We start from the raw sequence: 144,179 nt of genomic DNA, 5'->3' as shown, positions 1-144,179 counted from the left end.
GCTCATACGTAATTATTTGCTTATACTAGGTCTACCACCTCCTTTATTCCCTGAAGCACAACTTTGATTCTATCACATCTTTAGTAAAATGCTTTCTGGATCCTTTAATGAATACTGTGAACATCATCACTACCAATCTGGCTGCTCTGACCCCAAGTTGAAAGACATCTTTCTTTAATCCTTCTTTCTCCTCACAACTCACATCCAATCAATTAATAAGCTCTATTATTTTTAACTAATCTGTCCATGTTTTCCTATCTTCAATATTATAAATTCACTTTCCATACAGCTTATCTTTTAAAAATTAAACTATGTTACATATTGACCATGGCTGGTTCCATGACTTCCCAATCATATGTAAAGTAAGATTCAACTGTACAGTTTCCTCCTTTCCCTTGGCCTAGATGGCCCTCCCTGTTGTTTTCTTACTCTTTCCCTCATCTATTGTGTTTGAATAATAATGGATTTCTTTTCCTTATTTCCTTGAAGTGACAGAACTTCCCCCACCCCATCCCCCCATTTCAGGGTCTTTGCACATGCTATTCCTCCAAACTAGATGGTATTCCTTCTGATCCCAGGTGGCTCACTTTTCTTATCATTCATATGCCTTACCTGAGGCTTTTCCTGACTACTGTACTAAGGAAATATCTATTTTCTCTTTGTTTTCCTCATGGCACTAATTTCTGGTCTCTGTTATTGTTGATAAGCTTAACATATAACCCACATAGGTAAGAGTAAAATTAAAAGAATGTAACAAGGCTTATTATTTTCATTGTATATGATATGGAAATATTTATTCAGGATTTCCTCCTTCTGGAAACAAAAACAAACATTTCCATGTTTATTTGTGTTATTCTGAGCACTTCCTGGAAATCGGAAGAACTGAGTTCAAATTCTGATCTTCTACCAAAAGCATTGTAACCCCAGAAAGTCACAATCTCTAGTTTACACATCTATAAACTCAGAAGGTTAGAATCTATAACTAGGAGCCCAGGCTGCTATAAAAAGTTCATGGAAATACATTTTAAAACACATAAATATTTTGAAATATAAATATTTTTCCTTCCCTTTTATATAGTACATCAAGTTATTCTACTTGATGTTATCCCAACTGCTTGCTAAATATCTTTTTTCCCATCCAAATTTTTTAATGGTGCATTGTAGTTGTACATAATGGTGGGATTTGTTGTTACAGATTTTTACAGTCACACAATATAACGATAAGATTGGCCAATATAATTCCCTTTTCCTTTCCTTCCTCCTTCCTCCTGGTTTCTTTCCTGTACTCTTCTGATCTCCCTTCAATTTTCATGAGATCTATCCCCCATCTTTCTTTTCCTTTTTCCTCTCTGATTCCCACATCTGAAGAGAAAACAATGACCCTTGACTTTCAGAGTTTGGCTTGTTTTGCTTAAAAAATGTTCTCAAATTCCATTCATTTTCCTACAAATGATATAATTTCATTCTTTTTTATGACTAACTAAAACTCCATTGTATATATACCACATTTTCTTTATCCATTCATCTATAAATGGCTGGTTCCATGTTTTAGTTATTGTGATTGTGCTACTACAAACATGGTTATGCATGTATCAGTACAGTATGATGACTTAAATTTTTTAGGGTTGATATTGGGGAGGGGTATAGCTGGTCATATGGTGGTTTCATTCCTAATCTTTTGAGAAACCTCCAATACTGATTTTCATAGTGGTTGTACTAATTTATAATCCCACCAACAGTGTAAAATTGTTCCTTTTTTTCTATATCCTCTTCAGCATTTATTATTATTTGTATTTTTGACGACTGCCATTCTGATTGGTGTGAGATGAAATCTCCATGTAATTTTGGTTTGCATTTCCCTAATTGCTAATTATGTTGAACATTTTTTCATGTATTTTTTGGCTATTTGTGTTTCTTCCTTTGAGAAGGGTCTGTTTAATTCATTTGACCATTTACTAATTGGAATATTTGTGTTTTTGTTAAGTTTTTTGAATTATTTATATATTCTAGTTAATAATCCTGCTAAAGAGATTTTTTTCTTATTATCTTCTTTTGCAGTGATTTCTTTACTAGAAGGAGCACAGACACTATTCTTGATTATCACTCAACAAATGAGGTCTTTTTAAGTTAAGAGTATTATTTACCTGAGACCTAATTTATTAACCTGGTTCTCTGTATCATGAATTACATATTGAAACTGTTGTTTTACCAGTTGTGTAGATTATATAGCAGAGAAAACTTAAGTACTTCTTTTATAGTCATATTTACCCCCCATTCTGAGGCCAAGTTCCTGTCACCACATGCATCTACATGCCTTCCAATTTTAGAAAACAGACAGTTTAAGAAAAATGACTGTGGGGCTGGGGTTATAGCTCAGTGGAAGAGCGCTTGCCTAGCCCGTGTGAGCCACTGGGTTCAATCCTCAGCATCACATTAAAAAAATGAATAAAATAAAGATATTGTGTCCTTTTACAACTAAAAATGTTAAAAGAAAAAAAAAGAACAGGGTTGTGGCCTCAGAATAAGTCTTTCATCTTTCTCTGTGCTCATTCCTTTGATGGGTCATTTAGATTCATAGATTGGACTGGCCTCCTAATGTTGACAAGCTGTCCTCTGAACATAGCATATATAATAACCTATTTGATATCTCCTCTTGAATATATAATAGATATTTAAATGAAACATGTCTATAACGGAACTCCTAATTTCCCCCAAAACCTTGCTCCATTACCCATTACTATCAGTTTGATATTAATTCTATCTATTCTGTTTATGTCTGAGTCATCCTTGCCTATTCTCTAATGTTTATTTCTTTTCCAAATCCTTAGGTCTGCATCTTAAATTACCCCCTGCAATGTCAACTTGTGCTGTCACTTAAATTCAGCAGTCTAAAATCAAGCTCACCAGCTGTCCTGTTAAAATTATCTTCTTTTTGTCTCAATTTATATGGTCTTACCACTGTATCCCTAGCACTGTGTCGTCCATCCTCCTCCTTTCTCATTTTCAGTTCAGTCAGCCACCTTCTGCTTTTCCATTGTTGGTAACTAATTAATGCAGCCTGGACCATGGAAAAGGCTTTTAATGTTATCACCATACCTAGCATATCCTGCATACTGCTTCTGGGTTTCTTTTTGTTTGTTTGTTTTTGCATTACAATTCTTATTACATATATATACCACAATTTTTCATATCTCTGTTTATATATAAAGTATGTTGACACCCAATTCAAGTCTTCATACATGTACTTGGGATAGTGATGTCCATCACATTCCACCACCCTTGCTAAACCCCTGCTCCCTCCCTTTCCCTCTTACCCCTCTTCCCTATCTAGAATTCATCTAATCCTCCCATGCTCCCCCTCTATACCCCACTATGAGTCAGCCTCCTTATATCAGAGAAAACATTCAGCATTTGTTTTGGGGGGATTTATTAGCTTCACTTAGCATTATCTTCTCCAATGCCATCTATTTACCTGCAAATGCCAGGATTTTATTCTCTTTTAATGCTGAGTAAAATTCCATTGTGTATATATGCCACATTTTTTTTTATCCATTCATCCACTGAAGGACATCTAGATTGGCTCCACAGTTTAGCTATTGTGAATTGTGCTGCTATAAACATTGATGTGGCTGTGTCCCTGTAGTATGCTATTTTTAAGTCCTTTGGGTATAGTCTGAGGAGAGGGATAGCTGGGTCAAATGAGGGTTCCATTCCCAGATTTCCAAGGAATCTCCATACTGCTTTCCATATTGGCTATACCAATTTGAGTCCTACCAGCAATTTATGAATGTACCTTTTTCCCCACATCCTCTCCAACACTTATTTTTGTTTGTCTTCATAATAGTTGCCATTCTGACTGGAGTGAGATGATATCTTAGAGTAGTTTTGATTTGCATTTCTCTGATTGCTAGAGATGATGAGCATTTTTTCATTCATATTTGTTGATTGATTGTATATCCTCTTCTGAGAAGTGTCTGTTCAGGTCTTTGGCCCATTTGTTGATTGGGTTATTTGTTTTTTTGGTGCTTAGCTTTTTGAGTTCTTTATATATCTTCAAGATTAGTGCTCTATCAGATGTGTGAGGGGTAAAAATTTGCTCCTAGGATATGGGCTCTCTATTCACCTCACAGATTGTTTCTTTTGCTGAGATTGCTTCTGGATTTCCTTCCTCTTTTTCTGTTATTGCATTGCCTAAAATCCCCTCATGTCCCCTTTGCTTATCTAACATTTTCTCACTCTTCAAATCTAATATGTATTCTCAGTTAAGATTTCTCAGACCACCTATGCAGATTTTTGTTAAGAACCATAATATTATCTGTTATTTAGGAAATAGTGAGATATGTGGAGAGAACATTGGTCTATGAATCAATAGACTTACAGAGTTTCAATCTTAGCTCTGATCCTATTCCTCATATGGCCTCAGACAAGTCACTGTGGCAACCTAGGTCTAAGTTTTCTTTGTAAAATAAATGGGGTTGGATTATCTGATCAATTCTGTTTTAATAGTTTGCATGGTTATAAATCTGTGGCTCAAATACAGGCTATTTCATATTTGAATTACTGTGATCATATCTACACTTGTAATTTTTTATAATTTACCCCAAATGTTACTTAATTATCTTTGTCTTTTGTTTTTACTATTTTTCTACTTTAAATATTCTACTACACTTACCCATTTTACCTTTTTATAATGAGTTTTAAGGTCTTCATTTCATTGTAGTTACTTTTCTCCTAGGCAACAGCCAGTTTTCTTTCTTTCTTTCTTTCTTTTTTATCTTGTTCTTCCACAGTAGATACTATACCTTTTCTAACAACATTGATGTGTAGAATTATTTTTCTATTCATCAAGCTGTTCTTGTGTCTTCATTTAACAGTTTTCTTGATTTGTTCCTCTGAGTTTAGTAGAAGTTTGGGTAAACTCTCTGGTCTGCTTAGAGTATCATTCTGATACTTTCTTTCTCTGAAGAGAAATATTTTTAATTTCTTAATTAAAAATATTTTAATTTTTAATTTTAAATATTTTTAATTTTTCAACCATTTATATAGGTTTTTTTTAAAAAAACCTCTAGGCCTACATGTCATAAAAAGAGGGTGACAGGGTAGATTTATAGTGTGGTCATGGATTGCAGTTTGCCAATTCTTGATTTAGAGAATAAATAATGAGTATTAATATCTCCCTGTGTGGTCCTCTTTTTCAGGAAGGTACTTAATATTTTTTAGATGACAATGACAAACTAATACTACACCATTTCTCCTTGCCTTGTGTATTATAGGTGCTGAAATTTGATGCCTATTTCCAGGAAGATGTTCCTATATCAAGCGAGGAACATTATAGAATCCGTCAAGTGAAAATTTACTACTATCTAGAAGATGATAGTATATCTGTAATGGAGCCTGTTGTTGAAAACTCTGGCATCCCTCAAGGCAAGCTAATCAAACGCCAGCGAATAGCCAAGAATGATGTAGGAGACCATTATCATTGGAAAGACCTAAATCGAGGAATAGATATAACCATGTATGGCAAAACTTTTCGCATTGTTGACTGTGACCATTTCACACAGGTATATTATATATTTGTGGAAGTTGTGGGATCTTAGGCGTCATTCTCACTTATAGCCAGATAAGTTCGTTTCTTAGGGTAATGGGAGGACACTGATAATCTGTCCTGTGTGAATTATTATGTAGGTTAACTTAAGTATTGGTGTACTATGTGTTGATATGTACCAATGCTATTTGTAACATTATTTTTTTTAGAATGACATTAATACAGATCCACTCAAAATCAAGCTCTACCATAGCTGAATCATTTAGTAAGAAACCAGTTGCAGTGGCTGCCTTCAGTGTGAAGTAATCTGGGTTTTCTGGGAAAAGAAAACCAAATAAATCCCTTAATTCTAATCCAGTATCTATCTTCCTTACTACGGATGCATCTTAAATCCTTTTTTTTTTATTGGTTGTTCAAAACGTTACAAAGCTCTTGACATATCATATTTCATACATTAGATTCAAGTGGGTTATGAACTCCCATTTTTACCCCAAATACAGATTGCAGAATCACATCAGTTACACATCCACATTTTTACATAATGCCATATTAGTGACTGTTGTATTCTGCTACCTTTCCTATCCTCAACTATCCCCCCTCCCCTCCCCTCCCATCTTCTCTCTCTACCCCATCTACTGTAATTTATTTCTCTCCTTGTTTATTTTCCCATTCCCCTCACAACCTCTTATATGTAATTTTATATAACAATGAGGGTCTCTTCATTTCCATGCAATTTCCCTTTTCTCTCCCTTTCCCTCCCACCTCATGTGTCTGTTTAATGTTAATCTTTAGAAGTAGGGAAGAGGAAGAGTCACTGAACATTTTAAGTTCAAGTTTATAAAGACAGTACCACCTCTATTAACAAATAGGAGCCCCAAATTTTTATGTGTAGTTTATATAGTTTTTAAACTATACTTTGCTATATTTGAGGGAAATTTGTCTGATGGATTTCTGAAAAAAATTTTTTAATATTTTATATCAAGAAAAGTCCTTCACTTTCTCTATTTTGTAAATTTTGATTTTTTATGCAAAATTGGCTTTTCTTAAAATATATATATATATATATATATATATATATACATATACACACACACACACATACATACATGTGATGTGTGATATGATGACCTTTCTTTAGTATAGAGTATAAATATTAGGAAATCAATACAAACTTTTTCAATTTAAAAGAATTTCTAGCAGCAAGGCTTTTATGCCCTTTATCTCATACTACTTAAAGCCAAATGTGATTATTACATGCACTGAGCTCCTATGAACTCATTGATTTTTTATTTGATAACTTATTTAATTAAATATTTACTATATACAGAGACTAAAGGGAAGTGAAGTAGTCATAACTATAATGTCACCAAAGACAATGAATTAATAAATACTGAACCATTGTTCTTGGGACAAATGCAGGTTTAGGTTTCTTCTGATCAAAACATTTTTGTCAAATAATATATACCTTTTTTATGTATGTTTCTGTTCAAAGACACCTGATTTAATATATATTTCATTCATTAACATTGAGCTCATGACCAACAGCACTATAACTCACATCCCAAAGAATCTTATGTAACACATGTATTTTCTCCATCATTGGAGAAGATGGTGTGTTAGCCAATTGAGGTTACCATAACAAAAGCTCTACACTTTAAGACCATTTTAAACAGCAAAATAACCAAGAAAAAGGAGAATGAATTTGCCTTCTTGTTCTAGTTCTCTACAATGTGAGAACTAGAACAAGAAGGCAAATCGTCACCTTTTCTACTTCCACTGAGAATGTATACATCTGGGCAACTCAAATTTTCTGCAACCTGTGCTTGTCTGTGAATGACAACAACATGTAAGAAATATTGATTTTAGGGTTACAAGTAGATTTTAACAAGTAGGGAAATTCACAAATATGGAATCCATGAATGTTGAGGATCAATGTATTTTAATAACTGGAATTTATCTAGAGGTATATATTTCTACATTTTAAAACTTACATGTTTGAACTGGGCATGTGGCTCAGTGGTAGAATGCTTGCCCAAGCATGCATGAGGCCTTAGATTCCAGCACTGCAAAAAAATAAAATTATATAAATAACTAAAAACATACACATCTAATTAGTTTCTTCATTAGGGGTGGACCTCTGAGAGGGTAACTCTCAGAGCCCTTTTCACAGCCCTCTCACAGCCCTTTTTCACTCTTTTGAGACAGCATCACACTCAGTTTCCCAGGCTGGTCTCAAACTTGCAATCCTACTGTCTTAGCCTCCCAAGTCTCTGGGATTACAGAGGTGCATCACCATGTTCAGCTATTATACTTTTAAAAGGATGGAATGTCAAGTTGTATTAAAAGAAATGCCAGAATTTATGGCATGATTTGGACCCAGAAACAGCGCCTCTCACCACCTCCTCACTGCTCCAAATAAATATTTGGGGCTACAGTCCGAATTGACTAAACACATTTAAAAAATAAATCTCCAGAAATCATAGATTTAGAATATATTATTTTTTGTGAGAGTATTGTTGCTAGTGTAACAGGTATAAATCCTACTGCACCAATGCTTATGTGCAAGAAGTATTGTTTTATTTCTAAAAAAATAACATAAAACCAACTTGAGCCGCAGCCTGATTTGGCTGGTATGTTAGGCAGTTGAGGTTACCATAACAAAAATCCTGTAGACTTGGTGGCTTAAACAGTATAAATTTATTTCCTCTGGAGGCTAGAAGTTGGAGTTCCTCATGGTGCAAAATAATGGAGGGGTTCTAGTGAAGGCTTTCTTCCTGGCCTGCAGACAGCCCAATTCTTTGGTGCTCACATGGCTTTTTTTTTTTTAAATATTTGTTTTAGTTATACATGGGCAAAATATCTTTATTTTGTTTACTTATTTTTATGTGGTGCTGAGGATTGAACCCAGGGTCTGACACATGCGAGGCGAGCACTCTACCTCTGAGCCACAACCCCAGCCCCTCATATGGCTTTTTCTTAGTGCATGGGCATGGAGAAGGAGAGGGAAAGAGAGCATGGGCACAAGTAAATACTCACAGAAGTACTTTTATTTTTCTGACTAATCCTATTGGATCAGAGCCCCACCTTTTTTGGCCTCATTTAACCTTAACTACTTACATACATAAAGGCTCCATCTCCGAAGAGTCATGTTGAGCATTAGGGATTTAACATATGAAATTTGGGGGGTACGTAAACATTCCATCTATAACAGCTAGTGTTTCTAATCATACAGCTTTGCCAAGATTCCAAGCCCTAAGAACAACAAGAAAACAGACCCACTCCTAGGCCAAAAGGATCATATAGGCAGGGCCCACAGACTGTCCAGAGACCAAGGGCACCTCCCTGATGCTTTGGTACTAGTAAGATCCTGGATCTCAGAATAACTGAGATTGGATGGCCTGTCTGGGGCTACATGTGTACTTCAGAGAAGTGACACTGAGCACTGCTTGTTTGAGGCCTACCAACCTGTAAATTTTCTAATCTGGAGAAACTTCCTGCTTTCTTGTTTCTTGCCTCAAAAATTATTTCATTTTCTCTTATCTTCTTGGTACATTTTAGAGTAATATCTTCAAAGAGTTTAGGCTTCTTTAAAAAATAGGAAAACTTCAGGAAGCTTCTATGTTCCTGCCAGAATTGCTAAGGTAAAATTTAAAAAGGGCTTGCTTCTCTTGGATGTAATATAAGAGAGTAAAACACCCATTAAATGCTTCAGTCAATAATTGTGTTACACTAATGCTTCATTTCAAGAGAAAATTTTATAGTTATTATCTTTAGTTCAATAGTTTTAGTGGAAGTTAAGATTATAATATTTTCATACTGAAATGAGATTGGTATCATATCTAATAAAACTTAATACTGACTTCACATGCTAGTTAGCAGTAGAGCTAACACTCAAACCAATGTATCATGGCCCTGAATTCTATATTTTTTTTATTGAATTGTCCAAAAGTAAGTTATATGATTCTCAAAATTAATTTTGGTAATTTCCAGTTCAAGAATGTCCTATTCCTTTCTGATATTAATTAAGGTACAGTTTATTGTACTTTTTCTTTCTTTTTAAAAATATTTTATTAGTTGTTGATGGACCTTTATTTATATGTGATGCTGAGAATTGAACCTAGGGCCTCACACATGCTAGGCAAGCTCTCTATCACTGAGCCACAACCCCAGCACCGTATTGTACTTTTTCTTTTCTTTTCTGAACTGGGGGACTTGAACCTCTGAGCTATATCCCAGATTTTTTTTTCCTATGCTGGCAATTGAACTCAAGGGTGCTCTTATATCCACAGCCCCTTTTCACTCTTTTGAGACAGCATCACACTCAGTTTCCTAGGCTGGTCTCAAACTTGCAATCCTACTGTCTTAGCCTCCCAAGTCTTTGGGATTACAGGTGTGCATCACCATGCTCAGCTATTATACTTTTAAAAAGACGGAATGTCAAGTTGTATCAAAAGAAAATTACTTAGAAAATAATATTTGTAATTAGAAAAACAAAATTGAGGATCTTATCAAATTCAGTTGATTTTATTGACTTTTTCTAGTGAGATATGAACACTTGATTTATCTTTCCTATTTTGCTAAAATATTTTTGGTCTAAAATAACCAGTGGGTATGCTTTCTTTTCCTTTTGGTGAGAGGGATCAATTTAATAATATACTTGTTTTAAGTAAATTGGAAAGTTGGGATATGATTTCATCTTATCTTAGCCATTGTACAGCTTGCTTGCACACCAAATGTGAATTGCATACTATTGAAAACATAATTAAGTTCCAGATGTGTGTTTTGAAGCAAAATACACACAAAGTAATTCTAGGATTTACTCTTCTCTTGAGCATCTAACTTGATTCATCTAAATTCATATTTGAATCCAGTTACCTTACCATTATGTCTCCCAACTAACTTAGCAAATAACCTACTAACTTTATAGAATATGGAATACTTTGGGTAAATATCAGTCATTATTTCTATCACCATAAAGTTAACTGAAGATAATATTTCTATGATATGCTCAAGTTACAAACTAGTGGGTAATTTGCATAATGGCATATGTATTATTATTGCACCTATTTTATATTATCAGTTTATTACTTATTCCAAGAAGTTCTAAGAAAAATTATCATTATTAATTTTGAAATATTTAGGTATATTTGGAAAGTCAAGGAATTGAATTAAATCCACCAGAAAAAATGGCTCTTGATCCTTACACTGAACTCCGGAAACAGCCTCCTCGTAAGTACGTCACCCCATCGGACTTTGATCAACTTAAGCAGTTTCTCACCTTTGATAAACAGGTAAGTGACCTGGGAAAGAAGGTGTACTTGTTTCAAAATATGGCACATGTGTTTATTGGCAAGCTGTTTTATTAGCTTTATTGGTAATGATTTTAAAATATTATATCTATAATTTAACCATTTGGATATAGTGCTGTCTTTTTGGTTTCATGTAGGGTTAGAGTTAGGCCAATGGCTAAGTTTCTTATTAGAGATCAAAAGAATATTGTGGAGTTAAGTTTTGTGAATCTCAACATATGTTCACATCTTAAAAAATTCCTGAGCTACATCTACTCCCACTTTACATTTTCAGTTGACCATTTTTCCCCCTAAAATGCATTAATCTCATAGAATCTTTTTGGAAAACCTGAAGTGGATTATTGGGAAATTTCAAAGTCGTTGCATATTTATTAGTTTCTAATATTAAAATAGTTAATTTCACAAAAACCTCAGTGTAAATGCTTCCTTGTTAAATGTTATGCTAATGTTGGAGTACAGAATATTGTGAACATTTTCCGACTCTTTGTTCCAACCTTCCTAATTCTTTTCCTTATAAGTCCAAGTGTGTAAATTGATTGAATCTTCTTTCCCTAGTAAAGAGAAAGTGAAAAGAGAAAAATTATCCTCAATACTTGGTTATTTTCCCACCTCTCCCAGAAGTTAAATTTCTTTTTGTTGAGAAGATTATACCTAGTGTTATGGTCATCTTTTAAGGATTTTCTTTGTATTAGTCATTATCTGTTATTACTTGCTATTTAAAGATTATGTTGATACTATTACTAAAAGATGTGTGCTAATAGAACCAGAAAAAAAATAGATTGGTTAATGGTTAATAGATGAAAATTCTTTCCATCTTTTCATACTAATTATATATCAACCATTCACATGTATTTTTATTGATTTATGTAAGCCACTGTATAGAGTACCTCTTTGCTCTCTTAATTCAGCTTCTCTTTCATTGATGAACATTTTGAGTTAAAGTAAGCTCTTCTTAGCACAAATAAGCCTTTTCTTCTCTCCAGCTATTAACATCTGATAGATACCCCAAGATGTTTCAGGATCTTTGATTAATATTTCTTTTTTTTCCATTTACCATCTGAAATTATCAATCTTTCCAGATAATCATTTCATCATTGTCTCATGTATAATGCCAAAGTAAGTTAAACTCTCCAGTTTTAGAATTCTTACTTAAGTTTTTACTTTGGATTCTACAAAGGTTCTTCGATTCTATGCAATCTGGGATGATACAGACAGTATGTTTGGTGAATGTCGGACCTATATCATTCATTACTATCTAATGGATGATACAGTGGAGATTCGAGAGGTCCATGAACGGAATGATGGGAGAGATCCTTTCCCACTCCTGATGAACCGTCAGCGTATGCCCAAGGTTTTGACAGAGAATGCAAGTATGTTCAAATTATCCTGTTATTGAGGACTTTTTTTTTAATCTTTAAGGAGTTTTTTATTCAGTGTGGTTGTTCCTTTATACTTGAAAAGTTCTAGATGTTTTCTTAGCAAATGGTTCTTAGGTTCTTAGCAAATGGCTTTCCCACAATACCCCACCTTTAACTTGATTCAGACATGACTCCCAGACAATCTGGTAGAGATGACTGATATGTAGATCAAGGAAACCAAACAAAAATAGCAGTGGGAGATTAATTTAAAGAAAAGTGGAATAGGTTTCTGAACTGAAGTGATTTAATAATGGATTTTTATTGTACTTTTTAAACAGTACTTTTGATTTAAGGATGTAACTTTGCTTAGCATTTTCTTATATGCTTTCCTGATTTTGCCCCTCATCTCAACTAATTTGTAAATAGGAAGTTTCTGTGATTTAATTTGAGATTAGGAAAGACATGTCTGTAACTCAGAGGGAGGGATCCAATTGCTCAGAACCTACTCTTTTTTCACTGATCTAAAATAACACCTTGCATGTCGAATGGTAAGAAGGCAACAAAATGGTAATGGGTACCTGCTGTTTAATATTTCCTAGGATAAGTAGGCTTGCTTTACTTATTGACTTAGCAGTTAAAGACTTTTCTCTTACAAAATGTCATCTTGGTCACATGTAATAGCATCTCCATTGTTTGAGAGTGAAACAATTTTGCAAATGTGTTCATTGATTTTTTTTCTTTTTACTATGTTTTTTGGAACTAGGAGATAAGGAATTCTAGGTATTAAGCAAGAGGTTTGACTAGATTAGTGGCTGTAAACAAATTGGGCAGTGCAAAGGCTAAATTCAACCCACCCAAATGTATTTCTTAGCCTGTACAGTGTTGTTGCTTAATGCAGTGTTTTTTTGTGAGCAAGGAGTTGGAGGATTTTTATCCCTGTGAATATAGATAAATAAAATGTGGTGAAGGTGCACCTTGATTACTATGAATTAGTGAGAAGCAATAAACAAGATGTACACAGAGAGCAAATGAATGGATCTAAAAAAGAGTGCTGTCTAGAAAACAAAGAAAGAGAACAAAATGATGCACTAAAATTTATATAATGTGAAACCCACGCAGAACAATACTACACATGGTACACATTCAGTCAAAAATGCTGCACATTAGTGGCAGAGGAGTCTGGGGTTAGTCCTTTACAGTGATTCTGACCAGAGTCAGAATCCTACGGTGCTGGACCACAGGCCAGTGACTATGGATGAGGCATGTGGGCCTACCTTGACCCATGGGAGAGAATTGGGGAGAATGGACTACCTTTTTGAGGTATTCCCTGGTTTATGCTGATCTCAAACAGCAAACTATTGCTGCATCTCAAGGATTTAGAAGAAAAAGATCAAACAAAACCTAAAATTAGTAGAAGGAAAGAATAAAGATAAGAAGTAAATGAAATAGACACTTAAAAGAATGTAAAAAAAATCAATGAAACAAAGAGCTGGTTCTTTAAGAATGTTAAAAAAAAAATTGACAATACTTAGCTTGACCAAGAAAAAGAGAAAAGACACAAATAAAATCAGAGATGAAAAGGGAGACATTATAGTTGATACCACAGGCATATAAAAGATCATAGGAATTATGAACAACTATATCCCAGCAAACTTAATAGCCAAGAAATGGACAAAATCCTGGACACATGCACCTTATCAAGACTGAATCATGACAAATAGGAAAGTTGAACTGACCAGTAACAAGTAACAAGTTGATGAATTAGTAATAATTTTTCCATTAAAGAAAAGCCTAGGGACAGATTACTTCACTGCTGAATTCTACCAAACACTTTGAGAAGAACTAATACCAATTCTTCTCAAAATTATTTTAAAAAACTAAAAAGGTAAGAGTTATTCTAACCACAGTCTATGATGTCAGTATTACCCTGATGCCATAACCAGACAAGGGTATAACAACAAAAAGAAAACTAAATGATTAAAAAAATTGATATGGAGGCAATTCTTTGAAACAAATTCTATGAGGCCAGCTTTATGCTGATAAGAAAATTATAGGCTGATATCCTTGGTGATCATAGATTGAAAAATCCTCAACAAAATACTAGTAAACCCAAACCAACAGCACATTAAAAAGATTATTCACCATGATCAAATACTTTTCATTGCAGGGATGCAGGATGTACATGTTATGTTTTAGATTTGAAATGTCTCCCCAAAGCTCATGTATGAAACAATGCAAGATTTTTCAGAAGTAAAATGAGTAGATTATAAGAATTATGTATTAATCAGTGGATTAATCCACTGATACGAATTAACTGGGTAGTAACTGTCAGCAGCTAAGGTGTGGCTAGAGGAAGAAGATCACTGGAAACATGACTGTGGGGTTTATATATTCCCCCTGATGAGCAAAGCTCGCACTCTGCTTCTGGTGGCCACATTCCAAGTAACTTTCTTCTTCCACACCCTTCTATCATGAGCCTCACCTCAGGCCCAAGGCTATGGAGTTGTCAGACCAAGGACTGAACCTTTTAGTCCATTAGCCAAAATAAACTTTTCCTTCTCTAAGTTGTTCTTGTCAGGTATTGGACACAGTAGCAAAAAGCTGACTAAAACATGTGATATGCCATATCAACAGAATGAAGAACAAATACAACATGATCATCTCAAGAGATGCAGAAAAAGCATTTTCTAAAATTCAACCTTTCTCACTCTTTTTGGTTTTCATACACTTTACTATTTATTTATAATATTCAATATCTCTAACAATGAAAATGCTGGGTAAGAGAAAGAAATAATAAAAAGCATCAAAATTGGTCAAGAGGAAGTCAATGTCACTGTTTTCAGATGACATGATCTTATATGTAGAAAACCCCAAAGACACCACCAACAAAAACAACAAAATCAGAACTAAAATGTTAATTCAGCAAATTTTAGGATATAAAATAAATATACAAATATCGCTAGCATTATATGCCACTGTGAATTATCTGCAATAGAAACAAAGATAGCAATCCTATTTACAATAGCTACTAAAACCAAATACACAAAAACAACTAGGAATATATACCTACCTAGAGGTGAAAGATCTTTACAATAAAAATTAAAATTATTGAACATTGATGAAAGAAATTAAAGAGGACACATAAAATAGACATCCTGTGTACATGGATTGGAAGAAGTAATGTTATTAAAAAGTATATACTAAGCCCAGATCTGCCTCGCTGACCTATGCAGGAGCTCTTGCCCAAGGTAGGCCTGAGACCACCCCGTGACCAGCAGACACCTGCCAGAGCTCAGGCGTAGCCCAGGACCACCTCTGCCCACTGGTAGACACCCATCAAAGTCAAGGCTCAGCCCAGATCTGCCTTGCTGACCTGCACAGGAGCTCAGGCCCATGGTAGGCCCAAATCCATCCCATCAATGGCAGACACCAATCAGAGTTCAGGCTTGGCCCAGGACTACCTCTGCACACCAGTAGATACTGCTGGACTCAGGCTCAGCCCAGACTTGCCTTGTTGACCTGTGCAGGACCTGGGGCCCAGGGTAGGCCCAAGTTCATCCCATCCCTAGCAGATACCTGCTAGAGCTTAGGCCCAACTCTGACCCAACTGTCTGACCTATGCAAGAGCTAGGGCCCAGGATAAGTTTGGGTCTGCCACACTCCCACCATCACCTGGGAGCCCAGGTCTAACCTACTTTCATCTTGAGATACTGCAGCCATCCCCAGAGCCTTCTCCATGCAGTAGCCTCTACTTTGGACAACAGAGAGGGCCTAGAAGCAGCTGCATCTTGGAACAGGAATCCCAAAGCCAGTATAAGGCCCACCCTTTCAGCCCCATCTCTGAAAGACATTGTATTCATCTTGGGGCACTTCCACTACTATCTTCAGTTACCTCCTGCTATTGCCACATATAATTGCAGTATCATCTGTCCTGGAACACCGGCAGTGCCTGGAAGCCCAACACCAAGGTGAAATACAGATAATCTGCACAGATGCTACAAGATGATAGGGTAGAAACTGTGATACCTCAGATCCACACAGCAAGTAAGGAAATCCCATAGACAACATGAAAAAATAAGGGAGGAAAGTGCCCCAAACAAACCAGGATACTATAATATCAGAACCCATAGACAGTGTAGTTGATGAAATGTCAGAAAAGGAGTTCAAAATGTTCATAATTAAAATGGTCTGTGAATTAAAGAATGACCTAAATGAGCAAATATAGGCAAAAATTGGTCACTTCAACAAACAGATAAGAGAGCAAATATAGGCAACAATTGAAGACACCAATAAATAGATAAGGGAGCAAATACAGGCATCCATTAATCACACCAACAGAGAGATAAGGGAGCAAATACAGGTAGAAAAAGATTACTTCAAGAAAGAGATAGAGACTTTGAAAAAAATAAATCAGAAATCCTTGAGATGAAGGAAATAATAAACCAAATTTTAAAAAAAACTCAATAAAAAGCATCATCAACAGTCTAGATCACTTGGAACACAGAAGATCAGATAATGAAGACAAAGTATACAATCTGGAAAATAAAGTTGACCACACAGTGAAGATATTAAGAAACCATGAACAGAACATCCAATAATTATGGGATAGCTTCAAAAGACCAAATATAAGAGTTATTGGGATAGAGGAAGGCACAGAGTTTCAATCCAAAGCAATGCACAATCTCTTCAATGAGATAATATCAGAAAATTTCCCAAACATGAAAAATGAATTGGAAAATCAGATACAAGAGGCTTACAGGACACCAAATGTACAAAATTACAACAGATCTATACCGAGGCACATTATAATGAAAATGCCTACCATACAGAATAAGGATAGAATCTTAAAGATTGTAAGAGAGAGGAATCAGATCACATATAAGGGGAAACCAATTCATATCTCAGCAGAGTTTTCAATCCAGACCGTCAAAGCCAGGAGATCCTGGAACAGCATATTACCAAGCTCTGAAAGAAAATAGGTGCCAACCAAGAATCTTGTATCTAGCAAAATTAAGGTTTAGATTTGATGATGAAATGAAAACCTCCCTTGATAATCAAAATTTAAAAGAATTTACAACTTGAAAGCCTGCATGATAGAACATCCTAGGCAAAATATTCTAAGAAGAGGAAATGAAAAACAATGATGAAAATCAGCAGAGGGAGGTATTACACTAAGGGAAAAAAACCAATCGAAGGAGAAACCAATTCAAGTTAAATATCAAAAATAAACAAAAGTAGCTGGGAATACAACTCATATCTCAATAATAACCCTGAATATAAATAGCCTAAACTTACCAATCAAAAGACATAGACTGGCAGATTGGATTTTTAAAAATACCCAACAATATATTGCCTCCAGGAGACTCATCTCATAGGAAAAGACATCCACAGACTGAAGGTGAAAGGTTGGGGAAAATCATACCATTCCCATGGACTGAAAAGGCAAGCAGGGGTTTCCATCCTTGTATCAAATAAAGTAGACTTCAAGCAAAAATTAATCAAAAGGGATAAAGAAGGATATTTCATACTGCTTAAGGTAACCATTCATCAAAGAGACATAACAATAATAAATATATATATCCCAAACAATAGAGCATCTACAATCATCAGACAAACTCTTCTCAAGTTCAAGAGTCAAATAGATTACAGCACAATACTTCTAAGTGACTTTAAAATACCTCTTTCACCACTGGATATATCTGCCAAACAAGCTAAACAAAGAAACTATAAAACTCAATAATACAACTAAAAACTTAGACATAACTGACATATTTAGAATATTTTATTCTTCAATGAGCAAATACACTTTTTTCTCAGCATCACATGATCCTTCTCTAAAATATACCACATATTATGCCACAAAGCAACTTTTAGCATATATAAAAAAGTATATATATATATCTATATATCTATATATATCTGCATTCTATCAGATTATGATGGAATGAAATTCGAAATCAATGATAAAATAAAAAATAAAAGCTATTTCAACACCTGGAGACTAGATAATATGCTACTGAATGAATAATGGGTTCCATAAGACATTAAGGAGGAGATTAAAAACTTTTTAGAATGAGAACACAATTCTTAGAATGAGAACACAAATCTGAAGGCACTATGAAGGCAGTATTAAGAGGAAAGTTCATTTCATGGAGTTCATTCCCTAAAAGAAGAAAAAGTCAACAAATAAATGACTTAATATTACATCTCAAAACCCTAGAAAAAGAAGAACAAATCAACACCAAAAGCAGTAGAAGACAGGCAATAATTAAAATCAGAGCTGAAATCAATAAAATTGAGACAAAAGAAATAATTGAAAAAATTGACAACACAAAAGTTCATTCTTTAAAAAAATAAATAAAACTGACTACCCTTAACCATGCTAATGAAGAGAAAGAGAGAGAAAACTCAAATTACTCACATACTGATGAAGAAGGAAATATCACAACAGACACTATAGAAATAAAGAAGTATCCAAGGGGATAGGTTTCAGGACCCTGTTGAGGAAATCAAAATCCACAATGCTCGAGCTCCTTATATAAAATAGCATAATATTTGCATATTAACTACATACATCATCATATATATATTTAAAATAATCTCTACATTATTTATAATGCCAAGTGCAATGTAAAGGGTATATAAATGGCTATTAGGGAATAATTCCAGGGAAAAAAGGTCTGTACACATTCAGCACAGATGTTATATATTTTTAAAAATATTTTTAATATGCATGTGTTGAATCTGCAGATACAGAAACAATGAACAATGAGGGCCAAGTATAATAGGAAATTATGGAAGTATCTTTTTTTAGATGTTCATGGACCTTTATTTTATTCATTTATTTATATGTGGTGCTAAGAATCAAACCCAGTGCCTCACACATGCTAGGCAAGCACTCTACCACTGAGCCACAGCCACAGCCATAGAAGTGTCTTTCAAAAATTCTCTAAACCAGGGCTTTCTTTTAAGTCATTGAGATGAATCAAAATTATATATTTATGATGGACATAACTGAAGTATCAAGATTCTGAAAGTTCTTTCATTGTTGAAGGTAATTGTTTGAAGGTAATGTCAAATGTGTATTTGGCTTACTAAAAGCCTTCTGTTCAACTGTTGAATGCAAGGTTCTGAAAATGTGTTTTTCTTTAGATTAACTTCTGTACTTGAGTCTTATCTTTTAAATAAATCTGGAATACCTCTTAGTTGGACCTTTAGTACTCCAGAAAGTTGAATGTTTTTCCTCACTTCTCTGAGCATGTTTAATAGCTCATTCCATCATTTGAAAATGTTAATTTAATATACTTATGGGTGAATAAAATATTGTGCTAGGTATTGGAAATCTAAAACTAATAGAAGGCCATATCTCAAAGGCTTTATAACCTGTGAGAAATACACACCAATCGCATGAATTCACAATATCATGTGATAATGTTTCATTTAGAAATAATATTAGTGGCTCTGATACTAAAATTACCTATCATAATGCAGATCCTGAAACTTTCATTTCAGTAATATGATAGATTGTTTATTTATAGAAACCCTAATGTGTTATAATTTCAAATACAAATATGGCTCTTTTTTTTTAAACCTGGTATAGTAGAGATGGTGATAAAGGAAGAGAGCCCTTAAAGGCAAGAAGTGAGGTAAAAAACATCAGTTCACAAAGAAACAAATACTAGATGTGGAGTTTGTGCAGGGCTATACAGGAAGATAGGAGAAAAGGCCAGGAGGAATAAATAGGGTAAGAAGACAGGACTCTACCTATAAAGCTGGGATCTTAGAAGGATCTTAGAACTATCATGGGGGAACCACTCTGCCGTCGTAAATTAAAAATTTACTTTCTTCTTCAGGTCTTGACTCTGAACAGAATGGGAAAAAAGAATCCTCCAAAGAAATACCCACAAACCAACATTCTCACATTTGGAGCCAGAATTTATTCTGTTTGTTCCCAGAATCCAAAATTGAAAATTTAGATTAATAATGTTGTGGTTTAGTAATGCCCACACTTGCCTGTTAAAAGCAAATGTAAATCCATTCTGAAAAGACTGATTTTGAAACCCAGGTCTCAATGAATTCCCATAACTAATAATCAGTAAATATATCCCAAATGCAATACTGATTTTACATTTAAAAATTTGTTAATTCCTTCATGCATAGATTGGTATAATCATCTCATTCATTGTCCCTGAACCCTGCCTCCAGTACTAGGTTACACTGTCCTCACATCAATGATTATGCTGAAATGAAATCATTATTTGTGTATTTGTTTAGTATCTGTCTCCCCAAACAGAATATTTTCTCCAAGAAGGCAGGAATTATATTTATATTAGCAATTATTGCAATCACAATACTTAGTGTTACACTTAATGTATAATTAGTCACTAATAAATGTTGGATGAATAAATGAGTGGGAAGTTGTACTTCATTTGGTTGGATCCCTCCTCATCATTAAGATCATCTTATATGTTTTATAGAGAAGGACATTTGTTCTTTCTTCCTGTAATGATTTCTTCTAAGCATTAATTTTGCTAAGCTTAGTGACTTGTAGTGATATTCCAGCTGCATTTGGGAGAAAGACTTTATAAAAACCCTCTAGGATATTATTTGTGTGTCCTGTCAATAGATGGAAACATACAACCTTGTGAGAATATAAGCCCCAGGTTCTCAAGAATACTCAACTCATGTGCCAGGGTTTTTTACCCCTTATGTTCATTCCTTCCTCTTTTCTCTTTAATCCCACCTTATGTTAGAGAACTTCCCTCAGTGTGTGCTGGAAATCTCTGATCAAGAGGTGTTGGAATGGTACACCGCCAAAGACTTTATTGTTGGGAAACCACTCACTATCCTTGGGAGAAATTTTTTCATTTATGATTGTGATCCATTTACTCGACAGTTCTACAAAGAGAAGTTTGGAATCTCTGATTTACCACGCATTGATGTGAGCAAGCAGGAACCACCTCCTGTAAAACAGGTAATAGAATAGTAGTAGTTCTGAGTATGGTAAGAAAAAAAATACTTTATGTAGAAATTGAAAAAAATTAAAAGAGAACTCCTATATGAATGCTCAATTAAAAAAACAAATGAAGAATATGTAATAGAGAGGTTCACAAAAGAAATATAAGTGGCCAATTGACACATGAAAAGATCTTCAATCTAATAATCAAAGAAATGGATTGAAAATTATAATGTTTTTGAGTCTGTCTAATTTAAAAAAGATTCACAATATCCAATCTTTGCCCATGTGAAGGCATGTGAATTTTCACGTACTATTAATAGAAAAGCCAATCAGAATAATTTTTCTGAAGGGTGGTTTGTCATCATTTAGATTTTTAAAAATAAAATGTTATATATTTTTGGCCTAGAAAATGTTTTTGAAGACAAAGAGATATGTGTTTTATAGTGAAATAAAGTATAAGGCAATTGACAATTTAAATTAAGATATGTTAAATCCATATAGTTAGAAGACTTAAAGGCCTGTAAAAGAGGAAGTAAGTCTGTGTGTACTAACATTGTCCAATGTGCATAATACATTGTAAGTGTATTTATATTTATAACATGATCCTATTTTTGTAAATTTCCCTATATAATATCTGCTTATATATACTGAGGAAAAGACCTGGAGGGATGTGTCAGCTATATTATTAATGCAGTTGGTTCAACATGTGGGAATGTGGAGGTGCAGATGACCAGAAAACTTCCTTTTCATACTCCTATGTTTGGCTTTAATTTTTCTTTTTGTATCTAATCAGGTATTGCTTAAAAAACATTTTTATTTTATTTTTTAAATTTTTCATTTATTTTTGTTGTGCTCAAATGCACACCAGCATACCATCTTGACCACTTAGAAGTTCATGGTATTAAATAGTTCTTTTAAATTGTGGTTTTGTGTGTATGTATGTGTGTGCTAGGGATCAAACCTGGGGCCTTGCCTTATGCATGCTACACAAGTGCTTTACTACCAGGCCACATCCCCAACCCTCATAAATTATGTAGAAAACAGGAAATTCCAAATCAAAGTTACAATAATACTAGCTTTTAGACAATTTTTTAAATGTAATGTATTAGTCTCTTAATGAGTCTCTATGTATTCACTTTTATCAAGATCTTTATTTCTTCATACATCTTCAAATTACTACATAGCATCCTTTAATTTCGTTTAACCCTGAAGGTGCAGGTCAGTTGTAGTGGCAACTAACTTCCTCAACTTTTGTTTGTCTAGAATGTTTTAATTTCTCTCCCATTTTTGAAGGGCGTCTTTGCTGCATATTGACTTCTTGGTTGATAAATTTTGTTCTTTTGAATATTTTTTGCCCACTGCCTTTTTGGCCTTCAATGTTCCTGATAATAAACTTACTGAAAGTCTTATTGATGATCCCTTGTATGTGACAAGATACCCTCTCTTGCTACTTTCAAGATTCTCTTTTTATCTTTGTATTTTGAAAGTTTGATTATAATATGTCTTACAGTGTGAGTCTCTTTGAATTTATCTTACTTGTTTATCAAGCTCATAAGATATTTTTATTCATAGCTTTCATCAAATTTGGAAACTTTCCAAATATTATTTTCTTCAAATATTCTCTCTTATCCTTTCTCTTTCTTTTCTCTTCCTAAGACACATACACTGCATATATTGGCATATTCCCACAGACACCTTAAACTCTGCTCATTTTCCCCATTTTTTTCTTTATATTTCTTAGACTCAATAAATTCCATTATCCTAACTTCAAGTTCACTGATTCTTCTGCTGGTTAAAGTCTGCATTTGAATAACTTTAATTTTCAGCTCCATAATTTCTTTTGGGGTATTTTATTTTTCAATTCATATTTCCATTTTGTCCATGTATGCATCTATTGACTTTTTTCATATCTTCCTTTTGTTCTTTGAGTACTTTCAAGACAGTTGTTTTAAAGTCTTTGTCTAATAAATCTGCCATCTGAGTTTTTTTCAGGGATTTGCTCTATTGAATTTTTTCCCCACTTGAAAGGGCCATACTCTTCTAGTTCTTTGTATACCCTGTAATTTGTTGTTATTGAAAACTGGACATATAAATTTAATAATATGGGAACTCCGGAAATCAGATTCTTCTCTTTCTCTATAGTTTGCTTGGGTTTTGTTGTTGTTTTAATGTTTTCATTACTTTTATTTTCAATTGTGGTAGGCAGTTTCTGTGTCAAGTATCAGCCTGGGGTATAAAATAAAGGTCTTTTGAAGTCTCTTCTGCATATTTTCTATGCAGTAATTTAAATTTTTTCCTTGTATATGCAGTTGTTTTTGAATGTCCTTCTTGTTAGTATCAAGCTTCCAAAAGAGGAAAAAGAATAGTGAAATGCAGGAATTGAGGTACCAGCCCTTTAGAGTTACTTCCTCTGAGAGGAAATGGCTTGTAGCCGTGCGGGGAGGTGCAACAACAATGGCCATCTGCCTGTTTGTCAATTCTCTGTGATCAGAAATAGCCATCACTGATCCATACTCAGATCCCCAATATTTGGAGGACAGAGTAATTTTTTTTTTGCCTCCTCTGGCTCCTGCTGGTTGTATGCAAGTTATGTAGTCTGCTTACCGCAGGGTTGAGGGGTATAGGATTGGTAGCTGCTACTGTATAAGAGCTGAAATTTATGAAAATTCACCAATTTACTGCCTAGGACTTCTATTGAAAGTTACAAGTGTTCAAGAGACTCCAGAATTTAAAAATTGCTACCTCAGATTCTGCAGTGAAATTGTTGTTTAGGTAGAGAGAGTGAGTCCTGGTATTTCCTACTTTGGCATCTTCCCAAAATTTTCCCTTGTGTTAATTTAATAATATTTTTACTCAGTTTGATTTTTTTTAAAAGAGACATCTATAAAATTTCAGACCCTAGGGTATTTCATTATTCTTTTCCTATTCATCATATTTATCATATCCTTTCACTTAAAAATGGTTGGGAGCAAAACAAAGACTGATAATTAAAGATGTTGGAAGATGACCTATGGTTGAAACATAGCTTTCTTAGAGCCACAGTGGGACACACAATTCTGTGTATTCCAGAAGTCTACTCTGATCTGAGAATAAGTTCATAGCACCTTATAATGTGCCAAAGTAGTGATCTGATATACATGTACCTTCAGAATTTTATCCAAAGTACATATTTTAAAGAATTTCAAAAGAAAATTGCAAGTTATAAAAATTACATATATATTAAATTGAAGAAGTATCTAAGGTATTAAGATGGTATTGTATCATGAACTAAGAAAACTGGCTTTTTGTTAAACCTGTTTGTACAGAAGCACCTCATACAAATCTCTCTATGACTGTTAAAATAGGACTTTAATACCTACCCCCATATTTATTTTGCTGGTGTGTGCATAAAACCACATCATTGGGCTTTTTCTCCTCAAAAGGAATAAATAAAAGGATGGGATTATTGAATTCCTCCAGCCCAGGCCCTTCATTTCTGCCTCATTTCCTTCTTCTCTTACTTTTACTTAGCCAATAATCATACTAAATTACATGAGATTCTGCAAATAGAATGTTCTGTTTCATTCTGCCAAACTTTCTCTTGTTCTCTTCCATCTGCTTGAACCACTTTTTTATCATCCCTTCACATGGCTCATTTTATACTTTAACACTCAGTGTTGGCTTTCTCTCCTTCAGGAAAGCTTCTCTAAAGTTCCAGTCAAGGCTAATAAAAGCTTTTTGTCTCTGCTCTTGGGGTATTGTATACCTCCCTCCTCCCTGGCACTCATCAGTTATATTAAAAATTCTGTTTATGAATATTTTCTACTGGACTATAACTTCCTTGAGGCCAGGGACTATATTATTTTCATTTTTCAGCTCCTAGCACCTATTGCAGTGCCTAATAAATAGGAGATATGTAATATATTTTTTTGAACTGGACTATGGAAGACTGCCTGGGAAACATATGTTCCCCAGGAAGGTAGCAGATGTCTTTAGATAAGTCTTTCAGAAACAATGTTTCATAAAACCAGTTAAAAAGAAGGATTTGGATTTTGGTAGACTATGAGTTCCCATGAGCAATAACATTTCTGGAAGGAAATGTGGTAGCTTTTGCTGTCAGTTTTTTCTCTGATAAAACTCATAAAATAGTGTTCACTGATTAAGAATTATAATTAATCATCTGTTGCTAAATTTGTTTTGCAGAAGTTGATGTACTACAGAGAAAATATCATAGGAAAAGATTTAGATTTTTATGAAACAAATTATTCTACCACTTTACTTTTTAGATTAGGACAGGGCAAAATGGTAGTTTAAGGTACTTAAGGTAAGACACAAGGCATTTCTATTATACATCAAAAATTCATACAAGAAGGAGGTAGTATGGACAGGGACTGCAACATAGTAATTCCCTTAATGAAAAGGCTTTGATCCGTCTTTTAATCCAATGAAAGCTTTTGAGTCTTAGGTTACCTCTGTCCCTTATACCCTCATAATCATTACTATGATCTCCACCCCCCCCCACCCCAATAACCTGTCTTTTAAGGAAAAAAAAAGGATGAAAAGCTTGGATAAAGAACAGAGATAACAGAAGAACCACTGTATATTTTAGTTTGTTTTTCTCCCCTTCTCCTTGCTTCTATGTTTAATAGAAACAAACTGTATATATAATAAAACATCCATACATATGGCATATTAACCATAGCATTGGTTAATTTTTTAGTGACTTCTCCACAATATATAATTCTCATGTTAATAAATTCTCTGCCAATCTCTGAAAATCTTTGTTAGAGAAGAATAAGAAAGCTCCAGTTATCAAGAAGCAAATACCTTTCAGTCCTCACATGAATCATCCTTGGTTATTACACATCATTTATTTTAACTCTAAACAACATAAATGGAAACCAAGTATGGGAAGCTTTAGCAGGATTGAGATAGATAAAGCTAGAGCCAAACCAATGGCCAAGGACAGTAGTAAATATAAACTGGGTATACTTAATTCGAGAATCAAGGCACTTTTAGGTCAAACTGCTCTGCTAGGTCAAGAGTAAGTAACTATAGATCCAATGACCACATGTATTTTATCTTGGCTGGATCCATCTGGAGGAAAAGGAAGGAACCAGTGTTAAGAAGGCTAGTCTGATTGGGGTTGTCCCTAAAAAGAATATCTGAAGTAATATGAGAATCTCAGGCTCAAAGTGTAGTAGTTTGGTTAAGAAAGCTCAGGCATAACTCTGGTAGGTATGTCATATGAATAGGAGAATCTATGAGTGATGATGATGTCCCATGGTCAGAGTGGCTTATCTATTTTAGAAGTGCAAGAAGCAAAGTGCCAACCCCAGCCATGATGAATTAGGAAATGTCATTACTCTACTCAGGGGAAATTAAGTATGATTCAGAAAATACAAGTAAGAATTTGAGAGAATAAGCCTCAGAGACCTATAAATGCCTCTCTGTAAATTCCTCAACCCTTGATTGCACCTCTAATCAGGATGTTCCCTCTATATGTTGATACATATGCAGAGTAAGTTCAGGACCACCACTTTGATATTTCTTACTGGCCTCTTGAGAAACTCAGATGTTTAATGTGTCATATCTCAGCCAGAGGTCCCTCTGTCACAATAACCTGAATATTTATTGGGTATTGATTTTGCAATTGAAGCAAATTAGGCCATTGTCCACCTGCTGAATCCACTAGTCATATTCTGGCTATTATTATACCTTTAATTACAGTCCTAACAAGTGGGTGAGTGGGTCGAAATTCCAATTAGTATACCTTAGATGAATATAATGGAGTCATTTGTTTTTGAGGGAATATCCTGTTGTAGCTAGAATTGGGGACTATATGAATTAATTGATAATGAGCCTGAATATAATATATAAAAAGATTTTGAGAAAGCATGTGCAAGTTTAAAATATATATTATAAATAATTTTTTACATTAAATATATGTATATATACATTAAATACATATTTATATTAAATATATGCATATTTACAAATATATATAAATAATATGTACTTATATATTTATATATATATGTGTGCATATATATATATAAAATACATACACATACACTCACATACACATAGGCTGAGTTTCCTGAGTGTACATGATAAAAAAAGAGGCAAAGAAAAAGAAGATTGTTGATGTTTGCCTAGTATTGATGTGGAAGAGGAAAACTTAGTCTCTGACCTAAGATTTTAGGTAAACAAATTTCAGCATTTTATAATGATGCTTTAAGCTCTTCTATGTAGACAAAGGGTCTGAGTTCTCAAAAAGTATACCTGCCATCCTCTCCTGTGTGGCAAAAATAAAGAAAGAAGAATATTAAACATATAGAGGTAAATAGAAAAAAATGTATGAATAAAGTCCTGACCACCCCTTTGCCACCTACAACTTACACAGAAATGCATGCACACTTCGGGTGATCTGAGAAAAGAGTTTTCAGATCTGCCATCCTGAGGCCAGCATCCTAAAACAAAGAGACCAGAGAGACCCATGGGCCTCACCATCTTAGGGTGACCATAAGGTCATTTTCACTGGCAGGGTAGGATTAGGTCCTGCTTTGGTAGTAAGTAATCAGGGGGCATCACTCATAGTTTCTAGCCCTAGCAGTTACATTGTAGCATCATTAGTCATTTCTGTGAGCAGTAAACATCATAAAAAAGGAAGAATGGAATTTTATTTTTTTCTGATTGAATTTGTATATAGAGCAATTGTTTTTTTTTTTTAAGAGAGAGTGAGAGAGGAGAGAGAAAGAGAGAGAGAATTTTTTTTAAATATTTATTTCTTAGTTCTCGGTGGACACAACATCTTTGTTGGTACGTGGTGCTGAGGATTGAACCCAGGCCGCACGCATGCCAGGCAAGCGCGCTACCGCTTGAGCCACATCCCCAGGCCAAGCAATTGGTTTTGAATAAGTGTTTTCCAGAGGATTTTTTTCAACTTAACTTTGATGTAATTTTTTTTTTTTTTTTGTGGGTGGGTACTAGGGCTTGAACTCAGTTTAACCACTGAGCCACATCTCTAGCTCCTTTTAGTGTTTGGGTTTTTTAAATTTTATTTTGAGACAGTGTTTCACTAAGTTTCTAAGGCTGGCTTTGAACTCTTGATGCTCTTGCCTCAGGTTCCCAATTTGCTGAGATTATAGGCATGAGCCACCACGCTTGGCTTTAATATAATTTTAACACAAATAGCATCTGCTTTATTTCTTGGTTCCTGTGTATTTCTAGGAATTACCTCCTTACAATGGTTATGGATTAATTGAAGATTCTGCTCAGAATTGCTTTGCTCTTATTCCAAAAGCTCCAAGAAAAGATGTTATTAAAATGCTGATGAATGACAACAAGGTGCTTCGTTATTTGGCTGCACTGGTGAGTCAAATTTTTATGTACCTCCTGTTCTTAGAATTGTGTACTCTTGTCTAATTTGCCTGTATGCTTTTACTAAAACAAGTACTGAATCTAGACCCTAGTCTTTAAGAAGGTTGAATAGTATTGAGTATAGTATCCCTGAACTAAGACCTAGCTGAAGTCCTTTCTCCCCCATGAACCTTTTTTAGATCATTAATCTCTCTTTTATTCTTCAAATTTCAACAGACCTTGTTGCCTCTTTAGTAAGCATTTATGAAATTTTGTGCTGTATTCAAATAATTTATGTATTTATGTGTCTTTCCAGGTAATGTGATTTAGTAATGTCTTACTAAATTTTATTATTAGCTGTGATATCTAGCTTGATATATTTTATATTCATTAAATGTAATAAATTGAGTTATACCATATTAATAGCACTGCCTTTTAGAGGTTATGTGATTATGGTTAAGAGCATGGAGATTGAAAATAGACATAAATTCAAAATTAAACTTCACACTTTTTTTTTTTTTTTTTTTGGTACGAAGGATTGAACCAGGAGCATTTAACTATTGATACACATCCGCAGCCCTTTTTAGTTCTTGAAACAGGGTCTCCCTAAATTTCTTAGCACCTTGCTCACTTATTGAGGCTGGCTTCGAAATTGTAATCCTCCTGCCTCAGCCTCCCAGGCCACTTGGGCTTTCAGATGTGAGCCACCAATGCTCAGCTAAACTCAAACATTTTTAAAACCATGTTTAAGGAGGTAAACAATAAGATAGAGAATTTCAGCAAAAATTGAAAACCAAACCAAAAAAGTCTATTTTAGTTTTGAAAAATTGTCACATTGGTAGAATAAAAGAGAAAAGATAGATTCTGAAAGGCATTTGATAAAATTAGTCTCTTATGATTTAAAAACAAATCTTTTAATAGAGAATAAAACATTATTTTTTTTAATCTTTTAAAGGCTATCTGCCAAAAATCTACTGTAAACAGTATACATAGTGAGGAAATGTGAGCAGTATACTTCCTGACGTTAGGAACAAGGCAAGACTGCTCTCACACCTATGTTCAACATTGTTCTGGAATTTCTTGCTATGGCAATAAGATAGAAAAGTACAGAGAAATGCATAAGGATTGAAGAGGAAGAAATAAAATTTCATTATCCAAAATTAGTGGTTTTATATGTAGAAAATAAAAAGAATCTACATTCTATGTTAGTAAAGTCAATACAAATGTCAATAAACAAAAAAAGTCAAAAATACCATTTACCATAGCACCAAAAATATTAAATTCCTAGAAAAAATCAAACAAAAGGTATATAATACCCAAAACAATATAAAGAAAATTAAAGAAGACCTAAATAAATGAAGGGGCATATTATATTCATTGGTTAGAAATTTCAGTATTATAAAAATATTTACTCTGAATTTATCCATGATTTCAAAGTTGTTGTAACCAAAATCCCAAAGTGTTTTTACTTTTGCAATTTGACATGCTGATTCTATAATTTATGTGGAGATGCAAAGCATCAATAATAACCAAAACACTGTAGGAAGGGAATCAGATCAGTGGATTTTCTCAACAAAACATCTCAATGTATTATACAGCTATAGTAATGAAATCAATATACTTTTGGTGCAAATATAGATAATTATACCAATGGACTAGGATAGGCAGCCCAAAAACAGAGCTACATGTGTAAGATACATGGCAAATATGGCACTACAGAGAGGTTAGGAAATAAGTCATTTTTAATAAATTATATTAGAACAGGTATATCCACATGGGAAAAAATAAAAATATTTGAACTCTACTTCACACCAAAAATAAAAAGTAATCCTGAATAGATTGAAAATTTAAATATGAAAGGTGAAACAATAAAACTTCTTAATGATAGTATAATCTTAATTTGTAATAGAGAAGATTTATTTAGAAGGAACCAAAAAGCAGTACTTGTTTTAAAAATGGGAAAATTTAACTACATTAAGTTGTAGAATTTCTGTTCCTCAACAAAACAACCAAAAACACACCAAAAAACAAAAACAAAAACCACCATTGAGAGAGTAAAAAAGGCAAGCTCAGAATGAGAGAAAATGTGTGCTACAGAAATCCTAAGAACTCATATCCAAAATATGTGAAGGACAATCTCAACTCATCCCTTCCTTCCTCTCTTCCTTCCCTCCCTCCCTTTCTTCTCCTTCCTTCCCTTTCCTTCCTTCCTCCCTCCCTTCATTCCTTCCTTCTTTCTCCCCCCATCCCCTCTTTTTTTTTTTGTATGGGGGATTGAACCCAAGGGTACTTAACCACTGAGCCACATCCCAGGCCTTTTTATATTTTATTTTGAAACAGGGTCTTGCTAAGATGCTTGGGGTCTCACTAAGTTACTAAGGCTGGCTTTGAACTGGTGCTCCTCCTGCCTCAGCCTCCCAAGCCTCTGGGATTACAGGTGTGTGCCACTGTACCCAGCTCAATTCATTTCTTAACAGGCATTTCATAAAAGAGAATATCAAAAAAGCCTTTAAACGTATGAGAAGGTGCTCCTCAGTAATCCGGGAAGTGCAAATTACTACCTCAATGAACAACTTCTCCTCACCTATCAGAATGATTAGTATGTTGGTGAGAATATGGAGCCATAGGAACTCTCATACTCTCAGTGATACATCCACTTAGTAAAACAATTTAACATAGTCCAGAATACCATATTGTGCCAAAATGATAGTATCTATTTATACACCAAAAGATAAAAATGTTCATAACAGTATAATTCATAATAGCCAAAAGTAATAGCCATAATATCCATACTAGACCTAAGTATCTACCTATTAGAGAATAGATAAATAAATTATGGCTAATTTGTACAATGATTTGAATTCTATACAGTGAAAATTAGTGAACTGTAGCCTAAAGTATTAGCATGTATAAATCATACGAACATAATTTTGAGGGAGTACTGGGGATTTAACCCAGGGACACTTAATCACTGAGCTACATCCCACTAAGTTGCTTAAGGTCTCAATGAATTGCTGAAGTTGGGCTTGTGATCCTCTGGTCTCAGCCTCCTGAACTGCTGGGATTACAAGCATGTGCCGCCATGCCTAGCCAAACATAATTTAAAATGTAAGGTTACAGACACAAATTAATACATACATGTCATATAATTTCATTTATATAAAGATTTAAAAGCAGTCAAAACAAAACTATTTGGGGATGCCTGTTTGTGATGATGATAAAGAAAACCATAAAACTCAAGATAGTGGCTTTTTTGGTGGGGAAAGGCAGCATATAGAGAGCACTTTCTAGGTTCTGTCAGTGTTCTGTTTCTTGACATGGGTGGTGATTACATGGTTGTTCACTTTGTGAAATTCTTTGAGCTGTATATTATGGGGTTTTCTTTGTTTTTGTAGTTTTCTCTGTGTTGTAGTTCATGATAAAAAAAACATTTAAAAGAAAGCCATCAGAATTATTAGCAATGAAATACTGGGTATGTTTGAATGGTCAGGGAAAAAGAAGTGATATTCTTTCTGGTCAAGGTAACTTTCAAATGTTTTTTCTTGACTTATTTGCTAAATAGAGAACTGTATTTATTAGGCTCCTCACAAAAGTTCTAAAAAAAGAAAGCATGCTGGACAATCAGGGGAAAAGGTGTAGGAGTGAGGTGGGTACTTCAGAAGAAAAGAGGGAAATTAAGATAAAAATGACCAGAGACAAATATCAATAGGTTCAGTATAATTGAGTTAATATAAGGAGTTCAGACAAGGACACTGGACATGTTGTGAGACAATAAAGTGAAAGAAAGCTAGGCAGGTGATGGTTGTTTAAGTAAAAATCTGCTGGTAAACTGCCTGAGGCTCAGAATAGAGTGCTAGTCCAGGAACTTGGGGAAGTGTAAAAACATTAACTTGAGCACAAAAGAAAAACTTTATGCCATTACAAGAGAAAAATTGGTTCTGATGCATGTCCTGCCTGTCAAAGAAACTCTGAAGACCCAAAATACAGAAGAATCCAATTTGCTCAATAAAGTTTGTTTACATCAGGTACTACACATGGTGGTTGTCTGATATGAATTTTAGTGTACTATGTTAGGTCCTTTGAAAAATATGTAATTACATTATTCACAAATGAGGAGCAAATCATTCAACTACTCAAATTTTCAATTTCTTTTTCTTAATTTTGAGCAGGGTCTCATTAAGTTGCTTAGGGTCTTGCTAAGTTGCTGAGGCTGTCCTCAAATTTGTGATCCTCCTGTCTCAGCCTCCTGAGTAGGTGGAATTACAGGTGGGCACCACCATGCCCAGTAATATATCATATTTTTAAAAAATTGTGGCTTGGAGTGTAGCTCAGTGGTAAAGTGTATGCTTAGCAAGCTAGTTGAGGACTTGAAGTGTTAGAAGAGCATAAAAAACAGAATTTGAACAATGATTTTCAAAACAGTGTACATGCCCTCCAAAGGATATACAAGACCATACAATATGTAATGTTTGATAAGAAAATATTATTTTGTCTGTTTATTTTAAATTCTTTTTTTTTTTTTGGTACGCAGGAGTGAACCCCAAGTCTTTAACCACTGAGACACATCCCCAGCCCTTTTTCATATTTTGGAGACGAGTCTCGCTGAGTTGCTTAGGGCTTCACTGAGTTGCTGAGGCTGGCTTTTAACTTGTAATTCTCCTGCTTCAGCCTCCCATGCCACTGGAATTACAGGCACGTCACCATGCCTGGCTATCTATATCTTACTTATGAGTGCAATTATTTCATAGCCCCCAATATTTTTATATGTGCTTTGTAATGCATAAAATATATAGCAGAACTTATGTTTATTTATTGATTTTTATTATATACCTGTCTCTGTAGGAATTTAAATTTGGGGAAACTGGCTAGATTAGGAATCTTCATAACATCTTCTTTTCTTCACCGTTCTAGGAATCCCCTATCCCAGAAGACAAAGACCGCCGATTTATCTTCTCTTATTTTCTAGCCACTGATATGATCAGTATCTTTGAGCCTCCTGTTAGAAATTCTGGTATCATTGGGGGCAAGTACCTTGGGAAGACTAGAGTTATTAAACCATTCTCTGAGGCAGAAAACCCCATCTACTATGGCCCTAGTGACTTCTTCATTGGTGCTGTCATTGACGGTAGGTCCAAACACAGTTCAGAATTTCCCACTGACTGAGTAAATGGGTTCTTCTTAGTTGTAATTTAATTAATTTAAGTTTTGTGAGAGGCAATTAGGTTTTATTCCAGATGAGATAAATCTAGTAGACTTTTATAAGTGGTATAATATCTTAACCTCATTCCTTATCAATTAAACTTTAAATTGGTTGCATTTGTTGGCACTAAATTTTTTATATTAATGCAACCATGTTAGTTAGGTGTTCACAATGGTCTTCCTAAAAGCTGAGAAAAGTACTGCATATTAATTTATACAGCTATTGGTAATTCATTAGTCTGGGTTATATCATTGGAGTGTTAATAGTATTTTATCTCTGATCACATGAGGGAAACAATAAAACTAAGTGTATTGCTACCTCTTTCCAGTGTTTGGCCACCGATTCATCATCCTTGATATAGATGAGTATGTTCTAAAATACATGGAGAGCAATGCTGCCCAGTACTCACCAGAAGCACTCTCATCAATTCAGAACCATGTCCGAAAGCAAGAAATTTCTGCACCAGAACTGGAAAAGTATGTTTGACTGCCTAGGGTCCTTTTTGGCCTTGGCATATGCAAAATTTCCAGGAAGTAATTCTTGTCAAAATGAATGTGTAATAATATTTTAGATTTTCAGATTTCCCTCATCATATTAGAGTTTATTAGATCTACACAAAAAGTTCCTTGAATTTAGTATAATAACTAGTAACTTGGAACTTTTTCAGCTACATTTATTTAGCAAATAATTATTGAATACCTGTATTTAAGATGCTATCACCAGGTCATTGAGCTTTAGCAATAAGTAAAATAGACAAGAAGTTGTTGACATCATGGAATTGACCTTCTAAGCAGCAAGAGATAGATATTAACACAAATAAGTAAATTATACAGTATACTAAGTGACAAATTCCATTGGAAAATAGGGCAAAATGCACATTATAAGGGCTTCTGGATGGGGGAACTGGGTTGTAATCACTTAGTGTGGATGGTTTTACCTTAAGAAAGTGACCTTGAGCAACACTTTGGGGAGTTCACCTGGTGGACATCTGGAAGAATAGCTTGTATAAAGAGTGCAAAGTCTCTGAGGGGTAGCACACACCCAGCCTAGAGTATTCAGGTAGCACTGGCCAGCAGTAGACTAGTAGGAGTAGCTAACATGGAGGGAGGTGAGGGAGAAGAAGAGATTGAATTAGAAAACTAACAAGGGGCCAGGTTGTGTAGGGCCTAACAGGTCTGTGGAAAGATCTTGGTCTTTCTCTGAATGAAATGAAAACCCCATGGGATTTTCTGAGTAGAGGAATAGCAAGATGTGATATATGTTTTAAAAGAATTACCCTGGCTGTTCTGTTGAAAATAGATTAGGAAGGAGACCAGCTAAGAGGATCACAGTAGTAATCCTGGCAAGACATGATGATGCATGGACCAGGGTGGTGAGTGGAGGTGTGGGAGAAGTGCTGTGATTTCATTATATTTTGAAGGTAGAGCCAGTGTGACTACAGACAGATTATACAGGGGCTGTGAGAAAAAGAGAATAGTTAAGGATACTCTAAGGTTTTTGGCATGAACATCAGGAAGGAAGGACTTGTCATCAACTGAGATGGAAAAATCTGGACTATAGATAGAGAAGGTTTTTAGTGGAATAAAGGTAGGAATTTTGGTTTTGGATATACTAGGTTTAATACTTAAAATAGCCAAGTAGAGATATCATATAGACTGTTGGGTATGTAAGTCAGGAGTTCAGGTGAGAGGTCTAGGCTGAAGAAGTCAATGTGGTGGTTGTTGTCATATAGATGATATTTTAGGCCATGAGACTGAATGAAATTTCAAAGGGAGTTAGTATAGATAAATAAGTGAATAGCCCAGCACAGTGGTGTAATCCCAGTGACTTGGGAGGCTGAAGCAGGAAGATTGCAAGTTCAAGGCCAACCCCTGCAATTTTTTGAGGCCCTAAGCAACTTAGTGAGTCCCTATCTCAAAGTAAAAAAAATAAAAGGGGCTGTAGTTCAGTAGTAAAGCATGGGCTCAATCCTCAGTACCAAAAAGAAAAAGTGCAGCTAGGCTTTGAGGTCCTCTGATGCTAAGAACAGGAGAAACTGGAAAGGACCACCAGTAGGCAGAAAGAAAGCCAAGAGAGTATGGCATCCTGAAAGTCACATAGAGTATGGACAGACCTCCTTTCTCAGTTGTGTGGGACTGGAAACACCATTGAGTGATTGCGAAAAACAACAGTAGTAATATAGGAAAACTTACTATTATTCTGCTAAAAATTTTTGTCACCATATTAATTCTGATCATTATGTTCATGTAGGGAAACAAAAAAATGGCAAAACTAGTTTTTACTCAGCACATTGTAGTTTAAAACAGTGGGAACTGAGAAGTAAAGTATTTTATTTTTGAAAAAAAAAGTATCGATAGTTTGAACAGTGCTTGCCTTGTTCTCATTGTGTAACTTGTGATACAGACTGACATGTTTTCTGTGACTTGGCACATTGTCATACTCCTGTTTAAGTTTGGTCAATTTCTAACATTTTTATCATTTTTACCTTCAAATGTCATGAAAGATATTCTAGAATTTCTTTACTGAGGGGAAGTTGTCTCTGAGAGTTCTTTTCACAGCAGTATTTTTATGGGCCTCCAAGGCATTCTTGTCCTTTTCATTGCAACTGCTTTCCTCACCTGTGTCAGTAGCTTCACCTTCATGGAATTCCTCTGGCCACATATCCACCATCTTTTGAAAGAAAGCAGCATCCACATTACCACAGTCAATTGTTTCTTTCATAACTCCATTTATGTTTGACCAGAATTTCACTTTTGGACAATTCCCTCTTTTGATGATCCATTTTTGTAAAGTATCATGTTGCTGTGTCCCCAAGAAAGAGGAGGCAAAGTAGTTATGCACTTGGCTGTGAATGAACTGAAAAACAGATGCACGGGAACCAAGAGACAATAGACTTGGAGACAAGTGATGTGATTGTCACTGATCATAATGTGCATCTGCTATTCATGTTACAATTAGTTCACTAATGACCTGACACAGAAGTTTTTACTTTATCAATTACTCAAGGTTAATAAACTGTGGTAACTGGGATTTGAACCATGTTGTTGAGGGACTGGGTTGTTTTACTAAATGGTGGTGACTGAGATTCATGCATCTTAGAACTGTGCAAATCCAGAACTATCAGTGTATCAAGGAAGATGGAATGATTTATGTGTCAAATAAGGATTTGGCATTTTGCACAGAATTTGGGGAACTTAGTGAGGAGTTTTAGGGCAAAGAGAGGCATAAGAAAATTTAATGGGAGTGGATTTAAGAGAGAATGAAAAGAGGAATTTTTTACCAGAAGTACAGATAACTCTTTTGAGAAGGTTTGGTGCAAAGGTGAACAGAGAAGGAGTGGAGAAGCTGGCAGAGGAAGAAAATTCAAGACAAGTTTTGTTTTGTTTTTGCTTTAAAATAGAAGAAATAACAGCATTTTATATATGAAAATTCTGTAGTAAAGAGAGAGAGAGAGAGAGAGAGAAAGAGAATTGCTAGAGTATGTGAAAGAGGATGGGTTAGTATTCAAGACAAGAAGGTAGAAGCACTAACCCTGCATCTAGGTCAATCATTCTTGAATATTTTGGTCATAGGACACTTTTGAAATCTTAAAAATTATTGAGGACCCTAAAGAATTTTTGTGTATCTTTATTTATATTTAGCATGCAAACTATATCTGAAAAATTTAAATATTAATTTTTAAAAGAAGAATAAACTCATTTCATGTTAACAAAAAATATAATTTCTGTGGGGAAACAAAATCCTCCATTTTCTCAATCAAAAGCCTTCAGTGAGAAGAATGGTATTGTTTTATACTTTTGCAAATCTCTTTAATGTCTGGTTTTACTAATGGAAGTGAGCTGAGTTTTTATCTGCTTTTTAATTTAGCCTTCTATGATATCATTCCTTGTGAATCTTTGGAAAACTCCATTGTGCACTTGTGAGAAAACCTGAGTAAAATGATAAATAATGACCGAATTATTATGAGGATAGTTTTGGCCTTGTTAACCCCCAATAGCATCCTGGGAACCTTCAGGGATCCTGGGATTATTCTTTGAAACCCTGTTCTTTGGCAGCAGGCAGGAAGGCAAAGCACCTGGGTACAGATGCTGGTAAGTGCTTAGATATGCTTGGGACCCCTCCTGATTGTGCCAGTGAGGTAGTCAGTAGGAAGAATGAGAAGTTGTGAAATGCTTTATTTATTGAATATATAGATGAAGTTAAAAATGAATATAAAATAAAGTGAAAAACACATAACATTATTTAATCTCCTAATAAAAAAAAGAGAAAAATGCAAATTGTAATCCACAGATACCATCAACTGAAAAATGGATCCTAATTCCAGAGATGTTAAAATATTTGTCTCAGGCCTGAAGAAACAGGGCAGCTGTCTAGGAAAGTGGGAGGCTTAGTGGGGACTAAATACCTCTAAGGGCCCATCCATGGTCATATTTAATTCAAGTACTTCTCAAAAAACTTTGTTCTGTAATTTCCCTATGTCTGTGCAAATACCAGCAGACAATAGAAAGCTACTTGCTTCAGCAAATTACCTTTCAGAAAAATCACATTTTTGATTTTGTATTGAGAAAAAAATACCACTGGGGGGGGGTCAATAAAAATAAAGAAAAATTCAAGTTCTTGGTTAAGAAATCTATTGCTAACCTTGTTTTGATCCTCACTTCTCCTCTCTTTTGATGGGTCAGAGATAAGTGAGAGGGAATTCTTCAAGATATGAATCCAAGTGTCATACCTTCTTTGTCTTCTAACCGTTTCATCTTTGGCTTATACCTCTCCCATCTTATCATGAATCTCACAGTAAGGAAATACAAATCCTTTATTTGACTGGAGTAATGTAAAGGTATTTGTCAGGCCTGAGTGAAAATTTTTATGTCACATGATAGTTACAGGAGAAGAAAATTTAGAGTCAGCTATTTGTTTCTCTGAACCAGAAAATTAGAATGGTAGCTGAGTATTGGACTGCATTTTGAAGTTCTGAAATTCTTTTGGGGGTCTTGATTTCTCATTGCAATTTTTTAACCCAGATTTAAGGATAACAAATGCCCATGCTCATAAACCCATGCTCTACACAAAACCTGCATGTATGACTAGCATAACACACGAGTCCAGATAGATTATTCTTGTTCTATCTTTGTGTCATTTATGACCTTCAACTTCAAGAGGACCTCCTCTCCTTTCTTTTTCTCTCCTGCCACTTTTCCCAAGGAGAAATTTCCAAATATTCTCATTTGTTTTTCCATTTTCTTTAAGCCCCAAGCTCTTCTATATTTTCTTTGCAGTTAGCTTCAAATATGAGATCAAAGTGATCCAGTATTTCCACTCTTTCCTTTAGAATGTTTCTATATTATTACTCATTGTTTCTTTACCTTCTTTTGGCAGAGTAAGTAGCTCCTATTTCTCCAAACTTAATTCTTCTATTTGTGTCTGAACCCACATTCTGATTTTTCCAAAATCGAAGCGCTCCTCGTTAATTGCTTTCTTGAAGGTCATTTCTGTTTTCCAGATATAATGGTGTCATCTCATTAATTCAACATATTCTTGAGCTTATACCATATGTCTGACCTTATAATAAGTATATGAGAGAATGGGAGCTTGGAATCTAGAGCAGGAGCAGGCAAATATCTACTTGTAAAGGCACAAATGGGAGATGATTTAGGTTTTATGGGCCATACCATCTCTGAAACTACTTAACTCTGCCCTTGCAGTGTGAAAGCAGCTATTTGTAAATGAATAGGAGTTCCTGTGTTCCAATAAAACTTTATGCCTAAAAAAATGCAGGCAGCAGGCTGGATTGGCCTCTGTGCCAGTTTCCTGATCCTCTATTCCAATATTTGGTCTTCTTGACTTATGTGTGTTAACCACCCACTTTTGATGCCCGCTTTTTTAAGTTCTGGAAAGCTAATTATTCCTACCTCTCTTAAAGCCTATTTTATTATCTTTTTCCTACTTACTTCTAGTAGGCTGGTATTTCTCCAGGTCCAGTTTTTGGTCCTCTTGTTTGCCTTCTTTAAACTCCCTTAACATCACACAGTGTGTGAGTTGCTCTCCATGCTAACCATTCTCCAGAAGGAATTCCTACATTTCTGTCTGCTGTAGGTTCTAGGTATTTTGTCCATCTGAATCACTGGCACCTCACACTTTGTACAACAAAAAAGTCATTGTCATTTTCATCTTTCCAGACCACCTGCTTTTGGCCCTGTTCTTTCTTTCTGCCTATCTGTCCCATGGAGTTGAGATAGCAGTGAATTGTGACGACACATAAAACACCAACATAATGATGAGAACACATGAGGCAGTCAGTAAATGCTAATTCCCCTCTTAATGCAATCAATATCTTGATTTGAAACCTTGGAGATAACCTTGACCTCTTCTATTTTGCAGCACATCCAATACACTGTGTTCTTTTGTTTTATTCTACAATCTCTTGCCTCTGACTTCTTTTCCTTCTCAACACCATTTCCTAATTTAAAGCTCTCTATCAGTTAGAAGTTACATTTGCTGCACATGGTAACTGCAACAGTAACAACACAGCAAACTTACATCAGCTTTACCCAGTGGAGTTTGATACTTCTCATGGAACATTATATCTGGAGGTAAATAGACTCAGGCTGGTGTGGGGGCTTTATAATGCCATCAGAGAACTGATGTGTCTCTCTTTTCTCAGCTTTCACAAATACCATTTGTCATCATGCTTTTCACTCTGTGGCCACAAAGTCATGTTCCATCTCTAACTTTACATCTATATTCCAGGCCAGAAGAAAGGAAAGGGCAAATGGTAAAAGGCCAAAGAACTAGAGCCAAGTGCTGTGACTCACACCTCTAATTCCAGCAGCTCAGGAGCTGAGGCAGGAGGCTCACAAAGTGAAAAGCCAGTCTTAGCAACTTAGTGAGACCATGTCTCAAAATAAAAAATAAAATAGGTTGAGGATATGGTTAGGTCCCCCTGGATTCAATCCTTGGTACCAAAAAAAAAAAAAAAAAGAAAAGAAAAAAGGAACTCGGTTAAGCACTACCATTTGTTGTGTCACTGCTGTGTCAGGCAGTATGTGATTTATATGTTATATTTAATTCTGATAAGAGTGTTTGTGAGATGGTTTCCTTTAACTGCAGCCCCTCCCCCACCTATGACAGATGAAAGCACTGAGTTGCAGAGCAGTTAAGGAACTGGATGAAGATTATGCAGCCTTAAAATGGCCAAGCTGAGATTTTGAACCAGGTGCTCTAAGTCCAGAGCCCAAGTTTTGTACTACAATCTTTTTGCTTTTCCAGAGAAAAGCACTAATAAATCAAGCATGTTTTCACTTAGTAAAACTCTTGGCCATAACCGAAGCTCCCTGGGCCAGTGACTGCCTGTTCTGGGATGGGTTTACCTTTACTGGGGCAAAGGGGAGGTATGGGTTACAGATCAAGAGCTAAGGTCACACCAGGAGGTCTACACTGAGTCTTTGCAATAGAAATGGCCACTTAAAGCTCTGACACATTATTAGAACTGCCTTCCACCAAAAAGAAATACTGTAGGAAAGGGAGAATAGGATTTCAGACTATTTACTTAAGAAAATACATTAGTTCTACTCAGTTCCTGCTAAGTAGAGGACTTGCCAGGGTGCTTGTAGCAGTATTCTAAGAGCAGACTGAAAAATCATTAACATTCATCTTACCATCTTACCCATGGGATCACTCTATAGAACACACATTCACTTTTATGGAAAGTAAAGGTAGAGCATTGGAGGGCTTGGAACAATTTTTATTCCACGTATTGGGTTCTCCAGCCACCTCTCAGTAGGCAGTTCCTGCTAAGCATAACTAGCAGGCCCCTGAGTTCCATTTTAAAAATATATTTATTTATTTATTTGTTTGTTTGTTTTAGGTGGACAAAATATCTTTATTTTCCATTTTTGACCCATGGGAGCAACAACTTGGCCTACGAATTGCTGCTCCCTTATAGAATAATGGGCCCTGGCTTGTGCCCTCATAATAAATTAGGGGCTCTAACTTTAACTATGTCTGCCTTAAACAATACCACTCCTTGCCATCTATCTCTGCATATATTCCATCTTGCTCAAAGGTTGCTGATGCCTTAAACAATACCACTCCTTGCCATCTATCTCTGCATATATTCCATCTTGCTCAAAGGTTGCAGGCATTTTCCCTGATGTATAAAAGGAAAATGGGCATCTGGCTTCTTCAGGGAAGGAAGAAGTATTGTCTTTGTTACTCATTGTTTTTCCCAAAGTGATTGGATGATGATCACATTTTGACTTAATATGCTCCATGGCTCTAATTCCTGAAACTATGTGCAGAAAGAGGTTTGAATAGTTTGTGACACTAAAATAGTTCCTTGACAATCATTTATAATTTAGTATACATCACTGGAATTACACCCATTATTAGTTAAACATAGTCTGCTTTTATAATACATAATGCCATAGGTCATTTAGTTACTGGTGATTTTTATGATGATTTTTATTGTTTTGCCATACTGTAAAAATAACATGTTCACATTTTTAAAATTAAGGGGAGTAAATTTTTTTTATTGGTTGTTCAAAAAATTACAAAGCTCTTGACATATCATATTTCATACATTAGATTCAAGTGGGTTATGAACTCCCATTTTTACCCCGTATACAGATTGCAGTATCACATCGGTTACACATCCACGTTTTTACATATTGCCATACTAGGGACTGTTGTATTCTGCTACCTTTCCTATCCTTTACTATCCCCCCTCCCCACCCCTCCCCTCCCATCTTCTCTCTCTACCCCATCTACTGTCATTCATTTCTCTCCCTTGTTTTGTTTTATTTTTCTTTCCCCTCACATCCTCTTATATGTAATTTTGTATAACAATGAGGGTCTCCTTCCATTTCCATGCAAATGTAAATAAATATAAGCAAAAATATATTGAAAATCTCATATCCCAGAAATGACTTCTAATATTTTGTTTTTTAATATGCATATGAAATGTACTAATTCTATCATACTATTTAACTGACTTTACTTGATAGCCTACCATAAATATTCTGATATTGTAAAATATTTTATGGAACATTGATAGCTTAATATATTTTGGGTAGACCTTATACTCAAATATTCCATCTACTACTTACTCCATTCCCCATAGGAGACTGTCTTTCATTGTTTTCTTTTTTTTAAATTATCTTCCCAGAGTTTCTTTACATAATATAGGCAAATTTGAATATATATTTTTATTCTCCCATGAGTTTTACACAAAAGCTAGCACTTTGTTTTCATACTCTAATACCTCAATTTTCTAACAATCTTTCACTCTTTCTGCAGCACTGTTGATGGCTTCATTATTATTCCATTACTTGATTAAAGTATTTTAACCAATTTCCTATTTTTGGCTATTTAGGCTATCTAAAAACATTCTCATAGATTTATCTTTTCATACAATCCATGATTATTTTCCTAGGATAAATTATTTGGAATTCTTTGCTTGACCATTTGCTCCTTGTTTAAAATGACTCCTGAAAGATTATACCACTTTATATCTCTCCCAGCAACCATCAACAGTAGGTAAAAGGAACTTAATTTAAAAGAGGCTAGTTGCAACAGTGAACATTTTGAATATTATATACAAGAAAAAGTAAGAATAGAAATTCAGTGGGTTAGTGGTTTTGAAGTCATGGCAGGAGAGGGATTCTGTAAGAGGTAGTCAGGCATCCTTGAAAGAACATGTTGGAATGGAGTGAGACGTGAGTTCTGGTCTTGCCTCTGATGTGAATCTGGGATAGGTCTTTAAGTCTGTTTTCCAATCACTGAAAAAGGGAAGAATGCTTACTGGGTTTATCTGGGTTCATTTTGTTCTAAAAGAATTTATGAATATGTGGGAAACTTTTCTAGCTCTAAAATTCCTCAGTTTTATAGTTGTTGCTTCTTGTTCAAAGGAAATAAAAATTGAGCTTCTATTTAGGGTGCTGTGTTTTGAAGGGACAGGCCTTCCTCTTCCTAATGCTCTGTTATTAATTTCTCTTCATTTCAGTAAAGGCTAAGCTTAAACTTCTCACCACCACATAGGGTAGCCCCTTAACTTCCATAGATGAGCCTTCACAAAATTCAGGGAGAATTAGAGAAAGAAAGTTAAAACTACAAGAGATTTCTGGCTGCATAGTTATATGCATATTTTTTAAAACACTCAGACATTTATTTTTAGATAGGTAATGTTAATCTGCAAAGCAGGAAGAGACAATCATGTGGTTCCTGTAAATACCAAATTTGGGATGGCGGTGGTATTAGCTTTGGCTCTTTGTGGTGCAGTGATTTAACATATGGCAAAAAGAGTGGCAATGAAAAACTGCCCCCTGTCAGGCCTTCCCAAAGTGGGCATTGGTCATCAGCCAGCTTCCATGGGCAAGTGTTCTACTGGTCAGCTCTTTGTCAAAGCTGTTTGTCATTAGAAGCTTCCCTGACTCCACCAAGTGAGAACTTTGGTCACTAAGATAAGATTGGTCAAGAATAAATACCATGTCCAGTCATGTCCTTCCTTTCTCTACAGCAAGCAAGCTAAAGAGGAGCCAGGCAAGCAGGAACTGGAAGCCTTAATTGACACAGTCCAGAAGCAACTGAAAGATTATTCATGCAAAGATAACATACATGAAGCATTTCAAGCTCATGACAAGGAAGCATTAGGATATGTGGACAGAGAGATGTTCTTTAAAATCTGTGAATCCTTTAACATCCCAATTGATGACTCCTTGGTTAAGGAGGTTGGTATGAATTCCTTTTGGGGGTTGATTGTAGAGGCTAAGCACCAATCATTCTTTCCTAAAGGCAATTGTATGTGTATTTTGTTTTAAATGAGGGAGATTTAGGATATTCCAATCATAACTACTGTCCTTGATTATGGTATTTTCCCCGATTCTAGCATTGGCATCCTTGTTTAATTTCTGTTGAAGGGCTTCTCAATAAGTGGGCCTGGGACTAGATAGCACAGAGTGTTGATAGACCAATGCGTCAGGGCTGAAGGAGGGCAGCAGAGATGACCCTGGATGGGGAGCTGCCAAGAGGAGACCCAAAGACTAGTTGATTGAACAGGATGGTGGAAAGCCTTTAATGCCCTTCACGGCCAACGTGTAGCTTAGCCCCTCAGTAGGGCTAGCATGTGGACGCAAACTCTGCCCAAGCAGTATGTAAGGGGTATGGTCAGCCACAAATAGACAAAAGGCAAGGAAGTTCTTCTCCTAGAATTTTCATAAATCAATTAAGTTTCATGCTGTTCCTTCATTACTAATTCCTTTAGTCAGGGTTCTCCTGAAAGTTAGAACAAAATCCATCCCCCTAACACATTTGCCAAGGACTCTGGCTTACTAACTTCAAAATATTCACACTAAGAACATTGAATTTCTATAGCCCTTCTTGAAGATATTTAAGCAAAAACCCAAGTTCAGAATTAAAGATTCATTTAGGAAAGGATTTTGTTTAGGGCTAAAGTGACTAGGTTATAGATGAGTAGTTTTTATGAACAGGAATATTAGCAAGGAGTAGAGGCGGGCAGAAAGAAGAGTATTTGTTCATGTGAGCCAAACATCCAGTTAACTCCCCATACCTTATATTGACAGCATGCCTACTTTGATTTTTAGTAATTTATACCATATGACATGGGAACTGACTTGGGAGAGAGGAATAGCTGTCATTGGGAAGTGAGACAGGGAAGGGAAAGATGGGGTAGTTTTGCACATGTCTTACAAAGACAACCACAGGAAATCATTCTGTTATCAGTCACAGCTGAGTTTCAGGGGACACAGTATAAACAGTAATAGAACTAGATTCTTTTATTAGGTTGCAATATTAGGAACCTACTATATAAGAGTCTTATTTCCTGGTAGACAAAGGCTTCTACTTGAAACAATTTGCTTTGAAAATGACAGCACCCTTATAAATATGGGTGTTCATCTTGAAATCTTGGGCAGGTAATTTATACCATCCAACTTTGGTTTCATTAAGTTGAAGATGATGGCAATGTCTGACCTACATACAAGGTTCATAGGATCATTTATGAATCAACTGAGGATATAAAAACTGAACTTTGGGTTTACAAAGGTGGGGGATAAGTGTGCTCTGCAGTTAAGTTGAAAGCCCACCTGTCTCATTTGTTCTCTTTGCTCTCTTCTGCAGTTAATCAGGATGTGCTCTCATGGAGAAGACAGAATTGACTATTATAACTTTGTTCGTGCTTTCTCAAACTGATATGGCTGATGAGAGAATACAATATAATTTTTTTATGTTGGAGCCACAATTGGAAATATATCTTGTAGAGCTCCTGAAGTTATATTTCTTTTTTGATTATATTTCACTTCTCCAAAAATCTCAATTAAATTGGTTTTTATAGGATTAGTGCCTTATTTTGGGTGGTTGGGGTATTGTCATGGTTAATTTTATGTGTCAATTGACTGGGACACAGACTACCCAGATATTTCATCAAACATTATTCTGACTGTTTTTGATTCAGAATACATCTGAATTGGTAAGCAAAGCAGATTGCCTTCCCCAAAGTGGTTGGGCCCAACTATTCATCTGAAGGCCTGGACAAAACAAAATGGCTGACCCTCCCCTGAGTACTAGCAAATTCCTCCTGCCTGACTGCCTTCAAACTCAAACTGAAACAACAGTCCTTCACCTTCAGGCCTCAGAAAGGAGCTACACCATCGGATGTCCTGAGTCTCAGGCATTTGGACTCAAATTGGAACTACACCCTCAGCTCTTGCTCAGCTCTAGCTTGCCAACTCACCTTCAGCTTAAGGAGCTTAGGCTCCAAAATGTGAATCATTTCTCATGGTAGTAATCATTTATACTACTACTCATTTCTTTCTTTGTATATGTCTATACACATACATACACATTCTATTGGTTCTGTTTCTGGAAAACTGTAAGATATAGCATGATTAAGGCAGGATGAATGAGAATTTTCTAGAAACATTTGGGATATTGAAAATAAGTGTATAGCATTGCTGTTGCTGCCAGCCAGTGGCCCCCACCACTACCTACCTGCCTGTCCCGCTATTGTAGAGAAACATAGTATGTGTTTTAAAAACTCTGGTTCAAGGCCCATTAGTCGACCTGCATTTTTAAAAAATGGAATATAAAAGATTGGTGTGGAACAAATGTAGAGTATGTATTTTCATGAAACTTGTTTCCTGAGTGTATTTGATGGGTTATGAAGTAAAATGTTTTTCTTGATATGGGTGCTGATTAAAAAAGTAGAAAACCTGCTCTTTTAGAGAGTCTGGCATTAAGATAGTGCGGGAAGACTGGTAGCAGTTGTTGGCTCTCTAATGAGTTCTAAATGACTTTCTAGCCAGTGCTGCTCTTTAATCGAAGTCAGTTACCAACTTCATCTTTTCAAATGCCATCTCAAATTCTTCCGGGTCACCCAAAATATGGCACGAATGAGGATGGACCAAGGATGCCTGGGCCTCCTCAGAATTGCTGGGAAGCTGCCCTTGATCTTTCCTTCCCTAATGAGCTGTTACCTTTAACCAGTTTAAAGGCTGTAGATGCATTGTTGATGCCTCCTTTTGCTCCAGTTTATTATCTCAGGAAGAACTCATATTTTGTTTCCTTCAGTCATTCATAGCTATTTTAAAATTCTCAAATATTTAAAAAGTCCACTTCAATCTTTAAAAATACTAAATTCTATCCTGTTTTCCCAGCTCAGTCTTGCCTCAGGCCTGGAAGCCATTAGTAGAGTGTATGTGTTGGGACAAGCCTTTCTCTGGCTTTTGTTCCCTCTGTCTCTATTCAGGCCAGCTGCTGTTTGGGCCCAAGTAGGATCTAGGAAGGGTTAGAGGGCAGAACCAGAGGAAAAGGGAAACTTCTCATTTCTGTCAGGTAATATCATCATAATCTGGGGTGAAGGCTGAGTACCGTGTGTCTCAAGCCTATTCTTAGGTCACCTTCACACAGGGAACCTCCTTGTGCACCATTCTCAGATGCAAATGGTCTAGTAGCCAACTGACTGCCCTGCTATAACAGTCTGCTGCCCAGGTTCTTCATCTGTCAGAATGGGGCCCTTTCAGCCCTGCCAGGGTGTGTGCACGCATGCTGAAAGATTCTCTTGGTTCTGCAGTTAGGTAGCTATCCTTGAGACTTGTTTTAGATGAGAATCAGGCACCCCAAACCTTGTGCTCTCCAAACTCCAAGAGATACGTCAAAACACATCTGTTAAAGTCATCCCCACCCCATCTACCCCTTACTTAGCTTGCTGACCTGCTATATCCTGATGCCCTTTTCAGAAGTCTGCAGTCTCCAATCCATTCTCCATCATCTCTGCCTCTTGAAGAAGACAGAAACTCACAAAAGCTTTGGGTACCTCTAATGCAAATCTTTCATGGATCAGTCCAATTGGCAGCATGTGGAAATACCAATTTTTGTCCTCTGCATCGGGCCTTAGCTGAAATGGAGATTTAGGAACATCCTCTTACCTGCCCTTTGAAATCCAAGTGTTTATAGACTTTCTTTTTATTTCCCTTTATTTTTTCCACCAGATACAAGAAACATCTTTCTATTCAATTACTGAGTACTAGGATTAAACTTTCAGCCCCACTACAATTATTAGAAGCATCTCAGCTAGGTTGAATAAGGTTCATATATTCCTCAAGTTTGCTTTCTACTTCTCACCTGGCCTCCCTTCCCAAGCTCACCCAAGATTGAGAAGCTAAGATCTGACAGCACCATCACAAGGTATGAGCACTATCTCATGAAAGACCCTAGCCAGCAGGGCATTTCTTTGGTGTCCTCACACTGTTCACCCGTTAAGTTTCCACAAGGCAGATACTGTAGGAATCACCAAAATCAGAGCAAATCACTTTCCTACTAAAATCCTAAATGGCAGTGCAGCCATTAGACGTCACTAATTACCACATGCCACAGTTACAGCTGGGCTCAGGTGAAGGAAGACAGCAGAGTTAGTCTATAGCAAGCAATATTGCAGGAAGAAATGTCCATCATTTCCAATTGGCCATCAATGAGTTTAGTCAGAAATAGAGAATTTCCATTACCAAGTAGCACCGGCATTGGAGGCACACTGGAAGCCATAGCTATCAGCTTTAACTGAAGGATATGTCTAAGACTCATGAGGGTGCTTTGTGGATTCAGGGCTAATCCTATCTTGTGGAGGAAGATAGTCTGTGAGGTAACCACTACTGACTATCCTGAGCGTGCTGGCACCCTGTCTGTACCACTAGGGGGCCTTGAAAATGCCACCTAATAATTAGGTATACTAAACCCATATCTTTGAGGGTGTTTGGGACCAACAAGTAGAGAAGACTTCTCTAAATGTTTCCAGAGAATCGAGGTTCACTTAGGTAAGTGACTCTTGAATATTCATCTTGCTGGCACCCAAGTATGAACAGGTTCACTTTAAAAAAGTGTTTGACAGCTTTACTTATTCCATGAACTTAGTATTCACTATCACTGTTTCCTATAAAACAAAAACAAAACCCCTAGCTAGGTCACCTATCTTCTCTCATGAGGGAGGTTAAGCGCTGGAGTCTCCTGGTTTCTCACACACAGCAGGACTCCAACTCAAACCTGCCAAAGCTCCCCCCTCCCCGATTAGGTCCACTCACCTTCACCTCAAGCAGATGCTCTCTGGTAATTCTCACCCTGTGGGTGTCTATGACCAACTATACCTGTCACTGAACTCATCTCCTGAGCTTCAGCTACAGGAAACAACAGGCCATATAAGTGACATCAAAAATCCTAAGTGCCCACCATTACTACTAATACTGGGATGTCTTCTAGTCAGCACCAACATACTTGGTAGCACTGAAGCATATGTCCTCTAAGCCAAATGACGTCATATGATAGCAGGCATTAAGCATAGAGAGCTTCCTTCTGGAGCCGCCTGCTCACGAACCCCATGCTAAGAAAATCCCCTTTTCTACTTTACTTGTTATAGATTGAATTAAAATGATACATATTACCATCTAGTACTTTTTATAACTGATTCTCCATCCTTCATTCCAATTCCCTGATTCATATCACCACAGTGAACAAATGTATTTCAAGAAACACAGAAATGACTATGGAGTGAAAAGTTTTAGACATGAGGGCTAAAACTGATGTAAAGTCACTTGTCAAGTAAACATAAGTATCCAGATTAAAAAGCACTCCTACATAGAGGCATGTCAAGTTATTTCAGAGACAATTAAGACTGATAATTCTATGCCTTTTATTCAGTTATTACAGAAAATATTTGATCATTTGTTTCAAAATGTACATTAAAAAATCCATACAAAACTGTAATTTGTTTTAAAACCAGACAGAAACAGTGGAAAAAGGATTTTGAAAAAAGTTCACCAAAAGTAAAATAGACATCCCTCCCCCCAACCCTTTTACATGAAAGCATAAATACGGCAGGTACAAATTTTCCTTGAGTTCCTTGTGGAAATTTGGTCCATAACATGAACAGGCTAAAGTAGAAAAACAAAGACAACTTGTCCACATTTGCATTATGAGTTGCTCAGGGCACCAGCAGCCTCAGTTCATCCTTCAGATGTTTATTTCAGAGGAACTGAAAAGTGAGGTTTGTAGTCTCAACACATAAACACTCGAATCTGCACCCAACAGGACGGTGGTACTCACTCCCACAGCCAGACCTGCTCAGACCTCAGGGCTCTCCACCCAGGGCTGATTCTCCATCCTCTCCATGTGCACAAGAAATTCTGAAACATTTTTACAGAGTGATGGTGACACCACGGGCCTCACAAAGATTGTATTCCCAGACGCTGACTTAGGTCCCATCCTGAGGATGTTTTTTTCTCCTTTTCAACAGATTTTTAATTTTTAAATATAAAGACTTCTAAGATGATACCACACGTTCTACAAGAGGGCCACAGAAACCCACCCAGCATCATGAGTGACAGCAACATGGGGAAATGGCTGACATTTCTTCTGTAAGGGATGATGACTATCCCTCCCAAAGGTCCCTCCTCCCCACCTATTGCAGGGCAATGTAAGGGACAGAAGGGCCTGTGGAAAAGCCCACGGGCTGGGAGGGTTATTGCACAACCCGGAAGGGTGGGAACAGGCACGCAGGCAGGTGAGGGGCAGGGAGGAGGTTGTGGCTACTAACACAAGGTCACCCCAATCAGGAGCTGTAGCAGTTCTGCAAGTGCTGGACTAAACTCTCTGCCAAACAGGTAAGGAGTTAGGTCTCTGGACCAGGAAGTACAAGTAAACACCTTCCACAAACTTTGGGAAGTGAAATAGATCAGAAGAGGTTACAGCAAGGGTGCCTTTGTTTCTAATATGGGGTGAGAGGAGACAAAGGTCAGGGCTTCTGTGTGAGGCAGGGTACAGGGACTGCAGGGGTAGTGCTGGAGCCTCGGTGCTTCCCTTCACAAGCACAAGGCACAGGTGCCTGCCCTTGGGCCACTCACAGGCTTCTATAGCCCTCCAGCAGGCCAGAAGTGAGCCTCTACAGGGAGAGGCAGAAATGAAGCAGATAACACAGAGCCTACTACTATGTGGGGAGGGTGTCAAAGTAAATGAGGAAAAACTGTCGGTCCGTGTCCCTTTTATATGTACTGTACTGAGTGAGGTATGATGGTGTCCTTGGCTGCATATGCTCAAAGCCCAGAGCCCTGGCAACTGGGGGCTGGCCATACAGTACAAACGAAGGCCACACGGCAACATAAGGCACTTATTACACAAGAACAGATCTGCTTAAGACAAGCACAAAAATTCTACGGGAGTTACCAAACACTAAAAGGCTACGTAGAGCCTGCAAGTCTGAATGCTTTTTATCTTCAGGTGTGCTGATCCAGCCATCTCCATAAAAGAGGACATGAGTGGGAGGTGAGGCCACAAAGGAGGCGTGGCCTTTTCTAGCCTCTCAGGAGGTGTAGTTAATACTCATGCAAACAGGGAGAAGGTGGGAAGCTGGTGAAGGCTTCCTCACAGTGGACCACGGGCCAGAGGGCTCCAATTTATTCTTAGGTTTTCAAATGAACTGATGGTTCTCCAGTAACCACCACTCTCTCTCCTGAGGAAAAAGACTGTAAACTCAGGAGCAGGAGAGGAGAAAGACCACCCAACCGCCCTGACTCTCAGGCCCTCAGCCCTCTCCATCAGTGGAGAACAGAGGCCATAAGGGTTTAAGATCCACTTGAGACACTGAAGCCCTTAGACATTAGGGAAGTTAGTTATGTTCAGACAATCCTACCTTTTCCCACCCCAGATATAGGCAAAATAAACAGGAAAGACTGATACCTATCAAAGAAATGCAAACCAAGGCCTTCCACAGCCAAAGGTGTTGGCAAGCCTCTTGTAATTAAAGCTTCCATGGTACATAACTTTACATTGTGGAATTTTTGGAGGGCATGCAACCTCTTTCTTATTTACCACTGAGACAAAAATCCAGGGGTACTGAGGAAAGAGGTCTGAAAACCTAGATGCACAAACCCACCCCTGGCTTTAGGGTCCCAGGGATTCCAGTCAAGGGAAACACTGTGAAGGTAGCCAGAACACATGTCTCTTTTGATTTAAGTGTTGGTAAACTCCCTTTTCCCCCAGAACTACCTTCAACAAGAACACATGAAACTTATTGATAGTGCAGCTATCAGTGCCTGGAAGGTAAAAATAACTTTCCCATCACTGAACTTGGGAGAATTGACAGCAGGGGCTCCTCTATCCACCAAAATGGCCTCCCTCTCCTACCACTGCCATCTGCTGGCATCTGAGTGCAGCTGTACCAGTCAGGGATGTCGAGAGGCAGTGACTGAGGTAGATGAGCATCTTTTCTTTTGCCCTTGGCGGCTGGTGCTAAGCTGCCTCTCCAATGGAGGGGTCTGCAAGGCCTGCACAAGTGGCTTGGTGCTTTGGGGATAGGATAGACTAAACAAAAATGAAAACATAGCCACAGTGCCCAAGTTAGTACAAGCTAGCCCAACCTGCTCTCAGGATCAAGTGGAATTGAGTTATTTAAACTCTGGCAACACGGTTTGTGTCAGCTTGCCAAAGTCTTGACTTTGCTGTGACATAAATGTGCCAGGGAGGCAGGTAGGGGAAGGAAATACCCTAACATTAACCTCTAAGCATCCACAAACATCCCTGAAGCCCAGGATGGCAAGATGTCAGGAAGGAGAGGAAGAAAAATGCACTTTCAAAAAAACTGACCTGCTTTCTAAGGGTAATAAAAAGAAACCCAGGGTAGATCTTTCCAATTCCATGTTTACCCCATGGTCTCAGGGTTTTTTTTTTTTTTTTTAGTGCAGAATAAGATTATACAAACTCCCATGACTGAACCAACCCTTGACCTTTAGGAAACACTCTAAGTTGACCCTACCTGCAAGGTTCATGGTACCACGCCCAAGGCATGATACACCAGCAGCACTGGAAGCTTGCAGGAGACGTAAGAAACATGGAGCCATGTATCCTGGGACAGAACAATGAAAACCCACATACAAGAGAATGGGGGCGGCTGGATCCAGGACTTCAGCTGCTCTGCTCACTACCACATCCCTAGCCCTCAGAACACTGCAAGCATGCTCTAAGTATCCACTGAGGGCATGACTCAGCAGCTCAGTCTGTGACTCACCTGAGGGTAAGAGACCTCCTACAGAAGGCTGGTGAGGCTATGACAGCCTGGGGAGAACCCAGAAGGTCATCTGAGCCAATGCAGGAGGAAGGTGGGTTTAAAAGGCTGCTGGCTGGGCTCAATACTCTCTCCATGAGTAGTTTCAGGCCAGGTAAGCATAAACTCAGTTACTGTCTATGTAAGGGCTGTTGGCCTGAAGTGGCAAGGGGGTTTCAGATCAGCTCTGCTGAGTCAATACCAAGCTACCTGCTTACCAACATTCTTCTGTGCAGCCCAGAGAAGGGTCAGGGAAGGAGAGGAACGTTAGAGGAAAATGCACACTCTCAAAAATATTGTCCTACTTTCTAAGGGCAATCAAAAGAAACCAAGGGCAGTCTTTCCAATTCTGTATGCTTACCCCAGACAGAGATGGAAGTCTACAGTGGTGTTTGGAAACAGATCCCTTGGCTACTGGTAACTTAAACTTTGTCTACAATATTCTCCAAGTGACTTGGAGAAGGGGAACTGCCTTGATGAAAAGACCCTTGTCCCCATTTTTGGATAAAAATCCAAGGTCTGATCTCTACCATGTCAAAGAGAGGGTCAGTATGCTAGGTGACATTAGCATTCCTGTGCCACCAAGAACTGCTCCCCGTCGCCTCAGCACAGGGCTCAGGGGTTCTTAATCAGGACCTTTTCAAGCCTACCTCCTCTTCAGGAAGTCCTCGCAAGACAGCTTAAGGACCTGGCAGCCTTGTCTTCAGGTGGAGGGGACAGGAAAGAACATCACAGGGAGGGAGACAGAAGACTTCTGTCAACAGGGATCTTCTGCTCATCCTCATCCAGCTAGAAGAGCGACTCTGAGTCAACCCTAGCTCTTGCTGTAGTTGTGCTCAATAAACATCAGCAAGCGACAAGGATTCCAAAGAACACTCACAAGTAAGGCCAGAGGGCAGATGGCCAGGTGACCCTCTCTGGGGCACCAGGGGACTGGTGTAGGGTGGAGCCCTTGAGGCTTAGTGTTTCTGCAGCTACAGAGATGAAGTCAAGGTAGAAAGTTTGACCTGACAGGGTTGGCTGGTTCTGGACTCCAGACCAGCGCATCTCAGGCAGGTTTGCTAACTGTTTGGTTTTGAGTGCTGGTGAATGGTTGAAGAAACAACAGCGGCTGGCATTGCTGGAGAATGGCCCAGGCTGACTCCTGTGTCTCCTGTCGTGTTACGAGTCTGCCTGCTGCTCGGCATGCTTTGCTCTTGCTCTACAAGTGGGAAGACTTGTCCTCCTTTAGCACTTTCCTCCAGAGTAAGTACAGGCTGGTTTCAATATAACTCCAGCACGGGAAGCCCTCTGGAGTCATGGGACCCAACAGAGTTAATACCGTCCTCCTGGATCATGTTGCCATGTCCCAAAGCCAAATGCCTCGGCATTCACAACCAGCAGTGGCTGCTGTGCCTCAAGATGGCGTGTGTAGAACTGGAATCAGACACCTCATCAGTTAATCAGCACCAAGGAGATTACGATCCAAGAGGGCAGGCCTCTCCTCTTCCTGCCCATCCGCATAAGGACCACCAAGGGGCCTGCTACCAGCCCCACGTGAAGCTCCTTGGCACAAGGCTTCCAGATGGACAGGTCCTGGGAGAGTGATGGACAGGACCTCAATCTTAGCTCCCTCCCATGGTAAAAACCAGACACAGAAAAATTGCACGTTAAAGTGAAATAAAGAAGTAAGAAGAAAAAGCAGCAGCCACGAAGGAAGAGAAAAAAGAGGTGAGCAGAAGAATAACCATGAGGATCTAGGTTTCTAGAAAACCCAACACAGGACAGAGGTGAGGCCGTAAGTGGCTTGAGGGAGTGACAGAGGAAGATTTTTGGCTTTATTGAGAATGGTTTATGGAAGAATAAGAAGAGAAAGCCAAGAAGAAACAGAAACCCCCCCTCTCTGAAGACAGGTTTCTGCTATTTGAGACGGAGCATGTCAAGGAGGAAGGAGGAGGCAGTGTTGGGGGCCTGGGTTCCTTGCCTCCCTGTTGGGCCCCCACCAAGAGGATTCCTGTTCTCAGCACTTTGGCCTTAAGGAGACTTGAGTTTCTTAGTCCGTGGGGATGTTCCATTCTCTGCTTTCACAACTCCATTTTCGTGATAACCTGGGAAGTGGAAAGAGACAGACATATGTGGGGTTTCTGCCAGGACTGAAGCAGGAGAACGAAGGATCGGGGCAGATCAAGGAGTGGGGCCACTCAGCCCTCCTGATGCACCCCCAAGAGCCAAAGTGGGCATTGGGCAGCAGTTTCCTATAGCAAACAGAAGTGTTGACAGCTCTGGGTAGGTTTCTGCTTTCCCCAGTATCTTAGACAAATGGCTCCATTTGAGGTGCTAGGTTACTGATTGTGCTTAAGCCTGGGGGCTGGGGATGACACACAGAAACAGGTATCAGGTAGCTGCCCTCCTGCCCAGGCCTGGGGCTGAGGTGAGAGCTCCCTGGAGTCACCTAAATGATGCTAGTGCTCACAGTTCCTTTCAGGCTTCTACAGGGCACCAACTCATTTCAGCAATAGCGCCTAAGAATGGGGGCAACAGAGAGAGGGTACAAAAGGCTTAAGGGAAAGGCCTTACTCAGATGCCTCAAACTCCTCTGGCAGAAAAATTGTGCTCTTTTATTGTTGTGGAAAAGACTTCCATGTGCTTGATCCAAATCAAATAGGCACTTCAGAGGCAGCCTCTGGCCACTCCCCCACCCCCAGGCCTCCTCCTCACATCCAGCTGCGCACGTGTCTGCTTCAAACACACAAGCCCTTGCCAAGCAGGCAGCTGCCTGGAGAAAGGCAGGTGAGTCAGAAAACAGATCCCAGTGCAGACAAGCTCCCAGGCTGGACAGGAAGTGAAGGGCTGGGAATGCTCAGGGACCTATGGGGGTAGGTGATAAGTGGGGTGTGTGTAGGGGCCAAAGGACAGGTAGGTGTCCCACCCCTGCCACCCACCTAGCACTGTGTCATTGTGAGTCATTCCTGAACAGAGAAGGAGCCAACAATCCAGGAAGCAGAGGTAGGCCGAGATGCAGAATACAAGGGCAGGTGAGGACACAGCAGGGCACAGTGTAGCACAGGGCATGGGTGGGGGTGGCAGCAGCAGCAGCAGCAGCAGCAGCAGCAGAACTTGGCTGGGCTCCAGAAACCACCCTGAGGACATGTTTCCCACCAGGGGTACCCACCCAGCACAGCCCTGCCCCACAGTGGCCTGGGATCCTGGCCTAGTTAGGGCCAGCCTTGCCCACATTCTGTCCTTGGCCCATGCCCAGCCACGCGCCAGTCACGGAGCCCCAGGCCCAGGGAAATAGTCAGGAAGGAGGAGCCAGCAAGACTCGTGTGTGGCGTGCCCAAGAGCCTCCAGCTCCTCCCCACCCATCCCAGACAGACCTCACCCTCTCTTAGCCTCGGGCCCTGGCACTCACCAGATTCTCTCTTGATGAGCCTGGCTGGAAGCCTTGGGGCAGCTGGGACTCTCCGCTTGGCGTTCTGCTCATTCCAGTATTCCCGCCAGTGCCTCAGCTGGGAGTGGATGAAGCGCCACATGAGCCAGGCCTGGGCAGCACACACCAGCAGTAGCATGCAGAGCCTGTGAGGCAGAGAAGATGGCTTGAGGGCGGGGCTTAGACCAGCGTCATCAAATAGGGAGACAAGGCCTGGATTGTTCAGCTTCCATGGCCAGTCCCCTCACATTGCCACTATCATTAGGAAGAGCATGTGCTGTGGTCATTATACTAGCACACTTCAGCAATGCTGAAGTAAGAGAGACGGGAAGGAGGTGGTTATGCATCAAGCTCCACAATCACACTACTCTCATGCCTGGGGGGAGCCTCATATCCATAGCACAGAATAAGGCTAATATAAACTCCACAGATATAGGTAGAATTCAAATGACTGAATTATGATATACCTGAAATAATTCTGAGAGTGGCTTCTCATCCAGCATGTCACTTAAAAGAGCAGCAACCTTGGACAGTCACACCTTCCAAGGCCTGTGTACTCATGGTAGCATATGGCTTCTGGTTGTTTCCCTTGACTACCAGCCAACCTCTGGATGATAGGGGTTTAAAGAGTCCTCACATGGTTGTAAGGATCAACTGAAAGACCAGACGTAAAACCTCTTGTGCACCACAAAGTGTTGCACAAAGGTCAGAGGATTTGTATTTGGATTGAGATCCTGACTGCAGTCTGAGCAAACCAGAGCCAGGAAGTAAAGAAGGTTTTGAGGGAAGCAGAAGGCTGGTATCTCCTCTCCCCTCAGGCCTGAGGTTTAGAGATTTCCAGCTAAACCTCAGCATTTGGGAGACTCAAAGGTCTGCTGCCTCTTGACCTTCTGCAGGAGTTGTGCCAAGTTCAGAAGGTTCCAGCAGGTCTCAGGGAGCCCTAATTCATCACCTTGGGCTTCTGCCCAACTCACCTGCAAAGCAAGGTGTTGAAGTTCCCTTTCTCAGGGTCAAATGCCTGGTTTTCCATGCGAGCCAGTCCAAAGCCAATGGCCAGTACAGCGAGGGTGAGAATGAAGAGGCGTGTGACCCCGAACACAGCAGCCCAGGCATTAAACCTACTCACAGAGGCAGGAAACAGATGTTAATCTTTACGGCTCTTGAAAGAACCTTCACTCAGACCCTGAGTGGGAAGAGGACTCAAAGAGGGCCTAGTAAGGTACTTGAGAGGTATCTTCAATAAGATGCTCCCCCACCACCAAAAAACCTTAGGTGCAGCCTGCAGACAAGTAAGCACGTAAACCCAGGACAAAAGCCTCTACCCGCTCAGGTCTCAGGGGAGCCCATGTTCCTAAGGCCTCTGAGTGGGCCAGTCCCTGGCAGCTCTACTTACAGTTTCTCATTGTTTTCGTCTGCGAAGTAGAAGAGCCGTGCCATGTGGAAGAGGAACTCAGTGGAGTACTGCAAAAGCAGCAAGATCAGGCCCAGGCGGCTCAAGCTGCAGACAAAAGATAAGCTTTACCCTCCCCACAAGCAGAAACCATGGCCCCATCTTGTCCTAGGCTGTCCCATGTGCCTGGACACTGCTTTCTATTTCACTTGCTGGGCAGGCCCTGATTCATCCTTTAAGATTCAGGTTAGCTATTGCACTTTTAGGAGTTTTTCCCAAAGCCTAACCTCCCTCGGCTCTTCTCTGCCCTATCTGGGTCAGGTGCCCTTGTCTGTTCCCACCGTGGACCTGACACAGGCTCTTCATAGCACTCACTCATCATCTTGCTAGAACCAAGCACATAAAAGGTGCTCAGAACAAGTGTGCAGAGGTTGGAAACATAAAGGGTTCCTGCTAAGAGATATCATTACCCAGTCCTTCAGGCTGAGAGTGGGGAAGCAGGAGGCACTCTTCCTGTATGGTGCTCCATGCAAAACCATTGGGGAGATGGTGCAGAGTGGTTTCCTTAGACCCATGCTACATGTGACCCATGAGCATCCAATACCAGGCAGAGCTGGCACACACAGCCTGCACCCCTCCAAGGCCCATCCAGGAAGTGACTTGGCTCTAGGCCTCTCTGGGAGACCAGAGATTGAGCAATGCTACCCTCCTGGACTCTATTAACCCAACCCAGTCATTCTCACAGGATGCCTGCTATGAGAACCCAGGAGACAGGGGCTCGCAGACCTCCAGGCACTAGCAAAAGTTACACATAGCAGGCACTCAAATGACAGCCTAGAGGAAGTATAGGGAGCTCAACCCTATGTGGATAAAGCTCAGGTGAAGTCCAAATTATAAATGAAATGACCTTTTCATCCTACATAAAAGAGACCCTCAAGATCAAACTCTAGGGCTAGGGTGTGGCTCAGTGACAGAACGCTTGCCTAGCATGTGTGAGGTTCTAGGTTCCATCCTCAGAACTGCATATAAATAAATAAAGATAAAGGTCCACCAACAACTAAAAAAAAAAAAAAAGAAAAAGAAAAAAGAAAAGATCAAACACTATAGCAACTCTGTGTACTTCTAGAACAATCAAGCAGTAAACTACTCTTCATGACATTATAAACCAAAGAGAAGGGAATCCTAGGGTCATGGGCTCAAGCAGCATTTGGACACTGAGGTGGAAGCCCAGCTTCAGGCTACCTTTAACCTGCAAAGCCATGGTTCAAGGGCCAGCATCTGTCAAAGTCTTCTCTGGTTTTCTTTCAGGTTGAGGCTATCACTCTCTGACTTCCCATGGCTGGTGAAACAGACCTTATTATAGTGCTCATCACAGTAAATTGTCCTTAGAGTAAATTATCTACATCTCTCCTACCAGATAGAGAATGAATCACTGAAGATCAAACAACATTCTATTATTCTTCTCTGTGTCCCCATGTCTTAGCATGGTACCTGATACACAGAGGGCATCTAATCAATGCCTTCTAATTGAATGATTGTGAATAGCAGGGACATAAGAAGGAAAGGAACTCTGGTGGCTCAAGGTCTCACTCACTTTAAGAGGTATGCTCCGGCTATGTGGATCAGGTACAGGCAAATGTACTGGAGCTGGCGGGGAATCTCCTCCTGGAAACAAAAGAGCCGCAGACAGTAAACTTGTCCCTTCCCTACCTGAGGATGCAGGGAATGCAGGGAAAGCGTGAGGGCCAGGTCCCCTAACCCCTCCAGGACTGGGTGGCTTTAACTCATAGTACATGTCACACCAGAGTCTGTCCTGCTGGGCTGCTGCAAAGTTCAAGGGTGAGGCAGCGGCTTCGGGTCTCGTGTCAGAGGGCAAGGTGTGGACTGAGGAGTAGAACATGGCAACTGGGGAAGAGGGCTTTTGGAATTAATTCAGAGTGAAACAATTTTTTTAAAAAGCTGTGGGAGTGGCAAACATCTCTCCAGGATCTTGACATTAGATTTTACCCAAAGCCACACTCCTGGAAGAGGCAGGCAAAAGACTGATACTGGTGGCCGCTCATGAGGTTCCAAAAGGCACTGCCACAGAGGCTGAGTTAGCATTACCTCAAGCACCAAACACCCCATCACCAGCCTACACCCTGTGCTCTGGAGGAAGGGAAGGGAGGCAGCAAAGGGAACACAGGAGGGGAGTGGAGAATGAAGGAACTCCCTGGGGGGCAGGAAAAGCACATACTCACCTTCCGTACCTTCTGGAAGTAAAGCTCAGGAAGTGCATGCAACCAGTAGGCCAGCTGGCACAGGTAGAAAAACTTCACCTGGAAGCTGGAGAAGAGGGAGGAGTCTCAAAGAGGGTACAGCACCACATTCCACTGGTGCTTGCCAAGCACGTAGGTCCAGGAGCTTGGGGGCAAGGCCTGCCACCACTACATCCACAGTGGCCATGCCATATACAAGACCATCTAAAGGGACATGTAAAGTCCATGGAAGAAAAAAGCAGTATCACAAGTGTACGAAGGAGGAGGAGTTCTTCAGCCTCCAGAAGGGAAAGCTGAGGAAGGCGCTGATTCCAGGGCACTTTGGATGGATATGGTGACCATAGAACACAATGAACAATGGCTGGATTCAAGTAGCAAAGGAAGATCTAGCTCAGCTCTACATCCTTTGCTATTGTTGCTCTGAAAGGTCATAGGAGAGGCCTCCTGGAAACTAGAGATGGGCCTGAGACATGGCAGCACCAGAGAGGCACAGGATGCTGCCTGTGACAGAGCATCAGCCAGAGGATGGATAGGAAGATGTGCTGTGAATGGCACAAAGCCAAAAGACTGTGGGGAGTTCTACTTTGTATCTGTCAGTTTAGGTGCCTCTGTGGGAAGAGCCAGTGCAGGTGACATTCCATTTGGGGATTCTCTGGGAGGAAACAGCCATACACAGGCCTACTGCCCACAACACCATGCCTCAATAGGCTCAGGACATGATCTGGTCCTCATGCCAGTTGGCCTTGTAATGTTCTGGCCACACTGTGGGATGAGAAGCCAGGGGACCACTTGCTCCTCCCTGGGGACCAGGTACAAGAATACTCACGAGAGGTACACATGCGGGTAGTCTTCCCAGAGGCTTCTTGGGTTTGTTAAGTATCCTTCCTGTGGTGGGTGAGAAGAGAGCACTTAGAGATGTGAACATGGGACCCACTGGGGTCCTGTCACTGGTCCAGGGGTCATGGCTGCACCCAACCCCCACATGCTGAAAAGAGTAAGGAACAGGAAATGTGAAGACATAGAATGCCTATACCTGGGACCCACTGGCTCTCTTCCACCAGTGAGAGCCATAATCTAGTGGGAAGTGCCATGTTCAGGTCTAGATACCTGGGTCTGAATGTGGACCTGACATGTACCAGCTGTCTCTACCAAACAAGTTCATTTGTTTCCATAAGCTGTAAAATGAGGTTATGAATACTATCTCAGCAGAGTTATTGTTGGAAATCAACCTGATAGTTCCTGGACAATGTCTAGTATGATGCCTGGCCTGTAGACACTCAGAAAATGCTTACAGAATGAATAAGCAAACGTACTAGAATCAACTTCCACTGGAAAACTGAAAGCTGAGACTGACTTTTCAGATCACCATAAATAAGAACAGCAGGGCCCTGCAAACCTCACTGTGCATCAGGACTCTGACCCCCATCTTATGTTGCATCATGATTGCCACGTGTCTCCTCCAACACTCTAGTGAAGTTCCATCACACTAGAGCATTTTCTTGCTCTCCTTTATGTCCCTAACAAGTAGCCCCACACCCCATACACAGAGGGGGAAGTAACCTGAAAACCTTCCCATCACACAACATCTAGAAATGGAATATAACAAATATGCTTTTAATAGCAAAGCAGAGCTCACAAGAAGATAAGGGAAACCCCACCCCCACCCCCACCTCCAGGACCCAAAGAAACAGGGAACTAGAAGCCAGAGCAGTAAGTGACCTGTAGCAGCCCAGAAGGCACAGTCTTAGGACCAGGGTTGTAGTGCCCACACAGAAGACAGTGCCTTGGGATGTGGAACCCAAGATGCTAGTATGAAATGAGGATCCTTGAAGGGCTACAACCTCAGAGAAAAAGTAGTCTAGAAAGTGTTGCTGATCCAAAAAAAAAAAAAAAAAAGTCTGCTTAGTCAGGCTAAGGACGAAAACAAAAATATTTGCCCCAAATACCCACAATGTCAGGTTTGCTCTCGCCTGGGTCTGGAGTTCAAACCACCTCAGTGATTCAGGAACCACCAGGCTGATAAATCAGTACTAACAGCATGTTGTAGTCCAGTGATACCCTGAGGACATACCATCACCTAAGGATACATGGAATTCCCACAGATAAATCCTTGAAATGTAAAAGATGAGCTTATAATCCAAGATTGTAAAACATAGGAGGAAAAAGTCCACCTTCAGCAAGAATCAACTGACACAGAGTCTAATAACAATATGTTAGTTGAATAAATGAATGATGGATGCTTTAAACAATTTCTTCTGGGGAAAAAAAAACAAGGGCTCTTGTTTGTTACTCAGAGAAGTTTAGATTAGTATGACCTCTTGAAGAGAGAAATGGAATAGAAATAAAAGATCTGAAATGAGATAGTTTTTCAGTAGCACAGCTAAAAATCTAAGCTAGGCCACCAATTTCCTGGTTCTAGAACTCCAAGAAGGTTACTTCAGTAATCAGAAAATCAGTTAAGCTGGTAGCTGTATGGTTTAGACGTGGTATCCCCCGAAAGCTCATATATGAGACAATGCAAAGTTCAGAGGAGAAATGATTGGGTTATATCCTTAACCTAATCAGTGATTAACTGAGTGGTAACTGGGGGTACGTGGGGTATGGCTGCAGGAAGTGGTTCATTGGGGATGTGGCTATGAGGTATATATTTGTAGCTGACAAGTGGAGACCTCTCTCTCTGTTTTCTGATCATCATGTGAGATGTTTCCCTCTGCCACACTCTTCTGCCATGATGTTCTGTCTCACCTTAAGCCCCAAGGAATGGAGCTTACTGTCTTATATATGGAGACTTCTGAAACTGAGCCCTGAATAAACCTTTTTTCTTCTACAATTGTGCTTGTGGAATCTTTTAGTCACAGTGGTGAAAAAGCTGTCTACAATGGTGGATTTGATGAGAAGCCTGAGAACCTTGACTGTTTGCTCCAAAGGTAAGAGCCGGGGTTTTATAATGCTCAGGGGATGAGAAGGTCAACTGGTTTAGTGAAAAGCACTCTAGTCTACTGTCTGTTGGATCTGAGATTGTATTTCCAACTGAGGCCTGATCCACCCTCGATCACTAACTGCCCTCTGGCCTATCATTTTGGGTACAATCCACACTGCCCCAGTGCCATTACTTGGGACCTCATGAGCACAATGACCTGATAGACCCAATCAGATTCACTTCCCAATGCAGTCACAATAACTTACACTGGAAGGAAAAGTCTCACTCAAACCCTATGGCCCCAATTACAATCTCTTCTCACACCTCCACCCCACTCCCTTGGTCACACACAGAGGCAAGAAGCTGTGGACATCAGGGTGGTGGCAGTGAGTTCTTTCACACACCCACATTGCTGCTACCCATTCGCCTCCCCTTTCTGCCATTAACACATCAGATCTGACCCCAGGCACAGTGACACCTGGTCTTCCACACTCTCTTGCTTCCTTCCAGGGAAATCAGAGGGGTGAGAACAACCCTTCCTAGAGGAAGCAGCAATGCACTTCACAGGAAAAATGGTACTTCTGGGACTGAGGTGGAAGAGGCGCTTCTGCCAAAAAAAAAAAAGAAAAAAGATGGGCCAAGAAAAGCAGCGCTGTGAGAATGCCGCAGCCCACAGGGTCTTGTGACTTGCAAATGGGAACCCCCTCTGCTTGGCCTCTTCACTTAAGAGACAAAGAGGTCAGAATCTGGAAGCCAACACAGCAAGAAAACTCTCCAGAAAAATGCTGCCTTCTTGCGAATGTCCAGTCCACTGGGACTGGAGGAGGATGGGCGGAAAGAGGAAAGCTAAGAGAGCCAGAGGAAAAATGACTCATTGCTCTGAGAACAGCCTTTTCCAGACCTCTGTCCAGGCAGCTGTCTGAGGGAGAGCTGGGCTGGGCCACCTCTGAGCTGAGACATGCCAAGACACCTGAGTTCCTGGGGCCCAGAGAGGCACAGCAAGCACCTGTAACTCCTTCCGAACCCCATCCACCCAAGGCCTCTGCAGATGGTTTGGGGGAGTTCTTGAAATCCTTTGTTCTCTTTTGACTCTGCACATCAACTCATAAGCTAAGCAAGGCCTCAGCGTGCTGGAGCGATTCCTTCTGCTTCCACAACAGCCTTCCTTTCTGGGGAATGATCAGAAAGAACCACAAAAACAGCAGAAGCCAGACATAACACAGCCAGTTGCTAGAATCAGGCGTTCCCTATATTATTTGTTCATCAGGAACAACCATGTGCTACAAATCTGCTCCAAGGTGACTAGTCTATTAGTAGCAATCAGTTCTGACACTAATTCCCCTCCATCAGATTCTCACTGACCAGTGGGTTTTAGGTTTTAAAATATGAAAGTCAGACATACCAAAGAAGTCAGGCAAATGCTCACCCACCCTGCATTCTCCAGTGGAGTTTTATTATGGTTTTTTTTTTCCCTCTTTTCCCCTGAACAACAAATGATATATCAAAGATAAATTGAAAGTCAAAGGTTGATGTTCTTATTTGGTTGTCCAGCCATACTCCCATCACTCTGACTGCACATATACTTGAAAAATGCCTAAATCAAACACCAAATAAAACTGGTATTTTTGGTAAGAGGAATTTGGGATATAGTTTTCCTTTTTTTTAAACTTTTTTGTATTACTTTAAAAACATGACCGTCTATGATGATTATGAAAATCATCAATTCATTACATAAAAAATTGTTGAAGGCTAGAGAAATAAGATCATGTGCAGCCTATTCATTCCTCACAGTCAATATTTAATGAGCACTTAGTATACGTCAGGCACTCTATAAAGGATATAGCATAAGCATGGTGCCTGCTAGCAAATAGCTCAGGGTCCAGTGTGAGGCAGGCACAGAGAACTACACATGAACCAGAAGAACACCAGTAATGGGTGCAATGCATAAAATGCAAATGAGGGGCATTCTGTGAGCAGGTAACACTTAGGTGGACACTGGATAGCAAGAAGGAGATGGCCATGTGATGCCTGTGGAAGTAGCACTTGAGCAGAGGAACCACTAGTGCAAAGTCTAGGAAACAGAAGTGGCCAGAACAGTAAGAGGAACAAAGGTGGACACAGCAGGGCTGTGTCCCCTCAGATCAGACCAGTTAGGCCAGTAGGACCCATATGACATGAGTGAGGGGGAAAAAAAAATTTTACTTCAGCTATGAGAAAAGCTTTTAAGTACGATAAATGCAAGATTTTACCTGGGTTTTGTACAGATCCATCTGGTAGAGCAGTTAATGGGTTAGGGCAGGGAGGCACAGAGTGGACACAGCCTCCCTCTGGAAGGAGGACATTCAGTGTGCAGGTGAGAAATAATAGGCACTCAGGATTTACAACCTCGACACTGCTAACATCTGGGTCAGAAAACCCTTAGCTGTGGGATTTGTCCTCTGCAGTGAAGGGTATTTGGTAGCATTCCCAACTCCACCCACTGTGTGCCAGCAACCTGTTGCCAGGTGTCCCCAGAGGGACAAATTCCTAGACCACTGGGCTAGGGGTAGCTATACAGGTAGAAAGCAACAGACAGAATATCAGTGTGTTCTGGAGCACAGAGCTGTTGGACCCACTGATGAGCTGACTGGAAAATGAAAGAAAGAGAAGAATCATGAAAAATTTGCATCATAAGAGAAAACTGAGTTTAAAAAAACTAGCATTTTTTTACTCCTTTTATAGAATTCCTCTTGCTCCTCCATCACTTTCCTCCCACACAGATAATGAGGCAAGGAGTCTAGCGGTGTTACTAAGAGGTAGGATCACCAGAACACTGTATGTTTCCCTGGTCTCTATGTCCTGCTGACCGTGCTGAGTAGGGAACTGCTCTCACCACCCCATAAAAGACTGTTTGGAATTTCCCCAAGAAAAGCCCTCCATGCTTCCAAACTAATTTCCATCATCCTTTTCTAGTCTGTAAAGGACTGAGAAGCAACAGTTGAGTGCTTCATACGCTAAAAAGGGTATTGTAATTTCTCTCTGGCCTCCAAATCTGGCCCCCATGTGTCACAGCTAGGGTGGAATGTCTGGGGGTGAGGCTGAAAGGGTAAAGTGAGTCAGAGATGAGGCAATATTTCCCATGAAAGATCAGTTGAGTTACATGTCCTTTGGTATCCTGAGGCCATTCTACCTCAAAGCAGCTAAGGTCTCCAGAGGTTGGCATGAACTCACTGGGGGTGGGGAGAAGCTTGAAACTCCAGTTTCAGGACAAGGGAAGGGTATATGCAAGGTAAGTCCACCAGAGGAGAATGACATGGACTTCAGCTCAAGAGAATAATAGTCTTAGGTCCCTCATTTAAAATTCCTAGTGTACTGCTTAGAAAAACCACTTTTCAATGAAATAATAATAGGAATAAAAGCAATATACAAAAGGACATGTTGACTCTTGCTTTAGGAATATTAAGTCCATATTCAGCTCTGGGCCCATCCCTTCCTCAGAAGACACAGAGGAGGAATGTGTGGGAGGCAGGAAAGGAAATCGCAAAGAGGTCATAGGGTCGTTGAATTTTCTACACCCAAGGTCGGGATTTCTCATGGGATCAGGTTATAGACAGGAGGGATTCCAGGGAAGAGTAGGTGTTAATTAAAAACTTCCTAGCATGACAGGCAGGGTCTTGTTATAGTGAACCTCAAAGGACTATCCACATTCCTTTATAAGAAGAAATTCTGCTGTATCAAAGATGGCTTGAAATAAATCCTATTGTAGAAAGGGGAGGAGATAAATCATTTGGTCCTGTAGGCAAGTGTGGGAAAGGGCAATATGTAGACAGGGCAATGCTGGCCTTGTGTATGGGAGGCCAATGCAGCAAAGCAGAAAGTAAGCTGGATTTGGAGCTGGACTTCCAAGGCCAAGCCATCCTTGGAAACACATACAGATAATCTGCAATATCTGAGCTTGAGACTTTTCAGTCTATAACACAGGTACTGGAATAGACATGAAATTGACCTTATGGAATTGGCCTGGTGAAACTATATAGTGCTGTGTAGGTACATGCTATAAAGTGGCATCTATGTCATTTAGCCTCTCATGAAATACCATGTGAGTGCAAAGAGTTTTAGTTCTAAGAAAGTTATACCTTACTCTTCTTCTTCTCTGCAAGCCCTTTGTGGTCATTCATCAGCAATACAAGACACAGAGCTGCCTCTCACCCATCAGCAGTCCCGAGGGCCACTCACCGTCAACACCACGTAGAAGCACCACACCACTGAGCTGAGATGAAAGACGACCAACTGTCCAGATTCATTGAACTTGCTGTGTTTGACTTTGGAGAGATGAAGCCGTTTGCTGATTTTCTAAAGGATAAAGAAAACCCCACATATCAATAAACAAGAAGAGCATTCACATCTGACAGATTTCAAACTCGTTTCCTCCCCATGAAAGGATTAAACATTGTTAGAAGTCTGAGCCCTACTATAAACCAAGTTATTAGTGCAAGCCTACAGCATACATACAGTGCTTGGCTTAAGGCAAACGTTTTGAAAAAACAGCAAGACTCACATCTTTCTCCTATACATAAAGAAAACAGCCCTTAATCATGTCACAGACGACAGACCGTAAGGACAGTCTTGTCATATTTCAGACAGTTTCTCCTGTGTAATAAATACTGCTTTCCCATGTGCTGATCAATGAAGGATGCTGAGGACAAACTGTAGTAAGGGAAGTCCATCAATAGGATCAGCCAGGGGATACAAATTAGGAGGTGCACGGATTGAAAACTGTAGTTTCCTCCAAGGCAAGGTCCTCTACCCCAAGGCATCTCCCCAGCTCCCAATCTCAGAATCCAGACATTGCACTTACATCTAAAATGTATTCTTGAACCACAGCGTGTAAGATGATGGTGATGAAGATGTAGAACAAGATTGTTACCAGGTCCTTCGGGCCGTAGTGGTAGTGCACCGTCTCACTGTCTGTGGGGGTAAGAAAAGCTCCATCAGCATCCCCAGGATGAGGAAAGCTCTGTGGCCCCAAAGTGAAGACATGAGAAGCAGGATGTGCCATCAGACACTGTTTGCTGTAGCACTAGACTTAGAAGAATGTTTCTGCCCCAGCATCCTATCCAACCTCTGGACTTGGCCTTTGTGAAGCACAAAGCAGGGAGAGCTAAGTGTATCACCATATTTTGATGACTGTATGTCTCCTAAGTCTGGGCAGGAGAGTACAGTGGTTAGGAGCCAGGGGTTGAAGACAACCAATTTCCATTGTTGGCTCCATCACAAGCTGGTTGTGTGTCTTTTTTAAGTAACTAGCCTTTCTGTGCCTTCATTTCCTCCCCTGTAAAATGGGACTATAGTTACACTCCATCAGGGCAGCATAGCATGGGTTAAGAGTGTGAACTCAGAAGCTTGACTGCCTGAGTTTGTATCACAGCTCTGTCTTTTGCAACCCATGTGACCTCTATGTGTAACCTTTAAATGCTTCAGTTTCCTCATCAGTAAAGTGAGGATGACAATAACAGGGTTATTTTGAGAAATAGATGAATTTATTAGTATAAAGTGCTTACAACAGTGTCTAACACGTAGTAAGTGCTATATGAGTATTTGTTACTGTAGGGCTACTATGAGGATTAAATGAGATAATCTGTATGCCAGATGCTTATTACAATACCTATAACTTACAGCAAGCCTGCAACAAATAGGGATTTATTAGATAATGGTAATAAATGAGATGGAATCCCAGACATAAAAGTCTTATAAAACTCTGTCACTTCAGCCTTCTCCACAGACAGAGGCTGGCTCCAGTGAGCAGGCGGCAAGGCTGCAGGAGCCTGGGGAATGCCTGTTGGGATCTTGCAGCTCTGTAACCAGCATGCTCTGGGCAGACACTCAGGCTTCCTCTCCAGCTGTGCTGTGTTGCCCTGAGTCATACACATGAGTCATTACTTTGTTGGAATGCATTTACCAGAGGTAGACCAGGGTCTGGCTGGCCAGAGGATGAAGTGAAGTCAAACTGGATCACTGTGAGAGTCACCCTTATCCTCAACACCAAGGACTAGGAGAATGTGACAATGGGTGGTGTCAAGGACAGAGAGAACATGAACTTTGAAATCAGACAAACTTTCCTTTTTGCTTTTCCTCCTCTTTTCCACAAAGATCTACTCTGTGAGAGGTCATGGGCTAACCTGTGAAATAGGGAGATAAAAGATGCTGCCTGCCAGGCAGGGGTGCAGTGGCATGTGCCTGTAATCCCAGTAACTCTGGAGGCTGAGTCAGGAGGATCACAGGTTAGAGGTCAGCCTGGGCAACTTTGCAATACTTGGTTTCGAAATAAATAAATAAATAAATAAATAAATAAATAAATAAATAAATAAATAAATAAATAAATAAAAGGGCTGGGAATAGAGCACCTCTGGGTTCAAACCTCAGTACTATGGGAAAAAAAGACACTGTCCTTGGTAACCAACTGCACAGTCCAGCAAGGAGACTGACAAACATACAATTATACTACAGAAAGGCACATGCTGCCAAATGGCAAATGCAGAGGGCCACAGCGAGAAGGCTGGGCTCTAGCTGGGGTCCCTGGTCAGTGAATGGGATTCCATGGAAATCCAAGAATAGGCAGATAGTGGTGTGGGCATCCTAGGCAGAGAAATCAGCATCTGCCAAGGGTGCAGGGAAGGGTACTGGGGCAGCAGGAAGGGAGTCAGGGCAAACAAGGAAACTGTCGTGAATGGCCTGTGTGCCACTGATATCCTGAAGAAAAGAGAAGATATCCAACAATTCAAATTAGACAGGAAAACAATGAGACTTGGGTTTTGGAAAATTTACTCAGCAGCCTGAACAGTGGCACATCTGGAGGTGAGAATTCCTGGAGGTGAGGGCACCTGGAGGTGAAGACACCTGGAGGTGAGGGCACCTGTCAGGAACCTGCTCTGTGATCTAGGAAGGGAATCATGGGGGCTGAATTAAGGCAGGAGGAGAGAACAGGAAGGTGGAGGAAGGGTGTTGATGGTGAAGAACAAATGAGACATGGTGGCAGATGGGAACCAGGCACCGAGGACTAAGAAGACACAGGAGGTGAGGGAGAAGAGATGAACATGTGACTCAGCCTCCTGTCTCTGTTCCACCATCTGTGAGGTGGGATTGCATTTTCCCTGTCTTCCTCATAAGGGAGGATCAAAGGAGACAAACTTCATTGTAGCATATTTTGAAACTATAAAATAACTAATCACACTCAATGTTTCACCAACAAGACTAAATGGGATTTTACTGAATCAAACAAGTATAGCCTAAAATTTGTGAAATAACATCCATGGGGGCTTTGGGTTGTTTGTTCTAAAGCTTCCTAAGGGTCACCTGCCTTTCTTTACTCCAAACACTATAGTTCCAAACAGAAGTGGTCACAGCCTTAAATCCTTCTTGAAAGAACGAATATACAGAGCCTGGGGAGCAGCTCTGCAGTGGAACCCTAGCCTGGTGTGTGCAAGGCCCTGGGTTCTACCCTTAGCACCACAAAAAAAGAAAGGTAGGTAGGTAGGTGAATACACTCTTGTGTCCTTCACTGTTGAGCTGCATGCATATATGCTTATCACAAACCATGTGCAGGGCTCTGGACCGGGTTGGGAAGAGAGTAGTAGGTAGGTGGGCAGAGCCCCAGCCCTCTTGGAGCTTAGCTCTTGGTATGGTTTGGATGTGAGGTGTACCCAAAAGCTTACATGTGAGACAATGCAAGAAGTTTCAGAGAAGAAATGATTGGGTTGTAAGAGTCCTAACCCAATCAGTGAATTAATCCCCTGTTAAGGATTAACTAAGTGGTAACTGAAGTACTAGGATGTGGCTGAGGGAGGTGGGAATTGGGCATGGCTTTGGTGTCTATATTTGTATCTGGCAAGTGGAGACCTCTCTCTCTCTCTCTCTCTCTCTGCTTTCTGAATGCTGTGTGAGCTGGTTCCCTCTGTCACATTCTTCTGCCATGATGTTCTGCCTCACTTGAAGGAGCCCCAAGGAATGGAGCCCACCTTCTAAGGACCAAGACCTCTGAAACTGTGAGCCCTCAAATAAACTTTTCCTCCTTTAAAATTGTTCTGGTCAGATCTTCTAGTCATAGCAGCGAAAAAGCTAACTAAAACAGCACTATATACCAAATCCTCATATACTTAAAAACCATACATGTATACAGCATAATTGGTCAATTTCATTCCTCCCTTTTCCAGTCCCTCCTCCCTATCACTTTCCTCGACTCCACTGATCTCCCTTCTATTGTCATGGGATTCACACTTCCAATTGTATACCTAAAAAGCACCAATTTAAAAAAAAAACTATAAATGAATAGAAGGAAGATCAGTAGAGTAGAGGAAGGGAAACACCAGGAGGGAAGTAAGAAGAAAAGAGGAAATAATAAGACCTGATTTCGAGTGAATTATATTCTATGCATGTATTCTCTACTCTATCAATTTCTCTTTGGAACGAAAGTGTTTGGAGTAAAGAAAGGCAGGTGACCCTTAGGAAGCTTTAGACAAATACCTGAAGCCCCCATGGGTGTTATTTCACAAATTTTAGGCTGTACTTGTTTGACTCAGTAAAATCCCATTTTGCCTAATAATGATGGTCTTGATGGTGAAATATTGTGTTTAGTTATTTTATAGTTTCAAAATATGCTGCCATTAAGTTTGTCTCTTTTGATCCTCCTTTATGAGGAAGACAGGAAAAATGCAATCCCAGTTCAAAATGAACCCCAAAATTATGTGTAACTATAATATATTAATAAAAACATTTTTAAAAAGTGGCTAAAGAAATTCAGCTCAGCAACAACAACAACAACAAAAACCAACTCAATTTGAAAAATGGGCAAAGGACTTGAATTGACATTTTTCCAAAGAAGACATATGAATGGCTAACAAGTACATAAAAGGATGCTTAACATCGCTGACCATTATAGAAATGCACATAAAAATCACCTCATACCTACTAGAGTGGCTATCAAAAAAAAAAAAAAAGTATTGGTGAGGATGTGGAGAAATTAGAACACTTGTGCTTATTGGTGGGAATGTAAAATGATGTTGTCACTATAGAAAAGAGAACAGTACCTCATAAAATTAAAAATAGAATTATTATATGATCTGGTAATCATACTTTGAACATAAACTCAAAAGAACTGAAAGCAAGAGCTTAATGAAGTATTTGTATATCCTCACACACAGCACTGCTAACAACAGCAAGAAGCTGGAAGCAGCTCAAGTGTCTACCTAGATGAATGGGCAGATGAATGTGGTGTACAAATAACACTAGAATGTTATTCAGCCTCAGAATGAAAGAAATTCTGTCACAAGCTACAACATGGGATGAAACTTGAGGATATCATGCTAAGTGAAACAAGTTAGTCACAAAAAGACTAATATTACAATTCCACTGGTAGGAGGTTCCCAGAGTAGTCAAATTCATGGAGAAGTGTTGATGGGTGCAGGGGCTGAGGAGGGAATGAGGAGTCACTGTTTGATGAATAAGAGAGTTTCCATTTTCCAAAATGAACCCAGCTTTGGAGATTCATTTCACAACAATGTGAGTGTACTTAACATCACTGAACTGCACACTTAAAAATGGCAAAGATGGTAAAATTTATGTGTATTTTACCACAGTTTTAAAAACACAGTGAAAACTAGCAACAGGTGTGATAAGTGCTCTGAAGTGAACCCAAGGCTGGGTTGGGGCAGGCTGGGGGTCTGCAGAGGTTGGGAATCACACAAAGGGCCCCTTATAGATCACACTACGATGCATGGATTGTGTCATAAAGGCAATGAAAAGTTCCTGGAGGATTTCAGTTCCTCATTTACAAAGATCCCCCTCCTGCCATATAAAGCCTGAGTTAGTGGCAAGGGTGGAAGTGGGCAGCAGTCAGGGGCAAGGGCAAGAATTCCTGGAGATGGGGAGACAGAAGGGGTGTCCTGCCCTAGGAGGGTGGCAGAACCATAGAGACAAATTTGTTGGATAGATCTGGGTGACAAAATCAAAAGGACCAGCAGATGGCCTGGCTTCAGGGAATGATTCTCAACTTCCTTCTGGAATTTTAACTGTATTCGGTACCCTCAATTTTTGATCTCAAGAGTTCTTCAGAATGCATTGACTTCTTTGATACTCATAACCATCTCATGAGATGGACAAAGAAAGTGGATGAGGTAACAGAGTTCAGAAAATTCAGAGACTTTGGGATATGGTTCATTTAGTGGCTCTTGGTTTCCAGTGCTCCAGCCCAGCCTCCAAAGGCCATATCAAGGTCAACAGAACCCTTGAACTTCCTCCAGGGCTTCATTGCTGCTAATACGCTGCTCCTTTGAACTCATTCTCCTATACTCATAACAAACAGTGTCAGACCCAAATTCTCAAAAGCAATGCTCTGACTCATACAAATCACCTCAACTGCTTTCTGACTTACTATCTTCCTATTTTTGATCAGAGTAGCAAAGGAAATTGGTTGGACTCCTTCTGCTTTCTAGAGAACAATAGGCTTTGGAACTTCCTTTAAACAAAGTGATAACTAATGATTTAAACTTTTATTATAAAAGGTTTTGGTTGTTCACTAATTCTTATAAAATGGCTCTCATTACCCAGATAAGAGTACCTGGTACTTACGAATTACCCTATCCACAGAGTCTCATAAAGAATGGCAATGGTTTGGCAGTAACCTTTCATCATTTTTTAGAAAAGTAAGTTTTGGCATGTCTCTGGGCTATCAGACCAGAAAAGGATCTAACTGATGATGAGCCACAGAAAAATGCCTACAAATGGGCAAAGTGATCCAGTTGTCATTCAATGTGGAGACCCATTGTAGGAAGCAGGCAATATCCTTCACTTCCATACAGAAATATGCTTTTAACTATTCTTCTTTAAATGTATCATCCATCTTCTTGGTATATCTTTCACATCTCCACTCTGAGAGAGAAACCAGTATTTTTTAAAAATCTACTTTCTTTTAAACCTTTCTAAGAGAAACACACAGCTAAAATTGAGATAAATGGCAAATGACAGGTAGCCTCAGTGTCAGAGACACAACAGAGATCAGTGGTGACTGCGGAAAACTCTTGCATGTGTGTCCATGGGGGTGAGGGAACTGGTGGGGAAGCTGCTTCTCAGCCATTATGGCTGAGAGACAGATATAGCCCATGTGGGCAGATTCCTGATATTTCAAAAGCAAAAAGAGATCTTTACAAGAATCATCTGATTTTAAAATGTTGGTGACTAACTTAAAAATTTTAAAAAACAATATATGAGCCAACACTAAATTGGCTAAAGAAAACACATATGCAGGCCAGCTCTGACCACAAGCCATAAATCTGTGGACAGCCTAAATGACCCAACACCTTTCCAATAGCAATATTCTATGAGTCTTCTATCTACATATCCCCTGGAATATATCAATATGCACTAGTGTAGAATTAATTAGCTTTGAAAGAGAAAACCTTCAGTAGTGATCTTGCCCTGTAGATGGGCCATCCCATGACCCATCAAAAATGACACTTGCTCTGCTTGTCATTGACCACAGATTAAGAGAGATCTAAACAGTCAGTAAACCTTGGCTGTTTTAATGACCTCTGTGACCTCTCTAACCCTGTTTTGTTTCCTAAAACAAATAGGATCTTTCCTATATTCCTTACTTCACCTATAAGCAGTGTCTCCTGCCTCTCTTCATGTCTCCCACCCTGTCTGAACACTGCTGTGCAGTCTCTGACCTCCTCCTCCTCACTTGGGCTGCTGCCCATGTGTTGCTGCAGTCCCATCTGCTTTTCAAAACTCATTAGAGTCTCGGCAGCTGCCAACAAGCTTTCTTCCTTTGTCTGAAGAAGTGGTTACTTAAAGAGCATCACAGTATTCCCTGGGCCCTTCTTTCTCTCCCAGTTTGTTTTCTAATCCCTGTAAATCTGATGTGTAAAATAACTCTGTTCACATTATTTCAAATCTTTTATACTATATATAAATCCAGAACTTAGATATGAAAAAATTCACCAAAAGCAAAATTGAGAGGTTTGGGGTGCAGCTCAGAGATATAGCACTTGCTTAGCATACCCAAAGCCCTGAGTTTGATTCCCAGCACATACACAAAAATAAAAAAGGCAAATGATCACCTAGGGAAAATATTTTACAATTCAGATCAGAACTAAAAGGCTAATCTTGCTAATATGTAAAAAGGTCCTAGAATAAGGATAAAAAGATAAGAAATCAGCAGGTAAAAAGTAGACAAAAGATATGAACAGAAAATTTAGAGAGAAAGGAAACACAAATGGCTCTTACTCACTGAAAAAGATGTTCAGCCTTACATAGAAGAGAAATGCAAATACCTGAGATACCACTTCACACCTATCAGACTGGCAAAAACTCAAAGCTTGCAAATACACTCTTGCTGAGACTGTGGGGAAGCATCTTACACACGGCTGTTAAGGAAATGCAAAATAGGACTACCTCTTTGGAGAGTAATTTGGCAATTTCTGTTGAGATTAGAAATGTATCAACCCTCGAAGCAGCAATTCCACTTCTGGGAACACATCCTAGAGCTCATACTTGCCACAATAAAAATGACACACGCACAAGGTGATGCACTACAGAATTATTTTTAACAGTAAACTAATAAAAGCAATCCAGGTTGTCTTCAATCTAGAAGAAACTGGTAAATAAGATTCAGATACACAGGTTGGGCATTCTAATCTGATAATCCAACATCCAAAATCTTTTGAGCACCAACGACATGTAGTACAAACAGAAAACTGCACAGATTGCAGTCAAAATGCAAGCACACTAAAAATGCTGTATAAAGTTACCTTCAGGCTAGGTGAATAAGGTATATATGACACATAAATGAATTTGTGTTCACACATGGGTCCCATGCCAAGATCTCTCTTCACAAATATGCACATATTCCAAAAATCCCCAAATAGCTGAAACCCAAAACACTTCTTAAGCATTTAGGGTGAGGCATGTCAACCTGTAATGTTCCACAGCTACTCAAAGTGTGTCCACAGCATTAGAAATGCACTTTCTTGGGGCCCAATCCCAGTTTCTGACCAACCAAACTCAGAGTAAAGGGCCCAGGAATCCATTTTTAAAAATACCTTCAAGTGATTCTGACCCAACTAAAATTAAAGAATAACTGTATTAACAAAAAGAACCAGAGAGAAATAAAATGAAGAACAGGTAAAACTAACCAGGGGACTGAGAATGGAGACTCCCTTGGGAGGCAGTATTTGCTGGAAGGGGCATGAGAAAGCTGCACTTTGGTCTAGATCATGACCACATGGGTGTGGACATATGTGAAAATGCAGCACGCTGTACTCTTACAAATACGTGCATGTCACTGAGTCACATATCGATACAAAATGATATCTAAGATATATTAATTAGTGGGAAAAAAGCAATGTACAGAAGAGAACGTATTGTATTCCACCCTTCATATAAGAAAAGAGAAGCTGAGCAGGCAGCCCACCCATGTAATCCCAGAGATGCTGGATGCTGAGGCAGGAGGACCACAAGTTAGAAGCCAGCCTCAGCAACTTAGGGAGGCCCTAAGAACTTAGCAAGACCCTGTGTTAAAATTAAAAATTTAAAAAGAGCTGGGGATGGAGCTCAGGGATAAAGCATCCTGGGATCAATCCTTAGTATTCCCCATGCCCCTCCAAAAAGAAAAAAGAAAAAAAAAAAAAGAAAAAGTGGAAAATAAAAAATATGTACTTTCAGTTGCACAAAGCAGTACAAAGGCAGATAAGAATTCCTGAAAGGATTTGAGCAGTGATTGCTCATACGGCCAGGATGGGAACAATACTAAGGTCTCTCTGACTCTAGACAACAGGAATAAAACCTCTTCTAGACAACAGAAATAAAACAAACTACCCTTTCTTCACAAAGCTATAAAAATAAAATAGACAACTGACTTAAAAACTGTAAAGTTCTGTACAAATAAATGAAACCATTATGACCATTTCCACAGAAAGAATCGGAAGATGAAGCAACAGAACAGTCACTGTACAATAACCACGGGGGAAAAAAAACCTATCTGGGTACTCATGTAGAATAAATAATACAACGGACAGTTGTAAGCCATTTATTGGCCAAGCCCTACACTGAGCATGTCTGGTGACTGACATCATTTATTCCTCACAGTAATCCTTCGTATTATCCCTGTTTACTGACATGGCAGCTGTGGCTCAGAGACAAGCAGAACTGTGCCTGTAGGATCTGAAGCTTGTAGGGTGGGGCCAGGACCACCAATGCTAAGAGCCACACCCACTGTCTGCCGGGCAGGCCTCTCTGCTTCCAGATACCCCTTCAAATCACACAGTAGGTACATTCATTGAGCCTTGAAGGCCTGTCACACTCCCCAAGGTGTCAGGGAAGACAGGGCTTAGACATTCAGGATCACGTGGCCTAAAAGGGCAGCATTCTGACCCCCACTCTGCCTGGCCACTTCCTGTCTGGCCTCCCAACCTGGAAGATAAGGCCATTGGCATTTTAACTACAAGCACCATGTTGGTTCTCAGACATGTGTGTACACACACACACACACACACACACACACACACAATGTGCTGTTATGACTGAATCATGCCCCACCCCTGTCCATGCCCTACCCCTGTTGAAGTCCTAATCTTCAATGCTGGAATGTAATCTTATTTGGAGGTAGGATCTCTACAGAAATAAGTTAAAATCAGGTGGTTAGGGTGGGTCCTACAATATGAATGGTGTCCTCAGAACATAGAAAGTTTGGACCCAGAGACAGATACACAGAAGGATGACAATGTGAAGAGGTACAGGGAGAAGACAGCCACCTACAAGCCAAGGAGATCAGAAATTCTCTCTCTCTCTCTCTCTCTCTCTCTCACACACACACACACACACACACACACACACACACACACGCACGCACGCACGCACGCACGCACGCACGCGTACACACACACAGCCCAGAAAATGAAAGATCTAGGTGGAAGATTTTCAGTTACCATTTTTACTCATATTGTGGTTTAGAATCTATTTTCTCCAATTTTATACTACCATAGGAAGATAAGAATACAATGATGATGGGAAAAGATGAGAGAATGGGGTTAAAGTGAATTTGGTAAGAAAAGCCCTAAAATTCTGCATTGTTTTCTGGAGGCACCATTTCTTTGTATAGGGAGATAGCCTTCCCTGTGGGATTCAGGCAAAAAATACAACAAGAATTTCTAGGTGCCAGGCACAGACCACAGCAGTTTACAAATCTGTGGCTTCATACGACACTCCCCAGACATGTCACATGCATTCAGTAAGCTGCCAAATGCAAAGAATGCTTAAAAAAACAAACTCACTGAGAGCCATCCAGGAAAAATAACCTCTCAAGGATCACACGCAGCAGCAGCAACAAAAAATCTAAAATTTAGGCATTTTATTACTTGTATAAAAATAAGTAAGCTGTTGTTAAGCTGAGGACAAAAATTATTACAAGAACACGTGCTTAGGGGAAAAAAAAATCCTGGCTAAAAAGAAGAAAAGATCTGATCAGAAGAAATGGGGCAATGACAATCAAGAGAGATGTGAGGTGGAGTCTGGGCCAGAGGGTGCACGGTGGGGGAGCGAAAGGAGAAACAAAAGGCAGGGCCCAGGCAGGCGTGGAGCTGGCTAACCAACAGCCATAGCACCTTGGGAGTTCTGCTCACTTAAGACTCTAGAAGCTCCACCCTCAGTGGGATAAATTTTCTAGGATGTGATGGGAAACGGGATAAAATCAAGTCTAGGCTGGAAGGGGCCCCCTCCAGGTTGCATGGATGTGTTCCATTTGTGAAAATCCATCAAGCAGACTGCTTATTTGTCCACTTTTCTGCACAATAGTTACACCTAGTAAATTTTAATTAGTGGAAAAAAAAATCAAGTCCAGGCTAGCTGTTAGGTAGAGGCTTCCTACAGCCAGGCACGGTAGTGACTCTGGTTTATATTTTCCCTAATCATACAGACAGAACCTTGAGGCCAGAGAAGATCTTGGAAGTTGTTTGGCACAACAGGATGAGGACAGAGCCATGTCTCTGTCTCATTGGTGGGCATCCCCTTATGCCCAACACCTAGCCTTGCTAAAGTTTCCCTGGATTCTGGTGCTGCAGAGCCTGTGGGCAGCCCAGCCCCTCCTCTACCCTTACTAGTACATCTTTGGGAACATAATCACCACTGAGCCTCTATTTCCTGGACTATAAAAGTATCAGGCCAGGCTAGATGAGGCTCAAGTCTCAGTTCTAAGGGCCACAGGTTCAGGATGGGTAGCTTTATCTGTAATTCAAGTTCAGTTTCCATCTCCAGAGCCACTGCTGCCCACCTGTCTCCTCTCTTTCTTGTCTCCCATGAGCTCATCTTACAGAGAGGGGCCCAGTTTGATATGTGATGCCAATCTTTCAAGTATATGGCACAACACTAATTTCTGCCAGCCAGGAAAGGAAATAAGAAACTGAGTTCTGGACAATGGTCTTTGACTGAATGAGGCCTTAAAACCATCTGTCTGAGTGGTTTATAAGAGCAGTGTGTCTCATCTTAGAAGCAGCTGTGGGAACAATCACCAGGTTATGGTGTGGGAGGTTCCTAAGCTTTTCATCTTTAGCTGCAAAATGCAACAAAACAGATGGAAGTGATAAAACTAACTGGGATCAACAGAGCCAGGGGATAGTTCCTTGTCACCTCTGATCACTGCAAAGCAAGCCCTTCCTCAAGAGATTCCTCCAGCTCAGCCTTTCTGTTCTAGGTGTGCAGCACCAAGCAGGCCCAAGAACATCAAAGCTACCAAAACTCCCTTCCTGAGGAGCTGCAGCTCTAGCTGGAAACCAAATCGACTCAATGTTACTCCCCAACTCTCTCTACCCATTGCCAGAACAAGTATTTATAGAAAAACCAAAACTGGAAGAGGACAGAAAGATGCAAATGAATTACTACATTTGGTGGGTCTCCCCATCTTACTTAGAGATTAGAAGCTCAGGATTATTTGAAAACCTAATTGGAGCTTTTCACTCATGTAACCTATAGCCAACTTCTCAAACTTTAATGATCTTGTTAAATGTAGATTCTGCTATAATAGGGCCTGACAGCCTGCGTTTCTAACAAGTTCCCAGGTCATGCTGATGGTGCTGGTCTGTGGAAAATCTGAGTAGCAGGCACTTAAGAGGACTCCTCGGGCTTCCTATCTTGAGGAAATCCTGGGGTTAAGACAGTGACCATTGCTCTCCATTTGCAGATGAGGGATGGAACTCCAGACGTTAATGGTTTGTCCAAGACAACTCAGCATACTAGTGGCACAACCTAAACAACCATGGAAATATAAGCTTGATTCTAATGGGCCTTTACCTGCTCTCTATCACAAGGGAGGCCAGCAAGCCTTGGGTCTGCCTATAGCAAGACTCAAACTCCTATTATTTTCTGACCTTTTATAGTCTATATATAACTTCTTACCATAATACCAAACACTCTGGGGTATTTTAATCAGAAAGAAAGATCAAGAATTTCTAATGGTAAGAACAGAAACCTGACATTTTATTCCTTTCAAGAGCTGTGTAGGGTGTATGGTTGACAGAGAAAATCCATTAAATTTGAATTTCAGATAAACAAAGGATAAATTTCTAGTGTAATTATGTCCCATGCACAACTTAGGACATACTTATACTAAAAATAAAAGTATTTAGTATTTATCTGAAATTTAAATTTAACTGGCAGTGTTAGATTTTTATTTGCTAATTCTGGCAACCCTAACAGGGTGGCAAGTGAAAAAAAAAGAAGAGCAAGGCTCTGGTAAAAAGGAGCAACCCATCCTGCTTTATCACGTAGACCATCAAGACAACCACAAGGAGCCCCGTGTGGTGGTAACTCCACTAGAATGCCAAGCATCATTATAACCATTCTGTGTCTGTCTCTCCCTGGAGCTTAATTTTAATTTTCTGATTATAATGCCACAAAATCCTAAGCTTGTAGCTGGTGGTATGGGTTGAATTATGTCCCTTCTAAAATTCACCTGATGTCCTAACTCCCAACACTTCACATGGTAACTTTATTTGAAAATAGGGTTTTGCAGATTAATTCTTTAAGATGAGGCCGTAGTGGAGCAGGAAATCTGGACAGAGTCTGACATGTGAAGACTGACATGCTACCACAAGCTGGGAGCTGCCAGAAGCTTGGAGAGAGGCCTGGAACAGGCCCTTCCTCAGCACCTTCAGAGGACCCTGCTGGTCCCTTGATCTCAGACCTCTAGAATCCCTAGTCTGAGACAATAAATTTCTGTTGTTGAAGCCACTCAGTTTATCATACTTGCTACCATAGCTCTAGGAGACCAAGACTGAGAGCTTGAAAGAATAGAGTAGAGAAAAAGAGGGAGTCACAGCTAAACTAGGCAGTCAAGAAAATGCCTCAAAGTCACTATTGTGTCTCTTTTCCTTAGAACTTGAAAGCCTCAGAAAGGAAGACAGGCATTTACAAACAATAGACCACTTTGTATGAAAAGTCTCTCCTCTACTAAAATTCAATTGTAAATGTTGAGTTGAGTGAGTTACACAGGACTTAAAGAAGTCTTAGAAGTCAGAATTTACCCTACTTAGACAAAAAAGGAGACATTTCCAAGTACTTCCAGCCCTGAAAAAGTTTTCCAGGAGGGTTTTACAAATCACAGCCTTAACAGACCTGTTATTGTAAAGTGTTTTTTCCCATGAGAAGTCTGCTTTCCTCCAGTTCTTACAAACCAAACATTACCATATTGGGTTGGTGATTAAGGAGCTCAAAACAGAATTAAGCAGGCTATTCTGATTTCATTGTCTCTCTTGATTATCTTCTTGTCATATTTCGAATAGCCCCAAATGGCAAGATTTAAACAGATAGACTAACAATACTTTATCTTTTCCTTCTAAAGTAACTGAAACCCCCTTGGTCTAGCATGGATTCTAACATACCTCTACCTAGGCCTCCTGCAAGCCTGGAGGAGGATTCCAGAAGCAGAATCCAACAGTCCCACCCTGGAAAAATGCCGACCCTGGCTGGCTGCAGGCACACTGGCCTGTGTTCAGTCACTAGAACACGCTGGGTGTTTGTTCCTCTGGCGAGGGCCTTTACACACGTGAATTCCTATTTCAGGAAGGCTTTCTTCTGCCCAGATCCCTCTTTATGTCCCCAAGCACAACCCTCCTTCACCCCCCACAGCTCAAAAGTCAGCTTCTCAAAAACACTTTTGTTCTCACCCATTCATCTTTACCAATCACACAGCCTTGTATACTTCCTTTATGACCTTATTATAATTATAATTATGTACTGTTTATTTATTATCTATCTCTCCCTTAAATTGCTTTCCATGTAGGGCTTGTCCCACAATAGGCACACAAATACTTGTCTGGATTGATCACGGAACTAGTTAAACACATGAAGACAGGATGAGATGGGCAAGGGGCACTCCCAAGATGACGAGTTCTTCATGCCCAGAGGTCTAGTCTGGTCCTGGAGCACACAGCCTACACCTCTCACCTCAGCTGTGAGACAGACGTAGTAGGTTATCACTTGTCTGCTGATTCTCTAAGAAGGCTCTTTCTATGATAAAAGAACTTCCTGGACACTGGAACATCAACTGATACGGTTCCCAGGACAATACTTTCTCATGGTAAATTATTAATGTTGAGTTATGATCTGGCATTCCACATAAGTTGCCTTGGGAGAGAAATGAAATGAAAATACCAGCACAGTATTTGATAGTTAAACATCTCTTTATAAATTTACAAACTAACATGCTGACCTTTAAAAAATGAAAAGCCTATGTACTTTTATGTTTACAGAAATTCCTCAAAACCTTAGAATTTATGGGTCATAAGTATTAGATAACAGGATATTTTGGAAATGCACCTAAAATATTTAAAAAGTATATTATACTTGACCCAGAAATTCTAGCAGTAGGAATTTATCCTGTGAAAATAATCATGAAAGAACACAAAAATCCAGCTGCAATAATGTTCACTGTAGTTTACAATAAAAAACTAGAAACTTAAATATCCAATAATATGAAGTTGACTATACAGTTTGTGGTAGTCCCTATTAAGAAACACTACAAAGCTTTTAAAATATCTTGTTGAATGGAATAATAATCAATAATATGGGAAAGATACACTACATTCTACTAACAAAAAAAGTGTTTCACCTCAAAATGTTTTAACTAAAATTTTTGCTGAGTGTGGGGTCCATGTGTAGTTTCTATCTTCTTATGTTTTTCTGTATTTTATACATTTTTCTCAAAGAGTTATATATTTCTCATATAAATACATTCTGAAAAATATTTAAAAATAAATTTTACCTAGTTACAGAAAGACAAATACTATATGATTCTATGTGTATAAAGCACCTAGTGTTATCAGACTGAGACAGAAGGTAGAATGATGGTTTCCAAGGGCTGTGAGGAGGGTAGAACAGGGCGTTATTGTTTAATGGGTATGGAGTTCCAGTTCTACAAGATGAAGAGAGTTCTAGAGATGGATGATACCACAATGTGAATGTCTTTAATGCCACTATACTAAATGGTTAAGATGGTAAATTTTGTGCTGGGTACAGTGACACATGACTGTAATCCCAGTTATTCAGAGGTAGTCAGGAGAATCACTTGAGCCCACGAGTTTGAGGCCAGCCTGGGCAACATAGCAAGACCTTGTCTCAAAAAAAAAAAAAAAAAAAAAAGATGATAAATTTTATGTTATGCATATATTACTGCCTTTTGTTTGTTTGTTTTTCCCTTTTGGAGATGGGATTGCAGGTGCATGCTCTGCTATTTTACCACAGTTTCTAAAAAAACAACTAATTTTTTAAAATTCACTAAATAATAAATATATATAGGTGTTTCAGGATTTTTAAGTGACAGAGTAAAAGAAACATGACTCTGACCTTGGACCATATGGCACTGAGCAACAGAATCCATTATGCCTACCAGGGCTGGAGTATGACATGGGACCAACAGGCCTCTGCCTTGTTCCTGAACACTTGTGCTGCCTGTGGCCTTTTCTGGCTCATTGTGGTGGTCTTTTCTGGCTCACTAAGACTGAGACATGCTTTCTCATGGTCTCTCCTTCTTAGGAATGGAATTTTCTTCCTCTTTTGCCACTATGTTTCAGTTTGACTCTTCAATGAATGAACTGAGTTGGTTGCCCCAAAAGTATGACTTCTGCAAAAGCCTGGCCAGTGACTGCAGGAGACAGGTAGGCCCAGGAAAGACTTGTGGCTGCATCTTCTGTGGACCACAGGATCATGGATTAGCCATCAAAATCTTTCCACTAGTAGCTGGTGGAGTCAGAAACAGAGAAGAAACTCATCTTAATGACAAGGCAACGTACCTCTCTAGTGCAATGTACCTCTCTTTCTCTAGGGGAAAGCTAGATTCAGCAAGCAAACATCCTCCCCTTGTTCAACAAGATGGCACCCACACTTTCTAGATAAGAAAAAGTGGTGCCTGGTTCCTGGGGTGGGAGCTGAGAAGCCCAATGTAGACCCAAGGCCCAAGGGCTGGTCTTGGCCTAAAGATGTTTTGGTTTGGTCCACATAATGGTGGCCTGCTCACAAAATTTCAAAATTAGTTGCCAACATTTAAAAAACAAATTCTTCTGTCCCCCTTTCTTTCTTCCCCCATTCTCCATTGATAGGGTCTCCCTACATTGCCCAGGCTGGTTTCAAACATGCAATCCTTCTGCCTCAGCTTCTTGAGTAGCTAGGATTACAGATACATAATACCATGTCCAGTTACTTTAAATCTTTTATTTGTTTGTTATTTTTTGGTACTGGATATCCAACCCAGCACTTTGTGCAGGCTAAGCACAAGCTCTACTGATGAGCTATAATCTCTAAATATCAGAGCACTTCTACCTAGAGATTTCTTCTGGTTCTCTGTGGTGCCCGGCGGGGAGGGGGTGGGGGGAATAAAGCTCTCAGCCAGCCTGTGTTGATAACAACTATGTGCTGACAACTGGCTAGAGGTGAGCAGAAGCTACCCCTTTAGTGAGCTCTCTGTCCAGTTCAGCCCAGCCTAGCCTAGCCCAGCTCTGTGCCCACCTGGCTTTGCTGCTGAAGAGATGCAGCTCCACAATTGTTCTGGAAACTGCTTATGAAGACCTGATACCTGGCTCCCCAGAAATACGTGGCAACTGCAGGTCAGATTATGGTGCAAATGCTGGGGTCAATGGCTTTCCAGTCAGTCCTGTCAAGACGTGTGTCTGGGCCTGGGTTTACTCCCGACCCCAATCCAGTCAGCATGCAGTGCTCTGTTCCTGGAGCACATCTCCATGCACCATCATAGTGAAACATCCTGCCACCTTCCTCGTTGAGAAAATTAAGAAGATTTTTAGTTCTCTTGAGAAGGGATCAATGGTCATGGTGCTGTAAGTTCTGTCCCCAACAGAATCAACTAGAGGCTCTAGGGAGAGGAGTCAAGCACCGAAGCAATCCAGGGTGCTTACCCTCTGACAACTGCAGCTGGAGCACAGAGGGAAGCCCCTCGCTGATCTCGCACTAGGAGGATGAGATGAAATCACTGAAAGGTCACACTTGCACAGGGGAGAGGGATATTTTCCAAGACCTTCAGGGTTAACAGGACCAGGCAAGATAGAGCCCAGTCCTTTTCTTACCTGCTGCAGGCACGCTAACGTTATACTGAGGTAAAATAAATAGGAAGGCAGTCTTGGCTGTGACCTGCAAAACAAAGGAAAAAATGCTCCAGTTTAACTTCTTGGCCACATCAAAAGAAACAAATGGAGTCTGCTACCAGTTCCCAGAGCCTATCTCTTTTACATCTTAGACCCCAGACCTCTAGGATGAAGGGTTTTACCTAAGGCAGAGTTAGCACCAATTTTTGTTTCATTTTTCTTTAATGACATCCCTCCCAATACTTGCAGAAAAAAAAAAAACCTTGGGCTCCAGATGGTATTGAGACTTGTATAAACTGCAGATGGAATGAAACAAGCTGCACTTGGCAGGCTTAGAGCTCACAAGAGAGGGGTACAAATCTGTCATTCATTCATTCATTCATCATTTATTCATTCATTCATGCATGCATGTGTGTATTAAGTTCATTCTATGCACCCAACTTTGTAGAAGATGAGGTCACAGACTTCAAGGGGCCTAGGACCCACCTGATGTTTCTCCAGTGTTGGGTTTTTTTGTTTTTTTGGGGGGGGTTGCCTGTACATTGGACAATGACCCCAAAGTTTTAACCTGAGCTTCAGAAACAGAGAACTCCAGCTGCTAATTTCACATCTACCTATTATGGGGTATGGGACAAAACATTACATCCCACACTGCTGGCTTGTTTATTTCGAAAGTTACCTTCAATTTTTTGGTGGGCTGTGAAAAATGTGTGGTTGTCACCTGATTATTAATAGCTAAATCTGTACTGTGACAATTTAGCCAGCAAAGGAGAGATGACAAAAATGTGGGGATTTGAAGCTTGAACTGAAGAAATGTCTGGGTTCAGATGTTGGCTCTGCTAGCCATCAGCAATTCCATACTCTGAGCTCAGCATCCTTATCAAAAGATTGGTGCTATTTGTAGTCCCTTAGCTGGTCTGGAGTGAAACTCACCTTGAGCTGCTGTTGAAAGATCCCGAGATGTGCAGCCAGGGCTATGAATCATCACCTACCCTGTTCTAAGATAGGCACCAAGGCTAGGTGAAAAGGAAGTAACTTTCCCAGAGGGCCTCAGTAAGAGGCTAGTGGTTTTCCTCTACATACTGAGGTCAGAAGACTGCACATGGAGTGAGTTGGGCAGGGGGCCAGAGTAGTAATGGAAATATAGAAAATATAGAAATATAGAAAAGATGCTTACGGACTCCCCATGTCACTCCAACTCCGGACACACCAGTGAGAGGGGACTGTTCTTAGCCTACCCTCCTTTAAAGAGAAAAAGCATCCCCAGCCAACTAGACCTGTGGCTCTGCAGTGGGCTGTCATTCACTTCCTACAGGAGGCGATGCATGGGGAGCCTTTCCATGCATTTGTGCTAAGGCCTTAAACATGTTCTACAAGTGTGCAGGGAAAACCCAAATGGGATCAGTCATGAGAAGGCACTCTGGAGAATAAAGCACCAAACATGCAGGTCTTCCTCAACCCCCATCCCAAAACTTGATTACTTTGGTCCTTAAGGCCTTCTTCAGTCTCCCCAACATATCTTCCAGTCCAATTGTCTATATTTTCTTTAGAACAGATGTGCTTGGTTTCAGCTGAAATGTTCTACTCACTATTTCCTTTTGGGGGCTTTAGCCCCTCTCATTTTGTATTCTCCTTCTCCTATACCCCACCTCTGCTTGCAAGCGCACGCGCGCGCGCGCGTGTGCACACACACACACACACACACACACACACACACACACACACACCACTAATCAAAATATCATCCTTCATGAACCAGCTCATGGTTTCCTCCGTAAACCTTCCCTAGATGCTCCCAGGGAATGGTCTCCTTCCCTGGAAGGTCAGTACCACACTCCTCTGTTATCATTTCTACATAGGTTTCATCAGGCTATCACCTCCTGGAAGATGGAGATTGTGCTTCTCATTTATCTTCGCATGTGCTCTCCAGTACCTAACCCAGATGCATAAAGTGCTCAGTAACTTCTCACTGAATAAGATGAAAAACAAAAAGCCCAATCTACTTCCCTCACCTGTAAATGTTTCCCCAGCCTCCAGTGGGAGCCATCCCCAGCACTGTCACTCAAGCTATCCCATCACACACAGCTCCTAAACCACCCAAATCCATCTCTAGCACAAAGTCCTTCCAGACCACTCCGGCACCCCTGTCTGAACTACTCATAGTGCTCATCCTTAACCCAACCACCTTTATTTCTGTGTTATCTGCCATTAACTCCTTCAGGGTTAAATTCTGTCTTCACAGACTGAAATCCCTGTGAGGAAAGATCAGAGGAGGCAGAAGAAATGGGAAAAAGAAGTAGAGAAGAGAAAGGCAGGCAGGCAGAAAATATTAACCAAACACTCTATCTTGCCCCAGCACATATCTCTCACTTGGTTCATTCAGAAAATGTTCTCATCTTCTTAATCTGTGGGGTGGAAGGGTTTCCTTAGGGAAATGCTTCTCCTCCTTGTGTATGGGCAAAGGGTACATGTAGGGTTACTTCTGGTGCCTACCTTCTTCCTGAGAGAATGAAAGAGATAGATCCTCTGCCCAAAACAGGAGCCCAGCCAGCGGGACGCAGTCTCTTGGGCTGTAGATCTCCTAGGCCGGACTGGAAGAAGTGCCAGACAGTGCTACAAACCCACAGAGTCTGCTACTTTGGTTCCTGCAGTCCTGGCCCTGAAGTACTCATGGGTCATCAGTCTCCTGAGGTTGGCTGGTGTCCATTTCTAAGAAATATTATTATTTAATGTGTATAGCACTAGTGTTCAACTTTGGCTACAATTATAATCCTGGAGAAGCTTTAAAAATCTCTATGCCTGGACAACACCCCAGCCAATTAAATCAGACCCTCAAGGGCATCAGCATTTTGTCCAGCTGTCCAGAACATTCCAACTGGTGGCCAAATCTAAGAACCATTACACTTACTTTTTTTTAAAGGAAGACAGAACTTGGTTGTGAGCTTCACATATATTCTTTCTCTAGTTCTGTATATACAGTCAATTCTCATTATTCACGATAGTTATGTTCTATGAAGTCACTGTGAACATGGAATCAGTGAATACTAAAACACTGCACCTAGAAGTAGGGTCCTAAAAGCCTCTGTACACTTTTTTACTAGCAGATAAATATATAATCTTGTTTTTTGTGTGTGTACTTCCATTTAAAATTCCTTACTTAATATATAGGGTAAATTCTTTAACATTGAAATTATGGCCAACAGCACTATATCTCATGCCTGAATCAAGTTTATTTAACACACACATTTTCTCCATAAGGCACAGCACAGCCATCTTGTGCTTTGGCACACGAGACAGCACTCCAACACATCATTTGGGGACCATTTTATAACACTGAAATACCAACAAGAACACAAAAAATGCAAAAAGAAAAAAAAGTGGCACTAAATCAACTGCAAAAAGGACACTTGTTCACAGTATGTGAGCTGGAATAAGAAGGCAGAGCACGGCCTCATTTCGTCTCAGCTGGGAACATGCATGTTGGGCAACCTGAAGTTTCTGCCCCACTGTGTACATCTGTGAATGACCACATGAAAGCCAAATATTAGTTCTGGGGTCATATATAAATTTTGACAAGTAAGTGAATTTGCAAAAACAAAAATCCACAAATAATGAGGATCAAATATTTGAGGGCAAACATGAAGGTCAGCTCCACAAGGTCCAAGATCTTTTGAACAGCTTTATTACGGTATAATTTATACACCATGAAATTCTGTCATTTCAAGTGACAACTCTAAAGGATTTGTCTTCATTTTTAAACTGTCTCTCCCTTCATGGGAATACAAATTCAAGGAGAGGAGCTCAACTGCCTTGATGATGATCCTCAATGTACAGCCGCAAAAGGTATGGAGGACACAGTTACACTAAGTAATAAATGCTTAATATCTGGTCACAGTAATCAAGCAAAAGAGCCAGAGCTCTGCTCAGCTACCTGATCTGCAACCTGCTACCTGCTCATGCTTATATTCCTGTGCACGTTTCCCCTCCCTAGTTCTCTCCCAGTACTGAGCATGTAGTAGGTATCTCATAAATACCCATTTGATGAACTCATCCTGCAAGCAGCTGTGATATTTGGTAACCATAGATGAATGCTTAACATATGTTTTCTGAACATGATTCTAAGAGAGCAGGATTTAGGATCCTGAATTAAGGCAAAAATACTAGATCTAACATTTTTCCTCCCTGGGAAGTGGTAGCAGAAACCAATTCTAAAACATGCATCTTTCTTTGTAAGTAGCTATGCTTGCTGCCACTTTACCTTATCTGAGCCAAATGGCATCAGTTTTCCTGTTTTATGGATGAAGAAACTAACCCTGGGGCACAGACAGGCAAATTTGTTTCCTAAGACCTCACAACTACACAAACAGGAAAGGTAATAGTCAACTCAGTTTTACAAACTTACTCCAAAATCAAGCTTAGCAAACCCACAATATGTCAAATAATAGAATGATAACATAAAAAGGAAGCCAGAGGGGGGCGGTAAGAAGTAGTGGGGAGAGAAAGAGAAAGAGGAGGAAAAAGAAGGTACATTAGTCAAAAAGAGCAATCCTACTTGTCCAGCATGAAAAACACTCTCTGCTTTCAAAGGCCCCTTGGAGCCCCAAATCTTCATTCCCTAACCCTCTCCTGACCTCAGACCAGGTACCAAATGATTAACAAGCCCCTCTCTGCAAGCACTGGCTGGGTTCATGTAGCACAGAGGGCGGAGAAACAGGGCCTATTAAAAATGTCATTCCAATTATTTCTCATCCCTCTAAGGCTGTTTATAGGAAACATTATTGAGTTTAATAGCATTTTAAATGCCAAGCTCAGTGGGCGAAAGGTTAAAAGTGACAACATGCTAATACATTAATGCAAAGAAGAACACTAAATTACATGGGAGGGGCCGCCTCTCTCTGTCTCTCATACACACACACACACACACACACAGAGAGAGAGAGAGAGAGAGAGAGAGAGAGAAAGCCTCATTAAAATTTTAACTCAATCAGGGCATCAAACACAAAGTCAGGGATGTTGCATGTGCCTGTCTAGTCCTAATAATCCTAAAACTCTTCCATTTGCCATGTTCCATTAGGGGCACATGAACTTGAGCCCTTGGTTGCAACTAGACTAAAAGTTCTGGTTACATTTCTGCTTTCTGCTAAGTGTGCTGGACTTGAATTCTACACTGTCTGCTGTGGGTCATCTTGGGCAAGGTATTTAACCCGTTTCCTTGTACAAGAGTTAAAGTTATGAAGGGCTCACTCAGTAGGGGCATGGTCCTAAGGACTTCACACAAATCATCATATGCAATTCAACAACCTTATAAGGTATACTAACAATAACTCATTTTATAAAGTATGGAAACAATAAGGCGAAAGGATGTGGTTTTCTTAAAAGATCCTGCCTATACCCAGCTCCAAAAAGCCATTATTTTCTGATTCCACTTCTATGCCAAAAACAGCCTCACACCAATAAACTTCCTGAGAGGTCTTTCTACAAGTTTAAAATGTATTGCTGCTTCCCCACTGTGTGAAGATGAGGTCTGAGTATCATCTCTATCTGACAGGCAGGAAAATGAAGCCTGCAGGGTTAACCACTGGCTGCCAGCCACGGGTACACAGAGGCTTCCAAGTGCCTGAGTCCATTCTCCTTTCACTGCAAGTTGATAGCTGAGCACCAAAGATAAAAGAAGAATTCAATAAAAGCAGTCTCATTGCTTCCCTGGAGGTATTCAACCCTTCAGGTTTATTTTGTTTTTCTCTCGGCAGACACATCTGTTCACTGGCACTGGGAAGGGGCTGCATGTGTAGATCAGGCCAGGATGGAGTATCTATTACAGAAGCAGCTCTGCTCTGAACTGCTGGTGGAGGTCCCAAGGATGCCAACCATGCCCACCTGGTGCATGGGTCCCTCCACTGACAGTGAGGACACTCATTTCTCCTCCTTGAAAGCATAAAGTCAAGTAAATTGTCCAGCTGAGGCTGGAAAATTTCCCCTCTCCCCCAGCTCAGCCTTGTTTTCAGGAAGCCAAATCATCTCCACTCAGGCTTTCCCAAAATTGATTTTGCATCTTTCTGCTGAGGCACTGGATAGGAAAATTTCAGTCAGACAGGAAAACATTGGAAAGTTACACCCAATTGGTAAGAAAGAGTGGGGTTGTTTTGTTTTGTTATGTTTCAAATAAAAGAATCTTCTAGTCTTTCATTCCTGGAGTGTTGGTTTCCTAAACTTCTTGCTTCCCAAGATCTTGGTGGGACTGCTGATCACCACAGCTTCTTGTATGTGAGGAGACACAGGTAGGCAGGTCTGTAGCGTACTGATGCTCAGTGACAGCTGAGACAAAGATGCATTTCACTCCGGCTTTCTGAAAATCCCTATTTTGGATGACCAGAGGCTGGCTGACAGGAAGAACTGAGTGCCTAAAACACAGAGAGCAGAGCTCTGACAGTACCTTTCTGTGTGGCTGTTAGCAAAGCCTGGAGATTCTGGTTTCCTCACCTAAACTGCCTTTCCATGAGAAATGAGCAACCGTAAACAAACACACAGGCCACAGAGTCTCCACGATCCTGTGATCACCATGCTGAACAGACTCACTACTGACAGTCACAATCACAGTCTTAGATCAGATTTTAAAATGGCAATGTATTTATATGAGAAAAACCTGTCACTGGAATAGCCAAGCCATGCTTATAAAATCACATTATTTGCTTTATTACAGTCATCAGTTCAAGTCTAAACTTTATGCTGGGATAAAGAGGAATTAAGAAAGGGGAACATGAAGAATCATAAACATCTTTGAAGTTGGGGTTTAAAATACACACACACACACACACACACACACACACACACACACACACACACACATATACACATATATATATGGCTCAAACTTGCCATTTTATATACCCTAATTTGGGAAGTTAGTCAAGTACTAAAAAAAAAAAAAAACAGAGGTAGCCTAGGGACAGCTCTTCCAACTTCCTTTATATCCACAACTTAGAAATTTAAGAAGACTGCATATTTATGCAACCTGTACTTGCAGGTTGAACTTGACCCACTTGTCTACAAATATTTTATATATTTATATGAAATATATGCATGTGTGTGAATTTGCATTCCCTCTACTAAATCCTACATACCTACACACACACACACACACACACACACCCTCATCCCTCTAAAAAAGGGCTCTGGATAGATATAAACTCATTACTTGTTTATACGCATCACTCTCCTCACAGCCTTCTCCAATAGCTTTTCTCCTTCTTTTGCTAGCACAGTATATTCATAAACTATTCCTTATGGAAGTTAAAAACTAAATAAAAATTTTTAAAATTCATGCAAAATGATTTTTAAGAATATTAATGTGGGGCTGGGGTTGTGGTTCAGTGGTAGAGCACTCACCTAACACTTGTGAGGCACTGGGTTCGATCCTCGGTACCACATAAAAAAATAAGTGGATAAAATAAAAGTATTGTGTCTGTCCATAACTTAAAAGAAAAAATTAAATTGATGTGGTCTAAAACATATTTCTCCTGCATTACACGGCGGAGTTCAGATTACTGGTTGTATGTGGATATTAGAAAAACACACATTGGTCAGAAAAAAATATTTTTACTTTTGGCCAAAAGACATCTGATAAGATCCATTATCATCTTTAAAATGAATTAAAACTTGAGGGGCTGGGGATGTGGCTCAAGTGGTAACGTGCTCATCTGGCATGCATGAGGTACTGGGTTCTATCCTTAGCAGCACATAAAAATAAAATAAAGATATTGGGTCCACCTAAAACTAAAAAATAAATTTAAAAATTTTAAAAAAGAATGAATTAAAACCTGACACAGGAAAAAAAGGGTTTTGAAGTATAGAATTTTAGGTTGTGACTTTTTTTGAGTTAAGATTAGATAACATTTTAGACTTGACTGCAGGTAAGAACCACCTTACCAATATATCACAATGGGGTTTTAACTGCAGTTTTTGAAGCCACTTTAGCTCCATAAGGCAGGAAGTGACGCAAAAAGGGGTAATTCTAATCATTACAGATAAGTTGGTGACAGTCAGTCAATCACAAATCATAAGCAAGCATTAGCACACGAGCATTAAAACTAGGTGCCAGGGAGAATCATCCCCTAGGAACTTCTGGCATTTCCTGGTGTTTGGGGAAATAAAAGGATTATTCAGGGCTCCTCAGACCTGGCAAAGCTAGGGCAGGCAGGCCCAGGTGTATTTGCCTCCAGTTGCTTATTTGCACTTTGAGAAGGGGTGAGAGGGCAGAGGGTGATCTACTGTGATCATTATCAATGATTCTCTACCATTTGGAAAGTTTCCAGCTTAGAACATCAGCATGTCAATCCCTGCATTTACCTGAAGAGCCAGGCTTGTGTTTTAGAGCTTGGTAGAAAAATAAACCTTGAATTCACAGGGATGGAGCAAAATGAAGGCATCTCCAGGGTCAGAAACTACCCTGTCCACAGGGCTGACTCTCACAGGAAGCCTTGAGATTCTTCTAGGTGAAGGGCACACGAGGAGGTTGTTCACCTTCACCCATGTTTGAACTGAGCAAAGAACTGGGGCTGGAAGGTGAATATAAGTTTTTTCAATGTTAGATGGGTGTTCTCTGCTCCCAGTTCCCAGACATCCCTCCTCCACAGAGGGAGCTGGTGAAATGATGGGTTCATGGGCCATTCCAGCAGCATTAGAAGACACCGGGCAGGCTGGAGACTCTGCTCTGTGTGCTGTAGTCACACTTTCTTTGTGATTACAGCGCATATTGTTCCGATGGGAGACCATCGGAGCAGCCTGGACTGGTGTGAGTTCTTTGGCTTGAGTAGACAAGGACCACTGGCATGAGGGCACAACTTAAAGGTAATGGTTTGAGTCAGGTGACTTAAACCAAGACCAAAAAGGTTAACTAAAAATTTCCAGCATTCAAACATACCTGTTGCTCAGCAAATAATATACCCAAGGGGGATATGCAGAATCACCTTGAAAGTGAAGGGAGATGACAACACAGAGCGCCAGTTTTCCAGGAAGACTGCTTCAGAGGAACAGGAAATACAAATCTAACACCAAGGCCTGACCTCAGGTAAACACTACCCACACTTTGTCACAAACCAGTCAGCCTACACCCCTAAAGTGAAAAACAAAGTCTAGGCAAATGTCAATATTTAGATTAAATGATTCAATGCCATACTGTAGGATTCTCTCTCTCTCTCTCTCTCTCTCTCTCTCTCTCTCTCTCTCTCTCTCTCTCACACACACACACACACACACACACACACATACACACACAGTTACATACATTACTATGAAATCTCATTATATTAACTTGAAAGAGACGTTCTAAATAATATCTAAAAAGAATTGGTGCTTTTTCACAGTCTGGCAGGGCCAGTCTCTATCCATGCTCAGCATCCTACCATCTCACTGTGACCTCACACAGGAGGAAGGAAGCTCAGGAAGAAAACCAAACATCAGAGGGAGAGTGTACACCTGTCTGAGCTTATAGCTGGTGCCTCAGAGGCGTCAGGCCCTCTCACCCAAGTCTCAGTGTGCAAAAGCCCTTTGCTGATGATTCCAGTCTTAGAACCAGATTCTCTTCCTTTTTTTCTTCCAACCACTTCTATTCCCTACCACCACCACTGCCACCACTGCACCCAACCCTGAGGCAACAACCAAAGCCCTGGTCATGTACAGGGCAGACTGAAGAACTCCCCCTGGGTACAGTTTCTGCCATCTCCCCACAACCAGACATTGAGCAAGGCAGCAGACCCATCTACCCAAAATATCACAGGCCCTTTTCAACAGTTCTCTGTGGCTTCCTGTTGCCAGGAGAAAATCAGGACCGCTGTGTGGCATTCTAGGACTTCATAGGGAGCCCCACCTCCCCTTCCAAGCTTTGTTCCCCTAACTCCCAGACACAGAAATGCTGGTCCCCTCACTCCAAACTCTAGCCAGCCAAGATTTGCACCCCAGTTAGACAAATCAGTATGCAAAAGACCATTCACAACCTGCTATGATTTGGGTATAATTTGAATGTTTCCCAAGGGCCCATGTGTCACAGACTTAGTTCTCAGGTGACATATTGCAAGATGATGGAACTTTTAGGAGGTGGGGTCTGGTGGGAAGTCCGTAGGCCACTCAGGGAGTGACCTTGAATGGATCTCTTCCCCTGTCTGTGCTTCCTGCCTCAACATGTGAGCTCTCCCTCTGCTACTCCCACCACAATACACTATCCTCACTAGAAAGCCAAACCTATAGGCCTGCCCAGTCTTAAACTTGAACCTCCAGAACTATGAGCAAAAATAAACCTCTTTACTTCCTAAGTAGCCTGTGCCAGGCATCTCATTATAGTTACAGAAAGCTAATACACAACCCATCAAAGTCACTACTAAAGGCTTTGTCCCTGGGTGATGATGTCAGGAGGTGGGGCCTTGTAGGAGGTCCTTAGGTCACTGGAGGTATGCCCTCAAAGGGGCTAGTGGGACCCCAGCCACTTCCTCTCCCTTTTGCTCCCTGGCTCCTAATGAGGTGGGAAGTTTTGCTCTGCCACAAGTTCCTGCCATGATCTGCTGCCTTGTCACAGACCCAAAGTAAAGGATCCATTTGATCATGACTGGAACCTCCTCAATTGTGTGCCAAAATAAATCTTTTCTCTTTATATTTTGTTATAGAGATAGGAAGCTGACTGATACAATCATCCTTATGAGGGAGCATGTTCAGGGATTCAGGAGACCAGTAGAAGGGCTCTGACTGATAAGGTTCTGAGGCCACCCATGCTCCTGTGAAACCTTCGCCAATGAGGTTCTGACTGGCCTGGATCTTGAAGAGATGAACAGGCAAAAAGGAGACAGGAGAGGCGCTATGGCAGAGGGAATGACATGCACAGCAGTAGGGAAGGAGGAGAAATATGACTCCTGGGGAAAATGATGGTTTGTGTATGGAAGAGGATGTGGCTGTAGGCTGGCAGGAGCCAGGTTCCATAAAGGGCATTATATGGCAGGTATGCAAATTGGACCTATTCTACAGGGGGAGGTGCCTCTTAGGATTTTTAAGCACTTTTGACACAGTGCAATTTCCACTGCAGAGATTGCATCTTGCCATGGTATAGAGAACAGGCCAGAGAATGGCAGAAAAGACGGACCACACAGAAAACAGTCAGGAGGTCAATACAAATAGCAAGAAGGGATAACACAGGCCTACACTAAGGTCAACAGCAACAGACACAGGATGGTATCCAGTGATTTTCAGAAGAGTCAACTGCATATGACATTAAGGTGAGGAGTGGTCAAGACTGGTGCTCAGGCACTGTACAGAACAGATACATGTGTGTAATTTAATGACATTCTCAGGCATCCTTGATGGCTGGGGTGGCAGAACAGAGAAGGTGCAGACAGAGAGGCCAGAGGAATACAGAGGAAGGAGGCCCAGTAGCCAGGAGAGGACAAAATTCTGAGGAGTCTGCTCAGTTCAGCCAGCAGCTCCAGGGAGTTTGGATCAACCCAGGATGGCAGTGGGGACTATGTGAGGGCAGGAATCATTATTGTGTCCACTGGTGGGTCCCAAGAGCAGAACAGTACTCAGCATACAGTGAGGACTCAATAAGTATGTGGGAATAAAGGAATGCATGAAGTGTCCATTAGATTTGGGAACCAGAAGATCATCAGTAACTTGCTGAGTGAATGCTGCAAACAGGAGCAGGCAGAAGCTGGTGCACATGAGGAGATGGGACAGAGAGTGAATTGCTTGTTCGAACAGACAGCTTGACGACTAAAGAAAGCAAAAGACAGGGAGCTAGAGGTGGGGTGGAAGAAGTCTGAGCCTGTGTGAGGAAGGAAAAAGAGGAAAGGTGAGGGGACCACAGGGAAGTTTCCCTGAATCACATCAAGGCCAGGGGTATTTCTTTAGGAAAAGAGATGCAGAACCGCAGGGAAAGAAAGGGTGTCCAAGGGGGAACACTGGCCCTCAAGCAGCTCCCTGTCTCTCCCTGCCCCAGATCCCAAGACTCCTGGCCTCCTCTACAGTTCTGTCACTTATCTGGATACATATACTACATATATGCTCAGTAAATACCCCTTGAATCGATGTAATTCAGAGGATATCATGCAAAACAGGATGTTGAAGCGGAATATGACAACTTACAGGAAGAGGAAAAAAACAGAAACAAAACCAATCATCCCTAATCAAATTCACAGAAGCCTGGGGAAATCCTCCACCATCTAGTCAATGAACTCTTCAGAACCAATGCTACACTGCCACTCTCAGCAGCTGTGACTTCATTTCTTTCTGTCTTAAGAGGGAGAGGCAGGGCCACATGGATGGATTTACAAGAGCTGGCTGCTCTGCAGGTTCCTGGGAGGAGAGATGTTAGGGGACCTGAGGGCCAGAGGTGCATGAACTGCTTCAGCTCCCTAACAGTCTAGGAGCCTTTACTGCCTCTTGGCTAGACTGATTGGTTTGGAATTGTAACCCACACGCACACAGATAAGCTCCTGGCCACCAGCCAGGGTCCATGCTCTAGGGCAGGCCACGGCTGCCACCACAGCCACAGGACAACTCCAAACTTCCTCCTGGATCACACAGTAGCCACACAGGGTTTTCCAAACAGAGAGGTCAAGGAAAGCATTAGAGTTGTGTGTGTGAGCACACATGCACATATGCACGCAAAGCAAGCCGAAAGACACTTTCACACCAAAAAACACGTCTTTATGTAGTGCTGTCTCTAGCAAAATGAAAAAAACTAAATTGATCCTTCAATAACAAACTATGCATTAAGCATAGGCTCTGGGAGAAGCACAAAGCTACAGGCAATAAGAAAATAACAAGACCTACTTTCTTCCTTCAAAGGCTCAAAGACCCAAAGTAGGAGCTATTCTATCAATCTAGTCTTATTGTTGAAATGGTCAGACCAACTATATCTATTTGAACATTTACTGTAAGCCAGGCAAGGCTAAGGCACTTTATCTAATTACCACAAATAATAATCCTCCACACCCCTGAAAGGAGCAATAATACATCTAATGTGTGGAGATCTTATGAAATGCCAGGTTCCATGCTAAACACCAAACAGGGATTACCTCATCTAACCTCCACCTGTATAAGGAATGACCACATTGCTACCTACAGGTCTCCTAGCACATGCCAGGAACTGCTCTGAACACTTACAGAAATGATCTCATTTGATCCTTCCAGATATCCTAATGTAGAAAAAAAAGTGAGTCTCAGAGAGCTCAAGAAACTTGGCTGAAAGCACACAGCTAATAAGACCCAGAAGTGGAACTGGAACCCAAGATACATCTGACTGTGACATTTAGACTCTTAATCACCATGCTGTGTGAACAATGTGTCCCAAATCTAATGATAAAAATGAGACTTTGATGAAGTTAGTTTTAAGACTAGAAAAGATGTCACAGTTCAGAACAGGAATGTGAGAGACTGTGGAGACTCTCCCTTAAGAGCCCAGACTATGTGTTCCTTTATCTTTGTATCCTCACTGTTCTAGGCACAAAAGAGGGACTCAATGAATATCCACTAATGCTCCGGGTTTGCAGGGGAAATTAGGATCTCCTCTGGAAGACTTCTAGGAGGAGGTGAGCTGATCCAGAAAGATGGACAGAGAGTGAATTAGTGGCTGGGCATGGTGGGGAGGAAGCACTGGAGGAAGCCCAGAAATGGGACGGTTCAGCTTAACTTAGTCGTAATAGTTTTGGGGACTCTCCACTATGTGGTCCAACTTTACATCTTGCTGTCTACATGTGTCCCACCCAAGCTAGTCTAAAATGGAAAAAAGAAAGGAAGTGTGGCCCTCTGGCCCCTAAAGCTTTTATCTATGCATTCATTTATTCTTTCCTTCTTCAAAAAGCTGCTGGACCCCAGAGTGGATTGTTTTTGTCTTCTGAACTCATCAGTGGGGACATCATCCATTCAAGCACCTTGTGCTTTTCAAGATTGGCTTCCCAAAATAATGCAAGCCACAATAAAGAAATGAGCACCTCCCTCAAGTAAATTTTGTAACAAAATTTCAAATTCTTTCTTTCTCCCCATAAAGTCCTAAAAACTGTCCCATAATTTACCAATTAAATTTATTCAATTACCTAATGGACAAGTGAGTCTGAGCTCTTCCATGTGAAACCATCAAGGGAGCAATTTTTTGTTAGACACAGATATTCAAAGACTACTGGTAATCGAAAATGGTGACTTGCAATCCTCCTGCCTCAGTCTCCAGAGTTGCTGGTATTACTGGTGTGTGTCACCACAGCCAGCTTTAGAAACTATTTATGCTGCTACACTGGAAACTCCTGTTTATCCCTGAGAGGTGAGTGTGCAAAGCACTGAAGTAAGAGAAGGAAATGGGTTTGGTGGTACTTAAGTTTTATCTGAACCAGCCACAGAAGTTGGAAGCAGAGACAGTTAATATGCTGCCACTTTAAGAAGCAGGGAGACTCTGGTCTCTCCAGAAATTGGGGCAATAAGTACCTTAAAGTAGATGTGGTACAGTATGTGGCTTACTGCAATCAGGAAATGTCTGTCCAAAAAGACTGTTGTCACAGATTGTAGTATTTCAGGAACATCAGTTTAACTTTGACACCCTTTCTGATTGCCTGTCATCACATAAGGCAGGATTCAAACAAGAGTCAGAATCTATGCGTAGCAATGTGCTGGATAATTCTCCACCCTGCCCTGTGACCTAGGACACAGAGCTTGACACTTATGGAGTCTATCAATGGGCTTCCGGGTGAATACACAGGACATGAGAAGAGCATCTATTACCCAGCTCCCTCTCTACGGGGCAGTTCTGGTAGTGACTTAATCTTCTTCCAAATGTCCAGTCCCTCTCCTTCAATCACACCTCTCACTGATATTCCCTCTCTCTATCCTTTCATCTTAGGTCTCTACCACTTCACCAACAGACCCTCTAGATGTAGGGGCATCTCCCCACTTTTCAAGCCCTAGAGTGCTTTACTATTCCTTATCTGTTTCTGGATTCAGTCCACACCCTAGTTAACAATGCTTTCAATAACCTTTTCTCAATTACCCCACCTGTTTCCTGATGAGACCCTGACTGATATGGCCATGCTTCTCAAATAAAAGGCTTAATTCCAACACCACTTAATAATTAACCTCATCAAAAGAACCACTGGAAACAGGATACTAAGTCAGAAAAATTCTCTTCCATACACAAGTGCTAGTCCTATCCCTCATGCATCCAACAGGAGCAGACAAATAGCCACTTTTTATGAAGTGCTTAAGTTCTGAATGCCCAAGTGTGGATAACAGTATCTGGAATGGTTTTCTTTGTGCAGAAAACACCTCAAAACTGGCTTCTCACAGGCTCTGATCAAGATGAACCACCAATGTGGGTCAGCAGCTGCCTGGTGTCTCAAGGGGACTCTGCCTAAGAAGGAAGCGGGTGGTGCAGGATCATGAGGGCACCGTGGAACTCAGGTCGCAAAGACCAACCTCAGTCGTGGCTTTGTGAACACTCAGCCACACAGCTTATATTATTTTAGAAAAACCACACCAATTATGCATGTGAATGGTTTTTACTGATGAATAATATCTTTTAAACAATGATCTGCAAGGACTTTCACCTCTGTGTGCTCAGATGCTCTACACAGTATCACTGGATAGCAGGGGTTACCCCAGACTTCCCCAGCCATTTACCTCCTTTTCACAAAGGGATTCTCCCTCATTTTTTCAGGGTAGAGCAGCAACTGGAGTAAAAGTGGGCATGAGTGGGTGTTGCTGAGCCGAGCCGGAGAGAATCTATACACAAAAGGGTCACTTATCTCGAGGATGTCTTTCTACCTTTTCCTACAGCTGAGTAGCTTGGGGGCAAGTTGTCTGCCAAGCTTCTTGACCATGTAAACACTATGGCACCAGCTGGAGTTTGGAATCTGCTGAGTCTCTGCCAGCTGGAGACCTGGAGATGGGTTAGATTAAAGGAATGCATAATGAGAGTGGGGGTAGAAGACAGAGGCTGTATTTACACACAGAGGGTCTGCAAGGGTCAGTTAGGACTGGCCAAAGGGGGCTCTCGCAGCAGAAAAATATGAAGAGAAAAGGAGGGGGTTTCAATGTGCCCAGGCACCACACCATACCCAAATGTCTCAAGGCTCATACATTCAGTTATTTTTTTTCCTTTTAAAAACTGACTTCTTTGTCTTGTCTCAGTTCTCTGCAGCATCTCCCCCAACCAATTACACACAACCCTTTGAAAAGTTTGCAGCTGGCTGCTCAAGAAGGCTCAGCATGATCAGACAACAGGGACACTTGATCCCTACGATCCCAATTTGGGAACGTTAACACGGAAACCCAAGCCACGTGATGACAAGCAGGCCCTGGGCAGAACTGAGGCCAGGCAAGAGGGAAAGGCACAGAAAGCCAACAGTCCCAACAGCCAGGCCAGCCTCCAGACTTAGAGAGCATCTGCAGGATCCCAGCTGCAAGGCCCAGAGGGCAAGGATAGATGGGGCAGCCATGGACAAGACTAACCAGCCACTCAGCCCTTCTGCTGCTCTCCAAAGCAGAGTGGGACAAAAACTGATTGAAATCATTAGTCCCTTGTGGATATTTGGTAGCCACACCTGCTAGGAAGGCCATTTGCATCCCTACTGCAGACCCTGCAAATAGGGGTGAAAGAAAGTATACTCTGATAACATCAGTCCATGAAATACCCTAAACCTCAAAGGGCTGCATGTACTGCATGTACGTAGGAAGAAGCAGGCAGCAGGCACAGCAAAGCACAGAGTCAAGAGACCTGTTCTTGGTGGCTTGGCTACTACAGGATCGGCAGCCTCTGGATCCTCCCACTCCTACTAGATACCCTGATCTTTCAAAGACATTCTCTGAAGTCCCTTTGCTTCCATGGATTGTTCCCACAGGCTTCCTGAACATGATTCACCTCCAGGCCTGGAGTCCAAGCCTCTGGTCCTCTTGTGCCCTTGGAAAGCCCTGCTAGAGTAGCTGCCTCTATTCCAGCATCACCGGGACTTCTGTCCCAGTGGAGGGTCTTGAATTTTCACCGGAATTGTGCAAACTGGTGTCAGGAGAAAGCTCCATTCTGGTTGTCCCCGGGTGGCAGTCTAGCATCCCCACCTGCCCCAAGAGCCCCCTGTTGGCTTTTTCCTGTATTATTTTATTAAATCCATTATGTCCATTCCCCGTGCTACTAAGTAGAGCAGCACACCTTTTTCTCACCAATTCAAATGAGATGCTGACTTGCTCTGCCTCACGTCTCAACCCACCTTCTTCCCCCACTGCCATCACTCAGCCTAGAACTGCCAGGAAAAAACATAAACAAACATATATACACTTCACACACAGCCCCTTCCATGACTCCCCACTGCTTAAAGGATAATGTCCAACTCTTCAATCTGGCATTCCTGAACTTCCTGCTCTCTGCACCCTTGATTATAACAACTCTCAACACAAAAGCACAATCTCCCTGGGTATATGAAAGTATACTCTGATAACATTAGTCCATAAAATACTCTCTAAGGTCAAGGAATATGTTTGATACAAACACATAATACTCATTACTACTATAGTCAAGGCTCTGACAAGGCCTGTAACAGAGAAATATGTTAAGCCTAGCATTTTCCAAGCTGGTCTGGCCCAAGAACTGTTTTGTAACATTTAACCAGAGATTCTCTGAATGCCTTTTTTGTCTGGAACAATACCAGTCCTCTATTCTTCCTTACCTTTGCCCTTCTGCCTTGGCTTTCCTTTTGAAGGTTAGCTTTGGCCTCACCCTAGAAGTCTTCTCACCTATCCTAACCTCACCCCATGGCTGGCTGCCTCCTTCCCTCACCTCTGAAGCACTGCTGCTGCACCTCCTTGCTGAAAAGTAATAGATAACAAGGGTTAAGAGCTCAATTTTGCATTCAGAAAGACCTGTGTCCTAATTCTGCCCTCATTCACTCTGAAATGGAGTTGTTCATCTTATTTGGTGTAGATAGAGACAGAATCTATTAAAGAGATTAGTGGTACTAGAAGGTCAAATCTAGCATATGGCCTAGCATGTCATACGTATTCAGTAAGCAACAATTAGTAATTTTTCTTATTTAAAAAAAAACCCATTACTTTGTCATTTATGATTTTCAGTGTTATCTTCTAGGTGAGAGTCCTGTTTCTCCTCCTACTTTCTCTATATGAAGTGGGTCTAAGTAGGTGTTAACAGGCAGCCACCACCAACAGCTCCATTTTCCCCCGTTAGCAAGTGAATGCACACCTTTCACATGCTCGAAGGTAAAGAAGGGTAGGTAGTTTACCACCAGCCCCAGGTTATCAGCCCTCAGCAAGAGGAGATTCTTCAAGGCAAGCGAGTCCTCTAACTTCACAGAACCCTTCACTGATACCACATGCCCTACCCTCACCACCTGTTAGCTTCCCACACCTCTGGCCACGGGTGCGGTGGGACAGGTGCCTTTCAGAAACCAGAGTGAACAGTTCTCACCGAAAACTGGAATGGGTGGCCCACTTCCACACTACCCCATCCCCCACCAGGCAGCAATGGGCTGCTGTGTCGGGTGTATACTTTAAATTTTCAATTGCCATTTTAAAAGCTTAAAATTCCACCACAGGCCATTTCATTCATGAGATTTATGCAGTTAATATGTGGAACTGAGAAGTTTCATTTCCACTTTGAATCAACCTTGAGTTTTTCTTGATACTTTCATATAGGCTTCAATAAAGTTTAAAGGACCCCTGTATTAACCCTCTCTTCAAAAGGCTTCTGTAAAGTGGAGTTTTCATTTATAGCAGGTGGAAATGAAATCTCTAAGGTCCAGGGCATGGGCTCCTCTCTTCAATACCCTTAGCAGCTTTGCTGCAGAGCCCTCCTCCTTGTACACTGGCCTTGCCCATGTGCCAGCTCTCTCCACCTTACCCCATGAACCTCTCCTCCTCTCCAAGCACTAATCCAAACTTTCCATCTTGTCCCATACAAAACAGCTTTAATGTGTCTTTTCCTGATCATCAAAATAATATATTTGTTAAAACAAATATCAATGTATATGAGTAGACAGATGTAAGTATGGAGAAAAAAATTTTTAATTACTTGAAATTCTATTGCACAGAGAAAATCATTGATAACTACTTTTTTCTTTTTATTTATTTCTTATGTGACGGTGGATGTGGTGCTGGGAATTGAACCCAGGGCCTCACACATACTAGGCCAGCACTCTACCACTAAGCCACATCCCCAGCCTTCACTGATACTATTTTGATGATCATCCATACAGATGATACAATAAATTCAAACTTAAAAAAAAAAGGTCCACATCAATATGGCATTCTAGAATCCATTTTAAAAAGAAACACAATCCTACAGTCTATGATACTGCACAGAGATTTATGTCATCATTTTAAATTGATTTAACCAATCCCTTACTAGTAAGCATTTAGGAATAGACTCATCTTTTAAAAATGTGAACATCTCAAAATATTTGGCTATACTACTGAGTGGGAAAAAAATCAGAATTCAGTCTGTGAAGTTTTATTACAACCATGAAAAACCATAGTGTCTGGGCACAAAAGCAGTAGAAATTGAATCAATTGTTAAATGGAATAGCTTGAAGAAATCTTTTTACAGCAGTCATATTTAAACAGTAAAGAAAGTTCCTCAACAATAGTAAGTTGTAAAGTTAAAAAAGATCCCTATTATTTTTTTTTAAATGTTCTGATAGTTAGGTCATGGTTCTGTATAACATATTTCAAGCAGCTGATCCCCACATAATTTACCCTCATAGAATTCCTCCCAGTAGGAAAGGGAGATATAGTACCAGAGTCACTTGATCCTTGAGAAGGGGAAAAGGAGAGGGGTCATTCTGGAGCTCATAGCCTTTGCCAAAAGGCATCCATGGGCAACACATGGCTGGAGGCTCAGAGTTAAAGCTCAAGAGTACATGGGCTCACAGTCTCCAAGGAGAAGCCCCAGCAGATATCTCAACCTGTCTACTCCCAGTCTTGGTCCAGGCAGCAATGGCTGGGTGAGGAATGAAAGATGTGTCTGGTGAGGAGTAGGCACACCAGGATATACAGACTACACAAAACCTGGAACCTAAAAATCAGAAGTACAGAAAATGGCTGCTTAAGGACAGCTGCAATATTCATGGCATTATTTAACATTCATATACTAAAAATGACACATTTTGATTAATCCCTTACAGTACATCAGGTTCTGCAAAAATGCTATACATTAAAAATTTACTTGGTCCTTCCAAAAACCCAATAAGGTGGGTACAAGTATTTTCATCCTTTTGTCAAGAAAACTGGGTACAGTTAAGTAACTTAACCAAGTTATCTAGTACAGTGAAGGAGTGGTCAAAAATCAGTCAATTTGAAATCAAAGTTTGCACCTGGGCTGTGCACATGTCTTTGCATTTATAAACATGACTCAGTGTGATACAAAGTGCTTATCCAGATGGGAATGGCAATGAAGCCTCAAACCTGCAGCCTACTTTTCTGGGGAAGGAGACCCTGCAAGTTCATCACCATAGTAAGCCTTCTTCTCCTAAGGAGGTCCTGCACTGGACAGTACAGATGCCATCACTATCTTTCAGGTTCAATGGGTCGTCATAGAAATGTACAAGACCAAACGTGACCTGGAGCCAGCCCTCTCCAATCTGTTTAGTTTTACACATGTCCTTTGTCAGAGCCTTCAGCCACATCACCATCGTCATTTTTTTTAGATGTGAAATGGAGAAAACACACTTCAGAATAATCACAGGAGTCATTCGTGGCAGAAGCTGAGCTTGCAAGCTGAAGATTGGTATATTTAGCTTAAACAGGACGGGTGGAAGGTTAGGATACTATATTTGGGCAAAACATTGATTTGGGGTTTGGTGAAGTTCTGGTTTTGGCAGCACTCTTCTTCTGCCCTGCCCCCACCCCAGGCCACATGGGCCCAGCTACAGAGTATGGCTCTTCTACATGCAGGATCTGCTAGCTTGGTCTCCCCAGGGCTTTGTAGAGTAGAGGAGGCACAATTCCTCCAGGGAGTGAGGAGATGCTAAACACAACCAGAAAGCAGACAAGAAGGAAGCCAGAGAAGCAGAAACCCTGGAGATCTGGTTGGTGGTGTGGTTCTGCCTGGGACACACAAGAGGTGAGGTGCTCTTTCTGGGAAAGGACCCAATCCCAGAAAGAGCACTTCACTACTCTGGCCATGCTGACCTTAATAACACTGGCTTTCCCAGTCTTCTTCCCTCCCCGCCCCCCCAGACTGAATGGGGAGTATATCTTAATCATCTCAGAGGAGGTGCTCAATTAATGTTTGTGGAATGAATGAAATGAGTTCTACATGTTAGTCATACACTGTGAATGTGGTCAACACTACTTAAAAATACACTTAAAAATGGTTAAGATGATAGATTTTGTTATGTGCATTTTACCATATTAAAAAATCATGCATAATGACATACATTATAACCAAAAAGAAAAGAAGAGGTGATGGCCCTCAGATACTTCTAATACTTACCATATGAAATTTAGTAGCATGTAGGTTGAATAATTTGAGTTTAAGAACTATGGGGAGGATTAATTAGACAACAACAGTGAATAGTTGTCTAACAGTTCAATAGCGAATCATGATTTATTCAACAAAAAGTCCCAAAGCAATGGCAAACAGGACCCTCCCACTAAGCTGACCCCACAGCCTACAGCAAAAGATTCAATAAGTGTGCCAGAGGCTAGAGATATGGCCCTAGGCCTGTCCAAGAAACTATACACTAATATGTGAATCTCCAAAAAAAAATTCACATGCTTTTCTGGCCCACAACCTTCCAGTCTCCCATTGCCAACCCAGGGATTTCAAGAACCTGTAGCCTACATGAGAAAACATTTATGTTATACACATGACAGATTAACAGGAATACCATGAGTCCAGATGCTGGCTTCTCAGTTTTCTAGCTGTGTGACCCAAGGCACATGACTTGAGTTCTCCAGGCCTCCGTCTCTGATTTAAAATGACGCACAGGACTCAGCTATGAAGTCAGAAGCCAGACTGTGAATTCTGACTCAGCCACTCATGAGAGATGGAAGTCTGGTCAGGTTAGACTTTCTAAGCCTCAGCTCACGCATGTGTAAAACAGGGTAATCACAGCATCTTTCTCCCACAGTGACCATGAGTACTGCATGGGAGAATACAGCCAAAGTGCTTATCACCACGCTTAGCACAAAGGGGGTACTCAAAGCACAAGGCATGAGTTATCATTGATTCAACAAACTGTTGAGTACTATGTAAATGCTACCCATCCTTTAAAGGCTAAGCTGAATTCCATTCTTCATGATGCCCTGATGGCTAGAATCTAAAAGCCCTCTCACCTCGGGGCTTGCTTACCACGAATGTACTAGCATTTAGTCATATGCTGATATGCAATATTAAATCCTATATTGATATCTAATGTTTCAGATAAACATCTTATCTCAAATATCCCTTTCTTTTTCCCAAAGAAGAACTGTGGGAAGTCGAATGAATTTAAAAGATATACACAACTACTGTAAAATAATTTTTAAAAAGAGAATGCTGAAATCTGAGTTAATGTTAGCAATCTGCTGTGCTTTTTCCAGGTTTTGCCTCTGCACATGCAAATAGGTTTTTATTAAAATGGGCTCATTCCATACATGCTAATCTGCAACCTCTTTTGTTTCAGACATTAATTCATGTCCACACATAGAGACTGACATCATATTCTTTAAACAGTGACTATGCTCCACTCTATGGTTATATTAATAGTTTACCTAACTGGTTCAATAGAGATGGATATTTAGTTGTTTCAAGTGAATTATGGCATGAGGGCAAGGGCCGCATCCTGTGTGTTTAAGCAACTCCACAGAGTTAGCATGGTGCATGTGGTAAGTATCCAGTAAACTGTCATATGAACTCTAACAACATTTGTCTCTGAGTCACAGCTGGATTATTATCCTTTAGTCCATCAAATATTACTCCCATAACCAGTACCACTGTATAAAGTCAGAATAATGAGCTACATTTGTAACTGACTTTGAGATATAATTCTTAGATGAAAAATACAAGCTATTCAATATGATTTTAATGCTGGCTCCTTACCTGTATTAAAATTATTTAAGACCCAGCAATTCCCCACATAGTTGTATACCCAAGAGAACTGAAAACATGTTATCCACACAAAAACCTATACATGAAGCGTGGGCAGGATTATATAATTTTCAAAAAGCAGAGACAATACAAATGTTGCTCCGCTAATGAATGGATAAAATATGGTATCTCCATACAATGGAACGAGTCTGTCATAAAAATGAATGAAGTACTGACACGTGTTACAACAGGGATAAATCTCAAAAACATTATGCTAAGTAAAAGAAGCCAGACACAAAGGGCCACATATTATACCCAAAATAGGCAAATCCAGAGAAAGAAAGTAGACTAATGGTTTCTGGGCTGAGGTGAGTGGGAGCAAGAGGAAATGAAGGCTACCAGGTTTCTCTGGGGAATGATGGAAATGTTATGAATTAAATAATGATAATACTATGATATACAGTAAAGATTCTAGAAGCCCCTGAAATGTATATGTTAAAATGGGGAATTTAATGATACATGGTATCTCAATTAAAAATACAAAAAAAAATTCTTTAAAAAGGGGGTTATCAAATGGCAATTCTACTTTACAGCTTATTTACTAAAAATATTATATGAGAGCCACCAAATACCAAGTGCTCTGCTGAGTGCTAGAGACACTATGGTCAGCAAGGGATGCACCCCTAAGAAACTGAGGTCCCATAGCCCCTAAGACAAGCACAAAGAGCAATGGGACCACATACAGACAAGGGCTGTCAGGACCAGGACAGGCTGACCTGAGGAAAGAACTTACATGAAGGGCCAGAGGAAAGAAAAGCAGCATGGAGCGGCTGAAAGATAATTCATTATTCAAACATACCAAAGTAATTTAAAATATCTAAGTATTTGTTTTCTATTACATATTGGACACTGTGTTAGATGATAATATATAGCACACTGTATTTTCATGGGTACATGATAGAGTCAATGGTGGATTCATTGATTTAAATTCATGGTATTTAATAAGGACAAGAACACTTTTTCAATATATTTAAAAAAAACAAATACAGTTATGCTTTGGCCCATTCATTCCACCTTTGCTATGCCCAAATAGACACAAGATCTGCTCATATGGATTCAAAGTGACATAAATACCATGATACTCATTGTGACATTGTTTATAAGAGCAAAAGACTGTAAACTAACCAAGTATCCATCAAAAGGGAATTAAAATGAACCTTCATTAAGAAAGACTATGAGATGTTACAAATCAATGAGGAAAATGTATGGACATGGAAAAATCTCCTAGATATGTGACTAACTAAAAAGGTAAGGTACAAAACAGTGTAGTCAATATGCTTCATTTTGTGTAAGAAAGGAGACAAAAATATATGTACATGTGTATAGATATTGATGTACTGTATATATCTTATATATTTATAGCTGCTTGTATTTGCATAAATAAACTGAACAGGAATGACATACAAAACTAAAAGTGGTTACTTGAGGGCCGGGGACAGGAAGGTGGATGTGAACAGGTGAGTGGAAAGGGACATTTCTCAATGTATTTCTTCCCATCAGTTTTTGATTTTTGAGTCATGTGATGTATCACCAAATAGGACCTATTCCCAAAAGATTTTTTCCCTCAGCTTTAAAAAGCTGAGATTGTAGGTTCTCTATCTGCATGCACATGCTAAAGTAGCCAGCATGACTAATGTGCTCATAAGCATCTCCAAATGGTTACCTGAAAACCCAGAAGTGACAGTGTAGATAAAAAAAACTTCAAATAACCACAAGAGCAGAAAGGCCACTCAAGACACACTGTGTGTACACAGGACAATCCTTGATAAATTCACATCAGCCACATGTTAGGTTCAGAGGTGCTAGGGACACTGAAAAAATATGAAACAACTCCTTCCTTTAGGGTGGAGTAGGGGTCACAGCAAGATCAAGGAGCCCATGTCAGCCCTATTGCCCATTATATGTTCATGTCACACCCTTGCTCAGAAATCTTCCAGGGCTCCCTGTTACCTAAGCTGACACCAAGTCCAGACGTTTGGACAAGGGCCTCCATGGCCTGTACCCCTTGCTTGTCAGTCCAAACTCATCTTCCACTACTGCCAGTCTTAACACACACACACACACACACACACACACACACACACACACACACACATACACACACACTTCGGCAACACATAGACACTCACCATTCCCCCCATGCTCTGTCTGTCTAGAACACCCTCTCCCCAGAATGTCTGCCTGGTCAACATCCCTCAGGTTTCAAGGCCCAGCTACCCTTCTTTTTAAAATATTTGTCCCTAACCCTCCCAAGGAGTTTTGCTCCCTTCCTGACCTGCAACTGGACCTTGAACACACAAGTGCAGCAATGATACTGTCACCTCTCTGAAGACTCTTGGCTCTTCTGAAAAGGTAGAATGTTCACCTTTTCATCTTTTATGCCTAGCCCCAAGAACAGCATTTGGCAGAGAGCAAATACTCTCTGAGTCTGGCTGAATGAATAAACAAAAGAAGGCAGAGGGGGTTCGACAGAGGAATGCACTAGACTAGGAAAGGAAGGCCAGAAAAGCATCCTGAGCAGGGGTTCTCCTGCAATATCTGAGGTGGACATAAAAGGAGAAGCGGGAGTTGGCAGAATGAGAAGGGACTGAGGAGAAGATTCAGGGGGCAAGGGGGCATGAGCTAAAGTAGAGAAGCAGAGAAGACAAGGGATCATTCAGGAAGCACAGGTGGGCTGGTTTGCAAGGAGAGAAAGGCAGAGGGGAGGCCTGGGGATATGCAGAGGAGCCCAGGACAAAGGAAGCCTTGAAGCCTTTAGAGCTCAGACCACAGGAAGCCTTGAAGCCTTTAGCTGAGCATCCCAGGAGGAGTTAAAAGTAGGAGAGACCATGCTCAGCTCTGTGTTTGAGAACAGTTCATGGTGGCTGCATGGAGGAAGGATCACAGGGAATGAGGGGCTAGGGCCACATCATGACTGCCCACAGCCATTCAGGTGAGAGATGTCACATGTCAGAACTAGGGACAAGAACATTAAGGGCAAGAGGTGACTTGGGAGTAATTCAGGAGGGAAACCAGAACAGACGCGTAGGACAAAGCAAGCATGGGCCAGGAAAGAGGGGAATAAAGAGTTTCTGTTTGGTATCTATATTCCTGGAAACTGCAAACTACTGTCTTGCTAGGGAGTGGGGAGGCTAATAAAAGCATAGGTATCACCAACTAGCCTTGGTAAGAAGACCCCCCCCCCAAGGTGCCAGAACAGACCAGGAGAAAACCTCACTGCACCTGTCTAGGTAAAAGTTTAGGGATGAGTGGATCACATTGTCAAAGAAATCTCAAAATTATTTGCTGACACCCTTGTTAGGTATGAAATACACATAGACCTCGGCATTTAGTGAGCACTCAATAACTTTTTTGAATCAATGATACATATAGGCCATACCTACCTTGTCCCTCCTTACCCCTTCTATAACTAGAAACACCTCCACAAGGGGAGCTGACATTCTCTCAGCCTCCACTGAGCACTGAAACAAAGCCTGCTTCCTCAGGTAAGGCCATGGGACCCACATGCAACTCTCTTTATAGTTTATTTAGCTAAGAAAAATAAAGAATAGAGGAAAAAGATATTATAACTTGCTAAAGACCTCCCTTTCAAAAAAACAGAAACCACATAACAAGTAAACAAATAGCTTTTTAATAAACCTGAAGAACACTTCAGTGGTAAAAATCACGCCGAGGCAACACAAGACAGTACAACAGAATGATATCCACGTTCAAGGGCAAGACCAGCATCAACCAAGCCTCAGAGAGATAATTAGGTCTACAGAAACACTGTTTCTCTCTCTTAGGCTCAATGTTGGTGCCCACCCCACACCTGGGCCTTGCTGCTTTATGTGTTACATAAAAGATACAGGAAAGAGATCTGAGAATCAGTACCAGAAAGCATTCTGGTGTATGGGTCCCAGCTGCTCCGTGGAGCTTACTTCCTGGCTGGTGGTCATGACAGAAAGGTCCCCAGGTGGAGGTTCTCGCATGGACCACTGCAACGCCTCCCAAGCAGACTCCCTATGTCCAGTCTCACCTTCTAAACCACTCTCCACAGCAATGTCATCACATCACTATCCTCCCCAAAACTCTTCAAAGGCTCCTCATTACACCCAGGATAAAGTCTCAACTCCGGAGCATGACCTGTTAAGACACTCCATGATCTGGCCTCACCTCCACTATTTCCCCTCCTTCTCATCCCCAGAGCATCCTATGTCACTAGTTTGTAGACTACCCCAAGCTCCTCCCTACTCCCACTTCCTCATCACTCTACCTGCATGAGGATGTGCTGCTCCCTCTGTCTAGGACCTCGCACATCTCCTCTGTTCCTAGACTTACTTAGCATGTGCCTACTCCAATTCTCAGCTAGAAGCCCCTCCTCCAGGTTGAAACCCTGGCTGAAGTTAGGAAAATTCATCCACGTGGTTTTTAAAGTCTTTTAACATCAACCCCCCATCATGATCCGTAATGCCCCTTTAGGGTGGGTGGAGGCAAAGCTCACAATTCAGATAGGAAGGTCATAATCCTCTGAGCCTTCACTGCCCTGCCTTTGAAACAAGGAGAGGACTTCTTAAGGAAGCTCCTGAATTTTGCAAGGACAGAGTATTGTTAATTTTTATTTTTTGGGTGGGGGGGTACCTAGAATTGAACTCAGGAGCACTGAGCCACATAACCCAGTCTTATTTTGTATTTTATTTAGAGACAGGGTCTCACTGAATTGCTTAGCGCCCTGCTTTTGCTAAGGCTGGCTTAGAACTGGCTTTGAACTCATGATCCTCCTGTCTCAACCTCCAGAATCATGGGATGTTTTCCCCTGTGGAAATCCTGTTTGGTAGAATAGGATTGCATGCTAGACACAGACAACCAATATGGCAACTCAATTAGAATACTAATCCTCAAGTGACTGTCTGCTTATCTGTCTTCTTTAATAAACAGGAAGGCGAGTTCCTTTGGGTTAGGCAATGAGTCTTTTTTCTGTGTTCCAAACACCTAGAATGACAGCTCTCACAAAAGCAGTGATTAATCAACATCTACACAAGAGGGCAAGAACTAACTCTGTCCAGACTAACCTACCTTAGGCCACAGAAGCAACAATGCAGAAAGGTGGGACTGAGAGCAACACTGGCAAAGTTACACTTGGCCATCCCACAGCTAAAGGCTAATGGTGTGGTAATCAGTCAGTGACAATCTGGCAAGGTCATAATTGCCATGCCTAGAGTTCTCTGGACACAAGAAACTCAGGGAAGAGAGGCCAAGAGGCCTCACATTCTTATTTTTCGAACTCCAATAATGACCACACAAAAACAAGTTGTGTCAATATGTTAACTAGCTTCTATTTCAGATTTTATTGCCTTACACAGAGTAGGCATATTTGCTGAATAAGTTTAAAAAAAAAAAAGTCAAAGTCTAGGTCACTGAAGAGTGTTAATTGGGGATATGTCCAGGCTGGGTGATAAGAATGCCAAAAATGTTTCTTTCGATGTCTTGGGTAATAAATGTACTGTATAGCAGACCAACTATGTTTTTTATTTCAGGGCGAGAAAGGTGTTGCTCCCCAGAAATTCCTAGGGATGAATTATTCTGGATATCCAAATTTTCTATATTACTTGTTTTAGTCAGCTTTTTCATAGCTGGGACCAAAGGACTTGATAAGACTAATATCAAAGGAGGAAAAGTTTATTTAGGTATCATAACTTCAGAGATCTCTGTCCACAGATGGCCAACTCCATTCCTGGGCACAAGGTGAGGGAGAACTTCATGGCAGAAAGGAATAATAGCAAAGAAAAGCAGTTCGGGTCATTGTGCCAGGAATCAGAAAAAGAGAGACTTCCCTCACCACAGACAAAACATATACCCTAAAGGCAAACCTTCAGTGACCCACCCCTTCCAGCCACACCTTGACTGCAGTTAATCCTTATTAGGGGCTTAATGTACCAATAACTCTCATAACCCAATCATTTCACCTCTGAACCCTCTTGCCTCATCTCATGCATGAGTTTTGGGGGACACCTAATATCTTTCAGGGCTAGAAAGGTGTTGCTCCCCAAAAATTCCTAGGGATGAATTATTCTGGATATCCAAATTTCCTATATTACTAGTTTTAGTCAGCTTTTTGATAGCTGAGACCAAAGGACTTGATAAGACTAATATCAGAGGAGGAAGTTTATTTGGGTACCATAGTTTCAGATATCACAGTCCACAGATGGCCAACTCCATTCCTGGGCATGAGGTGAGGCACAACATTACTACAGGTCTAGGTTTGAAACTTTAACATTAGTTATTATGGCTAAACATACTTCTAAAATGTAGATGAGTATACAGGTTGCAATGTGTTCTGGGTGTTAGATTTTTTCAGATTTTATAATCTTTGCATATATATAATGTCTTAGAGATAAGAACCAAATATAAACACACAAAAAAAAATTTTGGTATCAGGGGCACTCAACCACTGAGCTACATACATCCCCAGCCCTATTTTGTATTTTATTTGCAGACAGGGTCTCACTGAGTTGCTTAGTGCCTCACTGTTGCTGAGGCTGACTTTGAACTTGTGATCCTCCTGTCTTAGCCTCCCAAGCCACTGGGATTACAGCCATGCACCACTGCCCCGGATAAATGTGAAATTCATATTTCATATATACTTTATATACATTGCCTGAATATAATTCTATTATTGTTATGAACACTGGAGATTGAATGTGTGGTCTTATAAATGCGAGGCAAGCACTCTACTACTGAGATACAGCCTTAGCCCCCAGATAATTTTATAAATAAACATTTTAAATAATTTTGTGCATAAAACAAGGTTTCATGGTGTGGAATTTTCCACTTATGACATCATATCAGTGCTCAGATTTTGAAGCATTCTGGATTTTGTATTTGGGGATTTCCTTTCCTTTTTCATGAAACTACAGGATAATCATTATGATCATGTATTATACTTTAATTTTAAAATCCTCTGCAGCTGTTTGATCATACTAAGAAATACCAAGTGTTCAGATTTTTTTCATTTCTTATTTTTTCTAAGAATTTAATAATGGACAACTCTCCCACCAGTCTATCTATACCACCCATACCACTTTTCCTATTTTCTTATTCTTTCTTCTATAAGCTTGATAACCATTCTCCATAACACTGTGTGTAAAGCAAGAGCAGGTGGGTTTTGAACAGGGCCTGAAGGACTAGCCTGGGTATGGAGTCCAGGACATTAGGGCACAGGATCAAGACCAACACCAGCTACTCTGACCTGAATCCTGTTCCTCAATTATGTTCCAAATGGATGAGGCAGCCACAAAGAGGAACTGAACATGGTCAAGATATTACTCTAATACTTTTTACATGTAATAATAATATAAATAACACATATTGGGTTCTTATGGTGCACCAAGCCCTCTCCAAAGTGCTGTGTTTCTATTAGCATTTTCAGTACTCCCAACAACTGTCTGATATATTATTATCCCCATTTTATGGATGAGGATACTAAGGCATGGAAAAGTTAAATGATTTGCCTAGATGCCACTGCTATTATGTAGAACAGAATTCAAGCTCAAGCAGTCTGGCTCTAGGGCCATGCAAGACCTTGATCACTGTGGTCCATAGCCTCTGATGATTTCCCAACAGAGCCACACCACAAGGATCCCTTACTCATTATTACTACAAAAACAAAACACAAATTTATAAAGCAATGTGTAGACCAGCACTGTCAAAAGCACTTGAAATGTAGCTGGTATGCAAGAGAAACTGATTTTTAAATTTAAGTTTAATTCATTCCCATCATTTAGAAGAAAAGAGTAAGCCATTTTAGGTTAGAGTAGTTGAAAACATCTGCAAGATGAAGTGGGAACCTGTAGATGTAGCACTATATATTGCTGAGCAAGGCCTGATTTGGAATGCCATGGGGGTTGTGGGACCAAGGGGTGTCAGATCACAGGTTAGGTTCAGATACTACATTCACCCTACAGATCTCAAAATAAAGGCTTCAGAAGTGCACATGTGTCTGTGTGATGGGCTTGTCATCAAATATGAAAATATTTGCTCAAGCACAGAGTCTTAGCTACATTCAGAGGCTGGTATGATAAAACCTGACTTGGCAGAGCAGAGGGCATGAGCCAATCTGCCCAGCCAGGGACCACGTCATGCTACTCCCTGGTCAGCCTTACAGAGGCCATTAGGGCCTCTGCTATGACAGTCACAAAGCCAAGCCCACCCCTTCCTATCCTGGACAAAGATTCCTTTCTAATATATGGATTTTCTCCTTCCCCTCCCTGGATTTGGCTAAGCTATAATTACATGCCAAACCCAACTTTAGGATAGAACTCAATTTCAACTGAAAAATGAAATAAAGTCAAGATGAGAACTTGAGTGTTCTAACCTAAGGGAGGTACAACTTTACTCTAGTTTCTCCTATATCTGTACGATCAGAGGAAGGTGCATCTAATTAGCAACTGCCAACTTAAGTTCTCTACACATTTTCTGACCCTTTTGTATATGCCCATGTTAAAGAGGCACAATTCGGCCAATGAAGTCCACGATCTCATAAAGCAAGTGCAGCTCAGAAAGGTTAAGGGTCTCAAATGTGCCACACAGCTATTTACCAGAAAAGTACAGGCCCTACTCCTCATTCCTTTTACCACACACTCCTCTGGATTCATGCCTCAAGGACACTGGAAGAAGAACACAAGTACTCCTTCATGCCCCCCTTAGGCTATTTAAAAAAATAACAAAAAACAAAAATCAACCATCACTCATTCCTTTCAACCTCAACATTCCTCTTCCAAACAAGTCACAAAAATCCATATGAAAAATTATTCCTTGCCCATAGAGGTCAAAAGTTGATCCAGTACAAAGTTAAGACTACAAAACTGAAAACATACTTTAAACTCCAGAAATGTAGGGTCTGAAAAATTAAGTTCTGCTCCAAGTTCCGAGGAATTCCTCCTCTCAGCCGGAAAGTAAGCATTGTGAAGCAGGCTCTGTGATTTCCTGCAGGACTCCAGGAATTGCTGGAGGGGAGGCCTGTTTACCCAAGGATTGCTCCTCCAGGTCAGGAGCCCCCAGACTGCTCTTAAATTTCAGGAAAGAGCTGGTCATGTCACCTCTAAACCCATGCCACACTCTCCATGACTCTTGATGCTACCTTCTCAAAGAATCTGGTACTGTTATCAGAGACCTAACCACCAACACTTGATGATTAACAAGCATGGGAACATGTTCTGCGCATCCCTCAAGGGAGAGGGTGGACGTCACCAGGGGAATAAAGGGAAGAGTTGTATAAATTCCATCTCTATCTGTTGTCCTAAAACATACCTTCAAATCAGGCTTCATGGCCCACGCCTGTAAACCCAGCAACTCAAGAGGCTGAGGCAGGGGGATCTCAAGTTCCAGGCCAGCCTGAGCAAATTAGGGAGATCCTGAGGTACTAAACAACTCAGCAAGACCCAGTCTCAAAATTAAAAAAACAAAAAGGGTTAGGGAGGTAGCTCAATGGTAAAGCACCCTGAGTTCAAAAACTAGTATGACTAAAAGAAAAACAAAAACAAAAAACAGACACATCCTTCCCCCTTCCCAGGAGCCAAAAAAAGTCTTCATAATGGTGTTAGGTCATTCAATGAACTTTTTAAAACTCTCTGTGAAAAGAAAAAATTAAATACTCCCTAAGAGAGGTATCTGTACTTTTGTAATAAAGATGAAGGAACAAACTGATTAAATTAACAATACTCCTCCCTCGCAAAATCCAGGAGCTTCCTTGAGAAGTCTTCTCCCGGTTTCAAAGGCAGGGCAATGGATTGCGCAGAAGATTATGACATTCCTACCTGAGCTTTGCTTCCACCCACCCTAAAGGATAGGGGGTTTGATGTTAAAAGTCTTTAAAAGCCACGTGGATGAATTTTCCTAACCTCAGCCAGGGTTTCAACCACTAAAGAACTCCCACTACTAGAAATAGGACTTTCATGTGTGTACACACACATATATACACACTGTCCATTATAGACGGGCATACACATGTCCCCCGCAAATTCCCATGCTGAAATACTAACCCCCTAAAACGATGACATTAGGAGATGGGACTTTTGAGAGATGATTAGGTCATGGGGTAGAGTCCTCACGAATAGGATTAGTGCCCTTATAAAACAGCCTAGACATTTACCAGTAAATGGAGCCTATCATGCTAAGTGAAATAAGCCAATTCCAAAAAAACCAAAGGCAGAATGTTCTCTCTGATATGCAAATGCTGACTCAAAATAAGCCAGCACTGGATGGGGGTGGGGAGTTGTCACTGGACTGGATAGAGGGGAGTGGGGAGAAGGGGGAGCTGGGAATGGGAAATACAGTAGAATGAATAACTTTCTTATGTTCTTATATGAATACAAGACTAGTGTAACTCTCCACATCGTGTACAACTACAAAAATGGGAAGTTATACTCCATGTATGTATGATATGTCAAAACACATTCCACTGTCATTATAACTAAAAAGAACAATTAAAAAAATCAAAAAGCTTAGAGGTTAATCTCTCTCTCTACCTTTTATTCTCTTTCTCACTTTCTTCTGCAGAGATAGACATCTATGAACTAGGAAGCAGACCCTCCCCAGACACCGAACATGCAGTGCCTGGATCCTGGACTTGCCCAGACTTTAGAAATATAAGAATAAAGTGTTGGTTGCTTAAACACCCAAATCTATGGAATTTTTGTGACAGTTTCTCCAGTGAACTGCCTTCAGATAGCTGTGCCCTACAAACTATCTAGGAGCAACCGCCAACTATTCTTCTCTGAATACTGACAACCCCACACCCAAAGGTCAGGACTTACTTTAATCAATTGCCCTTTCCACCAAAAGCAATGGCTTAAGGTTGAAACCAAAGAGTTTGATGTTGCACCACCCACTCACATCAAGCTTTAGACTTGACTTCTGGGACTAGAGGTATACAATTCATGCCTTACATGTACAGGCCCCAGTTCAATCCCCAGAAGAAAAGAAGGAAGAGGGGGAGTGAGGGAGGAAAGGAGGAAGGAAGAAAAGGACATGACTCCTATCCACAAATAGTACATCAATTTTAAGTCCCCACACTGTAACTTCTTCGAGGACAGGGACCCCACCTTATTCATTTTTTGCATCACAGAGCTCTCATATGCACACAGCAGTACACAAACACTCAGGTGCTAAATTAATCAACACAGAAGAACTCTTAAGGAAGATATTTCAATTTCAAGACTTCTACCCATAGATTGGCATTTAAAGATAGAATCTAGAATCCTAGTAGGTGGAGATGTAGAAGATACACCAGAGACAGTTCAGAAGACATGGCCTCAGTTTTGCTAAAAATTCACTCTACTGTCCTGGGCAAATCTCCCAATCTCTGGGGTGGGTGGGGTCTTATTTTTCTTTTCCATAAACACATTAGAAAACTTCTTGGGTTTCCCTCTAAGATCTTAAATGTGTATGGCCACAATGTTAACTTGATGACAAGGGCAATGCAGAAGTGACAACAAGAACCACCTAACTACATGGATACTGGGTAACACCAGGCAGTAACTTCAATGGGAGGTAAATCCTGTGCCCATTTTTCCATGTTCATAGGTGATAGACACATACATTTGGGTCATTCTCTGTGGTCTCTTTCAGAGAGATGCAAATTTCAAAGATTATTCCAGGCAGAAAGTGGAACAATGACCCAAAGACATTACTTCCAGGTAATAAACAGATTCCACTCAGACAAAAAAAAAAAAAATAAAGCAGCCTGTGGCTACATTCCGAAGACGCCCCATTTGTGGGGGCATCAGGGCTACGCTCTAAATGCAAGCCAGACATTGTTGGATTCTTATTTTGGCTCCAACTCTAATGCAGAGTGGATGGTCCTTGGCCAAATTTCCTCCTCTAGAAGTTAGGCTCTGGATGGGTATGACAGCCTCCATAAACCATCCGATTACAGGGTAAGGCCAGTAAAGCATTTCACAGATGTAAAATGCTGCCAATTCTTCCAGACAAATCAGAGAAGACATGAAGAGCCAATAGGGCTCTGGTAGAAAGCCACAGATCATCCTCCTTAACCCTCGGTTCCCACAATATCATCAGAGGACCCAGAGGCCTTGAAACCCCCCACTCGTAATCTGGTCCCATTTCTCTTCTGCTGAAAATCAAGGAAAGTTGTGTGACTTTTCACCATCCAGAAGAAGCCCTTGCAAAGCTCTATAAACCATAGTTACTCATAACATTAAGCAGCTGTAACTAAGTTAGGTTTGGTTCCCATACACTGCAGGACATTTGAGACAGTGGAGGTAAATCAAGGCAAAGGAGCACAGTGTGATAAAGGTCTGCTCATGAAATAGAAAGGATTGTTTGGGAACCGTTAGTAGTTTTACTGGTTTCTCTTCTCCCCCTTCTTCTTTAACCATTAGGTACCAATGGATACCAGATACACAGTGCTGGATGGAAAGGTTAAGTGATAGTATCAGCAGTTTCCCACCAAGGCCTGCTAATAGAGCTCTCGCTGATTAGAAAGCACTCTGTCCTTTGGGAACTCTAATCCGAGCTTATCAAACCTCTGGCTTCGTCACTTATCAGGGTGGGAATGAGAGGTACATCAGCTATGCCACAGAGTGATTTCTGGGGCCCCTGCCCATGAAGAAACAGATCAAAAAGGAGTTCATGCCTGGCAGAGTGAAGCTTTCACCATAGCAACACATGTTATTCTACAAACAGTCAGGACTAAGGCGCTCTGTTGTGACCAGCCTGGACACTGCCTCTGAGAAATGCACGACTGAGGCTTCAGACAACAGGGCAAGCAAGAGAAAAGTGCCACCTATTTAGCTTGCAGGGCAGTCTTCTTATGGTTTTTGCTTCTCCACAAAGCTGACAGCAGCAGCACCAAGACCCACAGCCCATGTTCTAAAAAGGTGGATGTCAGACAGAAAACAGATGTGCATTTACACCACAGGGGATTCCTTGGGAAGAAAGGAACTCAGGTAGAGCCAGTGATTGAACCGTTCGGAGAACAGACAGCTACTGGGGAATTCAGGGAAAGGACTCCATCTCAAAACATGTCTTCTCTAGAATGAAATGTAGCCAGGATGCCCAATAACCATCTGAGGGTGGAAGGCAGAGTCAGAGATTAAACAATGAAGCCCACAGCAGTCATCAGTGTGGCTGCTGAGCCCATTGAGGAAGGGGCCATTTGCCAGGCATAGTGCTAATGACACATATGAGTCTTCATCTTGAAATTAGTATCAAACATTCACTAACTGGTCAATGCCTCTTCCTGGATATCACATTTTTGTCAAGGGAAGAAACAGGAATAACAAAGTACCCTTATACTCTACACAATACAGTTAAACTGGAGGCTTGACCAGGAGAATATCTAGCTCCAAATTTTTGCTTTATGGCTCAAATCACTGAGCCAGACACATAGAAATCTAATTATCAAACAAGGACACCCCAGACAATAAGTAATCCCTCATGGTTTCCTCTAACACCACCACTGGACCATATCATAGACTAAAGCGGGGAAGCAAAGAGCTATAAAAGGGACAAAGGAACTCCTTCAAAAGTGCATTAGAAGTTAGTCAAAGAAAGACAACTTATGTCCACAGATGTATATCTGTGACATTTACATACTTCCTTCTATGAATGCAGTAGAAGAATAATCATTTTACAACGCTAACATTAAGAGACAGGCAAAGAGCCCATTTCAGGTTATGATACCTACCGGGATATGCGGGAAGATGTGAACTGTTGCCACAGCTAATGGCTATAACACATGAGATAAACTCATATTCTGCAAACATTTCATCCTGACAAGTCAATCATCGAGTCAGGAACAAGGAAGAAGGTAGTTCCTGGAGAAAAGGTAGATATGCCACACCTACTTCCAAAACAACTAAAAAACAAAAAACAGCCACTACTCAAAAATTCCTCTGGGTCCTAAATCCTTAAGTCATCACAGACCAAACAGAAACCAAAGCTACAAATGACAGAATTTCACAAACATTTCTTTCCAGCTGCAGAGACTAATTTGAAGGGGGAAAAAAAGTTTCCGTCTAAAAATGACATTTTAAAGATAATGTATAAGTTGCTTCCTCTCTTTCCCCTTCTTTCCATTCTCCATTCGCTAATGAAAGAGTTTCCCTCTTCCCCTGCCTGCTTCAGTTGGAAACGTGGCACAGAACAGGACACTGGACGGCAAAGGGAAAGGGGAGGAGGGAGGCTACTTTCAAATCTGACACATACAGACACCAGACCGGTGCCCACACCCTGAAGGACTGTCAGGACCAGACTCTACCTAAGAAAGGACCAAACTGTTGAGCAGAAAACTCCCCCTGGCGCCACCTCTCCCAAAAGCAAAGTTAAGAAAGAAAAAGCTGGAAAGGAAGGAGGGGGAAAATAAAGTTCCACATTCCTGACATTTTTTAGCCAAGTGCTGTGGCTGCACAGCCCAGCTCTATTCCAAACAGCCCTAAAGACAGGGAGAAATCCTGAATTCAGGGGAAAGAACCTGCCCCCAGCCTTGGAAGTAGGATGACCCAAAACTAAACACAAAGGGTGGGGCAGGGGGAGAGGTGCTGGGGAGGCCAGACAGCCTTTCATGTGTGTTCCCAAAGGAAGTGATCCCAAGGGAAGGAATTTAGAGTCAACATCTCCCTAAATATAAGGAGCTGAAACCCTGAGGTTCTTGAGAGGGAAATGAAGGGCCATGAATACTACAGGGATGACTAGCAAGGCACAGCTGAGATGGACACACAGGGTTGTGGCTGCCCAGGGTGTGGGATGGTGGGCAACATGAGGCCCATCTTATAAACCAAGACTGGGCAGGGGACCCCAGAGGGAGAGTGGTCAGGAGAGTTGCTGTCTGTGGGAAGAATAATGATTGAGTTTTCCTGGCCCAGCTTTGAAATGAAGGAATCTTAGCCTGGCACAAGACAGGAACTCAAGAGCCTAATGGCCTCTCTCCCTTTCTCCCCACGCCCCTGCACCTCCCTCTGTACTCATTTCAATGAAGAACTGTGTTGACTTCTGGACTGTATTCCCTCCCTACCATATGCATCCCCACATACACTCACATCACATACACTCACATCAGGGGAGAACCCAGAAGACCTTTAAATATCCAGTCAGTCCTGTGCTAAGTTTTGAGGCAGCTCCCCATTTCATCCCCTCCCTCTCACCATTTTACTCCAAGTATGAAGATGCCTAAATTGGTTTCTTTTGGACCCTAGATGTTTCTGTTCTCATTTGTAGAGGCAGCAGAGTTCCAAGCCCACCCCCCTACCAAAAAAAAAAAAAAAAATCTCTGTACAGAGTTAGCTGGTGGATTAGACAGGACCTACTATGTGTCCAGCACAGAAGGCAAGTCCTTCATACTTGAGGTTCAGAGCAAAGCCCTCTTTCTCATGGACCAGCAGTAACTGACAACCTCACAGAGCACTTCTGAGAGGAGAAACCTGCCCTGTAAGTTTGGTAGGTCTAAGGGGCCATGGGAAGAAAAGTGGGAATGGTGGAAAGAGTGGGCCTACAGGCATTTCAACAAGGCCCTTTCCATATTCCCCAGTCCATTCCTAGGGAAGAGAGAGTAGTTTTATTTGTTTCTCTCCATGGACTTTTTTCTTTTATCAAGTTCCAGGAAAAAGAGTTCCTAGCACCTTTTGACTTCCAAAGATTGGCAGGTTTAGTGCATAGGACTTTCTACAAGACTAGACACAAGATAGAAGGAGGTTTGGAGCTCACACACTATATAGCTCTTTTTACACAAAGATAAAGCAGGCAGAGCCAGAAACCTTAACAAATCCAGAAACATAGCAGAGAGCCACTGGCTATGCAAGAGATGTGTCTGCTTCAGAGGGTGTGGCTATGAGGTTTATAGATGACACGTGTGTCTTTCTAGCCAGACGCTCCAAGACTGGGTTCTCCTCTCCCAGGAGGCTTCCTGGAATGCAGGGCAGCAAACAGACACAGTGGTATCAACAAATACGAATCTTCTGTTATTTCATTAAGTTATCATTATGATAAATAATAAAAGTGCTCCAAGAGCAAGAAATTGATTCTCACATTAGTAGGAAACATTAAGGCTTCTATTGCTAACATCTCAGTTAAACCTACAACCACCCTGTGAGGAAGACAAGGTATTACCAACTTCTTCAACAATGGGAAAACTGAGGCTGCAGTCAGTTTTTCAGTCAGACAAGAGACAGCAAAGAGTGGGGCACAGCACCATTCAATACATCACAGGAGGGCTGTGGAAAGGAGCTCTATGGAAAGGAGTAGAGAACCCTATTCCAGACTCAGACTCATTTCCTACAGACCCTGAAGCCTAGCCAAGGTCACATGCACACATCCAAACCTGACCTGGCCACTACAGAATGCCCCCAGTTTGAGGGCAGACCCACCAACCAAATAGGACCCTTGTCATCCATAGAAAGAAGACAGGGAACCCAGAGACAGAGGCACACAGGAGGAATCAGCCTAGGAATCCTCCATCTCCAAGGCAGCTTTTAAATGGTTACAGCTTCCAACACATCCCCCAGAATGCAGATAAGCAACCCTACCCAGAAGGGAGGACAAGGAGCCTACTCACAGGAACCAGAGGCGACCATGGTAGCCGTGAGGGGAGTGCCACTTACATATCTCATGCCTGAGACAAGATAGACCACGGCGAATCCATACCCAGTTTCCTCCAGTTCTACCCACTTTTGAATATCACATTTCTCTCTTTCTGTACGAGTAAGGAGTCTTTCCCATCAGCCCCCTTGGATTCTGACCCCTTGTTGGCTTATTAAACTCCCTGTTCTGAGGCCTACACCAGTGCACTGATGACCTTATAGGATCCCATCTTCTGCTCCCATTCTCTGCCCCCAATTTCAGCAGCCACAAGAAAATCACCTTTCCCCTAAAAGTAGAGGGTATCCCTGTCCCTCTCCTTGGCCCTATAAAAGGGGTGAAGCTCTTGAGTCCATCACACATGGATCTAAAGGGACAGTCCATAGAGTGTCCTCAAAACTCGCCATTTATGCCGTAATTAAAAATAATAAGCAGAAGACCACTGCTGGGATAGAGCCAGGGCTACACGTGAACACCTGGAGCACGTTCCAGAGGTAAAGATGCAAAACACCCAGAAAATTAGAAGGGAGGTGAAAAGGGTCAGGGTTCCTCCCACGTAAGAGCCCAGGAAAGCCAGTGACCCCCATTTGGGACAAGACGGGTTGTGCAATGACTGCGGGTCTGGGAGTCTCCCGGCTTGACTCCCGGATGCCAAAAAGGAAACCCCACGCGTCGGGCCAGGGTGGCAGCGCTGCGGTTGGTTGAAGTCCAGACTTGGCTTCAGGGCTGCATAGAGGGTTGCAAGGATATGGTGGGTACCCAAGGGGGCGGCAGAGTATGGCACCACTAGCACGGAGCGAAGCTGGAGGTACTGTCTGGGTTGACTGGGGTACAGGCCAACGGGGGTCCAAGACACAAAGCCGGGGTGCAGATAACGTGCAAGACAGCCCAGAGTTTAAGCTCAGATGAGGACCAGGGGACCTGCAGGAGTACTCCCGTGGCGCAAGACAGAAGGCACTGCCTGCTCCTCCAGTACCCCCTCCTCAGTCTCTCACCTCGAACATAAGCCCGATGAGGACGCAGAGCACCAAGCAGAAGCCGATGTCCGCATGGTTGTGGATGACGAACTCTTGACTGAAGAGAGGGTAACTTTTCGTCCTCCTGCGGAAAGCCATGGCAGCGGGCGCGCAGCGGCCGGCGGGGCCCGCACCCTCGCTCACCAGCCGCAGTGCAAACTTCTCCAGCCACGGCCCGGTCCGCCCGCCGGCCCGCCGACCGCTCGCCTAGCCGCCCGCCCGCCCTGCGCGGAACAACTTCTGGGCCCCGCCCCCTTCCTCTGCCCGCTCCCGCCCCCGCCGCCCGGAACCGCCCCCGGCCGCAGCCCCCTCCCCACCCGCGGCCCGCACTCCGCGAGCAGGGCCCGCCCGGCCCCGGCCCCGGCCCCGCCCCCTGCGCGCTTAACCCTGCAGCCGCCGGCGCCGCGCGGGAGGCTGCGGCCGCAGTGTCGGCGGCTGGGAACTGCGAGAGCAGCTCAGAAACCCCTCGGCCGGCGCCCACGCCGCGCCCGGTCCCATGCCCCGAGCCGGGGCTCACCACCTCCCGCGCGCAGGGCGCAGGCCGCGGAGGAGGCGGGCGCCCAGGCCTGCCCGGACAGGAAGTGGGCCCGGGTCGCGCCCCGCTCCTTCCTCCGCGAGAAGGGAAGGGAAGGGCCGGGAAGCTTCGGGCGCGGAGTAGTGGGCCTCGCAGCCAGATATTCCCGGGGTGGCGAGCCGCGGCTGAGAGCGGCGCAGGTTCGAAAGAGGCAGGGAAGCTTCGGGCGGGCCTTCTCGCTGGCCACAGCGCCCTACTCGGACGATAAATGAATGGACGGCGGATCTAGTATTTGAGAGCTTGCAGTGGGCTAGGCAAGGTTCTGGGTGCTGAGAATGGGCGGCAAACAAAAGGCCCTGCCCTAGGGGGGCTTACGTTCCAGTGGTGGGGGGAGTGGGAGGATGGGTGTGCTTTCGCCCTCTAACTTTTTGAGACCTGCGTGCTACCAAAAGTAAGTTTTACGCGTCTCACCCAAAGTCTTTCTTCATATTAATTGATCTGAAGAAGTGGAAGAATAAACACAAGAAGAAGAAAAAGGAACTTTCTTAATGAAAGTTTCTATCAAATATTGCACTTAAAATACTCCAGGAAGGACAAAAGGTCTTTTTAATAAATTATGTAGGCAAATATTGAATTTAATTCTACCAGTAATGAAGGCGTCAACTAATCACTTTCTAGATTTACAGAAATATAAAATGAGCAAAGAACTATTTGGTTTCTTTTTTTTTTTTTAATTAGGCCCACTGTTATTTCATTCTAAGTATAAACATGATTTCTTAAAAATGGCACAGTGTCTGAAATGTGACTGAGACTGGATGGAGTTCCTAGAGAAATTTTACTTCCTAAGTCTGCACTATTTAGCATACAGTCTTGGATCTTAAATTCTTCTATTTGGAGAAAGGAAAGGAAAAAAAGTGCAGTATTGCCTCTATTGAGTTTAACCCCACTTAACTTCAAGACTGACATTTCTTAAAGTTGGTCCTTAGCCTTGTGAGGAACAGAAAGTCCAAGAACTCTGGAGCACCTTGATTTTCTAACGAAGGCACGGCCAACCTGCAGCCAGGCCAATTAGGCTGAACATATGAAGTGGTTTAACATGGGTACCCCGTGTTTCCCATGACTGTTTGTAGATGATGTGGTGAGAATTTCCTGCATAACATAGGATGTTGTCAATCAGTTCACATTTAGAGTTTAGGCTGAAAGTCCTGGGAAATAAATCAGGTATTATCATCTCGTCATCTATAAATGATAAACCTGGAGTAAAGGGATGACTTAGTGTTCATATTGCCAACTGCAAGTCCTGCCCCTTGAAGTATAATTGAACAATTAGGCATAGGGTTGTTAGATGGATGGTTTGATGGTTCATCGCTTTGAAACTCACAGAGGAAGTATTGCATGTCTACTTCAGCCATTGTAACCATCTCTAAAGGCCAAGTTTTCAAAGGCATCTTGAACCAAGTGATGGGTCTACTATTTGCCAGGACCTTCAGCCTAAATTTTTAATGTTAAGAAATTGATTAACATCTTTGCAGGAAATGTCCAACCCCTGTCATTCAATCAGTCATGGAATCCAATGAATACTTACCTCAGAGTCTCTCTCATCAACCCCCACTTTCACCATTCCACACATGGCCCACACTAGTAACCCCTCAATCTCTCCCTTTAACATCCATTCCATTAGAAAAGTCTAAAGATCATCTACTATCTGCCAGACACTGTGCTAGTTACTGGAAACAGAAAGATATGACAATCTCTGTGTGGTTTTAAAATATATCCTCAAATTCTTTGTTAATTCTTCCTTCAAAAGTCTTCCATTGAGTTAGGGTGGACATAGTGACTCACTTCTAACAAATAGAGCATAAGTGATGGTGTGTGACTTCCAAGATGAGGTTATAAAAGGCATTTCACATCCGTCTGTCTTAACTCACACTGAGGGAAGCCAGCTGCTTTATTGTGAGAATACTCAAAGTCCTATGGAGAAATCCAAATGGCAAGAGCTGGAGCGTCCTGCCAGCAACTGGCACTAACTTCTTGGGTATGTGAGTGAGCCATTTTGAAAGCAGATTCTCCAGCCTTCAAATGACTGCAGCCCCTACTCATCTCTTGACCACAAACTCATAGACACACTAAGCTAGAACCAGCCAGTACAAAGCCACACCCAAATTTTTGACCCACAGCAACTGTGAGATAATAAATATTTGCTGTTTTAAGCCACTAGATTTTAAAATCTGTTATGTAGGAAGAAGTAACTAATATGCACTGTTGGAGCTTAACAACATTTTAGAAGTGACAAAGACATCATTACAGTGCAGTGAAGTGGTGACTCTTAAGAACAGTTTGAAATATGTACACTATGAGTACAAAGCAAGGGTAACAATTCTGATGTAAAGGGAAGACAACATTTGGGCTGAACCTTTATCTGACAGAGATTTTAGTGATACAGAATGCAGGAAAGGGTGGGAGATGAGTTTGGAGAGTTCAAATGGAGGATTGTACAGGTTTTGAATACCATGATAAGAATGGTGACTTTATTCTGCAAACAGTGGGAAGGAATGTTTCAAAGCATGACCAGATCTGGCTTTGAAGGAGAACTATCAGGAATATGGAATATCATTCTGATTTTAACAGAATGATGTCAGGAAGACCACTTGAGAAATTATTACAATCCAGTTAAACAAAAAATGAACACTTCTCAAAGAGTAGTAGTGATAAGAATAAAAGTGAATTATTTCACAGATATTTAGGGGGATTACCTAATTGGACTTGGACTCTGTGACTGCTTAAATATAAGGGAGTTGAGTGAGATAAAACTTTAGATATAAATCATAGTTGTACTATTAAATGTAACAGCAGATAAAGAACAGACTTAAGAAAAGAAGATGGTCTCATCTTTGAATGAGCTGGGGTTGGGGAGTCACAGGGCATCTGAACACACACTTGGACAGTTCAATTGGAAACTGCTAGATTGTATTTGGGGAGGGAAAAGGTTTTGTGGATCCTCTTCAATGGGACTCTTGAAGCCATAATATTACACAAGTGTTTCCTCCCTGAGAATGAGAAAAACTCTGAGGTCAACAAATTCCCAAAGAGCCCAAAACTCAGAAAGGAGAGGAGGCAAAAAAAAAAAAAAAGGAAGAAGGTGGGGTGGAAGACATGATACAAGAATTTCACAAGGACAGGTTAAGTCAGATAGGATGAGAATAAGATGAAACTCCTAAATCCTTGAGAAACCACTTTTAACTGAGCATTGGAATGGGCTTACTGATAGGTAGATGGCAAAGAGGTAGAAAAGTAGTCTAAGTTTTAAAAGAAGTTAGTTAAGAAAAGAGGAAATTGATTACATTTTGAAGAATGTGGAAAACCTGAGGAAGGAGTTTTGAATTATATTTAATTTGGGGGATTGGAGCATGTTTGGAGTTGGAGAAGAAAAACCCACGAGAGAGAGAACTATTGAAGATACTAGGAATATGAGAGGTTATTGATAAGACCAAAGAGGAAGCTGGAGGGGTGCTTCACAACAGGAACAAGAAGGAACACTCTTGAGATGGGGGCAGGGACCTGAGAATGGGTGGATATATAGTTACCTCTGGAGGTGGAAGAAATAATAACCCTCACATTTATACTGCACTTTACAGTTGCCTTGTGAGGGAAGCAAGACAGTCATTACCAACCTCATCTGTGTCTGTTCTGGGACATATGAATGACCAGGGGCCACATAATTAGTGGGTAGCTGACACAGGACTCAGGCCAGAAGGTCAGGCTGTCAGCACATGGTCCTCTGTACTGGACCATACTGCAGGCTGCAAGTCTTCCTGAGTCATGGCACTGTCAGATGAGCTCCAGGAGCACCTCCACCAATCCAGCCACAACTGCTAATTCGTCTGCATCAACTCTTGATCTGAATTGGACTGGCCTCTCTTTCCCAAACAAACCTGGTGGTTTCCAATTTCTTTGTCTTTGCTCCCCTCACTACATCCCTTTGCCTAAAATTTAAGCATTTTTTCAAGATAAAGAGTGTGTACCTCTTCCTTTACTAAGCCTCCAAGCTCTAGTCTAGAGGCATCCACAGAGTACCTATGAATACCTCTCAGGAGATACCAGGTTCTTCTGCTTTCAGTGTTCTTGTCTCTGACTTTTGGTCCCTACTGGATAATGTGAACTTCGAGGCAGGAATCCTCCTGTAGAATACTGTGCTGTTCTTACAGTACCAAGCACAAGAATCCCCCATCTTGTGTTATTACCAAGTGTTGGTTGAATTGCATGCTCAAATGATAGATGCTGTTGCTATGGGTTTTATAAATATTGACCACCATCTCTAACATTATCTACATGGAGTACAGCATGCTCTTGTGTTGATAAATCCTTTCCATCAATTGTCCCCAAAAGAGGAAAGAGGTTCCTCCAAAAGAGGGAAAATGTACTTTCTCACATAAAAACAAGTCAGCAGTTAGTTCATTCCCAGGGAGAAGTAATGTACCAAAGGCCAGAGTCTCACTGTCCTTCCCCTTTGGAACATTATATTTGCTTTTGTCTCAGGCTTGTCCTGCATGGCTACAAAATGGCTGCAACAACTCCAGGTATTCTGTCTTTCAACAAAGAATATCCCAAACAATAAGACCTCAACTTCAGATGAGAAGGGGAGGAGCACTTTAAGAAGTGAGAAAACTTCCCCAGAAATTCCTGAGACCTCATTGACTAAAATTGCATCCCAAGCCCATTCCTAAACTGATATTGGCAAAGTGAGTGGAATAGACATGATTAAATTAAATTCACCAAGAATGTATCCTCAGAATGGCTGAGAAGTCCAGTCTCCTTCAAAAACCCTAGCTAATGTTTAGCTGAACATAATAAGAACCCCAATGGCCAGGAAAAGGGAGGATTGGTGTGGAACAAATATTCAGAGTATCTGAACCATAATTGTTTTTATTTTTTCACATTTTTGTTTCGGCCTCATAGGATGTGTATGTTTTTGCCCAAACAAGCCTTTCTTTTTTATTTCTGTACACTAGGCAAACAAGCCTTACAAATGTCACTCACCTACCGGTCAATGTCAAAAGTGTCTGAATAAAGGGTCTTCAGCTTGACAAGTAGATGTGGTCTGTGCTCTGGCAGTTGAATGTATTACTTTAGGCTCAACACACCTTTCCTGGAGTTGAGAGTATAGCTCAGTGGTAAAATGCTTGCCTAGCATGCACAAGGTTCTGGATTCAATTCCCATTACCACAAAACCAAAACAAAAACAGCATCTTTCCCCCAAAGAGGAGACTTCACAGCCATCTGATCTTCTTACCCATATACCACCACAGTTTAACGGAATCAGTTGTGTACCAAGATGTGGGGGACTGGAGTGCTCAGTTCCTGGGACAGGCAGTAAGGACTTGTAGATATGTAAAGAATTTTAAAACAATAATAAAAGTCTAAATTTAACATCCTGGATTGAACCCTAGAATAGAAAAAAGGCATTAGTGAAAACACTGATAAAATCCAAATCAAGTCCATAGTTTGGTTAATAGTGTCCAATGTTAATTTCTATGTTTTGATAAATGTATCTGGTTATATAAGCTGGGAGAAAGGTATGTAGGAACCCTATACTATTATTGCACCTCTCCCATAAATCTAAAATATTTCAAAAGAAGTTGTTTTTTAAAAAGTTAAAGTTGTCAGAAAATTGGTCTGCCTTTTTTTATTATCACCATGCACCTGCCATTATAAACAATGTTAGTGATAAAGTACTTCTTCTCCAAATCTTGTGGCCTAGAACAATTGTTTTAGATACTTTTTTTAAAAGAGAGAGAGAGAGAGAGAGAGAGAGAGAGAAAATTTTAATATTTATTTTTAGTTCTTGGTGGACACAATATCTTTGTATGTGGTGCTGAGGATCGAACCCGGGGCACACGCATGCCAGGCGAGTGCGCTACCGCTAGAGCCAAATCTCCAGCCCCTGTTTTAGATACTTTTGAGTCTTAATAATATGTGTGCAATCTTCAGTTTAGCACATTTTTATTATTTACCTTTTAATAAATATTTCATTCTGCATGTAAGTGAATCCTGAGGTCTCTTGTATATACACTTAGTCCCCGACACACGTAGTCTCAGTGTGTGCATTTGATTGTATCCGTTTGGAATCACCCAGATTTGTTGGGGTCATGGTTTGTGTTTCCAACCTGTAAGGTACTATAGATTCTTGTGTTTGAATCACATATTTGAAACAAACAATGATTATAAAGACATAACCAGAGAACTTAAATTACCTTAGTGCTGTCCTTCTATGTGTGATTGAATCTTTTGTGTTTAAAATTTAAAACTGTACAGTTCACAGTTCCATTATTATGATTTGGGTTTTGGTGTGAATATTTCTGGAATTTTATTTATTTATTTTTATTTATTTGTCATTGAGAGATGCAGGGTGTTAAACATGATCTGCTCCAGGTATCAAATGTGCTGAGAGTGAGGGAATTAAGATTCTGTGTATTAGATAATCCCTTAAAGCTCATATACCCACTCCTTCACTGTAAAGACAAAGAAAGCAAGGCCAAGATACTTGCTGCTATTAATAAGGATTTGGAGAGTTGGATCCAGGACATACCCCGCCTCCCTCCTGGGCTGTTGCTCCCAGCACTGACTCTGTCCTATGCCGGCTGTCCTTTAGCAGACAGGCAATAACTCAAAAAAACCAAGTGTGTTGTCCAGCACAAGCTAGTGACTCAGTAGCAGAGTAAGGCATGGGAACCAGAGTTCTTAAGAGCTCCAGGGCTCTAACTACTACACCCTATTTCCCCTTTCCAGATTAATTCCAGACAACTAATAAATGTACCACCTGATTTTCAGATAGGAAGAGGTGGCATTCTTAAAAAGGGATGCAACTTAGCATTTGAGATGAGTAAATGTCAGTCAGAATTTCCATCACCAGAAAAATACTGAAATACAACATTTGAGAAGAAAGGGAACAATTTCAGGTAGTTTTCCACTAAGTTCTCTAATTTGGAGGGCATTTTGGGGTGGAAAAAAATATTGAGATCTTAAATTTCCCACAAAATGCTTGTCCTTAGTTTTCCTATGTGCAGTATAGCTCAGTGGTAGAATGTTTGCCTAGCATGCATAAGATTCTGTGCAAGGAGAAAGCAGTAATGATCTGAGAGGGCCATTTGATACAGTGAGTCATTGTATTGCTGTACATCTCTATAGCAAGAACTCTGTGAAATGAAGATTTTTATAGGACAAAACAGAACTCAGAAACTCCTGTTACTTGACTGCCATGCCTGCCTTCTCTGAGCAGTTCCCACCTAGATTGGGAAGAAACTTAGACATTACTTTGATTAAACATAGCCATCTCTTTTAACCCCATCTCTGCTTATCGGATCTTAGTCCAGTGTTTAGAAACTATTCCTTTGTGAATTACCAGGTGTGAATACTACATGCAATTACCAGTGTTTTGTCTTTGCCTTGCTCCCTACCACTGGATTAATAATTGATCTCTTACCACATATTTGGAAGGATGATGGATAATAGATAGGTATGTGTATGGATGAATGAATGGATGGGTTAATCGATAAATAGTTGGATGGGTAGGTAGATGGGTGAGTGACAAATCTGAGGATGGATGCATAGGTAGATGGTAGATGGTTGGGTGAATCAGTGGGTAGGTGGTTAGATGATGATTCAGTGAATAGATGGTTAAAAGGGTGGATGGATTAATGGATCAATGTGCAGGAGTCTGTATCATTCCATCTTTATATTGATACCAATGTAATTTCATATTGAAGGTTTTTCAAAAGCTGCTGCTTTCACACAGGAGATAAGTTCAGGACCAAAGCCACGTTTAGGTTTAGTAGAAGGTTGCCTTGGGGTAGACATTAAGGCCCTGAAAAACCTTAATGTAACTTTGCATCTATGTGCCTTAGTAACCAACCAGCTCATTCCCTGCCATATTGCAGGGACAAAAATAGTAGTAGGCAAAAATGAATAAATGAATGATTTGAGAAACTCAAGGGTGGCTCCCCTACCCCTGAAATCAACCCCACATTCTGATCTTTGTGCTTATACTTAAACATTAAAATGTCATTACTTTGTAAATCGATTAAGTATCCAGAAGTATCCTGTTATGATGCAAAACATTCCTGGATGTTAAAAACATGAAACCCTTTCCATCTGTTCTTCCCTTGGCAGAAATGAGCTGGTCACATTGCTGTCTGTCTTGATTCTTTGCTGATGAGGTTGTTGGGCTTGGGGCAGGTCCAGAGGTTTCTCAGACTGGGGAAATGGACTTTTGCTGACAAGTGGGAGAGGACCCTTTACATGGGAATCACCAGGGCTGGAAGGAAGTACCCAAAGACTCCCCTGTCTCATGATCTCAGACAGCCGGCTCCCTGCTCCTGATTGGATGAGAATCTCTCACTTTGTCCCAAGGGTTTCTGCAAACTGAGCAGGGCACTGAGGTGTGGAAAGAAATGAAGAGACAAGAGGGAAGGTGAGAGTAAGAAAGGAAACATGAGAAGAAGGGAGGAACACCAGAAAGAAGAGAGGAAAAAGAGGGGGGTGAGGCTGAATATGAGCAGGTAGAGGGTGGCAGAGATAAAAAAAAAAATAGATTGTATTTGCAGCACAGTGCCTCTAGTAATAATATTATCATTATCTTGCCTGAACAGATGTGTGAGGACTCCCATCTACTCATTATACTGCATGAAAATGGAATATATTTCTATCAAGCTCATCATAAATCTTGGCAGATCCTGTCAGAAAGTGCACACTGTTTCTGAGATGTGATTTTTCAATAGTGTATACTGTACTTTTTGATTGGGGTTGGGGAAAAGAGGAGAAGGAAGTTGATTGTGCTTTCTTTTTGTTCTATTTTTTATTTTGAAATTCTTCTTTCCCAGGGAGTCTTGCTTTAGACATCACTGAGTATTTTTGAAAAGCCGTGTCAGCCTGACTGTTGGACTGGGGTTGACCAGCAACCTTAGGGGCCACACTAAAACCCCATGCTAAGGGTCCATTAATTTGAAATAACCCCCTCACAATTCTCACCTCCCCTTACTCCACCATTATTCATAATTTCCAAGCCCCTCTATTCTACCTCTGCCCTGACCTCAGTGTCCCTGTTTTGCAAAGGCATCCAAAGTGTGTTGGTTCAAGGAGAGAACATGTTTTTTCCCAGCTGAAAAAGTCTCTGGGAGACCAACAGTGCCAGGGGTGGGAGTAGGCACCATTTCTCTGAACTAAAGCCACACAGTGTGCACAATCCCCATAGCAAACACCACCTTTCCCTGGGAAGGCAGCCAAGGCCTGGAGCTCCATGTAGGAAATCCCCTGTGAGAGGCCCTTCCTGAGCCCCACAGAAAATGGTTCTTTTCATAGGCTCTGAGTCTCCTTCCTTTCTACCATAAATGCCCACATCACAGCCCCCTTCCTGGACTTCTACACCCTGTTCCCATGCCAAGTGCCCCCACCCAGGCGCCTTATGGCTCATACAACCCTTCCTCTTCCCGTCCACATGCAACTGGCTTCTCCCAATCCACAGAAAGCCTCTTCCCTTCCCCTGGGCTGTCAAGCTTCCCTCCAACCAGTTCTCTGTGCCTCTCTCACAAAACTGTTTCATGCCATGACCTAACATCTCCAGAGGCTCCTCTCAGGGTTGAACAGAAATGATTTGTTGACTTTACCAGATTAGCAAGGGGAGCAAATTCCATAGATGCCTCTGCCCCTAAGTCTCAAAGTTCAATCCTCTGTCCTGATAGCAGGAATGAGGAGATGGTGGCAGCCTGAGATGGCACAAAAGAATAGCAATGATGACAAACACTCTCTGTAGAACAATTGCTAACTGGCAAGTGATGGATGGTGGAGGCCCTTCATGTGACTTTTAAAATTTAATCTTTGCAACAACATCCTGCTGTAGGTACTATTAGCAGCCCCATTTTATAGCCAAGGACATGGAAGCCCAGAGGGGTTAAGTACTTTTCCAAGGCCCTAGGTTATTTAGAGGTATACCCAGGGCATGGGATTTTTGCATCCTCTAATACTTTCCAGCATCCCCAGGGGATGGCAGGAAATCTGGACTCCAGCCCAACTCTGTCACTCCTCAGGTGAGTTAGTTTAGGCCAGGCTGGTTCATTTCCCAAGTCTCTGTTTCTTAATCATAAAAATCATGAGAATTGAGGTGATTACTAATAGCCCTCTTCAAATGGTAATGTTGCAATTTTTTCACCCTAATTTTAAAAGTACTTAGAAATATCTCCAAAATTTCTGGACTCAGGGCTAACCCAGGATAAAGCAATAAAAAAGGAGTAAAATGAATCTTTGGTGAGCCTTAAAGTCTCCCATCTGTGCAATATGTACCCCCTACCCCTGTCCAAATTAAGACCTTGGTACAATCCCTGTTGCCTTTGGCAGCCTGGGGCAGTCTCAAAGGAGAATGCAAAGAAGGCTTATCTATCACTTAATGGCTCAAAGAACACACATGCATTACTACACATCAGGGCAAGCAAATCTGAGCTCCTTATTAAGAGAAAGCTGTTCATGCAGCTGGCAGTACCAGCTGAAATTGATGAAGAACCAGTCAGAAAAGCAAAACAGAGTTGGAGTGGAAAGAAGGCAGGGAAAGCTGTTGCAATCTGGCTCTTCAGGAGGTTATAGGCGGTACTATCTGAAAATCTAAAAATATCCTCTTTGTCGTCACAAAACCAAATGTCTACAAGAGTCCAGCTTCAAATACCTATGCTGTTTGAGGGAAGCCAAAATTGAGGATTTATCTCAGCAAGAAGCTGCTGAGCAATTCAAAGTCCAAGGTGAAGCCCTCTCAGACATTCAAGAAAACACACAGACTCTACTGTACAAGAGGAGAGTAAAGAGAAAGGGGTTGATGAAACAAGTATAGAACTTAAGGACATAGACTTGGTCAGGTCACAAGCAAATGTGCAAAGGGCAAAGGCAGTCAGCACTGGAAAACAACAGCAATGATATTAGAAATGCTGTTATGGGATCAACAATGTAGCCATCTGAAAGTAAGGACCTTTTTGGTGTTTCAAAAGAACAACTGCAGCTCGGTTTGAAATTTGTACAGTTTCCATCATTAATATAGTCATGGCTTCTTGTTGGATGAGACACACACACACATACACACACACACAGAGAGAGAGAGAGAGAGAGAGAGAGAGAGAGAGAGAGAGAGAGAGAAAGAGAGAGAGCGCTTTCTTTGAGTGTGTCCTCATTTGGAACAGAGGTGAGCACACTGACGAGCACTATTCAAAGGTGATTCCAGCAGTTTTCCCATTCCAGCCATCTTGAGGACTGATCTTTCATGCTTTGATATAAAATGTTCATAAATACCACTTCAGATACCAGGGTCCATATGATCAGAGATGCCAGAATCATATATCCCTGCTAAGAAGACTTCAGTGACTGCCATTGCCTGCAAAAGGTCTGCATCCCTTAGACTGGCTTCAAGGAGCTCCACAAGCACTGTACACCTCCCCGCATCAGGCTCTGGCTTTCCTAGAAACAGGTCAGAACTCATCCTCTCCAAGCCAGCAGCAGCTTGAGAATAACACTTACCATTGGTGGAAAATTTGTAATATATTTGGTGGATTCTAAAACACACACTTCTTCATTTTAGAATCTTACTAATTGATGTTAAATCTATGGTATATCATTATTTCTTTCTTAGTAAAATAACAGTTTATCTTACAACCGAAGGCATCTCTGATTTGATGAGGTACAATAAATAGCATTCTCCATATTTTAAGCTCTAGAAGCTCAGCCAGAGACTGGAACTCATATATCGACTCTCTGAGTCTTTTACTCCCAATAAGGGCTAGGTCCTGATGTAATGGGTGATTTCTGGGTGCTGGTACTTTAGCCACCTAGTTGTAACCATGGGTGATATTCAGGTGTTAAAAGAACAGACCAACTAGAACAGAAAACAACTGGCATGCTTGTCCTAGAGCTTACTTGTTGATCCCCAGTCTTAACTATTACAGTCCTTACCTGTTTGTTCCCAACCCTTTACCCATTTACCATTGCTTCTTTTTATGGATACCTGAGAGCAGGCTCATGGAATTTGGTCTATCATCCAATCTCAGTGGAAAATTCTTATTTGGTCTAAGCTAAGCACAGTTATCCCAGGCTCCTTTGCTGTTGTTGGCTTTAGGGATAGGCATGTGTATTAGTTTTCGATTGCTGCTATAACAAAATACTATATAACAGCACAATTTTATATTCTTAGAGTTATATAGGTTTGGTGTCCACTCTGGGTCACACTTGTCTAAAATGAATATTGTCCACAGGCCTGTGTTCTTCTCTGGGAGTTGAGAGTTGGTTTCATTGCTTTTTCAGGTGTTGGCAGATTTTGGTTTCTTGAAGCTATAGGACTAAAGTCCCTGTGTCCTTGCTGACTTCAGCCAGAGGCTACTATGAGTCCCTAGCAGCCTCTCTGCTGTTCTAACACATAACCCCTAATCTCAGTATCAGTAACAAATCCTTCTCAAGCTACCATCTCCCTCCCCCAGCTGAATGTAGATTGGGCACATTAGATAACCCAAGATAGTCTGCCCATCCCAAGGTTCATAGCTTTAATCACAAAGTCCCTCTTGTGAGATAACATAGTCACAGGTTCCAGGGGACCAGAGTGTGAACATCTTTCAAGACATTATTCTGCCTATTACAGTATGTGACCCAGTCTGGCCAATGAGCTATAAAGGGAAATCTATTGTGGTTTGGAGGAAGGATTCTGCTCCCTGATTAAAAATAGATTGGGATTTTTCCCACTCCTACCTACTTTGATTGAGGTGGTGTGAGCTATGGCAGGTATCTTATGACCTTAAACTCTACACCTCACTGATAAAAGCTGACCCACCAAGAACAGCAGTGAGGATATCAGAGTTAAAAGGTTAAAGTGTGGCCATTTGGTGACAAAACTGAGCCACTGAACCAATCCTAGAACCACCTACTTCCATTGTGAGATGCTTCAATATCTTTATTGCCTAAGCCACTGCTGCTAGTCAGATTCTCTGCTACTTGGGCTGAACTCTTCCTTGTTGAAATTTAACCCATTCATTATTGGTTCATTTCAATAATGCCTTGATTTGCTACTGATACCCTGTTTGCCTGTCCAACCTAACATTTTAGTCCTACTAAACAGGACTAAATAGCATGAATACCCACTTCCTCCACAAACATCAGCCTATTTAAAGGTTCTGAACTCCTTCCTAGTTCATGCAGCTCCCTCTTTAATAACTGAGTGAGGCCCCTATATTTCCATTCATGGCTAGAAATTAGTCTTGGATAAGCTACCACCTATTGCCCATGAAACTCCCTGGCTGAGATCTTTGAATGACGCCTGAATTTGCTGTCCCCACGTGATTACTTGGATTGCTGACTTCCTTCACAGTGGCTCAGTCTCTATCCCATTCGGTCTCAACTTTTCCCTCCCTGTTCATCTTATCTCTCCAGGGTGACATCATATCTACACTTTGCTCATCTTGATGTTCCTGATGGATCTTAACATTCAGACATACTAACCAGTGGCCATTTTCTAGTCCCTCCACTTAATGCTTCTACACCATTTCTCTTGATAGTCCCTCAATCAGAAGTGCTCTTTCTATATACCATTATATATTTACCACTAAATCCTTAGGAAGATCTTGTGAGGAAGTAAGAGTATTCCTATTTTGCAGGTGATTAAAAAACATGAGGGCTCGAGTCACAGATCAGTTGGTAGAGCATTTGCCTAGCATGTGTGAGGCACTGGGTTCAATCCTCAGCACCACATAAAAATAAATAAAATAAAGTGTTGTGTCTGTCTACAACTAATATATATATAAAATAAGAGGGCCGGGATGTAGCTCAGTGGCAGAGCATTTGCCTAGCACTCGTACGGCACTAGTTTCTTAGCACTGTATAAAATAAACAAATAAAATAAAGGCATTCTGTCCACCTACAACTACAAAAACAAAAACCAAAAAACATGAAATCACTTATTTAGGATGATGTGCCCAGTGAATGTCAGAACTGGGATACTAATATAATTTTATGGACTTCTCTTCTGCCCTTTCACTCCCTCCCCTATTTAGCATTTTAGAGGAAACCAGCCAGGCCCATCCAAGTAAAGGACTTGTTTACTTATAAGCACCCTGAGGGCAGGGATTGAGTCTGATTTGTTATTGACCTGTAGAATCAATGATGTGCTTGTAAATGGATAAGAATTGTCTCTGGTGTGGGGAGGGGGAAGTGCTCATTCACAACAGTTCCAAGTCCCAAGGGTAAATGCCTTCAAGGTTAATTTCCAGTTGAAAAAGGATTGGGAAGACACATGCAGTACACACCAGTGTGTGGTATTTCCACCATACAAATATCCTTCATGAGAATAGCCTCAAGATTAAAATGATTAGAAAATAATGAGTTGGGGTATTTATTACATCTGTTTTAAGTATAATTTATTCCATTGTAATTTTATGTAATTTAATCTTTAATAATTATGTTTAACACAGTTGGCTTGCAAATTTCCTGAAAATTTAACAATCGGACTTGCCAACTAGGTTGAGCCAGCTCCAGCACAACATTGCTAGAGTCTAATATAATTCTTTGTTTTTAATAGGCATGGAATGGTAGATGAAAATACTAATAAAAAGAACATGAATATCCACTTATGAACTCTGAATGCAGCTAGTATCCCGGATTTCAGTACTTTTTTCCTCCATCTGAGGATTTTTTATTTCTATCCCTTATACTTAACAAACGGCCAACAAATAAAAAATAGTTGAGGGTGGAGGCCAAAAAATAGCTAAAGTTCCAACTATGGATTGTGAATACTGACCTCTGCCCAGAGTCAGGGTGGGGCCTTGAGACTGCTTCCAGTTCAAAATTGTCCTATGCAATTGAACTTGGGCAAGCATCTGAGCTATAACTGTCATCTCTTCTCCTGGCCTCGCCTAGATCACAACCACAACAAAAGAAGTACTAAAAAAGCACCAGTCAGATTATTATTCTATTACATTCCAGAAAGGACAACCTCTTAGGAATTAAGGAGCATAGAAAGAGGTGAACACTGAAACACAGCCTCCTAAAGACACAAAGCCCTGAACTTTAGTTATCTTAACCTTTTGTTATGGGTGCAATGCTGACCTCAATGGAAACTGGAGTGACCGGCACAGTTTAGGGAGAGAGGGACAGCTGGCAAATCAGCTGTGTTGCATTACAGTCTGCACAATCCCAGTCGTGGCTCAGGGATTGTACCATATATGGACTCAGGCTCAGGACAGCCAGTCACGCTGATTTGCATCAGGGCTCCTCTAAAATTGCATCTTGGGATTAGGTCATTGTTACCAGCAAAAGGGAGACCCCAGAAAGTCTGGTCAGCATGAAGACCTTGGACAAATTGTGGTCTGGCAAGGAAAAGATGAGAGAAGGAGGGTGCAGCCCTCTGCAGTTAAGCTGTGCTTAAGAATGAAGGTCCCTGAGAAAGCTGTGGGAGTGATTCCCAGCAGTGGTTGCATCAGGAGCCACACAACAGAGGATCAGCCCTCTTCAGCATAGCCTCCATCCTGTCTCATTGGCCTGGGGCTGCAGGAGCCTTAACCCCAGGCAGACACAGACAATTGTAATAGGGGTGAAAGGGAATAACTCCCAAATGTCAGACCTAAAAGGCAGTTTTTCTGGCTGTGGATGAAGGTGGCCATGATGCTGCTGAAGGTGCAGAAACTGTATTGGCCAAGTGGGGGATGGTTCCGGCTCTGAGTTAATCTAAGGCGAAGGTGTGTTCACCCATGTAGAACAAAGCTAGCTATCCTCCAGTCCCCTCCTATCTGTTTGGCCTACATCAGCCTAGTGTGACATAGCTGGGGCTGCAGGAAACTAAGGAAAAAATAAAGGAAAGAGGGATGGAGGAGTGATTTGGGAAAGTGGCTTTTAATAGATACTCAATAATTTGGATCCAATTTATAAATTAAATAACTGTGTGTGTGTGTGTGTGTGTGTGTGTGTGTGTGTGTGTCTTTCAGTAACTTGACTGCTTTAACATTTTTTTTTTTTTCCTTTAGGAACACGTCTCTCTTTATGTACCTTTTGATTTGGTTCAAAAGACCAGAACTTTGGAATACTCTATTGCACAGTGAGAATGAACTACTCGATATGCAAAACACAGACAAATCTTACAAACATAATGTGAAGTGAAGAAGCCAGACACAAAAGAGTACTGTGAAATCCCATTTCTATCAAGCTTAAAAACAAGCAAAACCAATCTGTGATGTTAGAAGTCAGGATAGTGGTTTCTTTGTTGGTCAGTGGCTAGGAGGGGTTGGGGGGCTTTGTGGGTGCTGTAATGTACTGATTCTTTGTCTGGGTGCTGCTTACACGGATATGGGCATGCTGAGCTGTCCACTGATGATCTGTGCACATTTCTGTATGTGTGCTGTATTTCAATCAAAAATGTCAAAAAGAAAAAAGTAGGGAAAAAAAAAAGGGAACAGAATGTAATCTTGTGAAATTAGTGGTCATGAGAAGAGTGAACTCCCGTGTGCCAACCAAAAATCAAACTCTGAGGGTTGCACAGTGGCACCACCACAGGGTTGAGTGTCAGAAAGCGAGGCTCTAGTCCTACTTCGATTATTCACTGGTGAATGGGTTTTGGAAACTGAACTCCCTGTTCCTCAATTCCTCAGCTGCAGAACACAGGGGTCAGTTCAGATGAAATGATCTCAAAGAGAAGATTCCTCTTTCCTACCTGTTTCAGTGGAGGTGGAATATGATTTATTGTTCATTTGGGCTCGCATGATCTTCTTGTACAGGAAAGCTCTCCAGGCTTGGCAAGCTCATGGACTGGTGTTCTGGTCATTAAATGCATGTGCGCAAAATCAGCCTCAACTTTCACAGTCATCCTCATCCTCTCCTTCCTCTCCCTCACTACCACCTTCCTTGATCTTAGTGCATTTATTTCCTAGGGCTACTGTTGCAAAGCACAATAATCTGGGTAGCTTAGGACAAAGAAAGTTATTGTCTCCCAGTTCTGGAGGCTAGAAGTCCAAGATCAAGGTGTCTGCAGGGCTCTGCTCCCTCTGGAGGAGCTGAGAAAGGTCTTTTTCATGCAGATGAT

The 144,179-nt window shown here is 40.9% G+C and overlaps 2 protein-coding genes and 1 pseudogene across 4 annotated transcripts in view; 2 read left to right on the top strand and 1 right to left on the bottom strand.

The window, feature by feature from the left end:
• Nucleotides 1-46,060, top strand: part of Efhc1 (EF-hand domain containing 1) — a 53,445-nt gene extending 7,385 nt beyond the window's left edge. For 2 of the 3 annotated variants that reach the window (XM_021721832.3, XM_005318568.4), the window contains 9 exons: nucleotides 5,274-5,561; nucleotides 10,687-10,836; nucleotides 12,032-12,224; nucleotides 20,966-21,186; nucleotides 28,384-28,524; nucleotides 33,424-33,637; nucleotides 34,041-34,188; nucleotides 44,226-44,436; nucleotides 45,845-46,060. In XM_021721832.3, the coding sequence (XP_021577507.1) occupies nucleotides 5,274-5,561; nucleotides 10,687-10,836; nucleotides 12,032-12,224; nucleotides 20,966-21,186; nucleotides 28,384-28,524; nucleotides 33,424-33,637; nucleotides 34,041-34,188; nucleotides 44,226-44,436; nucleotides 45,845-45,916 (1,638 nt within the window). In that variant the 3' untranslated portion in view covers nucleotides 45,917-46,060. Of the gene's footprint in view, nucleotides 1-5,273; nucleotides 5,562-10,686; nucleotides 10,837-12,031; nucleotides 12,225-20,965; nucleotides 21,187-28,383; nucleotides 28,525-33,423; nucleotides 33,638-34,040; nucleotides 34,189-44,225; nucleotides 44,437-45,844 lie in introns of those variants that run through there. The other variant, XM_078019896.1, reaches the window with a different exon arrangement.
• A 3,824-nt stretch (nucleotides 46,061-49,884) lies between these two features.
• On the bottom strand, nucleotides 49,885-126,824 carry Tram2 (translocation associated membrane protein 2). The gene is made up of 11 exons (XM_005318567.3): nucleotides 126,565-126,824; nucleotides 85,879-85,942; nucleotides 68,121-68,230; nucleotides 67,499-67,615; nucleotides 61,190-61,248; nucleotides 60,346-60,430; nucleotides 59,700-59,770; nucleotides 58,109-58,213; nucleotides 57,690-57,833; nucleotides 56,698-56,861; nucleotides 49,885-55,393 (listed from the first exon to the last, which is right to left on the bottom strand). The coding sequence occupies exons 1-11, from the start codon at nucleotides 126,682-126,684 to the stop codon at nucleotides 55,320-55,322; spliced, it is 1,113 nt and encodes a 370-aa protein (XP_005318624.1). The 5' UTR covers nucleotides 126,685-126,824; the 3' UTR covers nucleotides 49,885-55,319.
• A 10,787-nt stretch (nucleotides 126,825-137,611) lies between these two features.
• Nucleotides 137,612-138,086, top strand: LOC110597495 (nascent polypeptide-associated complex subunit alpha pseudogene; annotated as a pseudogene).
• Nucleotides 138,087-144,179: the final 6,093 nt, after the last annotated feature.

Source organism: Ictidomys tridecemlineatus, chromosome 8, assembly GCF_052094955.1.
Source record: "Ictidomys tridecemlineatus isolate mIctTri1 chromosome 8, mIctTri1.hap1, whole genome shotgun sequence".
In the NCBI taxonomy this organism is placed as follows: domain Eukaryota; kingdom Metazoa; phylum Chordata; class Mammalia; order Rodentia; family Sciuridae; genus Ictidomys; species Ictidomys tridecemlineatus.
This window is presented reverse-complemented; position numbering and strand designations above follow the sequence as displayed.

Bases quoted from the DNA above. Each gene is read 5' to 3' on its own strand.
- Tram2 (XM_005318567.3), bottom strand. From the start codon at position 126,684: ATGGCTTTCCGCAGGAGGACGAAAAGTTACCCTCTCTTCAGTCAAGAG. The intron at 60,431-61,189 runs GTGAGTATTCTT...CCTCTTCTCCAG, and splicing joins TACCCGCATGTGTACCTCTC to CTTCCAGGTGAAGTTTTTCT. The intron at 58,214-59,699 runs GTGAGTGAGACC...TTTTGTCTGCAG, and splicing joins GCCGGAGCATACCTCTTAAA to CTTGAGCCGCCTGGGCCTGA.